We start from the raw sequence: 144,179 nt of genomic DNA on the forward strand, positions 1-144,179 counted from the left end.
CAGCTCCTCAAGGACAGTTTAATATTACTAAAATCATCACTGTGACTTGGCAAGCGCTGTGCGTGTGTGAAATCAGAATGTACTAGAGAGATGTCAGAATGTATTATAAAGATAGCAGAGAGTATTAGAGAGATAGAAGAGAGTATTAGAGAGATAGCAGAGTGTATTAGAGAGATAGCAGAGTGTATTAGAGGGGTAGAATGGGTGAGAGAGATAGCAGAGTGGATTAGAAGGGTAGAATGGGTGAGAGAGATAGCAGAGTGTATTAGAGGGGTAGAATGGGTGAGAGAGATAGCAGAGAGTATTAGAGGGGTAGAATGGGTGAGAGAGATAGCAGAGAGTATTAGAGAGATAGCAGAGTGTTTAGAGAGATAGCAGAGTGTATTAGAGAGATAGCAGAGTGTTTTAGAGATAGCAGAGAGTATTAGAGAGATAGAGTGTTTTAGAGAGATAGCAGAGTGTATTAGAGGGGTAGAATGGGTGAGACAGATAGCAGAGTGTATTAGAGAGATAGCAGAGAGTATTAGAGAGATAGCAGAGAGTATTAGAGGGGTAGAATGGGTGAGGGAGAGGGCAGAGAGTATTAGAGAGATAGCAGAGAGTATTAGAGAGATAGCAGAGTGTATTAGAGGGGTACAATGGGTGAGAGAGATAGCAGAGTGTATTAGAGGGGTTGAATGGGTGAGAGAGATAGAGTGGATTAGAGGGGTAGAATGGGTGAGAGAGATAGCAGAGTGGATTAGAGGGGTAGAATGGGTGAGAGAGATAGCAGAGAGTATTAGAGGGGTAGAATGGGTGAGAGAGATAGCAGAGAGTATTAGAGAGATAGCAGAGAGTATTAGAGAGATAGAGAGTATTAGAGGGGTAGAATGGGTGAGAGAGATAGCAGAGTGTATTAGAGAGATAGCAGAGAGTATTAGAGAGATAGCAGAGAGTATTACAGGGGTAGAATGAGTGAGAGGGATAGCAGACTGGATTAGAGGGGTAGAACGAGTGAGAGAGATAGCAGAGTGTATTAGAGTGGTAGAATGTGTGAGAGAGATAGCAGAGAGTATTAGAGAGATAGCAGAGAGTATTAGAGAGATAGCAGAGTGTATTAGAGGGGTAGAATGGGTGAGAGAGATAGCAGAGAGTATTAGAGAGATAGCAGAGACTATTAGAGAGATAGCAGAGTGTATTAGAGGCATAGCAGAGTGGATTAGAAGGGTAGAATGGGTGAGAGAGATAGCAGAGTGTATTAGAGGGGTAGAATGGGTGAGAGAGATAGCAGAGAGTATTAGAGGGGTAGAATGGGTGAGAGGGATAGCAGACTGGATTAGAGGGTAGAATGGGTGAGAGAGATAGCAGAGTGTATTAGAGTGGTAGAACGTGTGAGAGAGATAGCAGAGAGTATTATAGAGATAGCAGAGAGTATTAGAGAGGTAGCAGAGTGCATTAGAGGGGTAGAATGGGTGAGAGAGATAGCAGAGAGTATTGGAGAGATAGCAGAGACTATTAGAGAGATAGCAGAGTGTATTAGAGGGATAGCAGAGTGGATTAGAAGGGTAGAATGGGTGAGAGAGATAGCAGAGTGTATTAGAGGGGTAGAATGGGTGAGAGAGATAGCAGAGTGGATTAGAGGGGTAGAATGGGTGAGAGAGAGAGAAGAGAGTATTAGAGAGATAGCAGAGTGTTTTAGAGAGATAGCAGAGTGTATTAGAGAGATAGCAGAGTGTTTTAGAGAGATAGCAGAGAGTATTACAGAGGTAGAATGGGTGAGAGGGATAGCAGACTGGATTAGAGGGGTAGAATGGGTGAGAGAGATAGAGTGTATTAGAGTGGTAGAATGTGTGAGAGAGATAGCAGAGAGTATTAGAGAGATAGCAGAGAGTATTAGAGAGATAGCAGAGTGCATTAGAGGGGTAGAATGGGTGAGAGAGATAGCAGAGAGTATTGGAGAGATAGGAGAGACTATTAGAGAGATAGCAGAGTGTATTAGAGGGATAGCAGAGTGGATTAGAAGGGTAGAATGGGTGAGAGAGATAGCAGAGTGTATTAGAGGGGTAGAATGGGTGAGAGAGATAGCAGAGTGGATTAGAGGGGTAGAATGGGTGAGAGAGAGAGAGAAGAGAGTATTAGAGAGATAGCAGAGTGTATTAGAGAGATAGCAGAGTGTTTTAGAGAGATAGCAGAGAGTATTACAGAGGTAGAATGGGTGAGAGGGATAGCAGACTGGATTAGAGGGGTAGAATGGGTGAGAGAGATAGAGTGTATTAGAGTGGTAGAATGTGTGAGAGAGATAGCAGAGAGTATTAGAGAGATAGCAGAGAGTATTAGAAAGATAGCAGAGTGTATTAGAGGGGTAGAATGGGTGAGAGAGATAGCAGAGATTATTAGGGAGATAGCAGAGAGTATTAGAGGGGTAGAATGGGTGAGAGAGATAGCAGAGTGCATTAGAGGGGTTGAATGGGTGAGAGAGATAGCTGAGAGTATTGGAGAGATAGCAGAGACTATTACTGAGATAGCAGAGTGTATTAGAGGGATAGCAGAGTGGATTAGAAGGGTAGAATGGGTGAGAGAGATAGCAGAGTGTATTAGAGGGGTAGAATGGGTGAGAGAGATAGCAGAGTGGATTAGAGGGGTAGACTGGGTGAGAGAGAGAGAAGAGAGTATTAGAGAGATAGCAGAGTGTATTAGAGAGATAGCAGAGTGTTTTAGAGAGATAGCAGAGAGTATTACAGAGGTAGAATGGGTGAGAGGGATAGCAGACTGGATTAGAGGGGTAGAATGGGTGAGAGAGATAGAGTGTATTAGAGTGGTAGAATGTGTGAGAGAGATAGCAGAGAGTATTAGAGAGATAGCAGAGAGTATTAGAAAGATAGCAGAGTGTATTAGAGGGGTAGAATGGGTGAGAGAGATAGCAGAGAGTATTAGGGAGATAGCAGAGAGTATTAGAGGGGTAGAATGGGTGAGAGAGATAGCAGAGTGGATTAGAGGGGTAGAATGGGTGAGAGAGATAGCAGAGTGGATTAGAGGGGTAGAATGGGTGAGAGAGATGGCAGAGTGTATTAGAGGGGTAGAATGGGTGAGAGAGATAGCAGAGAGTATTAGAGAGATAGCAGAGAGTATTAGAGGGATAGCAGAGAGTATTAGAGGGGTAGAATGGGTGAGAGAGATAGCAGAGTGGATTAGAGGGGTAGAATGGGTGAGAGAGATGGCAGAGTGTATTAGAGGGGTAGAATGGGTGAGAGAGAAAGCAGAGAGTATTAGAGAGATAGCAGAGAGTATTAGAGGGGTAGAATGGGTGAGAGAGATAGCAGAGTGGATTAGAGGGGTAGAATGGGTGAGAGAGATAGCAGAGTGGATTAGAGGGGTAGAATGGGTGAGAGAGATAGCAGAGTGGATTAGAGGGGTAGAATGGGTGAGAGAGGTAGCAGAGTGGATTAGAGGGGTGGAATGGGCGAGAGAGATAGCAGAGTGGATTACAGGGGTAGAATGGGCGAGAGAGATAGCAGAGTGGATTACAGGGGTAGAATGGGTGAGAGAGATAGCAGAGTGGATTAGAGGGGTAGAATGGGTGAGAGAGATAGCAGAGTGGATTAGAGGGGTAGAATGGGCGAGAGAGATAGCAGAGTGGATTAGAGGGGTGGAATGGGCGAGAGAGATAGCAGAGTGGATTACAGGGGTAGAATGGGCGAGAGAGATAGCAGAGTGGATTACAGGGGTAGAATGGGTGAGAGAGATAGCAGAGTGGATTAGAGGGGTAGAATGGGTGAGAGAGATAGCAGAGTGGATTAGAGGGGTAGAATGGGCGAGAGAGATAGCAGAGTGGATTAGAGGGGTGGAATGGGTGAGAGAGATAGCAGAGTGGATTACAGGGGTAGAATGGGTGAGAGAGATAGCAGAGTGGATTAGAGGGGTAGAATGGGTGAGAGAGGTAGCAGAGTGGATTAGAGGGGTGGAATGGGTGAGAGAGATAGAGTGTATTAGAGTGGTAGAATGTGTGAGAGAGATAGCAGAGAGTATTAGAGAGATAGCAGAGAGTATTAGAAAGATAGCAGAGTGTATTAGAGGGGTAGAATGGGTGAGAGAGATAGCAGAGAGTATTAGGGAGATAGCAGAGAGTATTAGAGGGGTAGAATGGGTGAGAGAGATAGCAGAGTGGATTAGAGGGGTAGAATGGGTGAGAGAGATAGAGTGGATTAGAGGGGTAGAATGGGTGAGAGAGATGGCAGAGTGTATTAGAGGGGTAGAATGGGTGAGAGAGAAAGCAGAGAGTATTAGAGAGATAGCAGAGAGTATTAGAGGGGTAGAATGGGTGAGAGAGATAGAGTGTGGATTAGAGGGGTAGAATGGGTGAGAGAGATAGCAGAGTGTATTAGAGGGGTAGAATGGGTGAGAGAGATAGCAGAGAGTATTAGAGGGGTAGAATGGGTGAGTGTAGGAAAGTACCATCTTGCCTGGCATGTTACCCCCACTTTTCACTGTATATATGTTGTTTTAGTTGTATGTGTCACTGGGACCCTGGTAACCCAGGGCCCCAGTGCTCATAAGTGTGCCTGTATGTGTTACCTGTGTAGTGACTAACTGTCTCACTGAGGCTCTGCTAATCAGAACCTCAGTGGTTATGCTCTCTCATTTCTTTCCAAATTGTCACTGACAGGCTAGTGACCATTTTTACCAATTTACATTGGCTTACTGGAACACCCTTATAATCCCCTAGTATATGGTACTGAGGTACCCAGGGTATTGGGGTTCCAGGAGATCCCTATGGGCTGCAGCATTTCTTTTGCCACCCATAGGGAGCTCTGACAATTCTTACACAGGCCTGCCACTGCAGCCTGAGTGAAATAACGTCCACGTTATTTCACAGCCATTTTACACTGCACTTAAGTAACTTATAAGTCACCTATATGTCTAACCTTTACCTGGTAAAGGTTAGGTGCAAAGTTACTTAGTGTGAGGGCACCCTGGCACTAGCCAAGGTGCCCCCACATTGTTCAGAGCCAATTCACTGAACTTTGTGAGTGCGGGGACACCATTACACGCGTGCACTACATATAGGTCACTACCTATATGTAGCTTCACCATGGTAACTCCGAATATGGCCATGTAACATGTCTATGATCATGGAATTGCCCCCTCTATGCCATCCTGGCATTGTTGGTACAATTCCATGATCCCAGTGGTCTGTAGCACAGACCCTGGTACTGCCAGACTGCCCTTCCTGGGGTTTCTCTGCAGCTGCTGCTGCTGCCAACCCCTCAGACAGGCATCTGCCCTCCTGGGGTCCAGCCAGGCCTGGCCCAGGATGGCAGAACAAAGAACTTCCTCTGAGAGAGGGTGTGACACCCTCTCCCTTTGGAAAATGGTGTGAAGGCAGGGGAGGAGTAGCCTCCCCCAGCCTCTGGAAATGCTTTGTTGGGCACAGAGGTGCCCAATTCTGCATAAGCCAGTCTACACCGGTTCAGGGACCCCTTAGCCCCTGCTCTGGCGCGAAACTGGACAAAGGAAAGGGGAGTGACCACTCCCCTGACCTGCACCTCCCCTGGGAGGTGTCCAGAGCTCCTCCAGTGTGCTCCAGACCTCTGCCATCTTGGAAACAGAGGTGCTGCTGGCACACTGGACTGCTCTGAGTGGCCAGTGCCACCAGGTGACGTCAGAGACTCCTTGTGATAGGCTCCTTCAGGTGTTAGTAGCCTTTCCTCTCTCCTAGGTAGCCAAACCCTCTTTTCTGGCTATTTAGGGTCTCTGTCTCTGGGGAAACTTCAGATAACGAATGCATGAGCTCAGCCGAGTTCCTCTGCATCTCCCTCTTCACCTTCTGATAAGGAATCGACCGCTGACCGCGCTGGAAGCCTGCAAACCTGCAACATAGTAGCAAAGACGACTACTGCAACTCTGTAACGCTGATCCTGCCGCCTTCTCGACTGTTTTCCTGCTTGTGCATGCTGTGGGGGTAGTCTGCCTCCTCTCTGCACCAGAAGCTCCGAAGAAATCTCCCGTGGGTCGACGGAATCTTCCCCCTGCAACCGCAGGCACCAAAAAGCTGCATCTCCGGTCCCTTGGGTCTCCTCTCAGCACGACGAGCGAGGTCCCTCGAATCCAGCGACACCGTCCAGGTGACCGCCACAGTCCAGTGACTCTTCAGCCCAAGTTTGGTGGAGGTAAGTCCTTGCCTCACCTCGCTGGGCTGCATTGCTGGGAACCGCGACTTTGCAAGCTTCTCCGGCCCCTGTGCACTTCCGGCGGAAATCCTGTGTGCACAGCCAAGCCTGGGTCCACGGCACTCTAACCTGCATTGCACGACTTTCTAAGTTGGTCTCCGGCGACGTGGGACTCCTTTGTGCAACTTCGGCGAGCACCGTTTCACGCATCCTCGTAGTGCCTGTTTCTGGCACTTCTCCGGGTGCTACCTGCTTCAGTGAGGGCTCTTTGTCTTGCTCGACGTCCCCTCTCTCTGCAGATCCAATTTGCGACCTCCTGGTCCCTCCTGGGCCCCAGCAGCGTCCAAAAACGCCAAACGCACGATTTGCGTGTAGCAAGGCTTGTTGGCGTCCATCCGGCGGGAAAACACTTCTGCACGACTCTCCAAGGCGTGGGGGATCCATCCTCCAAAGGGGAAGTCTCTAGCCCTTGTCGTTCCTGCAGTATTCACAGTTCTTCAGCCTAGTAAGAGCTTCTTTGCACCAACCGCTGGCATTTCTTGGGCATCTGCCCATCTCCGAGCTGCTTGTGACTTTTGGACTTGGTCCCCTTGTTCCACAGGTACCTTCAGACAGGAATCCATCGTTGTTGCATTGCTGATTTGTGTTTTCCTTGCATTCTCCCTCTAACACGACTATTTTGTCCTTAGGGGAACTTTGGTGCACTTTGCACTCACTTTTCAGGGTCTTGGGGTGGGTTATTTTGCTAACTCTCACTATTTTCTAATAGTCCCAGCGACCCTCTACAAGGTCACATAGGTTTGGGGTCCATTCGTGGTTCGCATTCCACTTCTGGAGTATATGGTTTGTGTTGCCCCTATCCCTATGTTTCCCCATTGCATCCTATTGTAACTATACATTGTTTGCACTGTTTTCTAAGACTATACTGCATATTTTTGCTATTGTGTATATATATCTTGTGTATATTTCCTATCCTCTCACTGAGGGTACACTCTAAGATACTTTGGCATATTGTCATAAAAATAAAGTACCTTTATTTTTAGTATAACTGTGTATTGTGTTTTCTTATGATATTGTGCATATGACACTAAGTGGTACTGTAGTAGCTTCACACGTCTCCTAGTTCAGCCTAAGCTGCTCTGCTAAGCTACCATTATCTATCAGCCTAAGCTGCTAGACACCCTATACACTAATAAGGGATAACTGGGCCTGGTGCAAGGTGCAAGTACCCCTTGGTACTCACTACAAGCCAGTCCAGCCTCCTACATTGGTTGTGCAGTGGTGGGATAAGTGCTTGAGACTACTTACCACTCTTGTCATTGTACTTTTCATAAGAGAAAAATATACAAAACAAGGTCAGTGTATATACACATAGACAAAAAGTTTTGCATTTCCTCTTTTCACTCTTTTCTAAGTGCTGAAAAGTACTTCTAAACTTTCAAAAAGTTCTTAAAAGTTTAAAAAGTTTTTTCTGTCTTTCCAAAAAGTTCTGAAAACTTTTTTTCTCTTTTGTCTATCACTTTAACTCTCTCTAAAAATGTCTGGCACAGGCCAAAAAGTTGAACTGTCCAAACTTGCATATGATCACCTTAGCTGGAAAGGAGCAAGGAGTCTCTGCATAGAGAGAGGTTTGAGTGTAGGGAAGAATCCTTCCTTAGAACTGTTAATTAATATGCTTAGAGTACAGGATAAGGCCATAAGTGCCCAATCTGTAGAAAAAGTAGCTAATGGTTCTCAATCTGATCCAGGGACTCCCCCAGGAAAAGGTTCAGGAAAGAAACTTCTCAGCCTGCCCATTACTAGACAGTCTAGCATAGTTGGTACAGAGGTTGAATCACATCATACTGAGGATGTGCTCTCACATTATACTGGTAGCCAAGCTGTTAGGGTGCCCTCTGTAAGGGACAGGTCTCCTTCTGTTCATTCCCATCATACCTCTGTATCTAGAAATGTCCCTCCCACCCACCCTGATGACAGATTGTTAGAAAGGGAGCTCAATAGATTGAGAGTGGAGCAAACCAGACTGAAGCTCAAGAAGCAACAGCTGGATTTGGATAGACAGTCTTTAGAAATAGAGAGGGAAAGACAGAAAATGGGTTTAGATACCCATGGTGGCAGCAGCAGTATTCCCCATAGTCATCCTGCAAAAGAGCATGATTCCAGGAATCTGCATAAGATAGTTCCCCCTTACAAGGAGGGGGATGACATTAACAAGTGGTTTGCTGCACTTGAGAGGGCCTGTGTTGTACAGGATGTCCCTCAAAAGCAGTGGGCTGCTATCCTATGGCTATCATTTAGTGGAAAAGGTAGGGATAGGCTCCTTACAGGGAAAGAAAATGATGCCAATAATTTCCAAGTTCTTAAGAATGCACTCCTGGATGGTTATGGCTTAACCACTGAACAGTACAGGATCAAGTTCAGAGATACCAAAAAGGAGTCTTCACAAGACTGGGTTGATTTCATTGACCAGGCAGTGAAGGCCTTGGAGGGGTGGTTACATGGCAGTAAAGTTACTGATTATGACAGCCTGTATAACTTAATCCTGAGAGAGCATATTCTTAATAATTGTGTGTCTGATTTGTTGCACCAGTACTTGGTGGACTCTGATCTGACCTCTCCCCAAGAATTGGGAAAGAAGGCAGACAAATGGGTCAGAACAAGAGTGAACAGAAAAGTTCATACAGGGGGTGACAAAGATGGCAACAAAAAGAAGGATGGTAAGTCTTCTGACAAGGGTGGGGACAAATCTAAAAATGAGTCTTCATCAGGCCCACAAAAACACTCTGGTGGGGGTGGTGGTTCCAAATCCTCCTTTAATCAGAACAAGGAAAAGAAACCATGGTGCTATTTATGTAAGATAAAAGGCCATTGGACAACAGATCCCAGTTGTCCAAAGAAAGGCACCACAGCTCCTACCACTACAACCCCTACTGCTACACCTAGTGTCCCTACTAATAGCAGTGGTGGTGGGAGCAAACCTACTAATAGCCAATCCAAGGGAGTAGCTGGGCTCACTTTTGGTAATTTAGTTGGGGTTGGTCTGATTAGGGAGACCACAGAGGCTACTTTAGTCTCTGAAGGGGCTATTGACTTAGCCACTTTGGTTGCTTGCCCCCATAACTTGGAGAAGTACAAGCAACTAACCCTAATAAATGGTGTTGAGGTCCAGGCCTACAGGGACACAGGTGCCAGTGTCACAATGGTGATTGAGAAACTGGTGCACCCTGAACAACACATACTTGGACACCAGTACCAAGTAACCGATGCTCACAACATAACACAAAGCCACCCCATGGCTGTTGTAAATCTCAACTGGGGGGGGGTATCTGGTCCAAAGAAAGTTGTGGTAGCTTCAGATTTACCTGTAGACTGTCTATTAGGGAACGATTTGGAGACATCAGCTTGGTCAGATGTGGAGTTGGAGGCCCATGCAGCAATGCTGGGCATCCCAGGGCATATTTTTGCTTTGACAAGGGCTCAGGCCAAAAAGCAAAAAGGACAGGGAAGCTTGGATCCTGGAACAATGGACCAAGTGCTCCCTAAAGCTAGGGCTAGTAGAAGCAAACCACTTCCTACTATCCCTCCCTCTACAGTGGATTCTACTTCTGAGGAAGAAGAATTCCCTCCCTGTGCAGAACCTACACCAGAAGAGCTGGAAGCAGACACTGCTGAGCTTTTGGGTGAAGGGGGGCCTGCCAGAGAGGAGCTGAGTGTGGCACAGCAAACCTGTCCCACATTAGAGGGTCTCAGACAGCAAGCTGTCAAACAGGCTAATGGGGATGTCAGTGACTCACACAGAGTTTACTGGGAGGACAACCTCTTGTACACTGAGCAAAGGGATCCTAAACCTGGAGCTGCCAGGAGATTAGTGATCCCTCAGGAGTACAGAAAGTTCCTCCTAACACTGGCACATGACATTCCCTTAGCTGGGCACCTGGGTCAAATGAAAACTTGGGACAGATTGGTACCACTGTTTCATTGGCCTAGGATGTCTGAGGACACAAAAGATTTTTGTAAGTCCTGTGAAACCTGTCAAGCCAGTGGCAAGACAGGTGGCACTCCAAAGGCACCCCTTATCCCACTGCCTGTGGTTGGGGTTCCCTTTGAAAGGGTAGGGGTTGACATAGTTGGCCCCCTTGACCCTCCTACTGCTTCAGGCAATAGGTTTATCTTGGTGGTAGTGGACCATGCCACAAGATATCCTGAAGCTATTCCTTTAAGGACCACTACAGCTCCTGCAGTGGCAAAGGCCCTCCTGGGAATATTTTCCAGGGTGGGCTTCCCAAAGGAAGTAGTATCAGACAGAGGAAGCAATTTCATGTCTGCATACTTAAAGGCCATGTGGAAGGAGTGTAGTGTAACTTACAAGTTCACAACACCCTATCATCCACAAACAAATGGACTGGTGGAGAGATTTAATAAAACTCTCAAAGGCATGATTATGGGACTCCCTGAAAAACTCCGCAGGAGATGGGATATCCTTCTACCATGCCTCCTTTTTGCCTACAGGGAGGTACCCCAGAAAGGAGTGGGCTTCAGCCCCTTTGAACTTCTTTTTGGACACCCTGTTAGGGGTCCACTCACACTTGTAAAGGAGGGTTGGGAACAACCTTTAAAAGCTCCTAAGCAGGATATTGTGGATTATGTACTTGGCCTCAGATCAAGGATGGCTGAGTACATGAAAAAGGCCAGTAAAAACCTTCAGGCCAGCCAAGAGCTCCAGAAGCAATGGCATGATCAGAAGGCTGTTTTGGTTCAGTACCAACCAGGGCAGAAAGTGTGGGTCTTGGAGCCTGTGGCCCCAAGAGCACTCCAAGATAAATGGAGTGGTCCACACACAATTGTTGAAAAGAAGGGTGAAGTCACCTACTTGGTTGACTTAGGCACTGCCAGGAGTCCCCTTAGGGTGCTCCATGTCAACCGCCTGAAACCCTACTATGACAGGGCTGATCTCACCCTGCTCATGGCAACAGATGAGGGACAGGAAGAAGACAGTGATCCTCTACCTGATCTCTTCTCTTCCACAGAACAAGATGCTCTTGTGGAAGGGGTAGTTTTGGCTGATTGTCTTACTGCTGAGCAGAAAGATAATTGCATAAATCTCCTAGGACAATTTTCAGAACTCTTCTCCATTGTGCCAGGCACCACTTCTTGGTGTGAGCACACTATAGATACTGGAGACAGTTTACCTGTCAAAAGTAAGATCTATAGGCAGCCTGACCATGTCAGGGACTGCATAAAGCAAGAAGTTCAGAAGATGTTGGAACTAGGAGTGGTTGAGCACTCTGACAGTCCATGGGCTTCTCCTGTGGTACTGGTACCAAAACCCAATTCTAAAGATGGAAAGAAGGAAATGAGGTTTTGTGTAGACTATAGAGGTCTCAACTTGGTAACCAAAACAGATGCTCACCCTATACCCAGGGCAGATGAGCTAATAGATACACTGGCATCTGCCAAGTATCTAAGCACTTTTGATTTGACTGCAGGGTATTGGCAGATCAAAATGTCAGAAGATGCTAAACCTAAGACTGCATTTTCTACCATTGGAGGACATTACCAGTTTACTGTAATGCCTTTTGGTTTGAAAAATGCACCTGCCACTTTTCAGAGGTTGGTGAACACAGTCCTGCAAGGGCTGGAAGCTTTCAGTGCAGCATATTTGGATGATATAGCTGTCTTTAGCTCCAGCTGGGATGATCACCTGGTCCACCTTTGGAAAGTTTTGGAGGCCCTGCAAAAGGCAGGCCTCACTATCAAGGCTTCAAAGTGCCAGATAGGGCAGGGTAAGGTGGTTTATCTGGGACACCTTGTGGGTGGGGAACAGATTGCACCACTTCAGGGGAAAATCCAAACTATTATTGATTGGATTCCCCCTACCACTCAGACTCAGGTGAGAGCCTTCCTAGGCCTCACTGGGCATTACAGGAGGTTCATTAAGAACTATGGCTCCATTGCAGCCCCTCTTAATGACCTCACATCCAAGAAAATGCCTAAAAAGGTATTATGGACAGCAAACTGTCAGAAAGCTTTTGAGGAGCTGAAGCAGGCCATGTGCTCTGCACCTGTCCTGAAAAGCCCTTGTTACTCTAAAAAATTCTATGTCCAAACTGATGCATCTGAATTAGGAGTAGGGGCAGTCCTATCACAACTTAATTCTGAGGGCCAGGATCAACCTGTTGCTTTTATTAGTAGAAGGTTGACCCCTAGAGAAAAGCGTTGGTCTGCCATTGAGAGGGAGGCCTTTGCTGTGGTCTGGGCTCTGAAGAAGTTGAGGCCATACCTGTTTGGCACTCACTTCATTGTTCAGACAGACCACAAACCTCTACTTTGGCTAAAACAAATGAAAGGTGAAAATCCTAAATTGTTGAGGTGGTCCATATCCCTACAGGGAATGGACTATACAGTGGAACATAGACCTGGGAGTAGCCACTCCAATGCAGATGGACTCTCCAGATATTTCCACTTAGACAATGAAGACTCATCAGGTAATGGCTAGTCTTATTGTCCTTCGTTTGGGGGGGGGTTGTGTAGGAAAGTACCATCTTGCTGGCATGTTACCCCCACTTTTCACTGTATATATGTTGTTTTAGTTGTATGTGTCACTGGGACCCTGGTAACCCAGGGCCCCAGTGCTCATAAGTGTGCCTGTATGTGTTACCTGTGTAGTGACTAACTGTCTCACTGAGGCTCTGCTAATCAGAACCTCAGTGGTTATGCTCTCTCATTTCTTTCCAAATTGTCACTGACAGGCTAGTGACCATTTTTACCAATTTACATTGGCTTACTGGAACACCCTTATAATCCCCTAGTATATGGTACTGAGGTACCCAGGGTATTGGGGTTCCAGGAGATCCCTATGGGCTGCAGCATTTCTTTTGCCACCCATAGGGAGCTCTGACAATTCTTACACAGGCCTGCCACTGCAGCCTGAGTGAAATAACGTCCACGTTATTTCACAGCCATTTTACACTGCACTTAAGTAACTTATAAGTCATCTATATGTCTAACCTTTACCTGGTAAAGGTTAGGTGCAAAGTTACTTAGTGTGAGGGCACCCTGGCACTAGCCAAGGTGCCCCCACATTGTTCAGAGCCAATTCACTGAACTTTGTGAGTGCGGGGACACCATTACACGCGTGCACTACATATAGGTCACTACCATCCGGTGGCAGCTTCTTTGCACCCTCAGCTGGCATTTCCTGGGCATCTGCCCACTCTCGACATTGTCGCGACTCTTGGACTTGGTCCCCTTGTTTCACAGGTACACAGGTCCGGAAATCCACTCTTGTTGCTTTGCTGGTGTTGGTCTTCCTTGCAGAAACCTCCTATCACGACTTCTGTGCTCTCTGGGGGTAGTAGGTGCACTTTACACCTACCTTTCAGGGTCTTGGGGTGGGCTATTTTTCTAACCCTCACTGTTTTTTTACAGTCCCAGCGACCCTCTACAAGGTCACATAGGTTTGGGGTCCATTTGTGGTTCGCATTCCACTTTTGGAGTATATGGTTTGTGTTGCCCCTATCCCTATGTTTCCCCATTGCATCCTATTGTAACTATACATTGTTTGCACTGTTTTCTAAGACTATACTGCATATTTTTGCTATTGTGTATATATATCTTGTGTATATTTCCTATCCTCTCACTGAGGGTACACTCTAAGATACTTTGGCATATTGTCATAAAAATAAAGTACCTTTATTTTTAGTATAACTGTGTATTGTGTTTTCTTATGATATTGTGCATATGACACTAAGTGGTACTGTAGTAGCTTCACACGTCTCCTAGTTCAGCCTAAGCTGCTCTGCTAAGCTACCATTATCTATCAGCCTAAGCTGCTAGACACCCTATACACTAATAAGGGATAACTGGGCCTGGTGCAAGGTGCAAGTACCCCTTGGTACTCACTACAAGCCAGTCCAGCCTCCTACAGTGAGAGAGAAAGCAGAGTGGATTAGAGGGGTAGAATGGGTGAGAGAGATAGCAGAGAGTATTAGAGAGATAGCAGAGAGTATTAGAGGGGTAGAATGGGTGAGAGAGATGGCAGAGTGTATTAGAGGGGTAGAATGGGTGAGAGAGAAAGCAGAGAGTATTAGAGAGATAGCAGAGAGTATTAGAGGGGTAGAATGGGTGAGAGAGATAGAGTGGATTAGAGGGGTAGAATGGGTGAGAGAGATAGCAGAGTGTATTAGAGGGGTAGAATGGGTGAGAGAGATAGCAGAGAGTATTAGAGGGGTAGAATGGGTGAGAGAGATAGCAGAGAGTATTAGAGGGGTAGAATGGGTGAGAGAGAAAGCAGAGTGGATTAGAGGGGTAGAATGGGTGAGAGAGATAGCAGAGTGGATTAGAGGGGTAGAATGGGTGAGAGAGATAGCAGAGTGTATTAGAGGGGTAGAATGGGTGAGAGAGAAAGCAGAGAGTATTAGAGAGATAGCAGAGAGTATTAGAGGGGTAGAATGGGTGAGAGAGATAGCAGAGTGGATTAGAGGGGTAGAATGGGTGAGAGAGGTAGCAGAGTGGATTAGAGGGGTGGAATGGGCGAGAGAGATAGCAGAGTGGATTAGAGGGGTAGAATGGGTGAGAGAGGTAGCAGAGTGGATTAGAGGGGTGGAATGGGCGAGAGAGATAGCAGAGTGGATTACAGGGGTAGAATGGGCGAGAGAGATAGCAGAGTGGATTAGAGGGGTGGAATGGGTGAGAGAGATAGCAGAGTGGATTACAGGGGTAGAATGGGCGAGATAGATAGCAGAGTGGATTAAAGGGGTGGAATGGGCGAGAGAGATAGCAGAATGGATTAGAGGGGTAGAATGGGTGAGAGAGATAGCATAGTGTATCAGAGGGGTAGAATGGGTGAGAGAGATAGCAGAATGTATTAGAGGGATAGAAAGTGTCAGAGAGATAGCAGACTGTATTTCAGAGAGAGAGTTCCGCTGGGAACAAATCCAAAAGGTCTCTTTAATAACCAAGGACCCAGTGATTTCGTCTTGGCCTGCCCTAAGTTTGGGGACCTGTCTCACGTAGACAAAGGGTTAATTACATTGATTGGACAAAGGCGCGGTTACCTGCAGATACCATGGCGTAAACGCCCATGTGGTGGTACTAAGCCTGTCTGGGGAATGAGAGTGCCTAGTAGTATTTGTAGAGGAGGGAGGGTGTCTTGGACGGCTCGGAGATGGGGATAGCCCCAGGAAGTCGCCCAGGCTTTGGAGCTGGTGCCCTCCCTCACCTCCGAGCCCTCAGTCAGCTCTGAGAGTGAATGACGCGACTGACCCTGCGCTAGGGAATGAGTTGCTTGTGTTCAGCGGACCCCCGGTGCCCTGCTGCCAGGTTCATGAATGTGTGCTGGGGGTTCGATGGGTTCGCGTCGTGCCCGGGCGGAGTCCAAGGCTCAGAGACGGGAGCCGCTGCTCATTGCAGAGCTCAGCACTTTATGCCTCAGTTCCGGGTGTAGATTTCATAACATCCTCGGGGAGTTAACCAGGCAGGGAGATCCTCCGCGCGCGGTGCTCCAGTAGATCGGCAGCTTTGGAGTCGAAAGGATCTTGTGCGTGGCGCTGCCACAGGGGCACATCGACTGGCGCAAGGTCCAGTGGGTAAGCAGGATGGTCGGGGGCGGGGGGGCTGGTCGGCTGAAGGACTGAGGAGACATGAAGGACTGTGGCCAGCTGTTGGGCTTGGGGGTCCGGGGGCAGTAGGCAGCTCCCGTGATGTTGAAATCCCACCTGACTTACGCACCTTCCCCTTAACATATGGGCATCTTCGGTTTTGCGATTTGTGGGCCTTGTGAGAATCCCTTCTACCTCCTCAGTCAAACTGTCAATCTGTTTAACGAGCAGCTTTCAGCAGCAAGTTTCTCTGTAGGCTACCTATATGGCTGTTACTAACTGTGCTGCGTTCTTCTCTCACCGCAATATCAGCCCACATCACAAAACTGCGATTTACAATGAAATGCAAGGATAGTATAGCGCCAATAAGCAGCAACCAGTTTCTCTTCAGCGCTACCTCCAAGAAGATCAGAAGATGCTGATAAACAACTGATGAAGACACATTGTGCTAGGACAGTGCATGGTTTGCTGCTGAGACCCTCTGCCATCATCAGGTCTATGCACATCTGTAAATGCACATGATGCATAGTTGCCCAGGTGAAAATTAGCTTTTCATTTGAGTAAACTGGAATCCACAACATCATCTCAGAACTACTCCTGAGAATCTGTGATTGCCGCAGCCTCCAGCGGTACTCCTGGAATCTTCGGTGGGTTTTAAAAACGTTTTTGCAGGCATACACCTGAATGTGTAATAATAATTCCTTTAGTGAACCAGGCCGAGAGCAATTTATGTCAACTAAAGTATCAGAAAGGACTTTTTTTTTTTACCAAAATGCACTTGTTCTGCTTTCCTTCTTATCTCTTAATCAGAGCTTACAGAACATATCAAGAATGCACTTCTGAGTTCAAAGAAGACTTTTATTGTTGTTAATTCTTCCTCACCCACAAGTTCGTAAGAGACGAATTAATAGATTTCAAGCACACGTTCAATGAAAACAAAATATATTTGCAATGTACACAGCAGGTTATATTTATAAGATATTGAATGCAAAGCAAAACAAATACTTCACCGTGTGAGAAACTATTTACAGCTTCATCTTTCTGGGGTCTGCAAGTTGATGACTCCTGTCAACTGCGAGAAAGAGATAATCTACCCACACGGGAGACCGGCAACTGGCGCCAAGTTCCAGTCCGAAGTCAGGCAGATTCGAATCTAATTCTCTGAAGCCTGTGTCATCCGTTACAAAAGCGTGCCCCCTCCTCTCAGACCTGGGAAGACTACGCAAGCCTTTGGAGACTGGCCAGATCTCCTAGACTCCTCCTCTTCCCAAGCCCGAGCCGAAAGGAACAACACCCAATGTACCCTCTCTTATCAGGTCTAGTCTAGTGAGAGAAAAACAGTTTGGTTCATCTTGTGGCAAAACACAGCTTGGAAAAATACAGCTTGGATTCTCAACTGCATTGTCTAACTCCACGTTAAAGGCAATAGGCAGCTAACCTAAATATCAAATGCAATGTCTAATGTCATGTCAAAGCCAATAGGCAGCTGAGCTGAATATAAAATGCAATGTCTAATATCATGTCAAAGCCAATAGGCAGCTAAGCTGAATATCATGTCAAAGCCAATAGGCAGAATACAGAATGTAATGGCTAATGCAATGTCACAGCCAATAGGCGGCTAAATTGAATACAGCATGTCAAAGCCAATAGGCAGAATACAGAATGTAATGTCTAATGCAATGTCAAAGCCAATAGGCGGCTAAATTGAACAAAACATATAATGTGCTACTGGTGAGCATTGAGCAACTAATATGCGCAGTGGTGAAACACAAAGTCATTGGTCAAACAAAATTATTCGTATCACAGCACTACAGTGAGGTTGATCCTTTATTGATAAATGTATACAATGACATTGTGACTATCAGTTTTTACATTTTCCCCTTTGTGACTACTTACAGTAAGATGAAAACTGTTTCAGTGTCATATGGCCCCTGTACTATCTTTGGTGACTTTGCAGATGGTTTTGAAAAATGTAGAAGAGAAGTATGGAGACCTTTCGATGGAAGCCAAACAATAGCATATGTTAGCAATGTGATTAACTCTGTTTTATTTTTTGTTCTTTTTCAGCACTGTACATCTACGGTAGTAATATTAGCCAGTGTACAGATGTGACTTACATAATTTTTATGTTTATTAAGTGAGGGCCATTTCCCAGTGCATTAGGGTCAATATGGTGTGTTTGTTTGTGCTTTTGGTTTTATTAACTATAACATGAAGTATATTTCTAGATCCACGTTGTTGACTGGTTGTTATATAAAATGTAAATCCATGCTGGCATATAGGGGGTCATTCCGTGGAAGCACCGCCAACAGGCTGGCGGTGCTTCCTGGGCTATTCTGACCGCGGCGGTAAAGCCGCGGTCAGAAAAGGGCAACTGGCGGTTTCCCGCCGGTTTACCCCTGGCCCAGGGAATCCATGGGGATTCCGACCCCCTTCCCGCCATCCTGTTCCTGGCCGTTTTTACCGCCAGGAACAGGATGGCGGGAACAGGTGTCGTGGGGCCCCTGGGGGCCCCTGCACTGCCCATGCCACTGGCGTGGGCAGTGCAGGGGCCCCCTAACAGGGCCCCATAAAGATTTTCAGTGTCTGCACGACGGGTGCCACTGCACCCGTCGCACCCCTACAACTCCGCCGGCTCCATTCGGAGCCGGCTTCATTGTTGCAGGGGCTTTCCCGCTGGGCCGGCAGGCGGCCTTCTGGCGGTCGCCCGCCGGCCCAGCGGGAAAGCCAGAATGGCCGCCGCGGTCTTTTGACCGCGGTCATTCGGCGGTTCCCGCCAGGCGGGCGGCTCCCGCCGCCCGCTTGGGTCAGAATGACCCCCATAATGTAGATATATATATTGTTATACTGACTGTCTGAGAGCACTGCAATAGTGCAAACCATTCGAAATGTGTCCTTTAGCACTGGTGATCTTAAAATATATCTAGCAGGTGACTACAAAGGACAACTGTTGTAGCTTTAAATGTCCAGAGGAAGATCTGCCCAGATGGAGGCAGTTTGCACAGAAAAGAGCTTCCTAAGTCCTAGGTCTCATAATGAGTTGTAGTCTTGAAGGTCATAGGCCTATGCCATTTTCAAACCAGCTTAAAGGTGGAATTTGTATATGAAGAGTGCTTGAGCACTGCAGATGTTGCTCGATTGTGCATTTATCTTAAACAACAAAAGACAATGCAAGTCTGGCAAAACAGGAACCGTTAGTTTAATTAAATAATACGGCCGGGAGAACAGTTACAGAAACAGGATCTGAGGTCTGTCTCAAAGTACAATTGATCTGAGCGATGTTTTATAGATTTCTCTGGGCATCATGAAACAATTTCATCATCTCTTTTTAGGTAAAGAATGTAGGCCGCTGTCTTGGAGACATGAATAAGGTCCCTCATAACAAATGCAGGTGGGCCTGGACTTTGCATGGAAACAATGAGGGCCAGTGGGTAACATGTTCAGATGTCCGGCATGAGGGGCGCGTGATTGCTGTGTGTTACTGTGTGTGTCGTGTTCTGATTGCCTGAATGTTCCTAACTGCATGTGGCATCTGACTTTATGGTTTTTGGGAACGTGCGTACCTCTTTGGCTATGCGTGCTTTAATTGGGCCAATCTCCTTGGACCATTGTGGTGTCACTGCGCCTATCTGTGGGATTGATCTGTTTCCTGTTCAAACGATTGTCTGCCGGCTTCATGTCAACCCACCTGTGACCTGTCAATAAGTAACCTGAGACCTAGGTCTCAGAGTCTGCCTGACACATATTTCCGAGTCAGGGTTGATCTAGAGTTCATGATGGGTGAATTTGATAATACTGACACAATTTTATTTTTAAATATGAACGTATCCTTGTGCACATCAACAGCAACTTTTTAAATATTAACACAGACAGAAAGGTATTGACTAACATCCTACAGCCCTGCCAAGTTTTCTAGGTCTATGTGTGATGTCTTTCTCTAGTCCATTTTTTTCCTTTAAATTCTGGGACTTGTAATCTTGTTTATTCCATTATATTATCAACATCAAAATTGTTTATTTCGGATATAAAAATCCATAAAACACCATACATCAAAGAATACAAATAAGAGAATAAGAACAGGATAAAATCATTAAAAGATAACTTGATAACAATCTACACCAATCATAGCATACAGAATGTTGATGCCGTAAACATACATTGGCACAGAGTAAATAAAATACAAGGCAGCACGAAGTGCAGAAAAAAAAAAACCAAAAAAATGCAGCAAAAGTAGGCAGGGAAAAACTTCTGGCAATATGAAAACAACAGACATCAAAAATACAGGAAAATAGCATCAGGAGTATAAGCACAACGTATTAAAGAATCCAGGAAGGCCACATCAATGCTTCGTTACTGGGCACTACGAATAAGGGAAAGCCATGCAGCATGCAGGACCATGGTCATTGCGACCACAATCACCTCTCTGGTGTCAAAACCTAAAGTGCGTAGTGCAGGCGCATATTGCTGGAAGCCCAGGAGATTGCACAATGGTTTTAACCATTGCTTTTGTGGCCTAGCATAAGCAGGGCAGAAAAAAGGGAAATGATGGAAAGTTTCTTTACAAGAGGGTCACATGCTTGAGCTGCAATACTTCACACCCCACTTCACACAGAAGCTGTTCACTGGGAGAACCCCATACCTCCATTTTAAATAGAGTTGTAATGGGGTAGAGCCAGGGAGAGTGGCAAAACAAATTCATAAGAAGGCTCAACCGATATATCCAGGAACAGATCTGCCAAGTTCCGCGCTTTGACACATTTCAGTTCCCTCAGCCAGAGATGCTCTTTTAAATGATCTTTGATCAAGGAGCGGGGAACTAGCTTGGCTGTGCCTGGTGAGTCCCAAAGAGAGGGCAGACTCATTTCATAAAGGAAAGACTTGATGTAGGCAAGAATTAGAGAATTACTTCAACATGCAGAAATTTTGAAACGTAAATGACTCAGTCTGGGCTATCCTGAGAGATTAGTCAAAGATGCAAACAAAAGAGCCAGAAATTATGACCGAGAGAGTAAGTTTGAAGGTAACAACAAAGATCAGGACAAAAGACTAGACTGTGTCACACATCATTCTACATTAAACAATAAGGTGAGACAGATTAAGGGGGCAACACAAACCATATACTAAGAAAGTGGAATGCGAACCACTTAGGGGCCCCTGGCTTAGTGTAGTGTGTAGAGGGTCACTGGGAGTGTAAGAAAACACTAAGGATGTCCAAGATTCCCCACGCCAAGAGCCAGAAAAGTAGGAGTAAAGTTACCCTACTACCCCAGAAAGGCAGTAGAGATTCCTGGACCTGAGGACCTGCAAAGGAAGGGGACCAAGTCCAAGAGTCACGCAAGTGTCCGGGGGGGGCTTGAACCCACTAAACCCCGGATGAAGGTGCAAAAGGGCTGCCTCTAGCTGGAAGAAGCCGAAGATTCTGCAACAATGGAAGGTGCCAGGAACTTCTCCTTTGGTCAGAATATGTCCCACGGCGTGCTAGAGGGTGCAGAGTTATTTCCACGTAGAAAGACCACAAACAAGCCTTGCTAGCTGCAAGAGTGGCGGTTGAAGATTATGGGTGCTGCCAGGGCCCTGGAAGGACCAGGAGGTCGCCCCTTGGAGGAGGAGACAGAAGGGGTGCTCAGCAACAGAAAGAGCCCACGCAGAAGCAGGCAGCACCCGCAGAAGCACTTTAACAGGCATTTAAGAAATCTGAGCAAAGCGGTCATCTCAACACTACAAAGGGGGGTCCCACGAAGCCGGTGGTCAACTCAGTGAGTTGAGCAATGCAGGACGGAGTGCTGGGGACATGGGCTGTGCTGTGCACAAAGGATTCCTTGCAAAAGGGTACAGAAGCCTTAGCAGTTGCAGATAACGCAGCACACAGGATTACTGTCTGTAGTGGGGAGGCAAGGACTTACCTCCACCAAATTTGGACAGAAGGACCACTGGACTGTCGGGGTCACTTGGATCCAGCTCCTGTGTTCCAGGGACCATGCTCGTCAAGATGAGAGGAGACCCAGAGGACTGGTGATGCAGAAATTTGGTGCCTGCGGTAGCAGGGGGAAGATTCAGTCAACCCACGGGAGATTTCTTCTTGGCTTCCAGTGAAGGGTGAAGGCAGACAGCCCTCAGAGCATGCACCACCAGGAAACAGTCGAGAAAGCCGGCAGGATTAGGCGATACAATGTTGCTGGTAGTCTTCTTGCTACTTTGTCGTGAATTTGCAGGTGTCCTGGAGCAGACAGCGGTCGATCCTTGGCAGAAGTCGAAGAGAGAAGTGCAGAGGAACTCTGGTGAGCTCTTGTATTTGTTATCTGAAGAGGAACCCACGGGAGAGACCCTAAATAGCCCTCAAAGGAGGATTGGCTACCTAACCAGGTAAGAACCTATCAGGAGGGGTCTCTGACGTCACCTGCTGGCACTGGCCACTCAGAGGTCTCCATTGTGCCCTCACACCTCTGCATTCAAGATGGCAGAGCTCTGGGACACACTGGAGGAGCTCTGGGCACCACCCCTTTGGTGGTGATGGACAGGGGAGTGGCCACTTGTAGGAAAGTACCATCTTGCCTGGCATGTTACCCCCATTTTTCACTGTATATATGTTGTTTTAGTTGTATGTGTCACTGGGACCCTGGTAACCCAGGGCCCCAGTGCTCATAAGTGTGCCTGTATGTGTTACCTGTGTAGTGACTAACTGTCTCACTGAGGCTCTGCTAATCAGAACCTCAGTGGTTATGCTCTCTCATTGCTTTCCAAATTGTCACTAACAGGCTAGTGACCAATTTTACCAATTTACATTGGCTTACTGGAACACCCTTATAATTCCCTAGTATATGGTACTGAGGTACCCAGGGTATTGGGGTTCCAGGAGATCCCTATGGGCTGCAGCATTTCTTTTGCCACCCATAGGGAGCTCTGACAATTCTTACACAGGCCTGCCACTGCAGCCTGAGTGAAATAACGTCCACGTTATTTCACAGCCATTTTACACTGCACTTAAGTAACTTATAAGTCACCTATATGTCTAACCTTTACCTGGTAAAGGTTAGGTGCAAAGTTACTTAGTGTGTGGGCACCCTGGCACTAGCCAAGGTGCCCCCACATTGTTCAGAGCCAATTCACTGAACTTTGTGAGTGCGGGGACACCATTACACGCGTGCACTACATATAGGTCACTACCTATATGTAGCTTCACCATGGTAACTCCGAATATGGCCATGTAACATGTCTATGATCATGGAATTGCCCCCTCTATGCCATCCTGGCATTGTTGGTACAATTCCATGATCCCAGTGGTCTGTAGCACAGACCCTGGTACTGCCAGACTGCCCTTCCTGGGGTTTCTCTGCAGCTGCTGCTGCTGCCAACCCCTCAGACAGGCATCTGCCCTCCTGGGGTCCAGCCAGGCCTGGCCCAGGATGGCAGAACAAAGAACTTCCTCTGAGAGAGGGTGTGACACCCTCTCCCTTTGGAAAATGGTGTGAAGGCAGGGGAGGAGTAGCCTCCCCCAGCCTCTGGAAATGCTTTGTTGGGCACAGAGGTGCCCAATTCTGCATAAGCCAGTCTACACCGGTTCAGGGACCCCTTAGCCCCTGCTCTGGCGCGAAACTGGACAAAGGAAAGGGGAGTGACCACTCCCCTGACCTGCACCTCCCCTGGGAGGTGTCCAGAGCTCCTCCAGTGTGCTCCAGACCTCTGCCATCTTGGAAACAGAGGTGCTGCTGGCACACTGGACTGCTCTGAGTGGCCAGTGCCACCAGGTGACGTCAGAGACTCCTTGTGATAGGCTCCTTCAGGTGTTAGTAGCCTTTCCTCTCTCCTAGGTAGCCAAACCCTCTTTTCTGGCTATTTAGGGTCTCTGTCTCTGGGGAAACGTTAGATAACGAATGCATGAGCTCAGCCGAGTTCCTCTGCATCTCCCTCTTCACCTTCTGATAAGGAATCGACCGCTGACCGCGCTGGAAGCCTGCAAACCTGCAACATAGTAGCAAAGACGACTACTGCAACTCTGTAACGCTGATCCTGCCGCCTTCTCGACTGTTTTCCTGCTTGTGCATGCTGTGGGGGTAGCCTGCCTCCTCTCTGCACCAGAAGCTCCGAAGAAATCTCCCGTGGGTCGACGGAATCTTCCCCCTGCAACCGCAGGCACCAAAAAGCTGCATCTCCGGTCCCTTGGGTCTCCTCTCAGCACGACGAGCGAGGTCCCTCGAATCCAGCGACACCGTCCAAGTGACCCCCACAGTACAGTGACTCTTCAGCCCAAGTTTGGTGGAGGTAAGTCCTTGCCTCACCTCGCTGGGCTGCATTGCTGGGAACCGCGACTTTGCAAGCTTCTCCGGCCCCTGTGCACTTCCGGCGGAAATCCTGTGTGCACAGCCAAGCCTGGGTCCACGGCACTCTAACCTGCATTGCACGACTTTCTAAGTTGGTCTCCGGCGACGTGGGACTCCTTTGTGCAACTTCGGCGAGCACCGTTTCACGCATCCTCGTAGTGCCTGTTTCTGGCACTTCTCCGGGTGCTACCTGCTTCAGTGAGGGCTCTTTGTCTTGCTCGACGTCCCCTCTCTCTGCAGGTCCAATTTGCGACCTTCTGGTCCCTCCTGGGCCCCAGCAGCGTCCAAAAACGCCAAACGCACGATTTGCGTGTAGCAAGGCTTGTTGGCGTCCATCCGGCGGGAAAACACTTCTGCACGACTCTCCAAGGCGTGGGGGATCCATCCTCCAAAGGGGAAGTCTCTAGCCCTTGTCGTTCCTGCAGTATTCACAGTTCTTCAGCCTAGTAAGAGCTTCTTTGCACCAACCGCTGGCATTTCTTGGGCATCTGCCCATCTCCGAGCTGCTTGTGACTTTTGGACTTGGTCCCCTTGCTCCACAGGTACCTTCAGACAGGAATCCATCGTTGTTGCATTGCTGATTTGTGTTTTCCTTGCATTCTCCCTCTAACACGACTATTTTGTCCTTAGGGGAACTTTAGTGCACTTTGCACTCACTTTTCAGGGTCTTGGGGAGGGTTATTTTTCTAACTCTCACTATTTTCCAATAGTCCCAGCGACCCTCTACAAGGTCACATAGGTTTGGGGTCCATTCGTGGTTCGCATTCCACTTCTGGAGTATATGGTTTGTGTTGCCCCTATCCCTATGTTTCCCCATTGCATCCTATTGTAACTATACATTGTTTGCACTGTTTTCTAAGACTATACTGCATATTTTTGCTATTGTGTATATATATCTTGTGTATATTTCCTATCCTCTCACTGAGGGTACACTCTAAGATACTTTGGCATATTGTCATAAAAATAAAGTACCTTTATTTTTAGTATAACTGTGTATTGTGTTTTCTTATGATATTGTGCATATGACACTAAGTGGTACTGTGGTAGCTTCACACGTCTCCTAGTTCAGCCTAAGCTGCTCTGCTAAGCTACCATTATCTATCAGCCTAAGCTGCTAGACACCCTATACACTAATAAGGGATAACTGGGCCTGGTGCAAGGTGCAAGTACCCCTTGGTACTCACTACAAGCCAGTCCAGCCTCCTACACCACTCCCCTTTCCTTTGTCCAGTTTTGCACCAGAGCATGGGCTGGGGGATCCCTGAACCGGTGTAGACTGGCTTATGCAAGGAGGGCACCATCTGTGCCCATCAAAGCATTCCCAGAGGCCAGGAGAGGCTACTCCTCTCGGGCCCTTAACACCTATTTCCAAAGGGAGAGGGTGTAACACCCTCTCAGAGGAAATCCTTTGTTCTGCCTTCCTGGGACTGGGCTGCCCAGACCCCAGGAGGGCAGAAACCTGTCTGAGGGTTGGCAGCAGCTGCAGCTGCAGAGAAAACCCCAGAGAGCTGGTTTGGCAGTACCCGTGTGTAGGAAAGTACCATCTTGCCTGGCATGTTACCCCCATTTTTCACTGTATATATGTTGTTTTAGTTGTATGTGTCACTGGGACCCTGGTAACCCAGGGCCCCAGTGCTCATAAGTGTGCCTGTATGTGTTACCTGTGTAGTGACTAACTGTCTCACTGAGGCTCTGCTAATCAGAACCTCAGTGGTTATGCTCTCTCATTTCTTTCCAAATTGTCACTGACAGGCTAGTGACCATTTTTACCAATTTACATTGGCTTACTGGAACACCCTTATAATCCCCTAGTATATGGTACTGAGGTACCCAGGGTATTGGGGTTCCAGGAGATCCCTATGGGCTGCAGCATTTCTTTTGCCACCCATAGGGAGCTCTGACAATTCTTACACAGGCCTGCCACTGCAGCCTGAGTGAAATAACGTCCACGTTATTTCACAGCCATTTTACACTGCACTTAAGTAACTTATAAGTCACCTATATGTCTAACCTTTACCTGGTAAAGGTTAGGTGCAAAGTTACTTAGTGTGAGGGCACCCTGGCACTAGCCAAGGTGCCCCCACATTGTTCAGAGCCAATTCACTGAACTTTGTGAGTACGGGGACACCATTACACGCGTGCACTACATATAGGTCACTACCTATATGTAGCTTCACCATGGTAACTCCGAATATGGCCATGTAACATGTCTATGATCATGGAATTGCCCCCTCTATGCCATCCTGGCATTGTTGGTACAATTCCATAATCCCAGTGGTCTGTAGCACAGACCCTGGTACTGCCAGACTGCCCTTCCTGGGGTTTCTCTGCAGCTGCTGCTGCTGCCAACCCCTCAGACAGGCATCTGCCCTCCTGGGGTCCAGCCAGGCCTGGCCCAGGATGGCAGAACAAAGAACTTCCTCTGAGAGAGGGTGTGACCCCCTCTCCCTTTGGAAAATGGTGTGAAGGCAGGGGAGGAGTAGCCTCCCCCAGCCTCTGGAAATGCTTTGTTGGGCACAGAGGTGCCCAATTCTGCATAAGCCAGTCTACACCGGTTCAGGGACCCCTTAGCCCCTGCTCTGGCACGAAACTGGACAAAGGAAAGGGGAGTGACCACTCCCCTGACCTGCACCTCCCCTGGGAGGTGTCCAGAGCTCCTCCAGTGTGCTCCAGACCTCTGCCATCTTGGAAACAGAGGTGCTGCTGGCACACTGGACTGCTCTGAGTGGCCAGTGCCACCAGGTGACGTCAGAGACTCCTTGTGATAGGCTCCTTCAGGTGTTAGTAGCCTTTCCTCTCTCCTAGGTAGCCAAACCCTCTTTTCTGGCTATTTAGGGTCTCTGTCTCTGGGGAAACTTTAGATAACGAATGCATGAGCTCAGCCGAGTTCCTCTGCATCTCCCTCTTCACCTTCTGATAAGGAATCGACCGCTGACCGCGCTGGAAGCCTGCAAACCTGCAACATAGTAGCAAAGACGACTACTGCAACTCTGTAACGCTGATCCTGCCGCCTTCTCGACTGTTTTCCTGCTTGTGCATGCTGTGGGGGTAGTCTGCCTCCTCTCTGCACCAGAAGCTCCGAAGAAATCTCCCGTGGGTCGACGGAATCTTCCCCCTGCAACCGCAGGCACCAAAAAGCTGCATCTCCGGTCCCTTGGGTCTCCTCTCAGCACGACGAGCGAGGTCCCTCGAATCCAGCGACACCGTCCAAGTGACCCCCACAGTCCAGTGACTCTTCAGCCCAAGTTTGGTGGAGGTAAGTCCTTGCCTCACCTCGCTGGGCTGCATTGCTGGGAACCGCGACTTTGCAAGCTTCTCCGGCCCCTGTGCACTTCCGGCGGAAATCCTTCGTGCACAGCCAAGCCTGGGTCCACGGCACTCTAACCTGCATTGCACGACTTTCTAAGTTGGTCTCCGGCGACGTGGGACTCCTTTGTGCAACTTCGGCGAGCACCGTTTCACGCATCCTCGTAGTGCCTGTTTCTGGCACTTCTCCGGGTGCTACCTGCTTCAGTGAGGGCTCCTTGTCTTGCTCGACGTCCCCTCTCTCTGCAGGTCCAATTTGCGACCTCCTGGTCCCTCCTGGGCCCCAGCAGCGTCCAAAAACGCCAAACGCACGATTTGCGTGTAGCAAGGCTTGTTGGCGTCCATCCGGCGGGAAAACACTTCTGCACGACTCTCCAAGGCGTGGGGGATCCATCCTCCAAAGGGGAAGTCTCTAGCCCTTGTCGTTCCTGCAGTATTCACAGTTCTTCAGCCTAGTAAGAGCTTCTTTGCACCAACCGCTGGCATTTCTTGGGCATCTGCCCATCTCCGAGCTGCTTGTGACTTTTGGACTTGGTCCCCTTGCTCCACAGGTACCTTCAGACAGGAATCCATCGTTGTTGCATTGCTGATTTGTGTTTTCCTTGCATTCTCCCTCTAACACGACTATTTTGTCCTTAGGGGAACTTTAGTGCACTTTGCACTCACTTTTCAGGGTCTTGGGCAGGGTTATTTTTCTAACTCTCACTATTTTCTAATAGTCCCAGCGACCCTCTACAAGGTCACATAGGTTTGGGGTCCATTCGTGATTCGCATTCCACTTCTGGAGTATATGGTTTGTGTTGCCCCTATCCCTATGTTTCCCCATTGCATCCTATTGTAACTATACATTGTTTGCACTGTTTTCTAAGACTATACTGCATATTTTTGCTATTGTGTATATATATCTTGTGTATATTTCCTATCCTCTTACTGAGGGTACACTCTAAGATACTTTGGCATATTGTCATAAAAATAAAGTACCTTTATTTTTAGTATAACTGTGTATTGTGTTTTCTTATGATATTGTGCATATGACACTAAGTGGTACTGTGGTAGCTTCACACGTCTCCTAGTTGTGAGAAGGTAGCCTCTTTCTAGCCTTGTTACCCCCACTTTTGGCCTGTTTGTGAGTGTATGTCAGGGTGTTTGTCACTGTTTTCACTGTCTCACTGGGATCCTGATAGCCAGGCCTCAGTGCTCATAGTGAAAACACCATGTTTTCAGTATGGTTGTTATGTGTCACTGGGATCCTGCTAGTCAGGACCCCAGTGCTCATAGGTTTGTGGCCTATATGTATGTGTCACTGGGACCCTGTCACACAGGGCCCCAGTGCTCATAGGTGTGCATGTATATGTTCCCTGTGTGGTGCCTAACTGTCTCACTGAGGCTCTGCTAACCAGAACCTCAGTGGTTATGCTCTCTCATTACTTTCAAATTGTCACTGACAGGCTAGTGACCATTTTTACCAATTTACATTGGCTTACTGGAACACCCTTATAATTCCCTAGTATATGGTACTGAGGTACCCAGGGTATTGGGGTTCCAGGAGATCCCTATGGGCTGCAGCATTTCTTTTGCCACCCATAGGGAGCTCTGACAATTCTTACACAGGCCTGCCACTGCAGCCTGAGTGAAATAACGTCCACGTTATTTCACAGCCATTTTTCACTGCACTTAAGTAACTTATAAGTCACCTATATGTCTAACCTTTACCTGGTAAAGGTTAGGTGCAAAGTTACTTAGTGTGAGGGCACCCTGGCACTAGCCAAGGTGCCCCCACATTGTTCAGAGCCAATTCACTGAACTTTGTGAGTGCGGGGACACCATTACACGCGTGCACTACATATAGGTCACTACCTATATGTAGCTTCACCATGGTAACTCCGAATATGGCCATGTAACATGTCTATGATCATGGAATTGCCCCCTCTATGCCATCCTGGCATTGTTGGTACAATTCCATGATCCCAGTGGTCTGTAGCACAGACCCTGGTACTGCCAGACTGACCTTCCTGGGGTTTCACTGCAGCTGCTGCTGCTGCCAACCCCTCAGACAGGCAGCTGCCCTCCTGGGGTCCAGCCAGGCCTGGCCCAGGATGGCAGAACAAAGAACTTCCTCTGAGAGAGGGTGTGACACCCTCTCCCTTTGGAAAATGGTGTGAAGGCAGGGGAGGAGTAGCCTCCCCCAGCCTCTGGAAATGCTTTGTTGGGCACAGATGTGCCGAATTCTGCATAAGCCAGTCTACACCGGTTCAGGGACCCCTTAGCCCCTGCTCTGGCGCGAAACTGGACAAAGGAAAGGGGAGTGACCACTCCCCTGACCTGCACCTCCCCTGGGAGGTGTCCAGAGCTCCTCCAGTGTGCTCCAGACCTCTGCCATCTTGGAAACAGAGGTGCTGCTGGCACACTGGACTGCTCTGAGTGGCCAGTGCCACCAGGTGACGTCAGAGACTCCTGCTGATAGGCTCCTTCAGGTGTTAGTAGCCTTTCCTCTCTCCTAGGTAGCCAAACCCTCTTTTCTGGCTATTTAGGGTCTCTGTCTCTGGGGAAACTTCAGATAACGAATGCATGAGCTCAGCCGAGTTCCTCTGCATCTCCCTCTTCACCTTCTGATAAGGAATCGACCGCTGACCGCGCTGGAAGCCTGCAAACCTGCAACATAGTAGCAAAGACGACTACTGCAACTCTGTAACGCTGATCCTGCCGCCTTCTCGACTGTTTTCCTGCTTGTGCATGCTGTGGGGGTAGCCTGCCTCCTCTCTGCACCAGAAGCTCCGAAGAAATCTCCCGTGGGTCGACGGAATCTTCCCCCTGCAACCGCAGGCACCAAAAAGCTGCATCTCCGGTCCCTTGGGTCTCCTCTCAGCACGACGAGCGAGGTCCCTCGAATCCAGCGACACCGTCCAAGTGACCCCCACAGTCCAGTGACTCTTCAGCCCAAGTTTGGTGGAGGTAAGTCCTTGCCTCACCTCGCTGGGCTGCATTGCTGGGAACCGCGACTTTGCAAGCTTCTCCGGCCCCTGTGCACTTCCGGCGGAAATCCTGTGTGCACAGCCAAGCCTGGGTCCACGGCACTCTAACCTGCCTTGCACGACTTTCTAAGTTGGTCTCCGGCGACGTGGGACTCCTTTGTGCAACTTCGGCGAGCACCGTTTCACGCATCCTCGTAGTGCCTGTTTCTGGCACTTCTCCGGGTGCTACCTGCTTCAATGAGGGCTCCTTGTCTTGCTCGACGTCCCCTCTCTCTGCAGGTCCAATTTGCGACCTCCTGGTCCCTCCTGGGCCCCAGCAGCGTCCAAAAACGCCAAACGCACGATTTGCGTGTAGCAAGGCTTGTTGGCGTCCATCCGGCGGGAAAACACTTCTGCACGACTCTCCAAGGCGTGGGGGATCCATCCTCCAAAGGGGAAGTCTCTAGCCCTTGTCGTTCCTGCAGTATTCACAGTTCTTCAGCCTAGTAAGAGCTTCTTTGCACCAACCGCTGGCATTTCTTGGGCATCTGCCCATCTCCGAGCTGCTTGTGACTTTTGGACTTGGTCCCCTTGTTCCACAGGTACCTTCAGACAGGAATCCATCGTTGTTGCATTGCTGATTTGTGTTTTCCTTGCATTCTCCCTCTAACACGACTATTTTGTCCTTAGGGGAACTTTGGTGCACTTTGCACTCACTTTTCAGGGTCTTGGGGAGGGTTATTTTTCTAACTCTCACTATTTTCTAATAGTCCCAGCGACCCTCTACAAGGTCACATAGGTTTGGGGTCCATTCGTGGTTCACATTCCACTTTTGGAGTATATGGTTTGTGTTGCCCCTATCCCTATGTTTCCCCATTGCATCCTATTGTAATTATACATTGTTTGCACTGTTTTCTAAGACTATACTGCATATTTTTGCTATTGTGTATATATATCTTGTGTATATTTCCTATCCTCTTACTGAGGGTACACTCTAAGATACTTTGGCATATTGTCATAAAAATAAAGTACCTTTATTTTTAGTATAACTGTGTATTGTGTTTTCTTATGATATTGTGCATATGACACTAAGTGGTACTGTAGTAGCTTCACACGTCTCCTAGTTCAGCCTGAGCTGCTTTGCTAAGCTACCATTATCTATCAGCCTAAGCTGCTAGACACCCTATACACTAATAAGGGATAACTGGGCCTGGTGCAAGGTGCAAGTACCCCTTGGTACTCACTACAAGCCAGTCCAGCCTCCTACATTGGTTGTGCAGTGGTGGGATAAGTGCTTTGAGACTACTTACCACTCTTGTCATTGTACTTTTCATAAGAGAAAAATATACAAAACAAGGTCAGTGTATATACACATAGCCAAAAAGTTTTGCATTTCCTCTTTTCACTCTTTTCTAAGTGCTGAAAAGTACTTCGAAACTTTCAAAAAGTTCTTAAAAGTTGAAAAAGTTTTTTTCTGTCTTTCCAAAAAGTTCTGAAAACTTTTTTCTCTTTTTCTATCACTTTAACTCTCTCTAAAAAATGTCTGGCACAGGAAAAAATGTTGAACTGTCCAAACTTGCATATGATCACCTTAGCTGGAAAGGAGCAAGGAGTCTCTGCATAGAGAGAGGCTTGAGTGTAGGGAAGAATCCTTCCTTAGAACTGTTAATTAATATGCTTAGAGTACAGGATAAGGCCATAAGTGCCCAATCTGTAGAAAAAGTAGCTAATGGTTCTCAATCTGATCCAGGGACTCCCCCAGGAAAAGGTTCAGGAAAGAAACTTCTCAGCCTGCCCATTACTAGACAGTCTAGCATAGTTGGTACAGAGGTTGAATCACACCATACTGATGATGTGATCTCACATTATGCTGGTAGCCAAGCTGTTAGGGTGCCCTCTGTAAGGGACAGGTCTCCTTCTGTTCATTCCCATCATACCTCTGTATCTAGAAATGTCCCTCCCACCCACCCTGATGACAGATTGTTAGAAAGGGAGCTCAATAGATTGAGAGTGGAACAAACCAGACTGAAGCTCAAGAAGCAACAGCTGGATTTGGATAGACAGTCTTTAGAATTAGAGAAGGAAAGACAGAAGTTGGGTTTAGATACCCATGGTGGCAGCAGCAGTATTCCCCATAGTCATCCTGCAAAAGAGCATGATTCCAGGAATCTGCATAAGATAGTTCCCCCTTATAAGGAGGGGGATGACATTAACAAGTGGTTTGCTGCACTTGAGAGGGCCTGTGCTGTACAGGATGTCCCTCAAAAGCAGTGGGCTGCTATCCTATGGCTATCATTTAGTGGAAAGGGTAGGGATAGACTCCTTACTGTGAAAGAAAGTGATGCCAATAATTTTACAGTTCTTAAGAATGCACTCCTGGATGGTTATGGCTTAACCACTGAACAGTACAGGATAAAGTTCAGAGAGACCAAAAAGGAGTCTTCACAAGACTGGGTTGATTTCATTGACCATTCAGTGAAGGCCTTGGAGGGGTGGTTACATGGCAGTAAAGTTACTGATTATGAAAGCCTGTATAACACAATCCTGAGAGAGCATATACTTAATAATTGTGTGTCTGATTTGTTGCACCAGTACCTGGTAGACTCTGATCTGACCTCTCCCCAAGAATTGGGAAAGAAGGCAGACAAATGGGTCAGAACAAGGGTGAACAGAAAAGTTCATACAGGGGGTGACAAAGATGGCAATAAGAAGAAAGATGGTGAAAAATCTCAAGATAAGCATGGGGATAAGGGTAAAACCAAAGATCCCACTTCAAATCTTAAACACTCTTCAGAGGGTGGGGATAAAACAAATTCTTCCTCTTCTTCCCAACCTGCACACATTAAAAAGCCTTGGTGCTTTGTGTGTAAAAATAGAGGCCATAGGCCAGGGGATAAGTCCTGTCCAGGTAAACCCCCTGAGCCTACCACCACTAATACACCAAGCTCTAGTGCCCCTAGCAGTAGTGGTACTAGTGGTGGGACTGCTGGCAACAGTCAAGCAAAGGGTGTAGTTGGGTTCACTTATGGGTCCATAGTGGAAACTGATGTAATCAGTCCCAAGACAGTTTCTGTCACACCTAGTGGCATTGGCCTTGCCACACTGGCTGCTTGTCCCCTTACAATGGATAAGTACAGGCAGACAGTTTCAATAAATGGTGTTGAGGCCTTGGCCTACAGGGACACAGGTGCCAGTTTCACTTTGGTGACTGAAAACCTAGTGCCTCCTGAACAACACATCATTGGACAACAATATAAGATTATTGATGTCCATAACTCCACTAAGTTTCTTCCCTTAGCTATAATTCAGTTTAGTTGGGGTGGAGTTACTGGCCCTAAGCAGGTGGTGGTATCACCTAGCTTACCTGTAGACTGTCTCTTAGGTAATGACCTAGAGGCCTCAGGTTGGGCTGATGTAGAGTTTTATGCCCATGCAGCCATGCTGGGCATCCCTGAGGAATTGTTCCCTCTCATTTCAAGTGAAATGAAAAAGCAAAGGAGAGAAGGCCTGAAAACTCAGGATCCCTCTCCATCAACAGGTAAAAAGGGTATCACAGTATCCCCTAACCACCCTACCATTCAGGATATCATTCCTGTGGTGGGAGAAACCTCTCCTGGGGTGGTACCTGTTCCAAGGGAATCATCAGCTGGCAAAGCTGGACTCCCTGAGGTGGAAGTACCTCTCTGTGGGATAACTAACATTGGTGAGAAAAAGAGCACCATTTTAGTTAACATGGAGCATCCCTCCAACCCTCCCAGAGAAACTTTAGTGCAGAAACCCTGCACTGCCTCACAACACTTAGGACAGCATCCCTGCCCTAGTGTGGAGCTCATAGGACAGCATCCCTGCCCTGCTCCAACCCAAGAGAAACAGCATCCCTGTTCTCTCTTCCAGCCACATGGACAAAGTTTTTGCCCAGCTATGGCTTTTCTGAGACAGCATCCCTGTCTGGCATTTCCATCACTACAAATAGGTTCAGTGGACAATTCCCACTGCTCTAAACTAAAACTTACTGATAGAAACTCTGAAAATACATCTTCACATTGTTGCTTAGCTAAAAAACTTCAAACAGGGTGGTTTACATCCCCACAGGGAAGTAACCATATAGTGGATGATAAAGGGAGTAACCAGTCTATTGCAGAGCTACTCTCTACTTATCACCACTTAGACAATAAAGTCTCAACTGGCCAAGGTTAGCCTTATTGTCCTTCGTTTGGGGGGGGGTTGTGTGAGAAGGTAGCCTCTTTCTAGCCTTGTTACCCCCACTTTTGGCCTGTTTGTGAGTGTATGTCAGGGTGTTTGTCACTGTTTTCACTGTCTCACTGGGATCCTGATAGCCAGGCCTCAGTGCTCATAGTGAAAACACCATGTTTTCAGTATGGTTGTTATGTGTCACTGGGATCCTGCTAGTCAGGACCCCAGTGCTCATAGGTTTGTGGCCTATATGTATGTGTCACTGGGACCCTGTCACACAGGGCCCCAGTGCTCATAGGTGTGCATGTATATGTTCCCTGTGTGGTGCCTAACTGTCTCACTGAGGCTCTGCTAACCAGAACCTCAGTGGTTATGCTCTCTCATTACTTTCAAATTGTCACTGACAGGCTAGTGACCATTTTTACCAATTTACATTGGCTTACTGGAACACCCTTATAATTCCCTAGTATATGGTACTGAGGTACCCAGGGTATTGGGGTTCCAGGAGATCCCTATGGGCTGCAGCATTTCTTTTGCCACCCATAGGGAGCTCTGACAATTCTTACACAGGCCTGCCACTGCAGCCTGAGTGAAATAACGTCCACGTTATTTCACAGCCATTTTTCACTGCACTTAAGTAACTTATAAGTCACCTATATGTCTAACCTTTACCTGGTAAAGGTTAGGTGCAAAGTTACTTAGTGTGAGGGCACCCTGGCACTAGCCAAGGTGCCCCCACATTGTTCAGAGCCAATTCACTGAACTTTGTGAGTGCGGGGACACCATTACACGCGTGCACTACATATAGGTCACTACCTATATGTAGCTTCACCATGGTAACTCCGAATATGGCCATGTAACATGTCTATGATCATGGAATTGCCCCCTCTATGCCATCCTGGCATTGTTGGTACAATTCCATGATCCCAGTGGTCTGTAGCACAGACCCTGGTACTGCCAGACTGACCTTCCTGGGGTTTCACTGCAGCTGCTGCTGCTGCCAACCCCTCAGACAGGCAGCTGCCCTCCTGGGGTCCAGCCAGGCCTGGCCCAGGATGGCAGAACAAAGAACTTCCTCTGAGAGAGGGTGTGACACCCTCTCCCTTTGGAAAATGGTGTGAAGGCAGGGGAGGAGTAGCCTCCCCCAGCCTCTGGAAATGCTTTGTTGGGCACAGATGTGCCCAATTCTGCATAAGCCAGTCTACACCGGTTCAGGGACCCCTTAGCCCCTGCTCTGGCGCGAAACTGGACAAAGGAAAGGGGAGTGACCACTCCCCTGACCTGCACCTCCCCTGGGAGGTGTCCAGAGCTCCTCCAGTGTGCTCCAGACCTCTGCCATCTTGGAAACAGAGGTGCTGCTGGCACACTGGACTGCTCTGAGTGGCCAGTGCCACCAGGTGACGTCAGAGACTCCTGCTGATAGGCTCCTTCAGGTGTTAGTAGCCTTTCCTCTCTCCTAGGTAGCCAAACCCTCTTTTCTGGCTATTTAGGGTCTCTGTCTCTGGGGAAACTTCAGATAACGAATGCATGAGCTCAGCCGAGTTCCTCTGCATCTCCCTCTTCACCTTCTGATAAGGAATCGACCGCTGACCGCGCTGGAAGCCTGCAAACCTGCAACATAGTAGCAAAGACGACTACTGCAACTCTGTAACGCTGATCCTGCCGCCTTCTCGACTGTTTTCCTGCTTGTGCATGCTGTGGGGGTAGCCTGCCTCCTCTCTGCACCAGAAGCTCCGAAGAAATCTCCCGTGGGTCGACGGAATCTTCCCCCTGCAACCGCAGGCACCAAAAAGCTGCATCTCCGGTCCCTTGGGTCTCCTCTCAGCACGACGAGCGAGGTCCCTCGAATCCAGCGACACCGTCCAAGTGACCCCCACAGTCCAGTGACTCTTCAGCCCAAGTTTGGTGGAGGTAAGTCCTTGCCTCACCTCGCTGGGCTGCATTGCTGGGAACCGCGACTTTGCAAGCTTCTCCGGCCCCTGTGCACTTCCGGCGGAAATCCTGTGTGCACAGCCAAGCCTGGGTCCACGGCACTCTAACCTGCCTTGCACGACTTTCTAAGTTGGTCTCCGGCGACGTGGGACTCCTTTGTGCAACTTCGGCGAGCACCGTTTCACGCATCCTCGTAGTGCCTGTTTCTGGCACTTCTCCGGGTGCTACCTGCTTCAGTGAGGGCTCCTTGTCTTGCTCGACGTCCCCTCTCTCTGCAGGTCCAATTTGCGACCTCCTGGTCCCTCCTGGGCCCCAGCAGCGTCCAAAAACGCCAAACGCACGATTTGCGTGTAGCAAGGCTTGTTGGCGTCCATCCGGCGGGAAAACACTTCTGCACGACTCTCCAAGGCGTGGGGGATCCATCCTCCAAAGGGGAAGTCTCTAGCCCTTGTCGTTCCTGCAGTATTCACAGTTCTTCAGCCTAGTAAGAGCTTCTTTGCACCAACCGCTGGCATTTCTTGGGCATCTGCCCATCTCCGAGCTGCTTGTGACTTTTGGACTTGGTCCCCTTGTTCCACAGGTACCTTCAGACAGGAATCCATCGTTGTTGCATTGCTGATTTGTGTTTTCCTTGCATTCTCCCTCTAACACGACTATTTTGTCCTTAGGGGAACTTTGGTGCACTTTGCACTCACTTTTCAGGGTCTTGGGGAGGGTTATTTTTCTAACTCTCACTATTTTCTAATAGTCCCAGCGACCCTCTACAAGGTCACATAGGTTTGGGGTCCATTCGTGGTTCACATTCCACTTTTGGAGTATATGGTTTGTGTTGCCCCTATCCCTATGTTTCCCCATTGCATCCTATTGTAATTATACATTGTTTGCACTGTTTTCTAAGACTATACTACATATTTTTGCTATTGTGTATATATATCTTGTGTATATTTCCTATCCTCTTACTGAGGGTACACTCTAAGATACTTTGGCATATTGTCATAAAAATAAAGTACCTTTATTTTTAGTATAACTGTGTATTGTGTTTTCTTATGATATTGTGCATATGACACTAAGTGGTACTGTAGTAGCTTCACACGTCTCCTAGTTCAGCCTGAGCTGCTTTGCTAAGCTACCATTATCTATCAGCCTAAGCTGCTAGACACCCTATACACTAATAAGGGATAACTGGGCCTGGTGCAAGGTGCAAGTACCCCTTGGTACTCACTACAAGCCAGTCCAGCCTCCTACACTAGTTCAGCCTGAGCTGCTTTGCTAAGCTACCATTATCTATCAGCCTAAGCTGCTAGACACCCTATACACTAATAAGGGATAACTGGGCCTGGTGCAAGGTGCAAGTACCCCTTGGTACTCACTACAAGCCAGTCCAGCCTCCTACATTGGTTGTGCAGTGGTGGGATAAGTGCTTTGAGACTACTTACCACTCTTGTCATTGTACTTTTCATAAGAGAAAAATATACAAAACAAGGTCAGTGTATATACACATAGCCAAAAAGTTTTGCATTTCCTCTTTTCACTCTTTTCTAAGTGCTGAAAAGTACTTCTAAACTTTCAAAAAGTTCTTAAAAGTTTAAAAAGTTTTTTTCTGTCTTTCCAAAAAGTTCTGAAAACTTTTTTCTCTTTGTCTATCACTTTAACTCTCTCTAAAAAATGTCTGGCACAGGCCAAAAAGTTGAACTGTCCAAACTTGCATATGATCACCTTAGCTGGAAAGGAGCAAGGAGTCTCTGCATAGAGAGAGGTTTGAGTGTAGGGAAGAATCCTTCTTTAGAACTGTTAATTAATATGCTTAGAGTACAGGATAAGGCCATAAGTGCCCAATCTGTAGAAAAAGTAGCTAATGGTTCTCAATCTGATCCAGGGACTCCCCCAGGAAAAGGTTCAGGAAAGAAACTTCTCAGCCTGCCCATTACTAGACAGTCTAGCATAGTTGGTACAGAGGTTGAATCACATCATACTGATGATGTGCTCTCACATTATACTGGTAGCCAAGCTGTTAGGGTGCCCTCTGTAAGGGACAGGTCTCCTTCTGTTCATTCCCATCATACCTCTGTATCTAGAAATGTCCCTCCCACCCACCCTGATGACAGATTGTTGGAAAGGGAGCTCAATAGATTGAGAGTGGAGCAAACCAGACTGAAGCTCAAGAAGCAACAGCTGGATTTGGATAGACAGTCTTTAGAAATAGAGAGGGAAAGACAGAAAATGGGTTTAGATACCCATGGTGGCAGCAGCAGTATTCCCCATAGTCATCCTGCAAAAGAGCATGATTCCAGGAATCTGCATAAGATAGTTCCCCCTTACAAGGAGGGGGATGACATTAACAAGTGGTTTGCTGCACTTGAGAGGGCCTGTGCTGTACAGGATGTCCCTCAAAGGCAGTGGGCTGCTATCCTATGGCTATCATTTACTGGAAAAGGTAGGGATAGGCTCCTTACTGTAAAAGAAAATGATGCTAACAATTTCCAAGTTCTTAAGAATGCACTCCTGGATGGTTATGGCTTAACCACTGAACAGTACAGGATCAAGTTCAGAGATACCAAAAAGGAGTCTTCACAAGACTGGGTTGATTTCATTGACCAGGCAGTGAAGGCCTTGGAGGGGTGGTTACATGGCAGTAAAGTTACTGATTATGACAGCCTGTATAACTTAATCCTGAGAGAGCATATTCTTAATAATTGTGTGTCTGATTTGTTGCACCAGTACTTGGTGGACTCTGATCTGACCTCTCCCCAAGAATTGGGAAAGAAGGCAGACAAATGGGTCAGAACAAGAGTGAACAGAAAAGTTCATACAGGGGGTGACAAAGATGGCAACAAAAAGAAGGATGGTAAGTCTTCTGACAAGGGTGGGGACAAATCTAAAAATAAGTCTTCATCAGGCCCACAAAAACACTCTGGTGGGGGTGGTGGGCCCAAACCCTCCTCTAATCAGAACAAGGAAAAGAAACCATGGTGCTATTTATGTAAGATAAAAGGCCATTGGACAACAGATCCCAGTTGTCCAAAGAAAGGCACCACAGCTCCTACCACTACAACCCCTACTGCTACACCTAGTGTCCCTACTAATAGCAGTGGTGGAGGGAGCAAACCTACTAATAGCCAATCCAAGGGAGTAGCTGGGCTCACTTTTGGTAATTTAGTTGGGGTTGGTCTGATTAGGGAGACCACAGAGGCTACTTTAGTCTCTGAAGGGGCTATTGACTTAGCCACTTTGGTTGCTTGCCCCCATAACTTGGAGAAGTACAAGCAACTAACCCTAATAAATGGTGTTGAGGTCCAGGCCTACAGGGACACAGGTGCCAGTGTCACAATGGTGATTGAGAAACTGGTGCACCCTGAACAACACATACTTGGACACCAGTACCAAGTAACCGATGCTCACAACATAACACAAAGCCACCCCATGGCTGTTGTAAATCTCAACTGGGGGGGGGTATCTGGTCCAAAGAAAGTTGTGGTAGCTTCAGATTTACCTGTAGACTGTCTATTAGGGAACGATTTGGAGACATCAGCTTGGTCAGATGTGGAGTTGGAGGCCCATGCAGCAATGCTGGGCATCCCAGGGCATATTTTTGCTTTGACAAGGGCTCAGGCCAAAAAGCAAAAAGGACAGGGAAGCTTGGATCCTGGAACAATGGACCAAGTGCTCCCTAAAGCTAGGGCTAGTAGAAGCAAACCACTTCCTACTATCCCTCCCTCTACAGTGGATTCTAATTCTGAGGAAGAAGAATTCCCTCCCTGTGCAGAACCTACACCAGAGGAGCTGGAAGCAGACACTGCTGAGCTTTTGGGTGAAGGGGGGCCTGCCAGAGAGGAGCTGAGTGTGGCACAGCAAACCTGTCCCACATTAGAGGGTCTCAGACAGCAAGCTGTCAAACAGGCTAATGGGGATGTCAGTGACTCACACAGAGTTTACTGGGAGGACAACCTCTTGTACACTGAGCATAGGGATCCTAAACCTGGAGCTGCCAGGAGATTAGTGATTCCTCAGGAGTACAGAAAGTTCCTCCTAACACTGGCACATGACATTCCCTTAGCTGGGCACCTGGGTCAAATGAAAACTTGGGACAGATTGGTACCACTGTTTCATTGGCCTAGGATGTCTGAGGACACAAAAGAATTTTGTAAGTCCTGTGAAACCTGTCAAGCCAGTGGCAAGACAGGTGGCACTCCAAAGGCACCCCTTATCCCACTGCCTGTGGTTGGGGTTCCCTTTGAAAGGGTAGGGGTTGACATAGTTGGCCCCCTTGACCCTCCTACTGCTTCAGGCAATAGGTTTATCTTAGTGGTAGTGGACCATGCCACAAGGTATCCTGAAGCAATTCCTTTAAGGACCACTACAGCTCCTGCAGTGGCAAAGGCCCTCCTGGGAATATTTTCCAGGGTGGGCTTCCCAAAGGAAGTAGTATCAGACAGAGGAAGCAATTTCATGTCTGCATACTTAAAGGCCATGTGGAAGGAGTGTGGTGTGACTTACAAGTTCACAACACCCTATCATCCACAAACAAATGGACTGGTGGAGAGATTTAATAAAACTCTCAAAGGCATGATTATGGGACTCCCTGAAAAACTCCGCAGGAGATGGGATATCCTTCTACCATGCCTCCTTTTTGCCTACAGGGAGGTACCCCAGAAAGGAGTGGGCTTCAGCCCCTTTGAACTTCTTTTTGGACACCCTGTTAGGGGTCCACTCACACTTGTAAAGGAGGGTTGGGAACAACCTTTAAAAGCTCCTAAGCAGGATATTGTGGACTATGTACTTGGCCTCAGATCAAGGATGGCTGAGTACATGAAAAAGGCCAGTAAAAACCTTCAGGCCAGCCAAGAGCTCCAGAAGCAATGGCATGATCAGAAGGCTGTTTTGGTTCAGTACCAACCAGGGCAGAAAGTGTGGGTCTTGGAGCCTGTGGCCCCAAGAGCACTCCAAGATAAATGGAGTGGTCCACACACAATTGTTGAAAAGAAGGGTGAAGTCACCTACTTGGTTGACTTAGGCACTGCCAGGAGTCCCCTTAGGGTGCTCCATGTCAACCGCCTGAAACCCTACTATGACAGGGCTGATCTCACCCTGCTCATGGCAACAGATGAGGGACAGGAAGAAGACAGTGATCCTCTACCTGATCTCTTCTCTTCCACAGAACAAGATGCTCTTGTGGAAGGGGTAGTTTTGGCTGATTGTCTTACTGCTGAGCAGAAAGATAATTGCATAAATCTCCTAGGACAATTTTCAGAACTCTTCTCCATTGTGCCAGGCACCACTTCTTGGTGTGAGCACACTATAGATACTGGAGACAGTTTACCTGTCAAAAGTAAGATCTATAGGCAGCCTGACCATGTCAGGGACTGCATAAAGCAAGAAGTTCAGAAGATGTTGGAACTAGGAGTGGTTGAGCACTCTGACAGTCCATGGGCTTCTCCTGTGGTACTGGTACCAAAACCCAATTCTAAAGATGGAAAGAAGGAAATGAGGTTTTGTGTAGACTATAGAGGTCTCAACTTGGTAACCAAAACAGATGCTCACCCTATACCCAGGGCAGATGAGCTAATAGATACACTGGCATCTGCCAAGTATCTAAGCACTTTTGATTTGACTGCAGGGTATTGGCAGATCAAAATGTCAGAAGATGCTAAACCTAAAACTGCATTTTCTACCATTGGAGGACATTACCAGTTTACTGTAATGCCTTTTGGTTTGAAAAATGCACCTGCCACTTTTCAGAGGTTGGTGAACACAGTCCTGCAAGGGCTGGAAGCTTTCAGTGCAGCATACTTGGATGATATAGCTGTCTTTAGCTCCAGCTGGGATGATCACCTGGTCCACCTTTGGAAAGTTTTGGAGGCCCTGCAAAAGGCAGGCCTCACTATCAAGGCTTCAAAGTGCCAGATAGGGCAGGGTAAGGTGGTTTATCTGGGACACCTTGTTGGTGGGGAACAGATTGCACCACTTCAGGGGAAAATCCAAACTATTATTGATTGGATTCCCCCTACCACTCAGACTCAGGTGAGAGCCTTCCTAGGCCTCACTGGGTATTACAGGAGGTTCATTAAGAACTATGGCTCCATTGCAGCCCCTCTTAATGACCTCACATCCAAGAAAATGCCTAAAAAGGTATTATGGACAGCAAACTGTCAGAAAGCTTTTGAGGAGCTGAAGCAGGCCATGTGCTCTGCACCTGTCCTGAAAAGCCCTTGTTACTCTAAAAAATTCTATGTCCAAACTGATGCATCTGAATTAGGAGTAGGGGCAGTCCTATCACAACTTAATTCTGAGGGCCAGGATCAACCTGTTGCTTTTATTAGTAGAAGGTTGACCCCTAGAGAAAAGCGTTGGTCTGCCATTGAGAGGGAGGCCTTTGCTGTGGTCTGGGCTCTGAAGAAGTTGAGGCCATACCTGTTTGGCACTCACTTCATTGTTCAGACAGACCACAAACCTCTACTTTGGCTAAAACAAATGAAAGGTGAAAATCCTAAATTGTTGAGGTGGTCCATATCCCTACAGGGAATGGACTATACAGTGGAACATAGACCTGGGAGTAGCCACTCCAATGCAGATGGACTCTCCAGATATTTCCACTTAGACAATGAAGACTCATCAGGTAATGGCTAGTCTTATTGTCCTTCGTTTGGGGGGGGGTTGTGTAGGAAAGTACCATCTTGCCTGGCATGTTACCCCCATTTTTCACTGTATATATGTTGTTTTAGTTGTATGTGTCACTGGGACCCTGGTAACCCAGGGCCCCAGTGCTCATAAGTGTGCCTGTATGTGTTACCTGTGTAGTGACTAACTGTCTCACTGAGGCTCTGCTAATCAGAACCTCAGTGGTTATGCTCTCTCATTTCTTTCCAAATTGTCACTGACAGGCTAGTGACCATTTTTACCAATTTACATTGGCTTACTGGAACACCCTTATAATCCCCTAGTATATGGTACTGAGGTACCCAGGGTATTGGGGTTCCAGGAGATCCCTATGGGCTGCAGCATTTCTTTTGCCACCCATAGGGAGCTCTGACAATTCTTACACAGGCCTGCCACTGCAGCCTGAGTGAAATAACGTCCACGTTATTTCACAGCCATTTTACACTGCACTTAAGTAACTTATAAGTCACCTATATGTCTAACCTTTACCTGGTAAAGGTTAGGTGCAAAGTTACTTAGTGTGAGGGCACCCTGGCACTAGCCAAGGTGCCCCCACATTGTTCAGAGCCAATTCACTGAACTTTGTGAGTACGGGGACACCATTACACGCGTGCACTACATATAGGTCACGACCTATATGTAGCTTCACCATGGTAACTCCGAATATGGCCATGTAACATGTCTATGATCATGGAATTGCCCCCTCTATGCCATCCTGGCATTGTTGGTACAATTCCATAATCCCAGTGGTCTGTAGCACAGACCCTGGTACTGCCAGACTGCCCTTCCTGGGGTTTCTCTGCAGCTGCTGCCAACCCCTCAGACAGGCATCTGCCCTCCTGGGGTCCAGCCAGGCCTGGCCCAGGATGGCAGAACAAAGAACTTCCTCTGAGAGAGGGTGTGACCCCCTCTCCCTTTGGAAAATGGTGTGAAGGCAGGGGAGGAGTAGCCTCCCCCAGCCTCTGGAAATGCTTTGTTGGGCACAGAGGTGCCCAATTCTGCATAAGCCAGTCTACACCGGTTCAGGGACCCCTTAGCCCCTGCTCTGGCGCGAAACTGGACAAAGGAAAGGGGAGTGACCACTCCCCTGACCTGCACCTCCCCTGGGAGGTGTCCAGAGCTCCTCCAGTGTGCTCCAGACCTCTGCCATCTTGGAAACAGAGGTGCTGCTGGCACACTGGACTGCTCTGAGTGGCCAGTGCCACCAGGTGACGTCAGAGACTCCTTGTGATAGGCTCCTTCAGGTGTTAGTAGCCTTTCCTCTCTCCTAGGTAGCCAAACCCTCTTTTCTGGCTATTTAGGGTCTCTGTCTCTGGGGAAACTTTAGATAACGAATGCATGAGCTCAGCCGAGTTCCTCTGCATCTCCCTCTTCACCTTCTGATAAGGAATCGACCGCTGACCGCGCTGGAAGCCTGCAAACCTGCAACATAGTAGCAAAGACGACTACTGCAACTCTGTAACGCTGATCCTGCCGCCTTCTCGACTGTTTTCCTGCTTGTGCATGCTGTGGGGGTAGTCTGCCTCCTCTCTGCACCAGAAGCTCCGAAGAAATCTCCCGTGGGTCGACGGAATCTTCCCCCTGCAACCGCAGGCACCAAAAAGCTGCATCTCCGGTCCCTTGGGTCTCCTCTCAGCACGACGAGCGAGGTCCCTCGAATCCAGCGACACCGTCCAAGTGACCCCCACAGTCCAGTGACTCTTCAGCCCAAGTTTGGTGGAGGTAAGTCCTTGCCTCACCTCGCTGGGCTGCATTGCTGGGAACCGCGACTTTGCAAGCTTCTCCGGCCCCTGTGCACTTCCGGCGGAAATCCTTCGTGCACAGCCAAGCCTGGGTCCACGGCACTCTAACCTGCATTGCACGACTTTCTAAGTTGGTCTCCGGCGACGTGGGACTCCTTTGTGCAACTTCGGCGAGCACCGTTTCACGCATCCTCGTAGTGCCTGTTTCTGGCACTTCTCCGGGTGCTACCTGCTTCAGTGAGGGCTCCTTGTCTTGCTCGACGTCCCCTCTCTCTGCAGGTCCAATTTGCGACCTCCTGGTCCCTCCTGGGCCCCAGCAGCGTCCAAAAACGCCAAACGCACGATTTGCGTGTAGCAAGGCTTGTTGGCGTCCATCCGGCGGGAAAACACTTCTGCACGACTCTCCAAGGCGTGGGGGATCCATCCTCCAAAGGGGAAGTCTCTAGCCCTTGTCGTTCCTGCAGTATTCACAGTTCTTCAGCCTAGTAAGAGCTTCTTTGCACCAACCGCTGGCATTTCTTGGGCATCTGCCCATCTCCGAGCTGCTTGTGACTTTTGGACTTGGTCCCCTTGCTCCACAGGTACCTTCAGACAGGAATCCATCGTTGTTGCATTGCTGATTTGTGTTTTCCTTGCATTCTCCCTCTAACACGACTATTTTGTCCTTAGGGGAACTTTAGTGCACTTTGCACTCACTTTTCAGGGTCTTGGGGAGGGTTATTTTTCTAACTCTCACTATTTTCTAATAGTCCCAGCGACCCTCTACAAGGTCACATAGGTTTGGGGTCCATTCGTGATTCGCATTCCACTTCTGGAGTATATGGTTTGTGTTGCCCCTATCCCTATGTTTCCCCATTGCATCCTATTGTAACTATACATTGTTTGCACTGTTTTCTAAGACTATACTGCATATTTTTGCTATTGTGTATATATATCTTGTGTATATTTCCTATCCTCTTACTGAGGGTACACTCTAAGATACTTTGGCATATTGTCATAAAAATAAAGTACCTTTATTTTTAGTATAACTGTGTATTGTGTTTTCTTATGATATTGTGCATATGACACTAAGTGGTACTGTGGTAGCTTCACACGTCTCCTAGTTCAGCCTGAGCTGCTTTGCTAAGCTACCATTATCTATCAGCCTAAGCTGCTAGACACCCTATACACTAATAAGGGATAACTGGGCCTGGTGCAAGGTGCAAGTACCCCTTGGTACTCACTACAAGCCAGTCCAGCCTCCTACACCGTGGTCCTTGCTGAAGAACGGGAGATGCATGGGATTGACATCCCAATACCAGATTTGGCTTGGGGGGACAATTCCATGATCTTAGATATGTTACATGGCCATGTTCGGAGTTACCATTGTGAAGCTACACATAGGTATTGACCTATATGTAGCTCACGCGTGTATTGGTGTCCCCGCACTCACAAAGTCTGGGGAAATGGCCCTGAACAAAGTGGGGGCACCTTGGCTAGTGCCAGGGTGCCCTCACACTTAGTAACTTTGCACCTAACCTTCATCAAGTGAGGGTTAGACATATAGGTGACTTATAAGTTACTTAAGTGCAGTGTAAAATGACTGTGAAATAACGTGGACGTTATTTCACTCAAGCTGCTGTGGCAGTCCTGTGTAAGAACTGTCAGAGCTCCCTATGGGTGACAAAAGAAATGCTGCAGCCCATAGGGATCTCCTGGAACCCCAATACACTGGGTACCTGGCACAAGGTGTAAGTACCTCTGGTACCCACTACAAGCCAGGCCAACCTCCTACAGCGTGGGCCTTTTTACACATTTTAGACACAGCCCCAGCTTCATGCTGGAGTTTCAGTACACTCTTTCCAATATACGTGATGCAACTCATTCTGTAGTTTAATCATACCCCCAGGCAGACAAACTCCTGCACTTGTTCAAGTGGTACACCCTGCACCATGATTTTAGCTCTTGCAGATATGTAACGGGTAAACACCATAAATTTAGTATTATTGATGTTAGGCTCAAGGCCCGAGCGGTGCAGAAGCTTAGAAAACGATCTACAATTGGCTGCACACCCGCAGAGTTTTAGATATCAGCAGTGTGTCATCTGCAAAGAGTAGCATTGTGATTTTGTGTGGGCATAGTTTAGGTGCATCATTACCCAGGAAGTTGAGTGCACAAACAAGGCCATTGTTGTAGAACATGAGCAGTGTAGGGGCCAGCACACAACCCTGGCAAACACCAGATTCAAAGTTAAAAGTATCAGCAAGCTCACCATTGTTACCACACCTAACCCTGGCCAGATTATAGGCACTGTACCCTATTAGGACAGACAAAAGGTTGTGACGGACGCCCATGTTCTTCAGAACCTCCCACAACTTGCCTCTGGGGGTGCAATGAAAGGCTGATCTTAAGTAAAAAAAAAACACATACAAGTTGCTTTTGTCAAGCGGTACGGTTTTCCAATAGAGGCAGCAAAAGCAGAAAATGTGATCTACCATGCTGACCCTATTTCTAAATCCTGCCTGGAACTCCAAGAGGATGGAATTGTCCTCAACCCAATCCATTAGCTGCCCCAAGATAAGGCAGAAAGAGAGTTTCAATAAGGCTAATGAGCCTGTACGTGCCAGGATCATCTTTACTGCCTTTTTAATAAATAGGTGTTATCTCGGCAGAATGTCAGGACCCTGAGATAGGGCCACCTTCAATCAAAGAGCGAAAGAGCTACTGAAAGAATGCAGCCCAAATCAAGGGTTCTGCCCTAAGTAGGCCCCAGGGGTGGAATCAGGGCCGGGGCTCTGTGTGCCAGAAGGGCTATAATAGCCTCCACCACATTCTTAAACTCAAAGAACAAAAGGGTACTGCTTCCTCCAGGACAGCGCGTGGCATTCATTTCTCTGTTCCCATTGATGGGCTCGGCTGCATAAATACTCGAGAAGTATACTCGAGAAGTGGTCCACCCAGATCTGGGGTTGAAGGTTGTAATATCCTCTAAAATGACTTGGTGTCCCCTGCCTTGACAACATTCCATTATATTACAAAGGTTAAAGTTGCAGAAGCCTTTTTTGAGCCAGACCTAAAAAGTGCACTCTGTGCTCATTATTTGCCTACATAACAGGGTTTTTTTTCTGAATAAAAAAGGGCAGTGTTTCCCAACCTGTGGGCCGGGGTACCCCAGGGGTCCGCAAAGCCTCCTCAGGGGGCCACAGCTGATTAGGAAATTAAGTATTAACAGATTCATAATGTATGCGAAGTAGCTGAATGTAGAACTGAACATTTTTAAACGTAATGTAAATGTCAAGGAATTTAAAATTGAGGCTATAAATTAAATGAGTATCCTCAGATTTGTAGGAGCAGTGCAGGCACATCAAACAAAATATACTATGGATGATGTGTGGCTTCAACTGAATTTCAGAACTCCAACTTTCCTATTAAAATGGGATTTTTTTTTTAATTCATATTTGTTTGCAAATTAAATAAAACGTGTTATCGTTTGTGTATGTGTTTCGTGGAATGCTTGTTTCTGTATTTTGTGTGCATTGTTTTGCGGTTCAAATCATGGACGTTTAGGCCGGGGTCCTCGAATCCCAATTATGATCCAGTGGGGGTCCTGGGTTCCAGTAATGATAAAGTGGGGGTCCTCAGGAGTCAAAAGGTTAAGAACCAAGGTCTAGGAAGCTGAGTTTTTTGTCGTGGGGAGATAAGAACCCCGTGAACATCTTTGCTCAAGACAAAGGTCTTCCGGATTCACGTGCGCAGACTGACACCTTGTGTGGCAACACGTTATCAGCGCCAGGGGCGGCAGCAGGGCGCGTGCGGCAATTTGTCATGACAAGGATGTGGCCTGGTTCGGGTGTCACTACAGATCCCAGGCGGGGTGATTTCATCACTGCTGTGTTTGCACTGCCCGGTCCAGCCCCGTTGCATTCTGGGAGTTCTGCATCGTGGGAGGGCTCGGAGTCCGTGCCCATCCGCGCAGCATCTGCGACCTGTGACCAGCGCACAGAGGCAGGCGGCTGGGGTTTCAGGAACTAGTGTTTCTGGAGAAGACGTGCTCCTGGTTGGAAGCTAGTGTTCCTGGAGGAGGCCAGTGTTTCAGGAGGAGGCTAGTGTTCCTGGAGGAGGCCAGTGTTTCAGGAGGAGGAGGCCAGTGTTTCAGGAGGAGGAGGCCAGTGTTTCAGGAGGAGGCTAGTGTCCCTGGAAGGAGGCCAGTGTTTCAGGAGAGGATTGCGTTCCTGGAGGAGGCCAGTGTTTCAGGAGGAGGTAAGTGTTCCTGCAGGAAGCTAGTGTTCCTGGAAGGAGGCCAGTGTTCCTTGAGGAGCCAGTGTTCCTGGAGAGGCCAGTGTTCCTGGAAGGAGGCCAATGTTCCTTGAGGAGGATAGTGTTTCAGGGGGAAGCTAGTGTTCCTGGAAGGAGGCTAGTGTTCCTGGAAGGAGGCTAGTGTTCCTGGAAGGAGGCCAGTGTTTCTGGAGGAGAGGCCAGTGTTTCAGAAGGAGGCTAGTGTTCCTGGTTGAAGGCTACTGTTTCAGGAGGAGGCTTGTGTTCCTGGAGGAGGCCAGTGTTTCAGGAGGAGGCCAGTGTCCCTGGTTGAAGTCCAGTGTTTCAGAAGGAGGCTAGTGTTCCTGGTTGAAGGCTAGTGTTTCAGGAGGAGGCTAGTGTTCCTGGAAGGAGGCTTGTGTTTCTGGAGGAGACGTGTTCCTGGAGGAGGCCAGCGTTTCAGAAGGATGCTAGTGTTCCTGGTTGAAGGCTAGTGTTCCTGGAGGAGGCTAGTGTTCCTGGTTGAAGGCTAGTGTTTCAGGAGGAGGCTTGTGTTTCAGGAGGCGGCCAGTGTTTCAGGAGGCGGCCAGTGTTTCAGAAGGAGGCTAGTGTTCCTGGTTGAAGGCTAGTGTTTCAGGAGGAGGCCAGTGTTTCAGGAGGCGGCCAGTGTTTCAGAAGGAGGCTAGTGTTCCTGGTTGAAGACTAGTGTTTCAGGAGGAGGCCAGTGTTTCAGGAGGAGGCCAGTGTTCCTGGAAGGAGGCCAGTGTTCCTGGAAGGAGGCCAGTGTTTCAGGAGGAGGCCAGTGTTCCTGGAAGGAGGCCAGTGTTTCAGAAGGAGGCTTGTGTTTCAGGAGGAGGCCAGTGTTCCTGGAAGGAGGCCAGTGTTTCAGAAGGAGGCAAGTGTTTCAGAAGAAGGCTAGTGTTCCTGGTTGAAGGCTAGCGTTTCAGGAGGAGGCTAGTGTTCCTGGAAGGAGGCTTGTGTTTCTGGAGGAGACCTGTTCCTGGAAGGAGGCCAGTCTTTCAGGAGGAGACTAGTGTTCCTGGAAGGAGGCCAGTGTTTCAGAAGGACGCTAGTGTTCCTGGAAGGAGGCTAGTGTTTCAGGAGGAGGCCAGTGTTCCTGGTTGAAGGCTAGTGTTTCAGGAGGAGACTAGTGTTCCTATAAGGAGGCCAGTGTTTCAGGAGGAGGCTAGTGTTCCTGGAGGAGGCCAGTGTTTCAGGAGGAGGCTAGTGTTCCTGGAAGGAGGCAAGTGTTTCAGGAGGAGACCAGTGTTTCAGGAGGAGGCCAGTGTTTCAGGAGGAGGCTAGTGTTCCTGGAAGGAGGCCAGTGTTCCTGGAGGAGGCCAGTGTTTCAGGAGGAGGTCAGTGTTCCTGGAGGAGGTCAGTGTTCCTGGAGGAGGCTAGTGTTCCTGGAAGGAGGCCAGTGTTCCTTGAGGAGGCTAGTGTTCCTGTAAGGAGTCCAGTGTTCCTTGAGGAGGCTAGTGTTCCTGGAAGGAGGCTAGTGTTTCAGGAGGAGGCTAGTGTTCCTGGAAGGAGGCCAGTGTTCCTTGAGGAGGCTAGTGTTCTTGGAAGGAGGCCAGTGTTTCTGGAGCAGAGGCCAGTATTTCAGAAGGAGGCTAGTGTTCCTGGTTGAAGGCTAGTGTTTCAGGAGGAGGCTAGTGTTCCTGGAGGAGGCCAGTGTTTCAAGAGGAGGCCAGTGTCCCTGGTTGAAGGCCAGTGTTTCAGAAGGAGGCTAGTGTTCCTGGAAGGAGGCTTGCGTTTCTGGAGGAGGCTAGTGTTTCTGGTTGAAGGCTAGTGTTCCTGGAGGAGGCTAGTGTTCCTGGAAGGACGCTTGTGTTTCTGGAGGAGGCCAGTGTTTCAGAAGGAGGCTAGTGTTCCTGGAAGGAGGCTTGTGTTTCAGAAGGAGGCTAGTGTTCCTGGAAGGAGGCTGGTGTTTCAGGGGGAGGTCAGAGTTCCTGGAGAAGGCTAGTGTTCCTGGAGGAGGCTAGTGTTTCAGGAGGAGGTTAGTGTTTCAGAAGGAGGCTAGTGTTCCTGGTTGAAGGCTAGTGTTTCAGGAGGAGGCTAGTGTTCCTGGAGGAGGCCAGTGTTTCAGAAGGAGGCTAGTGTTCCCGGTTGAAGGCTAGTGTTTCAGAAGGAGGCTAGTGTTCCTGGTTGAAGGCTAGTGTTTCAGGAGGAGGCCAGTGTTTCAGAAGGAGGCTAGTGTTCCTGGAAGGAGGCTAGTGTTTCAGAAGGAGGCTAGTATTCCTGGAAGGAGGCTTGTGTTTCAGGAGGAGACTAGTGTTCCTGGAAGGAGGCTAGTGTTTCAGAAGGAGGCTAGTGTTCCTGGAAGGAGGCTAGTGTTTCAGGAGGAGGCCAGTGTTCCTGGTTGAAGGCTAGTGTTTCAGGAGGAGACTAGTGTTCCTATAAGGAGGCCAGTGTTTCAGGAGGAGGCTAGTGTTCCTGGAGGAGGCCAGTGTTTCAGGAGGAGGCTAGTGTTCCTGGAAGGAGGCAAGTGTTTCAGGAGGAGACCAGTGTTTCAGGAGGAGGCCAGTGTTTCAGGAGGAGGCTAGTGTTCCTGGAAGGAGGCCAGTGTTCCTGGAGGAGGCCAGTGTTTCAGGAGGAGGTCAGTGTTCCTGGAGGAGGTCAGTGTTCCTGGAGGAGGCTAGTGTTCCTGGAAGGAGGCCAGTGTTCCTTGAGGAGGCTAGTGTTCCTGTAAGGAGTCCAGTGTTCCTTGAGGAGGCTAGTGTTCCTGGAAGGAGGCTAGTGTTTCAGGAGGAGGCTAGTGTTCCTGGAAGGAGGCCAGTGTTCCTTGAGGAGGCTAGTGTTCTTGGAAGGAGGCCAGTGTTTCTGGAGCAGAGGCCAGTATTTCAGAAGGAGGCTAGTGTTCCTGGTTGAAGGCTAGTGTTTCAGGAGGAGGCTAGTGTTCCTGGAGGAGGCCAGTGTTTCAAGAGGAGGCCAGTGTCCCTGGTTGAAGGCCAGTGTTTCAGAAGGAGGCTAGTGTTCCTGGAAGGAGGCTTGCGTTTCTGGAGGAGGCTAGTGTTTCTGGTTGAAGGCTAGTGTTCCTGGAGGAGGCTAGTGTTCCTGGAAGGACGCTTGTGTTTCTGGAGGAGGCCAGTGTTTCAGAAGGAGGCTAGTGTTCCTGGAAGGAGGCTTGTGTTTCAGAAGGAGGCTAGTGTTCCTGGAAGGAGGCTGGTGTTTCAGGGGGAGGTCAGAGTTCCTGGAGAAGGCTAGTGTTCCTGGAGGAGGCTAGTGTTTCAGGAGGAGGTTAGTGTTTCAGAAGGAGGCTAGTGTTCCTGGTTGAAGGCTAGTGTTTCAGGAGGAGGCTAGTGTTCCTGGAGGAGGCCAGTGTTTCAGAAGGAGGCTAGTGTTCCTGGTTGAAGGCTAGTGTTTCAGAAGGAGGCTAGTGTTCCTGGTTGAAGGCTAGTGTTTCAGGAGGAGGCCAGTGTTTCAGAAGGAGGCTAGTGTTTCAGAAGGAGGCTAGTGTTCCTGGAAGGAGGCTAGTGTTTCAGAAGGAGGCTAGTGTTCCTGGAAGGAGGCTAGTGTTTCAGAAGGAGGCTAGTGTTTCAGGAGGAGGCTAGGCTAGTGTTCCTGGAAGGAGGCTTGTGTTTCAGGAGGAGACTAGTGTTCCTGGTAGGAGTGTTCCTGGAAGGCTACTCAGCGCAGGGGGCCCTGGAGCGAGCAGGTGGCCTGGAAACCCCGCAGGTGAAGTGCAGAGTCATTCAGGGCGCACACCCCGTGCAGGTAAGGCGACCGCCCCATCGGCGTCTGATTTATTTATTTCAGGTCTTAATCAAACTTGAACAGCTCAAGAGCTGCGAGGTAAACTCATAGTCCCAGCTTTCACTCACACACCTTACGTTTCATGCACTTTCCTCCATTTTCGTGTCACATGTCTTATTACACTCGTCCAGTGACTCTCGCTAGGGTAGTCCCGACAAGCCACTTCCCGTGGTCGCCATGTAAAGTATTTCTTCTAGTCTTGCATGTGCGTGACACTTTCAGTCAGTCCTGTCTCGTGCTGAATTTCGGACGCGTAGTTTCACTGTATCGCAATAAATCGAAACTCAAACATTCCATAATGCAGCCCGCCCTTGGCTATGACGCAGGACTGGCTCAGTTCTTGGGACATGACGTCATGGAACAAGCCAGTGAGTTTTAATGGAAAGGCGAGGGCAGCGTGATTTTTAAAGCCAGTGCACATTCTTTAAATCGTTAAAAAGTAGACCGTTACGGGCAAGTCACTTTAAATAAAATTAGTTTCTTGGCATGGGATGTGGTGGTTTGAGAGGTAAACACGCATCTTTTCTGTTTGTAGGTTGTAAAGATTGTTCCTTTCCAGACTGGCCTCTGCTTCAACCTTAGGGTTCCATGGGTATGGTCTAGCCCTATCTCTAAGTTCTGTAAATGACTTCAGGATGCACGTCTGTGGCATCAGTGATGTCATCAGTGATGTAATACCCGAGGTCTTTAAATGAATTCTTGTGATTGCATCACATGTCTGTGACATCAGTCATGTCATTTGAGCTCTCATTGAGCAGTATTGAGGGCTCCCAACCTGGCAGGGAGCACATCGTCATGACTGGGAGGTAAATACGAGAGATGTACCCTCTAGAGAGGTTCTAAGGAGCGAGACCCCGCTACGCCTGCATACAGTGCCTGCAAAGACAGAAAGTGAGGGACAGATGAGGCTGCAAGTGAGGCTCTGGGGTCATGCCCCCTCACAAACACGGCTGATGCCCGCAGTCAAACACAAGAGCAGATCAGAACTGCACTTTCGCCCACACAACTCATCTGAGCCCCTGCAGTAGCAGTAACAGCTCACCACCCCCCTTGCTGGAATGGAGATCGAGGCTGTGAGGAACAGCCAGGATGGGCGCTGAGAGCACCAGGTATTCCCTGGCCACCGGCCTGCCACTGCTGTGGGAAAAAGAGGAGATCTCCAGCAGTGGCCTTTGTGCCCAGGAGCCATCATCTATCTGCAGGAGGAAGAGGCTTCACAAGAAGTGAGGGGGGAGCCTGTGCGGGCATGGAGAGTACAGAGCACCCTGGTGGCTGCCAGCCCCCACAGCTGAGAGAGTGGTTAACAAGCATCTTACCTGCCACCCTGCTGAGGCTGAAGAGCCACTATGCACCCTCTAATGGCAATCTGGAACCACTGCTGGAGAAAAGACAGCTTTGCCTCCCGCAATACCCAGCAGCACCACCGGTGCCTCTCCTCCAGCGCAAGAAAGGAAGACTCGCATGAAGTGCACAGAAGGCCACACCCGGAACTTCGTAGCATGACAGAAGATGAGCCCAGCGTGGGTAGTACACAGGAGCCAGGATGAAGCACACCATGCCCTTCTGCTGACTGCTTGCTGCCACCGCAGGTGAAAGGAGACACTTCACCTGCTGGCCATGTCAAGGCAGCGCAGAGTCCACAAGATGAGCAGCTCACCACTGCCTGCTTACAGCCCCAGCTTATCCGCAAACAGTCATGGGTGTGAGCCTGGAGGAAAAGCAGCTTACTCCCATGAAACCTGGACAGCACCAGCCGGAAACAAAAAAAGGAAAGCAACAGGTCATCAACTCCCAGCAATGAAGGCAGGTACCATAGAGGGCAATCTCAAGGAAGCAGGATCCTCCAGTGAAAGGGGCCCTGCTAAGCCACATTTAAACCACCACACTGGCGGCACCCCCAGAATAGAGGTCACAGACACACCCAGAGCTGCTCAGGTGCTGCAGACACTCACCCGGCCCAGAGCCTACTGTACTGCAAGGCTCATGGAAGACCTCCACCAGCACAGGCCACACCGACTTCAGCATGTTTTTCTATCGCCATCCTGGCCTGGGCGTAGGGAAGTACCTGCCACATGCATCGCTTCTACCTTGGTGAGTAGCGGTACTGCAGCAACTCGTCAGCAAGGACAGGAGCACTGAGAGGAGAAAGGCCTCAGGCAGAGAGATCAGGCCAAACAAAAGGCTCTGAGGCCCAGCACCTCCTATGGTGCCAATAGATAATGTGAGGGTCACCCTCCAGCAAAGAAGTGACAGGGCACCAAAGTGCAGCCCATCGGTCCTCAGAACGCAATCAGGTACTGCACCAACCCACTGCCTGTGAACTCTGCCATAGCAGAGACATTGTCAAGGGGAGAGGACAGCACCATGTAGGTGACACCCACCCAGGACAGAGAGGTAGCCAGAAAAAAAGGATGCCAGTAATGTCCCTCATTGAGAGACACCAGCCTACGTCCTAAGACACCTCCAAATAAAGTCTGCTGGCCAAAGGAAAAGCCCTGCACAGAGCTGCAGCCACTCCCAGAGAGCGCTCCATGCTGGACGGCACACCATGGACACAATGCCTTTGCAACACCACAGAGCTGGGCAACACACACTGGCCCCAGCCCAAAATGTTGAGAAATCAGCTAAACGCCAAGCAGCGAAGAGAGGCTCGCGAGAATCAGGCATGCAAGAGGGAGGAACGCTCTGATGTCACACATGCTTGATGAATGGAGCACCTAGATCATGAGGGGCAACTCACAGATGGCCCTCACAGAAGCCATACACCTCCCCACACCAGGGAAACCCACAAAAACCAGGGACAGATGGAAAGGACAAAGGAAACACACTGAACCAAAGATCCTGGTACACACACAGTAGGAGCTCTACAGTATTGACTCTCACTGAAGGTCACACCATGCCACACCATCACCAACCATGCCAGATTAAAGCAATAGCTTCTAGATTCTAACATTGTGCACCGAGAGAAAGGAGGCAGACCAGAGCTCTCGACTGCCAACAGAAGAAGGCCCCAGAGTAGGGAACACCATGGATTAGGAGATCCAAGAAGGTCCCTGAAGAGAAAACAAGCAACAAATGTCTGGATACCATACGGAACTCAGGGAAAAGAGATCAGGATCAGCGACTGACAGGATCATCACTAAGCCAGAGCCCAATGCCCTAAGCCAGGTGCAGGACTATAGAGACAGTCGACCACTGAGAGACCTTGTTGGCTGACCCTGAAGATGGTGCATGCCACTACACCCAGAGTAAGAGACAGGAGAAATGAGAAATCTCCTGATCATAAGTGGAAAGTAGGTGCAGGATGAAGCACCAAGGAGAAAGAAGAGAAGGAAATGTGACCTGCCAGGTCACATACAGAAACCTGATGTCCGACCAAGTCCAGAAGGAGGTAAGATCGAACGTGCTCAGGCCTGGAAGGCATGATTGAGAAGACTCGAGCCATGGATTGAAGACATCTATCCACATTAGAAGCCACAGAGAGGAACAAGGACAGTCTGCCCACCAGGAGTAAGCCACAAGCATGCGTGAACCGAGTCTCTGCCCCAAGCCCAGCAGGAGAACCTGGAGTAAGCCACAAGGATGCGCAAACCGAGTCTCTGCCCCACACTTCCTAGGATAATCGTCCGGAGATTGTAATCGGTGACTCAGCAACACAGAGCATCCAGACTGAAGGATTCAGATACCTCTTCAAAACAAAATAGCGTAAGAACCTGCCCACCATCACTCCAAGTTACTGCAACCATCATGGCAAGTCATCGCCACCTGCCATAATGGTTCACAACATGACTAGCTACCACATCATGCCAGCCCCTATTTTGTGGGTCCTAACTACCACCCATGGAGCATCACACAACCAGAGTGGAGACAAACACCATTATCGTACTTATGGGAAGTAGCTGGAAAGGTCACCTGAAGAATCAGTCTATCAGCGACTACCTGCTCACCCTGCCTGCCTCCTGAACCCAGTGGCGAGAGCTAGTCTTGACCGGGGCCCATCAACCTCTGAGGTTGCATGAGTGACTAGGCAGTGGCTCCTCGGCGGTCTTGCAGCAGCCATGAGATAGCCTAAGCGCAGCTCATAAGCAGTCCTGTGGTTACTAAACCAAGGGACCTCTGCGAGCGCAAGAGATGGTCTTGACACTGCCCCACCAACAGACTGTGGAAGGTAGCAGGGCCGTGCAACAGGTCGCAGCACACCAAGACTGTTGTCAGCGAATTAAGCAATAACACCAGTTAAGCTTTGCAATGGACTCCGACAACTTTCCTGACGCACTCTGTTTTTTGAATTGTTGACACTAAGCACAAGTCATCCTGAGCACCACCATAGTGGACCAACTCCAGATTATGGACATGAGTCCATCCATTATGTTGCCAGAAGGTCCCTGATGTCTCTGAGCCAGTGTTAATGTCCTGAACCACTCAGGTTGAAGAATGAGTGCAGCAGGGATGTCCTGTCGCATCCAGCCTCATCAGTCAGTGCTTCCACTGCTGCCCTGCTGACTGACTCTAGAGATTGATGGACTGTGATATCCAGTTTGTTTTGTTTCTACAGCTTGGACTCGTCTTTTTCAGTTGGATTTTGGGAGGAATGTAGTCTCATGCCGGTCAGGTCATATTGCTTCCCCCCCCCAGGGGCAGTACTAACACCCACCCCACACCTATCCAACACAGGCGTCACCACCCAGGTTAATCTTTACTCTACACTATTAGACCTGCTCCCTGGTATCTCTCTTCAGAGCATAAAGGTGTTAATCTGACCAGAAGACCCACCAATAACTGTCTCTCAGGTCCGGGCAAATCAGGGTACCCTCTCTCTCCGACAATAAAATAAAATTAAACAGCTCCACGACCCCTACAACCAATCCCTCTCTGAGCAACCTTGATTGAGCATTGATCACCTCAAGATCCCTACGCCCCTTTGATCAACCGCTTTCTCTAAAACATGGAACACCCCTTTGCTACACAACTGCCGTCCACCTGTGAAGCTCAGACTAGAGGCTGTCAACATTTTGTGTGACATACATTTCCTGGATGAAACTGAAACGTGGCTCAGTGACACCTCCCAGAATCTCTTGGACCTCCTTTTGCCACCACATTCTCAGTCGCCATTTGTGATTGCAATGGTAGACGTGGTGGAGGAACTGGAAACATACACAAGGGTTCTGTAACCTGCAAGACTATTCACACTGACCACTACTCCTCGTTTCAATGCCAGCTCCTGGAACTAGCTTCTTCTAACTTTCTGAAAACCTACCATCCCCAGGCTACACTCTACCTTCATACAAGACTCTATGGAATACTTCACCAATCACCGATTTCACCGTATTCCTTGTAGACTTTAATTAGTTTTTGCATTAGCCAAGACCGTTTGATTCTACTAAAATATTGGAGATAATTGACTTACCTAAAGGGACTTTCAGCCAGCTCTCTTCATCCATTGGTCTTTTCTTGTGCCATTCACATTTTGCTTCGATCCGCTACAGCATACACCATGTAGCAATGCATCAGCCTACTTAAGTCCCTGGGTAACGTCACTTCGAGTGAATGTGTGGGCTCCTGCCCACTCTCAACACTGTCGCGACTCTTGGACTTGGTCCCCTTCTCTTACAGGTACCCAGGTCCGGCAGTCCACTGTTGTTGCATTACTGGTGTTGTTCCTCTTGAAGAAACCTCCTATCACGACTTCTGTGCTCTCTGGGGGTAGTAGGTGCACTTTACACCTACCTTTCAGGGTCTTGGGGTGGGCTATTTTTCTAACCCTCACTGTTTTTTTACAGTCCCAGCGACCCTCTACAAGCTCACATAGGTTTGGGGTCCATTTGTGGTTCGCATTCCACTTTTGGAGTATATGGTTTGTGTTGCCCCTTTACCTATGTGCTCCTATTGCAATCTATTGTAACTTTACACTGCTTGCATTAATTTTCTTGCTATAACCTGCATAATTTTGGTTTGTGTACATATATCTTGTGTATATTTCTCATCCTCATACTGAGGGTACTCACTGAGATACTTTTGGCATATTGTCATAAAAATAAAGTAACTTTATTTTTAGTATATCTGTGTATTGTGTTTTCTTATGATATTTTGCATATGACACCAGTGGTACAGAAGGAGCTTTGCATGTCTCCCAGTTCAGCCTAAGCTGCTCTGCTATAGCTACCTCTATCAGCCTAAGCTGCTAGAACACTACTAATCTACTAATAAGGAATAACTGGACCTGGCACAAGGTGTAAGTACCATCAGGTACCCACTATAAGCCAGGCCAGCCTCCTACATACTGTAAAAGCAATAAAAAGTGTCTTAAGTTCTCCTAGAAACAACAAGTGTCTCTTGCAGGGCAAAGTACCTGGTTGGCATTGAAAAATCCTCGCAGGGGACCGCAGAGGAGAAGATGCGTGGAAACAGTGAGTGTGCATCGGTTTCGCCCCTTCGCACAAGGACTTGCGTCGTTATTTTCCACACGGGGAAGATGTTGCGTCGATTTCTGGCGCGCGGACTTGGATCCTCTTCGGGTTGCGGGGTTTTTGGACGCCCCGGGGACGATGAGTGAAATCCTGGGCTTTCGGAGCGGAGTCACAGCGGCTACGTCAATTCAGGTAGGCGTTGCGTGGAATTTTCTTCTGCACAGCAGGCGCTGTGTCGATTCCTCTCAGGAAGTTGGGCGGCGTCATTCTGAGTCACCTTGCATTGATCCAGTAGGGCCGTGCGTCGAAGTTCCACTCACGTCGCTGGCACTGCGTCGATCTGCTGTCCCAAAGTCGGGCTGCGTCGTTCTGGACTCGGCATGCAGTGAATTTTTCACTGCAAGCAGGCTGTGCGTCGTTCTTGGCAGGCGGTGTGTCGAATTTTTACCGCACGGGAATTCCAGCTGCAGGAGAGAAGTCTTTTTGGTCCTGAGACTTCAGGGAACAGGAGACAAGCTCTATCCAAGCCCTTGGAGAGCACTTCTGCAGCAAAGCAAGAGAGCAGCAAGACAGAAGGGTTACAGCAAGGCAGAAGTCCTCTTCAGAAAGCAGTCAGGTGAGTCCTTTAGACAGCCAGGCAGTTCTTCTTGTCAGGGTGCAGGTTCTGGTTTCTTCTCCAGGAAGTGTCTGAGGTGGTAGGGCAGAGGCCCTGTTTCTATATCCAAATGTGCCTTTGAAGTGGGGGAGACTTCAAAGAGTGTCTTAGAAGTGCAGCAGGTCCCCTTTCAGTTCAGTCCTGTCTGCCAGGGTCCCAGTAGGGGGTGTGGCAGTCCTTTGTGTGAGAGCAGGCCCTCCACCCTCCCAGCCCAGGAAGACCCATTCAAAATGCAGATGTATGCAAGTGAGGCTGAGTATCCTGTGTCTGGGGTGTGTCTGAGTGAATGCATAAGGAGATGTCAACTAAACCCAGCCAGACGTGGATTGTAAGGTACAGAAAGATTTAAGTGAAGAGAAATGCTCGCTTTCTAAAAGTGGCATTCTAAAATAATAACATTAAATCTAACTTCACCAGTCAGCAGGATTTTGTATTACCATTCTGGCCATACTAAATATGACCATCCTACTCCTTTCAGATCAGCAGCTACCACTCAAGCAATGTATGAGGGCAGCCCCAATGTTGGCCTATGAAGGGAGCAGGCCTCACAGTAGTGTAAAAACGAATTTAGGAGTTTTATACTACCAGGACATGTAAATTAAACAGGTACATGTCCTGCCTTTCACATCCACAGCACCCTGCTCTAGGGGTCACCTAGGGCACACCTTAGGGGTGACTTATATGCAGAGAAAGGGGAGTTTTAGGCTCGGCAAGTACTTTCAAATGCCAAGTTGAATTGGCAGTGAAACTGCACACACAGTGTGAGAAAGTAGCCTCTTTCTAGCCTTGTTACCCCCACTTTTGGCCTGTTTGTGAGTATATGTCAGGGTGTTTTCACTGTCTCACTGTAATCCTGCTAGCCAGGGCCCAGTGCTCATAGTGAAAACCCTATGTTGTCAGTATGTTTGTAATGTGTCACTGGGACCCTGCTAGCCAGGACCCCAGTGCTCGTAAGTTTGTGGCCTATATGTGTTCCCTGTGTGATGCCTAACTGTCTCACTGAGGCTCTGCTAACCAGACCCTCAGTGGTTATGCTCTCTCTCAGCTTTCCAAATTTGTCACTAACAGGCTAGTGACTAAATTTAGCAATTCACTTTGGCATACTGGTACATCCATATAATTCCCTAGTATATGGTACTGAGGTACCCAGGGTATTGGGGTTCCAGAAGATCCCTATGGGCTGCAGCATTTCTTTTGCCACCCATAGGGAGCTCTGACAATTCTTACACAGGCCTGCCAGTGCAGCCTGAGTGAAATAACGTCCACGTTAATTCACAGCCATTTACCACTGCACTTAAGTAACTTATAAGTCACCTATATGTCTAACTTTCTCCTGGTGAAGGTTGGGTGCAAAGTTACTTAGTGTGTGGGCACCCTGGCACTAGCCAAGTGCCCCCACATTGTTCAGGTCAAATTCCCCGGACTTTGTGAGTGCGGGGACACCATTACACGCGTGCACTATACATAGGTCACTACCTATGTATAGCGTCACAATGGTAACTCCGAACATGGCCATGTAACATGTCTAAGATCATGGAATTGTCACCCCAATGCCATTCTGGCATTGGGGAGACAATTCCGTGATCCCCCGGGTCTCTAGCACAGAACCCGGGTACTGCCAAAATGCCTTTCCGGGGTCTCCACTGCAGCTGCTGCCAACCCCTCAGACAGGTTTCTGCCCTCCTGGGGTCCAGGCATCCCTGGCCCAGGAAGGCAGAACAAAGGATTTCCTCTGAGAGAGGGTGTAACACCCTCTCCCTCTGGAAATAGGTGTGATGGCTGGGGAGTAGTAGCCTCCCCCAGCCTCTGGAAATGCTTTGATGGGCACAGATGCTGCCCATCTCTGCATAAGCCAGTCTTCACCGGTTCAGGGATCCCCCAGCCCTGCTCTGGCGCGAAACTGGACAAAGGAAAGGGGAGTGACCACTCCCCTGACCTGCACCTCCCAAGGGAGGTGCCCAGAGCTCCTCCAGTGTGCCCCAGACCTCTGCCATCTTGGAAGCAGAGGTGTTGCTGGCACACTGGACTGCTCTGAGTGGCCAGTGCCAGCGGGTGACGTCAGAGACTCCTTCTGATAGGCTCTTACCTCTCTTAGTAGCCAATCCTCCTTCCTAGGTAGCCAAACCTCCTTTTCTGGCTATTTAGGGTCTCTGCTTTGGGAATCTCACCAGATACCGAATGCAAGAGCTCACCAGAGTTCCTCTGCATCTCCCTCTTCACCTTCTGCCACAGGATCGACCGCTGTTTGCTCAGGACGCCTGCAAAACCGCAACAAAGTAGCCAGACGACTACTAGCAACCTTGTATCGCTTCATCCTGTCGGCTTGATCAACTGTTTCCAGGTGGTGCATGCTCTGGGGGTAGCCTGCCTCCTTCTTGCCCCAGGAGCTCCGAAGAAATCTCCCGTGGGTCAACGGAATCTTCCCCCCGCAACCGCAGGCATCAAAAGACTGCATCACTGGTCCTCTGGGTCCCCTCTCAGCATGACCAGCCTGGTCCCTGGAACTCAGCAACTCTGTCCAAGTGACTCCCATAGTCCAGTGACTCTTCTGTCCAAGTTTGGTGGAGGTAAGTCCTTGCCTCCCCACGCTAGACTGCATTGCTGGGTACCGCGTGATTTGCAGCTGCTCCGGCTCCTGTGCACTCTTCCAGGATTTCCTTCGTGCACAGACAAGCCTGGGTCCCCGACACTCTAACCTGCAGTGCACAACCTTCTGAGTTGTCCTCCAGCGTCGTGGGACTCCCTTTTGTGACTTCGCGTGGACTCTGATTCACTCTTCTTCCAAGTGCCTGTTCAGGTACTTCTGCGGGTGCTGCCTGCTTCTGTAAGGGCTCCCTGACTTGCTGGGCGCCCCTCTGTCTCCTCATCCAAGTGGTGACATCCTGGTCCCTCCTGGGCCACATCAGCATCCAAAAACCCTAACTGCGACCCTTGCAGCTAGCAAGGCTTGTTTGCGGTCTTTCTGCGTGGGAAGACCTCTGCAAGCTTCTTCACGACGTGGGACATCCATCCTCCAAAGGAGAAGTTCCTAGTCCTCTTCGTTCTTGCAGAACTCCAAGCTTCTTCCATCTGGTGGCAGCTTCCTTGCACGCTCAGCTGGCATTTCCTGGGCTCCTGCCCACTCTCGACACTGTTGCGACTCTTGGACTTGGTTCCCTTGTCTTACAGGTACTCAGGTCCGGAAATCCACTGTTGTTGCATTGCTGGTGTTGGATTTCCTTGCAGAATCCCCCTATCACGACTTCTGTGCTCTCTGGGGGTTGTAGGTGCACTTTACACCTACCTTACAGGGTCTTGGGGTGGGCTATTTTTCTGACCCTCACTGTTTTCTTACAGTCCCAGCTACCCTCTACAAGCTCACATAAGTTTGGGGTCCATTCGTGGTTTGCATTCCACTTTTGGAGTATATGGTTTGTGTTGCCCCTATACCTGTGTGCTCCTTTTCCAATCTACTGTAACTTTGCATTGCTTGCATTACTTCCTTTTGCTATTACTTGCATAATTTTGGTTTGTGTACATATATCTTGTGTATATAACTTATCCTCATACTGAGGGTACTCACTGAGATACTTTTGGCATATTGTCATAAAAATAAAGTACCTTTATTTTTAGTATATCTGTGTATTGTGTTTTCTTATGATATTGTGCATATGACACCAGTGGTATAGTAGGAGCTTTACATGTCTCCTAGTTCAGCCTAAGCTGCTTTGCCATAGCTACCTTCTATCAGCCTAAGCTGCTAGTAACACCTCTTCTACACTAATAAGGGATAACTGGCCTGGCATAAGGTGTAAGTACCTCTGGTACCCACTACAAGACAGGCCAGCCTCCTACACACTCACACTCCAAAACTTTGTCAGTGCGCAGCGTAGAGTTAGGTGCATGTGGCGGGGAGGATTGGGCACAGGCCCTGTGGCCAACCCTCTTGGCTTTGCACGTCGCAGGGTTCCGTTTGCGGCCAACCCACGCCATGCATGGTCTTTGGCAGTAGTTGTATTGGCGTATGGTAATTATTTATTGCTTTACATTTGAAAAAAACATAGAAATTCACTGAAAAAAACAAAGGTTACGGGGATGTTATACTTAGGTGCATGTTTTACCCATACAACACCATCAGCAGTTATAGTTATACTTAGCTGAAGAAACTCCAACTCGTGCTGTTAATTAACTTTAGGTCACGAATAAAAGTTTCATAATATAAGTATAACTATAACTGTTGAATGTCTATGGTTTTGTGTGGGTAACACGTGAACCTAACTATAACATTCCTGTATCCTTTGATTTTTTCAGTGAATGAATATACACATATATTCACAACACTTTTCTTTTTACATTATTTGTTGGAGTCCTCACCAACTTGTTAACTATATTTTTTGTTCCTGATTTTTCCTTTTGTAGTTGGAACCTTTACTTGATTTCCTTGTGGATGTCTCTGCTTGACTTTTTCCTTTTGCCTAATGTTAGGGGATGTTTGATTCCTTTCTTTCAACATCTGTATTAATTTGTATCTCCAATCAAGAGCTCCAAGATTGTCAGGAGGTTTTAACCCTTTGTGTTCATTTTCAACATAACTGAGGCCCTCTTAAGGAGACACTTGACACCTTATATCTGTATTTTTAAGTGCACAGTGGCACCGTTTCCTCAGGCAATCAAGAAACAAGCCCAACCTTCTCGTGCTCAGTTCTTGACAGGAGCTCAAATTGCCAAGCTTGTCATGTGATAGTGCATTTCTTGTATTACTTGTATTTAGCTGCTGGTAGCAGGCTGAAGGAGAGGCCGTTGTCATGGTGACAACAACACTGTCCATCTGTCTTTGCAGAAGTACTTTTCTTGTGGCTATTTGCGTCCTGCCTCTCTGAAGAGCAGGCACAGAGAGCGAAACATGTTGTGCAATACAGTCAACTTGTTAGCAGTTTGTTTCACTGAAAACAATTCACACAAAAGGTCAGTCTTCTGTGCTTTATAACTCCTCAGACACCGGGGTACTACGATGGTGATCATAGACCTCTCTGATGCTGGGGGATAGAGCCCCTGAACGCTTCTCTTCCGTGCTATTCCTGCCACCTTAGCCTGTCAACTTAAATATAGTCATCGCCTGCGGCAGGTTACGTCATGACAAACTCCACATGATCAGCACATTGGAACCGAGCTGGCACACGGCCAGCATTTGAGACCAGTGTTTGATGCGAGACCAGCTATGAAGCTCTGATGGTCTCCCTCACAAACCAAAGCGACTTCACATTTCCTAGTTTCCACGTGGATGTGTCCTGAAGACGCGGTTCTATTGGTATTCTTACCCATGAAATTAGTCTAACCTTCTCCTGCACCCAATCTTTCTAGCCCGCGGCACTAAGCATGTGGGATTTTTTGTTGTTTAAGTAGCTTTTGAAGTATGGACCTTTCAGTCCTAGCATGCCTTTTGCTGATGGCAGAAAAAAAAGGCATGGCAGAAAGTAACTCTCCATGCATGGGCTAGTTTCGTTGATAGCGCTGGTGTCAGTCTCACCGGCTTCCATAAAAATGCTGGTACTGAGGTCAGAAAGGCCACAGGAATCTAAAAACAAGTACAAAGTGACTCAGTGTCCCATCTTTCCAGTGACAACATTGACATGGGGTTTGTCCCAGATCAAGATGGGATATTTCCTTTTTGCTCAGACTCAGCCTTTCCAAAGAAAGATGGTGAACGTAATGTCCTGCTGGGCACTTCGTATTGCAGCCCCTCCCTAGGGGCAGTTCTAACACCCACCCCACACCCATCCAACACAGGCTGTGATCCAGTTAATAAAAAGGCCCAGGCGCACATGCTTGTGACAGCAGCAGATGCTCCTTGTTTCACAAGAACAGCAGACCTCCACAGAGATCTAGGCATTGAGATGTTGGACGACCAACTCTGCAAACTCAACAAAAAATTCTACAAAGGACTAGATTGAAAGGAAAAGTCACTGACATTTCAGCAAACCCCTTTGACCGCGATCTGCAGCCCATCACAGCATTGACCATGTGAACCAACTTTTCCTGTGAGAAAGTGTCACAGATCAATAAGAAAACAAAACAGTGACTTCAAAATTCAAAATGAACATGGAGTAATGAGGTTACAACTTCAGTATCCAAAACACAACACTGCCGGAAGGAATCTTACAACCAAAGAAGATGAACACATGCTTGTGGCCAGTTCTACAGCCCCAGTACAAGTGTATGTGTTGTGCTTTATGCTAGCATGTGGGCCTAGGGACCACAACTCCACATCTAGGGACTAGGATGGGATGACCCCACTGTGCCCAACACCATCACTCCATCCTGGTTTTGCACTTTGCGTTATTGGCAGTATTGAGGGCTCCCAACCTGGCAGGGAGCACATCGTCATGACTGGGAGGTAAATACAAGAGATGTACCCTCTAGAGAGGTTCTAAGGAGCGAGACCCCGCTACGCCTGCATACAGTGCCTGCAAAGACAGAAAGTGAGGGACAGATGAGGCTGCAAGTGAGGCTCTGGGGTCATGCCCCCTCACAAACACGGCTGATGCCCGCAGTCAAACACAAGAGCAGATCAGAACTGCACTTTCGCCCACACAACTCATCTGAGCCCCTGCAGTAGCAGTAACAGCTCTCCACCTTCCTTGCTGGAATGGAGATCGAGGCTGTGAGGAACAGCCAGGATGGGCGCTGAGAGCACCAGGCATTCCCTGGCCACCGGCCTGCCACTGCTGTGGGAAAAAGAAGAGATCTCCAGCAGTGGCCTTTGTGCCCAGGAGCCATCATCTATCTGCAGGAGGAAGAGGCTTCACAAGAAGTGAGGGGGGAGCCTGTGCGGGCATGGAGAGTACAGAGCACCCTGGTGGCTGCCAGCCCCCACTGCTGAGAGAGTGGTTAACAAGCATCTTACCTGCCACCCTGCTGAGGCTGAAGAGCCACTATGCCCCCTCTAATGGCAATCTGGAACCACTGCTGGAGAAAAGACAGCTTTGCCTCCCACAATACCCAGCAGCACCACCAGTGCCTCTCCTCCAGCGCAAGAAAGGAAGACTCGCATGAAGTGCACAGAAGGCCACACCCCGGAACTTCGCAGCATGACAGAAGATGAGCCCAGCGTGGGTAGTACACAGGAGCCAGGATGGAGCACACCATGCCCTTCTGCTGACTGCTTGCTGCCACCGCAGGTGAAAGGAGACCCTTCACCTGCTGGCCATGTCAAGGCAGCGCAGAGTCCACAAGATGAGCAGCTCACCACTGCCTGCTCACAGCCCCAGCTTACCCGCAAACAGTCATGAGTGTGAGCCTAGAGGAAAAGCAGCTGACTCCTATGAAACCTGGACAGCACCAGCCGGAAACAAAAAAAAGGAAAGCAACAGGTCATCCACTGCCAGCAATGAAGGCAGGTACCACAGAGGGCAATCTCAAGGAAGCAGGAGCTTCCAGTGAAAGTGGCCCTGGTAAGCCAGATTTAAACCACCACACTGGCAGCACCCCCAGAGTGCCACTGAAGATGATGTTGAAGTGCAGCAGCACCATGGCAGAGTCCAGAGTAGAGGTCACAGACACACCCAGAGCTGCTCAGGTGCTGCAGACACTCACCCGGCCCAGAGCCTACTGTACTGCAAGGCTCATGGAAGACCTCCACCAGCGCATGCCACACCGACTTCAGCATGTTTTTCTATCACCATCCTGGCCTGGTGTAGTGAAGAAACTGCCACAATCGTCGCTTCTACCTTGGTGAGTAGCGGTACTGCAGCAGCTCGTCAGCAAGGACAGGAGCACTGAGAGGAGAAAGGCCTCAGGCAGAGAGATCAGGCCAAACAAAAGGCTCTGAGGCCCAGCACCTCCTATGGTGCCAATACATAATGTGAGAGTCACCCTTCAGCAAAGAAGTGAGAGGGCACCAAAGTGCACCCCATCGGTCCTCAGAACACAATCAGGTACTGCACCAACCCACTGCCTGTGAACTCTGTCTTAGCAGAGACACTGTCAAGGGGAGAGGACAGCACCATGTAGGTGACACCCACCCAGGACAGAGAGGTACACAGAAAAAAAGGATGCCAGTAATGTCCCTCATTGAGGGAGAGACTGCAGCCTACGTCCTAAGACACCTCCAAATAAAGTCTGCTGCCCAAAGGAAAAGTCCTGCACAGAGCTGCAGCCAGAACACTCCCAGAGAGCACATCATGCTGGACGGCACACCATGGACACAATGACTTTGCAACAACACAGAGCCGGGCAACACACACTGGCCCCAGCCCAAAATGTTGAGAAATCAGCTAAACGCCAAGCAGCGAAGAGAGGCTCGCGAGAATCAGGCATGCAAGAGGGAGGAATGCTCTGATGTCACACATGCTTGATGAATGGAGCACCTAGATCATGAGGGGCAACTCACAGATGGCCCTCACAGAAGCCATACGCCTCCCCACACCAGGGAAACCCACAAAAATCAGGGACAGATTGAAAGGAAAAAGGAAACAAACTGAACCAAAGATCCTGGTACACACACAGTAGGAGCTCCATTGACTCTCACTGAAGGTCACACCATGCCACACCATCACCAACCATGGCAGATTAAAGCAATAGCTTCTAGATTCTAACATTGTGCACCGAGAGAAAGGAGGCAGAACCAGAGCTCTCGACTGCCAACAAAAGAAGGCCCCAGAGTAGGGAACACCATGGATTAGGAGATCCAAGAAGGTCCCTGAAGAGGAAACAAGCAACAAATGGCTGGATACCATACGGAACTCAGGAAAAAGAGATCAGGATCAGCGACTGACAGGATCATCACTAAGCCAGAGCCCAATGCCCTAAGCTAGGTGCAGGACTATAGAGACAGTCGACCACTGAGAGACCTTGTTGGCTGACCCTGAAGATTGTGCATGCCACTACACCCAGAAGAAGAGACAGGAGAAATGAGAAATCTCCCGATCATAAGTGGAAAGTAGGTGCAGGATGAAGCACCAAGGAGAAAGAAGAGAAGGAAATGTGACCTGCCAGGTCACATGCAGAAACCTGATGTCCGACCAAGTCCAGAAGGAGGTAAGATCGAACGTGCTCAGGCCTGGAAGGCATGATTGAGAAGACTTGAGCCATGGATTGAAGACATCTATCCACATTAGAAGCCACAGAGGGGAACAAGGACAGTCTGCCCACCAGGAGTAAGCCACAAGCATGCGTGAACCGAGTCTCTGCCCCAAGCCCAGCGGGAGAACATGGAGTAAGCCACAAGGATGCGCAAACCGAGTCTCTGCCCCACACTTCCTAGGATAATCGTCCGGAGATTGTAATCGGTGACTCAGCAACACAGAGCATCCAGACTGAAGGATTCAGATACCTCTTCAAAACAAAATAATATAAGTACCTGCCCACCATCACTCCAAGTTACTGATGGCCCAAAAAAGAATGGCTGCAACCATCATGGCAAGTCATCGCCACCTGCCATAATGGTTCACAACATGACTAGCTACCACATCATGCCAGCCCCTATTTTGTGGGTCATAACTACCACCCATGGAGCATCACACAACCAGAGTCGAGACAAACACCATTATCGTACTTATGGGAAGTAGCTGCAAAGGTCACCTGAAGAATCAGTCTATCAGCAACTACCTGCTCACTCTGCCTGCCTCCTGAACCCAGTGGCGAGAGCTAGTCTTGACCGGGGCCCATCTACCTCTGTGGTTGCATGAGTGACTAGGCAGTGGCTCCTCGGCGGTCTTGCAGCAGCCAGGAGATAGCCTAAGCGCAGCTCATAAGCAGTCCTGTGGTAACTAAACCAAGGGACCTCCGCGAGCGCAAGAGATGGTCTTGTCACTGCCCCACCCACAGATCATGGAAGGTAGCAGGGCCGTGCAACAGGTCGCAGCACACCAAGACTGTCGTCAGTGAATTAAGCAATGACACCAGTTAAGCTTTGCAATGGACTCCGACAACTTTCCTGACGCACTCTGTTTTTTGAATTGTTGACACTAAGCACAAGTCATCCTGAGCACCACCATAGTGGACCAACTCCAGATTATGCACATGAGTCCATCCATTATGTTGCCAGAAGGTCCCTGATGTCTCTGAGCCAGTGTTAATGTACTGAACCACTCAGGTTGAAGAATGAGTGCAGCAGGGATGTCCTGTCGCATCCAGCCTCATCAGTCAGTGCTTCCACTGCTGCCCTGCTGACTGACTCTAGAGGTTGATGGACTGTGATATCCAGTTTGTTTTGTTTCTACAGCTTGGTCTCATCTTTTTAAGTTGGATTTTGGGAGGAATGTAGTCTCATGCCGGACAGGTCATATTGCTTCCCCCCCCCAGGGGCAGTGCTAACACCCACCCCACACCTATCCAACACAGGCGTCACCACCCAGGTTAATCTTTACTCTACACTATTAGACCTGCTCCCTGGTATCTCTCTTCAGAGCATAAAGGTGTTAATCTGACCAGAAGACCCACCAATAACTGTCTCTCAGGTCCGGGCAAATCAGGGTACCCTCTCTCTCCGACAATAAAATAAAATTAAACAGCTCCACGACCCCTACAACCAATCCCTCTCTGAGCAACCTTGATTGAGCATTGATCACCTCAAGATCCCTACGCCCCTTTGATCAACCGCTTTCTCTAAAACATGGAACACCCCTTTGCTACACAACTGCCGTCCACCTGTGAAGCTCAGACTAGAGGCTGTCAACATTTTGTGTGACATACATTTCCTGCATGAAACTGAAACGTGGCTCAGTGACACCTCCCAGAATCTCTTGGGCCTCCTTTTCCACCACATTCTCAGTCGCCATTTGTGATTGCAATGGTAGACGTGGGGGAGGAACTGGAAACATACCCAAGGGTTCTGTAACCTGCAAGACTATTCACACTGACCACTACTCCTCGTTTCAATGCCAGCTCCTGGAACTAGCTTCTTCTAACTTTCTGAAAACCTGCCATCCCCAGGCTACACTCTACCTTCATACAAGACTCTATGGACTACTTCGCCAATCACCGATTTCACCGTATTCCTTGTAGACTTTAATTAGTTTTTGCATTAGCCAAGACCTTTTGATTCTACTAAAATATTGTAGATAATTGACTTACCTAAAGGGACTTTCAGCCAGCTCTCTTCATCCATTGGTCTTTTCTTGTGCCATTCACATTTTGCTTCGATTCGCTACAGCATACACCATGTAGCAATGCATCAGCCTGCAAGTCCCTGGGTAACGTCACTTCGAGTGAATGTGTTTAGCCCTTTCACGAGGACCACATCCGATACCTGGGAGTTCCCTTTAGTGGCAGTGGGTTTCTCTTTACTTTATAATAATGCGTTTAGGGTTGTCTGATGTGATAGCAGTATGCTTTTGAAGTAAGCAAAGGGCACCTCCCAGCTTTATCAGTTCAGACTTCTGCCAGTGCTGTTGTAAATCTTGGAAGTCATCAGATTGACTGTTTCACACATTGTACTTTAATAACCTTTGCCCAGGAAGAAAACCAAACTACATCCCCTTAATTTGCAGCATACTTGTAACGCTTTTATTTAAGCATAAGTGGGGTGCAATTTTGGTATTATTATTCATTCTTTTATAGTGTGAAAATTATTTTCTTTCTTAGCTTCTTCTTTTCTTTCTTTCTTTTTGTCTTCTTTCAATCTTTCCTTTCTTTCTTTTTGCCCTCTTTACCTTTTCTTTCTTTCCTTCTTTCTCTCCTTCTTTCCTTTCTACTTTACTTATTTGTTCTTTCTTTTTTATACTTTGCTACCTTTTCTTCTCTTTTCCTTCACTTTCCTTCTCTCATTTCTTATATTTTTCTTCTTTCGCTGTTTGCCATCTTTCATTTCTTGCATTTTTTATTTTTCAATTCTTCCTTCTTTTCTGCTTTTTCCCATTTTTGCTTGTTCTTTCCTTTCTTTCCTGCTTTCTTTTCTGTTTTCTTTCTTTCTTTGGTTCTTTCATTCCTTCTTTCTTTCTTTTTTCCTTCTTTCTTTCTTTCCTTCTTCCTTTTTTTGTCTTCCTTCCTTCTTCATTCCTACTATGTTTCCTTCTTTTACTCTTGCCTTCTTTCCTTGTTTCTTTTTTGCCTTCTTTCCTTTTTCATGTCTTTCCTTCATTCTTCTTTCCTTTTCCTTGCCTTCTTTCCTTTTCACCTTCTTTCTTTCTTCCTCTCTTTTTTGGATACTGTCCTTCTTTCTTCCTTTTTTGCTTGTCCTCCTTCCTTTTTTGTCTGTCTTTCTTCCTTTTGTGCCTGCCTTTTTTTCTTTTGTGCTTTTCTTCCTTCCTTTCTCTTTTGCTTTCTCTTTTTCTTGTATTCTCTCTCATTCTCCCTTTCTCTTTTTTTCCCTTCTTTCTACCCTTCTTTCTTGCCTTCTTTCAAAAAGACAAGAGGCTGGCATCTAATGCCACACGGATTAGCTTTTTCAGGTCTGTGTTAGACAAGAACTTACACTGTGTATAGAATAGTTACTTTTGGATGTTTTCAGCCAGACTTCCTCCATTAATCTGAGAGTGTGTTATTGACGTTTTTATTCCACCCACCTCAGCCTGCAAGAGGCAATGTGTCAGCCATCGACTGATTTCATGTGAGTCACAGCATCCTGCTCTTTCACAAAGAGCACATTCACACACAAAGTAGTTCCCTTCAGTGCCAGGAAGTACTATGGTCATTTCTAATTTTGTGAGCCCCACATATTTATTTTGCCTCTAGAGAACGTTTTCTATTTTCAGAGTTGATGAAGGCCCGGCAGCGCTCCAAACTAAGTTTTTCCAAAACCATAGCAAAACAAGAATAGACAAAAAGCTGGCAACCAACGCCAGACCCATTGGCTTTGCCAATGCTGCTTTTTTACTGGAAAGATCTCAAAGATGTATCTATTAACTTATTTATCATTTCAACATTCTTTTCTCCCCATGGTGTCCTGCGTAGCCTTGTGTTGAAGCCTGTCCCAGTCGCTGCTATCTCTAGCGTGTTCCCGCGACTTGCATTGGCCAATGACGTTACCTTGACATGTTCCTGTTATGGAGAACTGCTTGAGTGTTGCATCATGTATGTATTTGCTTCTGCTGATGTTTGCTGCTTGCAGTTTTGGGGCAGTTTCTCCTTTAAGGCCCTGGGGCTGCGCCCTGCTTAAATTCCTACACAGATATTAAATAGATTTATTTATTTAGAGGTAGGATCACATTTCTAAATACATTGATGTATTTAAATCTGGGCTGTCTGTCCCAGGCTGCCTGCTCTGCCTCCCTCTGGAGCAGGAGACAGAAGCCAGACAGTAAATCAACTTTCTGAACAAACGTAGAGCTTAACAATCTAAAGCCCTCCTTTGCTATTGAAGTCTGTGGTAGTATCCACTGTAGGCAAGTGATGCTTTTAGCGTTATGATATTGGGCATTGGAGGCTTCCTCCCTGCGTGATGCTAGACATCCATTCATCACACGTACGGGTGGATGTGGGGAAGGCAGCCTATTTGCCTCTGCAAGCAGAAGGCAGGCACTCTGGGATTGCAATATTTCTTTCAGCAGCCCAAGGCGAGGCACTGCCTGTCTGTGTCTGTCTGTTTCTAACTTTTAACAAGCAGCTGCAATGCAATGGGTCTCGCGTTTGCTCGAGTTAGAGCTATTAGCATTTCTAACTTCTTAACTGGACTTTTCTTGCCACTTAAATTGAAAATGAAAAGTAAAACAGTTGACATAAGCAAGCCGATTCAAAGCGCCACGGCTGCCATGAGTGCGAAGGAGAGACACAAAAAGAAAAAGAAGTTTGCTTCAGTCAAACGTATCGGCAGTTGTGCAATTATCCATGTAAAAGGGTCAGTCTGCAAGGCGGTAACAAAACTGCACCAAGGATGGACAAACAAAGTATTTACCAATAATAACGAAGGATTTTTGAAAGGCAAGCCCACAAACGAGTGAAAGTGATGGGGTGCGGTGGGTTAAAAGCCCACAATCCTTATTACCGGTCAAAGTGCTTGTGCGCTCGACCTAAAAAGGGTTCTGGAAATGGTTAGCGCGGACGACATTCAGGCAATTGTAACTTTGTTTTGATTTGTTTTTGCTTTCCCTCCGCTTCCAAGATTTTTGAGGCATTGGAGTGATGCATTTACACTTTACAGAAGTTAAATTTAATGTTACTCGGGTTCCTTGGTTTCCGTCACAGAATCATTACAGAAGGGTGCCTGAGAATCTAATTTGTCACTGTGAAAAGAGCAGAAACTGCAGCTTTTTAGCAGAGGAATTCAAATAACACAGAAAGAACTCTGCCAAGCCCCAGGGAAGTTGTAAAAAAGCTCAATCCAGCATGCAAGACATTTTAGTGTGCCAACTTGTGGTTGCCAAGTTTTGTAGACTGATGTTAAACTAGTAACAATGAGATCAAACTTTTGAACACACAATACTATTGTGTTTTTAATGTATAAAATAGTGAAATAAGAATGCCAAAAGGGCTGCAATATGCTGCATAATTTGCCTTTTCTTTCTACATAATTCAATCAGAGCCGCCTGAGGATGAGAGATGGGTTTGTGAATGTCACTAGAATCCCAAGGTGGACCACATTACACGTTACCCATTATGTATTCCTTTTATATTACTTGTTTAATTTGAGTATTTAGTGTGAAACAGCAGTTTGTATTTAAAGAGCCGATAATGTTTTGCACCGAATGGAATTAGAATGTATAGGTTTGTCTATCTATCATGAATAAATTAGTGATTAAAAAGGAAAGAACAATGAAGAGGGAAAATTGCTTTTTGCAATTCTGTAGAAGCCACTTTGATGGAGTTACAACATCTGTTGCATAATTTGGCACATAATCAGCATAATTTGCAGATTGTATACAAATGTTATTTCCAGCTCAAATATGTATACTGGGTTTTATTGTTAGGTCAGTTTTCCCATAGACAGAGCATTGTTTTGTTTTGCTAATAACTTTGGCAACATTTTAACGAACCTCCACAAAACTTTCTATAAACTCTCTCTTTTTGCCTAGTTTCTGCATGGTGTGATCTGTCAAATGGGGGGGGCGAGAAAAAAGGGGATCCTAAAGCACAAAATCCCCATGCATTTTCTCCCAGGCAGAGAACCCAGGTTCCTAGTCGCCTGGAACGAGCTGTAGAAAAATGCTGCTCCCACCTGGACAGGAGCAAAAAGAAGTACTGACTCCTGCCTGCACACACAGTGGTGCTGCCTGGGCAGCAAGCTGGGGCCGCGAGGGCTCTGAGGTTTTCCCCATGGCCCCTAACATTGTGTATTGTAGGTGCCCCTTGTGGGCCTTGGGGTGCCCAACACAGGTCCCAGGGTATGGGGGCCATGAAGGCTCGGGGTGGAATGGCTTGTCCCTTTCCTTTATTTAGGAAAAAAGGCCCCTTAGTGGCTTAGGGAGAGGGGCCTCATGCCCTCTCCCCTTATTTAAGAGGGAGTGTTAAGACTCAGGGAGGGGAGTATGCGCTCATATCCCCTTGATGCTGTAAGAAAGGCCCTGGGAGGATGGAGTCCCCAGGATCCTTGCATGGCTTTGGGATCGGGGGCCACACACCCCTCCTCTTATATAAATCATGTATAGGTTGTCCTGGTTGGGAACCATGACACCCACAGTAACTTTTTTTTTTTTTTTAAGTGAATTAATATTCATTCCTCCTTATATTTTTTGGTGCTTGGTGGTGCCCTTGAATTGGTAGGGGCACTACCAATCAGTAATTTTAGCCCCATGGGGTTATCTGGGTGCTGGGGTGCGATGTCGAAGAACCAGATCTTGAGTCTCTTCCTGAAGTCTGCCAGTGCGGATGCAGTTCGGAGGGGGAGGTTGTTCCAGGCCTTGGCGGCAATGGGGAAAAAAGACCGGCTGGATTCTGGGAGTTCTGGGATTGTGTGAGAGGGCCAGAGAGGAAGAGAGCAGATGTCTGGTGGGTTGGTGAATGTGTAAATGGTGGTTGATGTAGTCCGGTCCTTGATCCTGTAAGGCTTTGTAGGCGTGAGTGAGGAGCTTGAAATTATATCTCTTCTAGGTGGGGAGACAGTAGAGGTTTTTGTGGTGAGGGTCATGTAGGTGCGTCTGGAGTCTCTTTAGGAGCTCAGAGGATATGCTGGCATAGAGGGCATTGCCGTAGTTGAGGCGGCTGGTGATGAGAGCCTGGGTGACGGTTTTCCTGGTGTTAGCTGGGATCCATCTGAAGATTCTGCAGAGCATGCTGACGGTGTGGAATCAGGAGGAGACGACTGCATTGATCTGCCACTTCATGGTCAGCTCACTTATGAGGATGATGATGCCAAGGTTGCGAGAGTGGTCTCTAGGTGTGGGAGTGGGTCTGAGTTCGACTGAAGATCAGTACTTCCGTCTTGTCGGAGTTAGGCTTCAGGCAGTAAGTCTTCATCCAGTCGGCTACGGTGGTCATGGCATTGTGTAAGTTGGTGCTGGTGGTGGAGGGATCTTCAGTAAGTGAGAGGATCAGTTGGGTATCATCTGCATAGGAGATGATGTTGAGTCCATGGGATCTAATGATGTCTACCAGGAGGTTCATGTAGGTATTGAACAAAGTGGGGCTGAGGAATGAACCTTGCAGTACGCCGCAAATGATGCTCTTATGTGAGGAGGTGAAAGGGTGTAGTCGGATGCTCTAAGTGCATCCTGTCAGGAAGGAGGTGATCTATTTGAGGGCGTCATTTTGTATTCTAGTGCTGTAGAGGCTGTTGATGAGGGTGTGGTGGGAAATGGGGTTGAATGCGGCTCATAGATTGAGGAGGATCAGGGCGGTGGTTTTCCCGTGGTTTAGGAGTGCTCTGATGTCGTCAGTGGCAGCGATGAGTGCAGTCTTGGTGCTGTGGTTGGAACAAAAAACCTGGTTGGGAGGTGTCCAGTAGGTGGTTTTCCTCCAGATAGCTGATGAGATGCTGATTAATGGCCTTCTCAAGTACTTTGGCTGGGTAGGGGAGCAGAGAGATGGATTTGTAATTCTCAAGTTCATTGCTGTCAGCAAAGTTTTTTTTTAGGAGGGGTTTGGTTTCCAAATGTTTCCATTTGTCCGTAAAAACTGCTGAGGTGATAGAGGTGTTGAGGATGCTGGTGAGTTCTGTGATGATGGGGTTGGTTCTGAGGTTGAACAGGCAGTGGGGCCATTGGTCGGTGGGTGTCCAGGAGTGAATGGTTGACATGATGGCTGAGGTGGATTGAATAGTGAGCAGCGCCAATATGGAGATCGTACTGTTGGTGTGCACTGGGGGGTCCGGAGAGCTGAGATTGGAGGTCGTGGGTTGGGGGTTGAAGTCTTTGTAGATGGTGGCGATCTTGCTGTTGAAGTAGCCTAAGAGGATGTTGCAAAGTACTTGGGAGGGGTGGATGGTATTCTCTGTGGCTGAAGGGGTGGAGTATTCTTTGATTATTTTGAAAAGTTCTGTGGATGCTGAGTCGATGCAGGTCGTTATGGTCGCTCTCTTGGTCTCCTTGAGTTGTCGGTGGTAGCTGCTGAGGGCTGCTTTGTGGGCTGTTCTATCAGAGGATTTCCTAGTGGATCGCCATTGTTTCCCAAGTTTGTAGCAGCTGTGCTTTGTGGCTCTGAGCTCAGGAGTGTACCAGCTGTTTTTGTAGAGGTTTTTGTTGGTTCTGCAGCAGGGCAACTGAGTGGGAGCATTTGGTGATCCAGGAGGATAAATTCAGGAAGGCCTGCTAGAGGTTGGATTAGGCCTTGGATTTGGATGAGCTGAGGGCCTGCATCCACTATGATTATCCTGCTATAGTTGCGGTAGTCAGCTCTGTGGTTCCTGTTGGTGGTATGTTGGGCATCGGCGATCGTAAAGTGGAGACGACGTGGTCGGAGCAGGAGAGCTCTGTCATGTGGCTGAATCTGACTCTCTCACTGGAGGTGAAAAGGGGGTCGAAAGTGTGTCCGGCCTTGTGTGGGTACGTTGGCTGGTTGGGTGAGGCCTATGTAGCTCAAGTTCTCAAAAAGGGTGGTGGAGTTGGTGTCCTTGGGATCATTGATGTGGGAATTGAGGTTGCCGAGTAGAATGTAGTGGTTGGAGTTGATGGCTAGTGGTGCAATAAGATTGGAGATGGCATCGCAGAAGGCTAGTAGGGCTCCTGGGGCTCTGTATATGAGGGTGCCTCTTAGGGTAGTTTTGGTGTTGGTCTGTAGTTGGAAATTTAGGTGTTCCATAAGGGGTGAGGTGTCATCGTTGGTGACGATGCATTGAATGGTGTTCTTGAATATGATGGTGATGCCCCCGCCGTGTTTGTTAGCGCTGTCTCAGTGTATGATCTTGCAGCCATCGGGTGTTGTCTGGTGATGTCGGCGTTTAAGGAGGGGTTTAGCCTGGTTTCGGTAACGAAGGCAAAATCTGGTGAGAGGGAGATGATGGTGTCCCAGATTTCCGTGGTGTGTTTGCAGAGGGATCAGCCGTTGAGGAGGATACATTGGACAGGTTCCAGGTTGACTGTGGCCTTCCAAGTGGGTGTGGTGCGGGGTCCTGTGTAGGCTGGCGGCTCAGTGCTACAGAAGAAGCAGCCGTTTTGGCAGGTGAAGGGTCCTTTGGTAGCACGGTTTGGTAGCACGAGGGGATGTGGTGCAGCAGTTGTTTTTGTGGTGCCCAGGATTCATGGCTCATAGCTCCTCAGTGGAGTAGTGGTGGGTGTCTGGAGGGAAAGCGTTCCTTGGGCTGGACGCAGTCCAGACACGGATGGGCGCAGATGAGCTTGCCTTTGGCTCGACTTTAGAATGCCGGTTGCGTGCCTGCACTGCAGCCTCTATTAAGTAGGTCCTATAGATAGGGGGGGTACTGGGTGGCGGGAGGTGGGAAACAGCAGGAGGATGAAATGGGGAAGAGAGGAGAAGGAGCAGATAAGGTAAGCAGGGCAAAAAGGAGCAAAAAAAGAAGGGAAAAAGGTGCAGAAAGCAAGCAGATAAAAGGGGAAAAGGTGTAGAAAATGAGAAAAAAAGAAGGGAAAACAGTGCAGAAAACAAGCAGAACAGAGGTGAAAGAGGTGCAGAAAATGAGCAGAACAGAAGTGAAAGAGGTGCAGAAAACGAGCAGAAAAGAGGAGAAAAGGTGCAGAAAATGAGCAGGAAAGATGGAAGCAGAAACCAGGCACCAGAGAGTGGCAGAGGTCAGGCTAGACAGGAGACTGTCACACGAGAGCTGGCACGAGGACCTGCTCCAAGGCTTTTTTTAATGTTGTAGGGGGCTGAAGGAAGTCCATCAGCCCCCAGCAACCTACAAAAAGGCAGGTAAAATCTCCCAGGTCACTGAATCCATGATCCCAGGAGAACGGACAATAATTTTACAGCACTCTTTGCTGGAGCTCTGTGTACTTCAGCTGGAACATTAGCTCCTCTTCTGGTTGTTTGAATTACTGCATTTTTCCTGGGCCGAAAATATTTAGAAATGAAATAAGGCATGCTGTCCCCCTAGGTTTAGAGAGGACGTGTCTAACGGATAACTATTGTAAGGAAATAAATATATACTGTTTTTAATTAATTATCAATGCACACCATTAGTAGGAATCCATTTTGTGGTCCTTGCTTTTGAGAGGAAGAGTGTAGGAGATAAGTTGTGTGTTGAGTAGATGGTTAATTTTTATTTTCTGAAAAAGTTACGATCTCACACGACTCTTGTGGGATCATGAAAAGTAGAAGAGAGTATGTGATCTTTGAATACATTGTAGTATGTACACTTGCTACTATGAGAAGGATCATTATTGGAGATGGTATTTATCAGAGTCTAGTACTTACACTCATTGGCTTGGTAAAAGTTGTGCATAGAGTACAGTTTCTTCCCACACCCTACTATGCACACCCATTATGAGAGAGAGGGGTGTTAGCACCCCTCTCTGTGGACAGACCATACTATGCACACCTGTCATCCAAGACAGAGGTGTCAGCGGAGAGGCCGGTCTCTCTCCACACAGCCTACTATAAACACCCATTGTCTTAGAGAGGGAGGTCTGAAAGGAGAGGCCAGTCCAATATGTACACCCATCACCTGAAAGAGATGTGTAACAGGAAAGGCCAGCCTTTCTCTGTACATCATGTGGATTTTTTTCATAAATATAAGTGATTTATTTTTCGCCACAGTTATATAACGGATTTCATTTCAACTAAACACACTATTATTATTCAGGTGTATATAAATTATAAATACTGCATTAGGATATATTGCGTGTAAATGCAGATATTACATTGTAAAAAGTATGATCTTGCGAGAGACTCGTAATACCAAACCAAGAAGTACTGCCCCCTGCGGATGGCACGCGAGGAAATGCCTTCCTGGCTCACGAGACACTATTTATTATGGGCATCTCTGTCTCTCGTTAGAGTCTCACAAGTGAATATAAGAACAAAAAAAGGGAAACAGTACAAAACAACTTACATGTCTAAACTAGAGGGTAGCTCTGTAAAACACTGTTTTAGCTAACAGTTTAGAAGGACCTGTGAGAGAAATTACACCTTACAAATAGATTGCTGGTGTAGAGTATCTATATGAAAGTTAGAAGAACTGAGCAAATTCACATATTGAATATTTACCTGTTCTCTTTACAAAATAATATCTCAGCACAATAGAATTATTCTACCATACATAAGCACACCTAAATAAGAAATTTACTTTAAAAGAACCCTGGAAATTCACTGGAAAAACCAATGGTTGAAGTAACGATATAGTTAGGTGTAATAAAAATATCTGTTTTCATTTTTTTTAAACAGAAAAATTCACTGCAAAAAACAATGTTTAAAGTAACATTATAGTTACATTTTGAATGAAAAAAAAAACACAGAAATGTACCAGTTATACTTAGCAGCACTAACTATAACTTGTACTAACCATAGCTTGAGCCCCCCCCATGCACTGCTTATGACCTCACATATGACATCACTCAAGACATGCTCTAACACATCATTTGTGACATCACTAATGGCATCTTAACTGACATCACTGATGACATCCTCCAATGAGTGTGCTAGTTGGTTTTACAGTTTAGATACTGGTGAGTATCTACCATATTTTACATAATTTTGTACACAGCTGTGGAGAGGTATAGAACATGTTATAAATGTTTGCATCCAACAGTAGCTCTATGTGCAAGTGAAAAAAGAACAATGATTTATTTATTATTCATTATTATTAATTTATTATTATTATTTATCATTTATAACACCTAACTGTAACACTACTTATTTATATATAATATGAAAAGCATTTTTTGGTTTGCTTATAATTAGGACACCACTTGACTAATAGTCAACAAACTTTCCAAAAACAAGTCTCATCTACCTCAGCTCCTTTCCTGGAAAGTTTCGGGGTGATCCGTCAACGGGAGCAGAGAAAAATGTGAGGTCCCGAAAAGCATTTTCCCATAGTAAAATTAGACACAGGTCTAATCGGCTGAACGGAATTACATAAAATTTGGCAGAAAATTGAATGTTGGTCCAGAAAGCGTGCTCTTTTGATGTGGTGTATTTCCATTGAGTAATTCTTGAGAAATTAAGGGTCAAAAATTTTATATACTTCACGCCACGGAGGATCCACGGAGCCAAGAAATCTCTAGATAAGATCATTGATGTGTTGGCAGCTGTTTTTTTATTTTTTATTTTTTTATTTTACTGTGAATTTACAGTGGATCTCCAAATCTGCAGTCATTTTTTTAAATCAGTGTTTAAAAAACCTCCCTGGAAGGGCCCAGGGGTCACATGTTACTTCATGTTATGTCATTTTTGGGGGGAGGAGGCATGCGGATCCCTCCCCGGATCTGTTTTATGGTACTGGTGATCCCAACTGCTAGGGGCCACATGTCATTAAAAGATGAGCCCCCCCCACCCCCCACTTGAGCCTTTGTCAAGCCCCGGGGACCCCATTCCCCAGGTTCACATCTTATTTTTAAAATGGAGTTGGGTGTGCATGACCCCCTCCCTCATCCATTCTATGGCCCTAGGAACCCCCCAACTCTCGGAACACCATGGTGTCCTGCCGCGTGGGAGCACATCATTTTCCTTGTCCACTCTCAAGCGGGCAGGGGAACATGGTTGGTCCCGCCTGGCAAAAACAAAGGAAACTGCTCCCACAGGATGGGAGCAATGCTGGCTCCTGCCATACTAGGGATGGGTGCAGACTGGCGAGCCTGCAAGGCTGTGGAGGACTGAGGGCTCCCCCCCACAGCCCCCAGTGCTAAAAATGCTGTGGGGTTCTTCAGGTGGGCATCGTGGCCCCCCACAATTAAAAAGAAAAATTGCAAACATTTCCATGGGGGCCCAGTGCGCCCCTTGCGGCCCCCAACAAAAAATAAAGGTGTGGGTGTCCTGGGTGGGCCACTGACACCACAAAAAAAGGGAAAAAAGAATAATGATTTATTTAATATTTATTATTATATATAATTTATACAACCCCCCTCTCGCAAGTCCAATAATTGCTGGACAATGGCATGTTCTGCAGGGGCTTCAGAGAACCTGGTCCGGTTTGTAATTGTGTGGGCTATCTAGCATAATGGATGAAATCTCCCTTCCTGTTGGACCTGGTCCTTTTACAGGTTCTGACCCAGATTTTTGCCTTCTGTTGCTAAACCCATTTTGTTGGCACTAACCAATGGTAAAGCACTGTTCTCCCTCCCTAAAATATGGTACAATCTGCAGACACTGAATTGACACATTTAATTTACTTGCAAGTCCCTAATAAAATGTACTACATGTACCCAAGTCCTGTAACTTAAATGTTACTAGTGGGCCTGCAACGCTGGTGCCACCTAGTAAAGTACCCTTTTAAAATGTGTCTTATGCCTGCCACTTCAGCCTTTAATGCCCTTTTAAATTGCCATTTCACCCTGGCAAAATAAACCTTTTGCCAAGCCCAGATTTTCCTTTTAAGGTCGAGTGCCCAAGCTTTTCTGACCTGTTGTTAGTATTGTGAGCTTTTAACCACCCCCACCTCCCGCCCATCACTTTCAATTCCTTGATGTCATTGATAAATGCTTTAAGCTCATCCTGCCTTGAGGCTGCTTTGTTTCCGCCTTGGGGACCGACCCTGTTACATGGATAGTTACAGGATTGCCGATATGCTTTACTGCTAGCGAACTCCTTTTTAGGGTCGAGCCTGCGTTGCATGCGCTCGCGCATGCGTATCGCAGCGAGACGCTTTAGTGTTTAGAAAAGGGCTCAGAGCCCTGTCGACGTCACGCCAGTGTTTTTCATTAGTTCGTGGGCTTGCCTAATAAAATCTGCTTGCTTTCATTAGTCGAAGGCATGCATACGTCATGCCTTTTCCGGTGGCTAGCCCTTCTTGAGCGCATCGACCAAGTACAGAAAACATGCGAGGCTCGCTGTTTTCTGTCCGGCTCGTGGACTTCTTTTTCTCTAATTTACTAGCGCGATTTCGCTTGGCAGAAGTCGAGCGCTTTACATAGTTAATTGCACTTTTTCGGGTTACATACATAAATGCACTTTTGCCGATAGGTGAAAAGTCGGGTTAGGAGTTTACAACGCTATCAGCTCTAACATGAGCAAACGCGAGACCCGTTGCATTGCAAATGCTTGTTTCTTTTGTGTCTGTTCTTCGCGCTCATGGCGGCCATAGTGTGAAATGCAACGCTGGTACCTTTTTTTATTTCAATCGCTCCTTTAGTGCATGACTTTATACAGCTCACGGATGCTTCAGAATGAAACCAAAGTGCAATAAAGTGTACGCGCATTGCAGTAAAGAATATCGAAGTATAGATTTGGATAAATCCTTCCACGCTGTGGCGTGGTTTCTCTGCTCTTGGTTTATTCGTTCCCTGGGGTCAGGTGTTCGGCAGGGCGCGGCGGTACTGTGATGCTGCTCTGTCAGGAAGGCACTGAGCAGCAGTATCAGGGCTTCTACATCCTTTGCTATATATTTTGTTTTTCTCATTCAAATCAGCTTTTTTGCCACGAGACGTCGCCGTGCGCAGGGCACATCCTCATTCTGAAATGGCAAAAGTAATTGCCAGCAACATTAATTTCCAAAATGTATTAACATGCCATTGAGAGATGGAGCCAGAAATGCATTAATGGGCTAGTTTTCCTTTTAAATACATTTCCATTGCATTTTTTCTTGGCTTTGAGACTTTTAATATTTTGCCACATCACGATCCGCTTCTACCTTTTTTTAAGAGGAGCAGGCATTACATATTCTATCACTTTTACTGGTCCTGGATCTGTTTTCAAACTGTGGTGCTGATATCAAGCTTTAAAGCTGAACGCGCAAATGATCTTTATAGTTCTTCCAGATCTGCGTGCTGGTAGTTCCAACTCTAGTGGTAAATAAAACATATTTTTTAGTACTACGGTATTGCGCTTCCCATCACTGCATAATCATGGATATAAAATATATTTCTGGGTAATAAGGTACTCAAAGGTTCGGAAGCCGGTGTATTTTGGTTGAGCAGTTGTCGTGCCCCAGAGCACAAGTGCCCATCAGTCCACAAGGGGTTCTCGCTGGTTTCCCTCATCTGTGTGGCATCCTGGCTGGCGGCCATTTTATAGTATCGCCCTCTTCGCGGAGGCGAGGGGAAGCGCAAGATAGATTTGGGTCGCCAGGAAGGCAATATTTCAGAAGCCATTTGCTCATTACTCTGCTCTCCGACAGCCAGATCAAAAAATGAAATTGGAGCTTAAAATGTGTTTCTCCCCTGCTTGGAGTATATATTTAGAAGTAAAATATAGCCTATGCCATGCGTGGCATTCCTTCCTTGAGCTTCCGCATCAATGACTCTTTCGCCGTGCTCCTCCCGCCTCTCACAGAGCCTCACGGGTTCCTAGACCTTCATGGCCTGTAGCAGATGCGAGCAGCACAGTGCGCCCCAGCCTGGCTTTGTGTGTTATTCAGTGGTGCCAACTCCTGTGCCCTCTGTTTGTTAAACCCTCCCCACAGGCTGCCTGGATTTAATTCACAGACAGCTTGAATAAAAATTAGAAAAACAAAGTAAACAATCTTTATAATGCCCAGGTATCGGTAATCATCACAGCCCCAGACACCACCACTGGAATTATGTGGCAGGAAAAGACAAAAGTTTGCAGCAAGGTTGACCAATTTATGTGGCAAGAAAAGTCCAGTTATGAATTTATTATGCCAAGAGCTCTAACTCGAGCAAATGCGAAACCTATTGCACTGCAAATGCTTGTTGATACATATAACAGCCCTAAGGTGGGTTCTACAGGCCTATAGGCAGAGTGCATTGTATTTAAAAAAGTAGGACATGCGGGCTTAAGTTTTACATGTCCTGTCAGTGGAAAACCCCTAAAGTCGTTTTTCACTGTTGTAAGACTGTAAGGCCTGTCTCTCTCATTTACTAACCCCAGGTTACCTTATTACATTTAACAAGTGATAACATTTAATTGGGAGCAGGTATAATTATGCAGTCTAGATTCAAATGAATTGTGACTTGACATGCTCTTTAATGGTAAAGTTAGATTTTAAGTCATAAATCTGAAAATGCAGTGTTTAGATAGTTTCTATTTTATTGTTCTAACAACTTGTCCCTTCTGACAGTATCCTGTGTCACATGATTGTGAAAGGCTCTGCAGGAGGGGTTTGTGTATTCCTTCAAGGCAGTGACACATAGGGAGATTGGGTGTGGACAGGATAGGCCATCCTGCTAGGATGGCTCGGGATGGAGCGGTACCCGCCCAAATTACATTTCAAAGGGCTTTGCCATTACCACACACAAAGGAAGCTGACACTAGTCTTTCGTCACTGCAGACTTCTTGGAGCCTTGACAGGGAAAGGGAAGAACTTTCCAGAACCAGATGTAGGGTAGTATAGGGAATCCCACCATTTTAAAGACAGATATAAATATTAGACCTCCCAAGCTACTTATCACTACACTCCTGGACCTGTGACGTAACAGAAAAAGGACTGCCTTGTTCCCGAGAGGGCTTCCCTGCTGTTTCAGGTCTGTCGTGTTCCCCAGAGGACTGCCCAGCAGCTTGAGGCCTGCCTTGTTCCTCCCTATGACTGCAGTGCTGGTTGAGGCTTGCCCTCCTCTTTGAGAAGGAAGAGTGGACATGCTCCCCTCATCATAGGCTGCCTGATTGACTTCAAGAGTCAGTTGGCTGACCTCTTGTCTGAGCCACAGGGACACAACAAGCCCCAGAGGCCTCCCTGCAACTGCCCAGCTGACCTGCTGCACTGGACCTGCAACCTGACTTGCCCTAGTCCTGCTAGCCCTTGCTGGAGTGTGTTCCTGATCCCCAGAAGGTGCCTCCCCAGGTCCTAGAACCCTGGCTGACATCCTGACAATTTGGGCTCTTCACAATCTCGAATGGGTCCATTTGCACCTAGACTCTGCCATCCACGATGACCTCCATTGACCGCCTGCAACGTGAGATCTTCACCCTCCGCTACACTCAGTCGGCTCTTCACGCTACAGCAACAGCATCCCCGTACCACCCGGCTTGTTCATCACGCTTCAGCAATGACAGTACACATAGCTCTCTCTGCTCCTCGTGGCCACCTTGTAGGAGGCTGGCCTAGTTTGTAGTGGGCACGAATGGTACTTACACCTTATACCAGGTCCAGTTATCCCTTATTAGTAGAGTGTAAAAGTGTTCTAGCAGCTTAGGCTGATAGAGGTAGCTATAGCAGGGCAGCTTAGGCTGAACTAGGAGACACGCAAAGCTCCTGCAATACCACTATATCACATAGGTACAATACCATAAGAAAGGCAATACTCAGAGTTACTAAAAATAAAGGTACTTTATTTTAGTGACAATATGCCAAAAATATCTCAGTGGATATACTCCCTTAGGAGGTAAGTAACATACACAAAATATACAAAAATAACCACATCAGGTAAGTAAAACAGTCAGAAAGTAGTGCAAACACTGTAGAACACAATAGAATGCAATAGGCCTAGGGGCAACACAAACCATATACTAAGTAAGTGGAATGCGAACCACGAATGCACCCCTAGGCAAGTGTAGTGTGTAGAGGGTCACTGGGAGTGTAAGAAAACACCAAGGGTGTAGAGAAGACCCCACCCCAGGACCCAGGAAAGCAGGAGTAAAGTACTACTATTTCCCCCAAAACACACTAAAGTCGTGATAAAGGATTTTGCAAAGACCACTCAAGACTGACAAGCACTGAAGACGGATTCCTGGACCTGAAGACCTGTAAAGGAAGGGGACCACGTTGCTAAAGTGTCCGGGGGGCAGGAGCGCACTAAACCCCGGATGAAGGTGCAAAATGTCTGCCTCCGGTTGGAAGAAGTTGCTGGTTCTGCACCAACGGAGTGAGGTAGGAGGTTCTGCTTTGTGCAGAAGATGTCCCACGATGTGCTGGTAGATGCAGGGTGATTTCCTTGGCAAAATACTGCAAACAAACCTTGCTATCCGCAAGAGTCGCGGTTGAAGAAAAAGCGTGCTGCCCGGGCCCAGGAAGGGCCAGGATGTCGCCACCCAGGAGGGGAGACAGAGGGGGCCGTCAGCAATGTAGAGAGCCTGCTGGAAGGAGGGAAGCACCCGCAGGAGTCCTTGAACACAGGTTCAAGAAGACTGAACATGGTGGTCGTCTCAGCACTGCACAAAGAGGTCCCACGATACCGGAGGTCAACTCAGGGAGCTGAGCATCGCAGGACAGAGTGCTGGGGACCTAAGCTCGGCTGTGCATGCAGGATTTCTTGGAAATGTGCACAGAAGTCCTTGTAGCTGTAGATCACACGGTGCAAGGTGATACTGTCTGGGGAGGGGAGGCAAGGACTTACCTCCTCCAAATTCGGACAGTTGGACCTTTGGACAGTTGGGGTCACTTGGGTCCACCACCTGTGTTCCAGAGACCACGCTCGTCAGGATGAGAGAGGACCCAGAGTGAGGCTGTAGTTTGCTGCCTGCCGGAGCAGAGGGAAGACTCCATCAACCCACGGGAGATTTCTTCATGGCTTCCAGTGCAGGGTGAAGGCAGGCAGCCCCCAGAGCATGCACCACCAGGAAACAGTCGAGAAAGTCTGCAGGATTACGCACTACAATGTCGCTGGTAGTCTTCTGGCTACTTTGTTGCAGTTTTGCAGGCATCCTGGAGCAGTCAGCCGTCAATTCATGGCAGAAGTCGAAGAGAGAGGTGCAGAGGAGCCCTGGTGGTTTCTTGCAAGTTGAAATCTGAAGAGATGCCCACAGGAGAGACCCTAAATAGCCCTGAGAGGAGGATTGACTACCTACCCAGGTGGTGATGGACAGGGGAGTGGTAACTCCCCTTTCCTTTGTCCAGTTTTGCATCAGAGCAGGGACTGGGGTTCCCTAGACCGGTGTAGACTGGCTTATGCAAGGAGGGCACCATCTGTGCCCTTCAAAGCATTTCCAGAGGCTTGGGGAGGCTACCCCTCCCCAGCCTGTAACACCTATTTCCAAAGGGAGAGGGTGTAACACCCTGCTACCAAAGGAAATACATTGTTTTACCTTCCTGGGACTGAGCTGCTCAGACTGCAGGAGGGTAGAACCTTGTCTGTGGGGTGGCAGCAACTGTAGCTGCAGAGAAAACCCCAGAGAGCTGGTTTGGCCGTACTGGGGGTCCATAGTGGAGCCCCCAGGGTGCATGGAATTGGCTCCTCAATACCAGATTTGCAATGGGGGGACAATTCCATGATCTTAACATGGCCATATTTGGAGCTACCATTGTGAAGCTACATATAGGTATTGACCTATATGTAGTGCACGCGTGTAATGGCGTCCCCGCACTCACAAAGTACAGGGAAATGGCCCTGAACTATGTGGGGGCACCTTTGCTAGTGCCAGGGTGCCCTCACACTTTGTAACTTTGCACCTAACCTTCAGCAAGTGAAGATTAGACATATAGGTGACTTATAAGTTACTTAAGTGCAGTGAAATGGCTGTGAAATAACGTGTGCATTATTTCCCACAGACTGCAATGGTAGTCCTGTGTAAGGGTTTGTCTGAGCTCCCTATGGGTGGCAAAAGAAATGCTGCAGCCCATAGGGATCTCCTGGAACCCCAATAACCTGGGTATCTAGGTACCATATACAAGGGGGGTCCAGTATGCCAATTAGAATTGGTAAATGTAGTCACTAGCCTATAGTGACAAATTTAAAGGCAGAGAGAGCATGAGCCTTGAGGTTCTGATTAGCAGAGCCTCAGTGACACAGTTAGGCACTACACAGGCATACGCATTTAGGCCACAAACTATGAGCACTGGGGTCCTGGCTAGCAGGATCCCAGTGAGACAGGCAAAAACATACTGCTATACATGTAAAATTGGGGGTAACATGCCAAGGAAGATGGTACTTTCCTACACACCTTCAACACAAACAGAACTCTTCGCCCAGACTTTGAGAAGGTAACTTTTTCAGCACAATTACCCTTGTCCCTGTATCCAGCCTGCGCGCCATTGCCCTCAGCCTGAACTCCTACCCTCTTGCATGACCAGATGACAGTGAGTGGCGCATTGTGCATTTAGGCACTATATTGACTCAAACGCAGGAAAACCATCTTTGCCACAGAAATCTTACCCATAATCGGTATTGTCCAAACCTCTACAATCTGCTCAATCCCTCAAACACTCTACTTCTGTTCAGCATATATTGGGTTTCTGGCTGACTGTCCAGGCACCAAAAACTAATTTTTCCTATTCCACTCTCTTTTACTCAGTTTTACGGCTCTAGTGACCCAGGAGGAAAAGCTGTGATTTACTGCGGTTAGTACACAGGCCAGACGCCACTCCAAACTTATCTAACACATTCAGTGATGCCATCTACAACCCTTCCTGCTCATGAGTGTGCCTGAGAGATGTCTTCCTCAAGGGTCATGGAATGTAACTTTGTGGAATGTCATCGGGAGGTTAAAGAACTATGATGCTGTTGATGTGACCACAATGATCTTTGTAAAACTGTGCTTTTGGTGCAGCCTTCAGATACTCATCTAGTACCTTTCTTTTACTTTTTAGGAACATCCAGATTTGGACTACTGTGCCATGGCTGGCTACATTATTCGTAAATACAAGGACTCTGACTATGAGGCAGTGCGCTCCATGTTTGCTGACGGAATGCTTGAACACGCTCCAGCCACTCGCGGATTTCTACTTAAGCGCCCTCAGATCCACATTTTCCTGCTTGGAGTGTTCCTGTTTTTCTTTGCAATTGTTAAATCATACCTCCTAGCCATCACGGCTCTTTTCATCTCAGTTGTAGCTGGGCGTCTCCACCTCGATTCTGAATTTCGGGGTTATGTCCAGCAGTGTTACAAAGAAGACCTGCTAGACATACAGAAGTCTTACATGGAAAGGGAAGGCGCCTGCTTTTGGGTGGCAGAGTCTGATGGGGAAATTGTTGGCATGGTTGCAGCCCAGCCACCACAAATACCCGATGGTGAACACACGCTGGAACTAAGACGTATGTCAGTGGGGAAGAACTGTCGAGGACAAGGAATTGGCAAAGCTCTCTGCAGGGCAGTCATTGGGTTTGCGCAGGAACATGGCTGCACAGCCGTGATCCTGGACACATCCGTGGTGCAGTATGCAGCTCACAAGCTGTATGAGAGCGTGGGATTTCAGAAAGTCAATAACCACATGTATCCATCATTTTTTGGGAAGGTGACAAACTTTGGGATCCTTCGTTTCAGATATGACATCCCATCGTTAACATGAATGGTGCTCGAAGTACCGTAATAAATGAATGACACTCAATGTTCAACAAACAATTATGGCATTGGTAACTTGCTTCACGGACTGCTGCTGGTCCTTCTTTTAGAACAATGTAGACTTGAGACGTGAAATGCTGACTGCCTTTATTTTTTCATCACACTGAATTGGGCAGAACTGTTGCTTTTATATGGTGTACCTTGGAGAGATACCCCACCCACAATATGAGATGTGCTCTGGGTACTTGATTCCTTTCTGTTCCGGCTTCCTGCTGGCATCATGCATCCTGTATGAGGTGTTTGCCACACGAACGACTGCCACTGGCAATATGACATTGGTCCCCAGTCCCTTTTCCATCAGTCCACTTAGGGGCGTGTGGTCTAATGATGCTTTTATGTCACAAACATATCAACCAGCTGCTTAGATCACAGCCTACAGAAGGTTCAGATGGTCGTGGTGTGAGCCGGGGACACTTGTTGGGAGGGGGCTGACATGAAAGCTGCACTGCTGGGGGGCTTTCCATCAAAGCCCTGAAGAATCAACTCTGCTTGTGTTGGATTCTTTATTGAAGTACCTTACAGTAATTCCATGCAGGCTGCCCTGCTTCACTATCCACCAACAGGATCAGAGTTGTCCCAAACTTACTGTTTCCTAAAGTCCACAGGACCACAAGCATTTTGGGTGAACCTGCCTACCTAGCTAACTTTGAAGGTAGACTGTCTTTGTGCTTTGGCCCCACCCTGGCACTTGTTGCTTAATCCAAGATGTCTCACATGGTGTTGCCTAAAGCATTTGGTCCATGTACTGGGAATAAACCTGTGCTTTTTAGTGTTGCTGTGTTTTGGATTGTTTATTGGCATTAGGCATTGTTCACTGAATTGATATTGTATGAGAGCCGGCTTGTGTCTTTTCTCTCTACTTTACAATGATGTTCCCAATCCCAGCCACAACTCAGTGACTCTGGTGGGTCTACCCACACATCTCCTGGGTAGAACTGTAGAAACTCCCTTGTTACCACTTCACATCACATACCCATGTCTCTCGGAATCAAGTGTTTACCAATTGAGCCATAGGTTGTGTAACTAAATAAAGTTACTATTCCCACAATGTCTCCATTTCTTATTTTTAAAGCAGAAATAATTTGTAAATTAGGATGCAGGTTTATTAATTTTACAGAATCTTTGCATACTTGCGGACAGATTTACAAGAAACTGGTGCAGCACAGTGCTGCTCCAAAATTAGCCGTCCTGTGCAAGTTTTGAAACTCAGGGATGTGTCATATTTACAAGAATAAGGTGCATCCCTGCATTTCGCCCTGCACCGGCACCGTCAACGCAGGCATCCTTGCACCATAGTGCAAGGGCATCTGCGTTTAGAGGTGTGATTGTTTATGTGCAGGAAGGTGTCCCTTCCTGCATATAAACAATCATACATGGCATTTTGCTTCTTCTATGTGTACTGCAGGATGCAGCACACATAGAAAAAGCAAAAAAAAACGAGGAGGAATAAAAGTATTCCTCCTCGTTGCGCTATGATAACCCCACCCCTGGAGTGGTGTTAGAATTTGATGCTGCCTCAGATTTACATTTTCTTGTAAATCAAAGGCAGTGTCAAAAGCAATGGGTGTCGCAGTTGAACGCTCACAGCAACACCCATTGAACGTCCCTCTGACGCAGAAAACTGCCTCAGAGGGGCCCATATTTAGAACGAGACGAAAAGCCACAAAAAGTGGCGTTACACCGTCTTGTAACTATGGAGAATTGGTTAGCGCAACTGGAGCATCGCAAAAGTGACACTCTGGTGGCACTAGGGCCTTGTAAATCTGGCCCTTAATTTCCACCATGTAACAGAGTGGTGCTGTTATGGAGTTAGATGTTTCAGGATGCATGGGATCTGCACCTAATATGTCAACTTTTCAGATGGAAGACTGACTGACGACAAGTCCAGCCAGCCTGTCAGGATTCATGAGTGTAAAGACAACCTGCCTCACCCCTTGGAACATGAGCAAGCATGAACAGCAGAACACAGAAGAGGAAGGGGAATTGGAGTGAGAGACAGACACAGCTGGAACTTTGCAGTCTCATCAACCACACGTCTCTTGTACTCGGGGGATTCACAATAGTGTTTTCAACTAGGAATGCCTAACATGCACTGGAGATAAAAAAGTTTTACTATGTTGCATAAATACTAAAATACTCTGAGGCAGAGAGGAATTGGTGAGTATGCTTACCGACTACGTATGGTGGGCCGCCGGGCACCTAACCACAAATGAAGAAAAACAATAACAGCAACAGTAGAATCCTGAATGAACATGGAACATGGAATAGGAAAAAAGGAGCAGAGCAGTCTATATCAGTGCATTATCTAAAGGCAAGACAGAGCTCAGGCAACTGTTCAGCAAACACACCCAAATGGTAATCCAAGAGGCAAGTCAGGCTTCAGGCAACAGGTCAGTACACCTTATCACCTTCTAATCCAAATAGCAGGAGAGAATTCAGGGTAGAAGGTAAGGAAACAGAGAAGCAAAGGTGAAGGACACAACGACAGTGAACAAACTGAACAAAAGCGAAGGAGCCAATACAACACGGTAAAGGGGGCTACCACCTCTCCATGGGAGTGGACTTCTTCTAAAGCCCTGCTACAACTCATAACCTGGAAGCCCCTTCACCAGCAAAGATCCTCCCACCACAGCCACCATGGACCGGTCCTCCACAACCTCCCTGGCTTTCTCAACTATATTCTAGGCAATCAGTCCCAGATGTGAATCTCTGAGTCGGATTAACTTCCTTATTCACCAGGCATGATGTGGATATGTGAGTGAAAGTGCCCGGCACTATTAATCTTTCATTCATGGGTCTGACATGCACGAGTGTAAGAGGCACATTTGTGATGTGACTGACTCTTACCTTGTCTGCAGTTGATCCAGGCATGTGACTGCTATTCCTCAGTCCTTCCAGTCTTTTAGAGGAAATGCTGACATCTGGCCTGCCTTGTATCCCCGTAGGACTGCTCTGCTGCTGGGGGCCTGCCCTCCTCTCTGAGAAGGAAGACTGGGCCTGCTCCAGGTGCTCCTGCACTGTGCTGCAGGTCCACCACTCTTTCAGAGATGACCCTGACATGTGACCAGTGGCGACTGCTGACTTTGAAAGTGGTGGGGGGCAAAAAGGTGAATACTAGGAGAGGCTGGACTGTGTAAATCTTGTGGCTGCCATGCCTTAATAGTTCATCTCAATAAAATTCACTCCAGGTATGCTTATGTTTACTATTTAATGCATTAAAATATGCGATTCAGCACAAATTCAATCATTAGTAATAAAAAAAGCATCATACCATTGGGTTACTCATCGAGTTAAGTTCATTTGTAAAATGTCGATGATCTGGGTTCCAGGTACGGGAATCCTAGGATTAATCATAGAGACAAAGTTGCGGCGTTCTAAATGGGCACCATATTGAATGCCAATATTCAGAAAAAGCCCCAGGTGAACACACCACATGGGGCAAAACACGTGTCGGCTGTTTCTTCTTGTCATTTTCAGAACAATTTCTATGCTTGGAATCAATAAATGCACTTGAATAAAATATCAGAAACTGATGGATTATTGCCTGTTTGCAACTCAGAATTCCATTACAACTTCAAAAATGATCTAAGTGGGTTCTCAACTCTTGTGTTTTCTGATGATTATTTCTTTGGGGTAAACTGGTCCAAACCCCCATTTGATTACCCATTGTTCAAATCAATGAATCTGGACAATGGATTCAGGAAGGGAGAATTGGACCTTGTTAATTTGTGTTTGAACCATACTGGTAACCCAGTATTTCATCCCAAATTGGCATACTGGTGCTCCCTTATAAGTCCCTGGTATATAGTACCTAGGTACCTAGGGCACTGGGGTTCCGGGGGAAACCTATGGGCTGCCTCATTAATTTTGACACCCATATGGAGCCCATGAAAAGGCTTCTGCAGAACTGCCATTGCAGCCTGCGTGAAATGTAATGCTGCAGCCCATAGGGATCCCGAGAACCTCAATGCCCTGGGTACCTAAGTACCATATACTAGGGATTTATAAGGGGTGACCAGTATGCCAATTTGGGATGTAATACTGGGTTACCAGTATGCAGTGACACATTTGAGAGGAGAGAGAGCATAAGCACTGGAGTCCTGGTTAGCAGGCTCCCAGTGACACAGTCAAACACACTCACATCAGGCAGAAATTGGGGGTAACATGCCAAAAAGAGGGTACTTTCCTACAATCGCTGCTGAGATCTAAGCATTGCTAGCCAAACAGGCGATAGTCCCCTCTCTACCTCATCCGAAGGGTTTTATTAGCTTAATTTTACTTGTTCAGAAAAAGGGTGGAGGTTTTTGCCTTGCGCTCAACCTCAAGCAGTTCAACTCTTGAGTGATGTATCAACACTTCAAAATGGAGGGTATCCACCTTCTGCATAACCTCTTACACGAGGGAGATTGAATAGTCCATCTCGATTTGAATGAAGCCTATCTGGCAGTCCCTATTTTTCCCCCATATCAGAGATTTTGTCGGTTTCATTGGCATCAACAATACTACAAATTTACCGCTCTACCCCTCGCCTCTTGTTGGGCCCTTGGTGCTTCAACAAGCTGCTGTGCCCCGTGGTGCAATATCTCAGAAAGAGGGTTTGGGCATGATTGTGTACCTAGACGATATTCTCATCATAGCACAGTGCGTGGAGACGGTCTTGCTACATCCCACTTGGGCGACGCAACTGTAGGAGGCTGGACTGGCTTGTAGTGGGTACCAAGGGGTACTTACACCTTGCACCAGGCCCAGGTATCCCTTAATAGTGTAGAGGGCTGTCTAGCAGCATAGGCTGATAGAAAAGGTAGCTTAGCAGAGCAACTTAGGCTGAACTAGGAGACGACTGAAGCTCCTATAGTACCACTAGTGTCATATGCACAATATCATAAGAAAACACAATACACAGATATACTAAAAATAAAGGTACTTTATTTTTATGACAATATGCCAAAGTATCTCAGTGAGTACCCTCAGTATGAGGATAGCAAATATACACAAGATATATGTACACAATACCAAAATATGCAGTAATAGCAATAGAAAACAGTGCAAACAATGTATAGTCACAATAGAATGCAATGGGGGCACATAGGGATAGGGGCAACACAAACCATATACTCTAGAAGTGGAATGCGAACTACGAATGGACCTCAAACCTATGTGACCTTGTAGAGGGTCGCTGGGACTGTAAGAAAACAGTGAGGGTTAGAAAAATAGCCCACCCCAAGACCCTGAAAAGTGGGTGCCAAGTGCACCTAAGTTCCCCAAAAAGCACAGAAGTCATGATAGGGGAATTCTGCAGGAAAGACCAACACCAGCAATGCAACAACAATGGATTTCCAGACGAGAGTACCTGTGGAACAAGGGGACCAAGTCCAAAAGTCACCATCAAGTTGGGAGTGGGCAGATGCCCAGGAAATGCCAGCTGTGGGTGCAAAGAAGCTGCCACCAGATGGTAGAAGCTTTGGATTACGCAAGAACGACAAGGGCTAGAAACTTCCCCTTTGGAGGATGGATTTGGCACGTCGTGAAGAGTCGTGCATAAGTGTTTTCGTGCAGAGAGACCAAAAACAAGCCTTGCTACCTGCAAGGGTCGGGGTTAGGGTTTTTGGATGCTGCTGTGGCCCAGGAGGGACCAGGATGTCGCCAATTGTGTGAGGAGACAGAGGGGGCGTCCAGCAAGACAAAGAGCCCACTCAGAAGTAGGCAGCACCCGCAGAAGTGCCGGAACAGGCACGACGAAGTGGAGTGAACCGGAGCTCACCCGAAGTTGCACAAGAGGGTCCCACGAAGCCGGAGGACAACTCAGGAGGTCGTGCAATGGATGTTAGAGTGCCGGGGACCCAGGCTTGGCTGTGCACAAAGGAAATCCTGGAAGAGTGCACAGGAGCCGGAGTAGCTGCAAAACACGCGGTTCCCAGCAATGCAGTCTAGCGTGGGGAGGCAAGGACTTACCTCCACCAAACTTGGACTGAAGAGTCACTGGACTGTGGGAGTCACTTGGACAGAGTTGCTGAGTTCAAGGGACCTCGCTCGTCGGGCTGAGAGGAGACCCAGAGGACCGGTGATGCAGTTCTTTGGTGCCTGCGGTTGCAGGGGGAAGATTCCGTCGACCCACGGGAGATTTCTTCGGAGCTTCTAGTGCAGAGAGGAGGCAGACTACCCCCACAGCATGCACCACCAGGAAAACAGTCGAGAAGGCGGCAGGCCCCTTGTGCGCTCCCCCTTGCCGATCTCTCCCTGCCGCTGCCTCCCTGCCGCCCCGCCCCCCTCGCGCCCCCATTCGCCGCTGCCTCCCGCCCCCCAGCTGCTCCTCCCTCCCTTCTTAATGGCTGGTGCTGCACGTCCGCGCAGCAGACGTGCCGCTGGCGCGCCAGAGGCAAGCCCGTCTGCGCCCGGACCCCCTGGTCTGCACGCCCCCCGCACCACCAGCCTTCGCTACTCGGCCAGCGAACTCCTCGCCCTTAACCCTGGCTCCTCCACAGCCTGCTTCCAAGCCACTCCTAAGCACACCAAAGGACCCTCCTCCTGCCGCACCTGCAACTTCACCTGCAACAGAACAACGAAACCTGCAGCAACCAACACCAACCACCTCCACTGCATCCTCCTCAACACACGCTCCGCACGAAAGCACGCCATCGAGCTCTGGGACCTGCTCGACACCACCGCCCCAGACGTAGCCTTCCTGACCGAAACCTGGTGGAACGACTCCTCGGCCCCAGACATCGCCAACTCTGACGGCTACAAGATCACCAGAAGAGATCGCACCAACAGAATCAGTGGAGGAATAGCCATCGTCCACAAATCCACCCTCAAGATCCACACCCACACGGACGACACCCTCAAGACAGCTGAACACCTTCACTTCCAGATCCACATGGACCCCAACACCACCCTCAGAGGAACTCTCATATACCGACCACCAGGACCAAGAGCCCCCTTCAGTGACACCATCTCCGACAACGCAAGCACCCACGCCCTCACCTCAACGGACTACATCCTCCTTGGAGACCTCAACTTCCACCTGGAGAACAACAACGACGCCAACACCGCATCACTGGCCACCAACCTCTCCAACCTCGGACTCAGACAACTGGTCAACACACCCACCCACATCGCCGGTCACACTTTAGACCCTCTCTTCACTGCAAGCAACCACATCTCCTTCAGCCACACCACCGAACTCCACTGGATCGACCACCACTGCGTCCACTTTACATTCAAGAAACACACCGAACACCACCGCACCCCACTACCACCGCGCCGCCGCTGGGGCAAGGTCACCGAGGACCAACTAACCAGCACCCTCGCCAAGAACCCGCCGACCGACCCTACCGACCCGGACTCCGCAGCCATCAACCTCCACCAGTGGATCCTCAACAGCACCAACATCCTCGCCCCACTCAAGAGACCCACCGCCAACCATGAAAAAAAAAACGCAGCCTGGTTCACAGACGAACTGATCACCTCCAAAAGCACCTGCCAGAAACTCAAGAAAAAATGGCTTCTCGAGCGCACACCCGACAGCCTAGCAACTCACAAGGAAGCCACCCGCAAGCACCACCAACTGATCCGACTCGCCAAACGCTCCCATTTCACAGAAAACCTAAACAACAATGCACACGACAGCAAGGAGCTCTTCTGCATCGTGAAGAAGCTCTCCAACCACAGCGCCAACGTCAACGACGTCCCACCATCCCAGCAACTCTACGACGCACTCTCCACCTTCTTTTACCAGAAAATTGCGGCCATCCACAACAGCCTCAACACCACACCACCGCCAGAACCCGCCCCCGGCAACTCCTCCAACGCCAACCACCTCACCTCCTGGACCCACGTAGACGACGCCGAAACCCGAAAGACCATGAAATCCATCCACTCTGGATCCCCCTCAGACTCCTGCCCACACCACGTCTACAACAAAGCCGACTCCACAATCGCCCCCCATCTTTGCAAGATCATCAACCTATCCTTCAATACAGCGACCTTCCCGGACAGCTGGAAGCACGCCGACATCCAAGCCCTCCTCAAGAAACCCAAGGCTGACCTCAACGACCTAAAAAACTTCCGCCCGATCTCCCTCCTCCCCATCCCAGCGAAGGTCATCGAGAAGATCGTCAACTCCCAGCTCACCCACTACCTCGAAGACAACTCCATCCTAGACCCCTCCCAATCCGGCTTCAGACGAAATCATAGCACCGAAACTGCGCTCCTCGCCGCCACAGATGACATCAGACAGCAAATGGACAACGGCGAGACTTCAGCCCTCATCCTTCTGGACCTCTCCGCGGCCTTCGATACAGTCTGCCACCACACCCTACTAACCCGTCTCCACAAAGCCGGAATACAAGATAAAGCCCTCAACTGGATCTCATCTTTCCTCTCCGGCAGAACCCAGAGAGTCTGACTCTCACCCTTCCGCTCCGAAGCCACCAACCTCATCTGCGGCGTCCCCCAAGGCTCCTCGCTAAGCCCGACGCTGTTCAACGTCTACATGGCACCCCTTGCACAACTGGCCCGTCAACACGACCTCAGCATCCTCTCCTACGCCGACGACACCCAGCTCATCCTCTCCCTCACCAAAGACCCACACACCGCCAAAGCCAACCCCCATGAGGGATTGAAATCCATCGCCGAATGGATGAGAGTCAGCCGCCTAAAATTAAACTCCGACAAGACGGAAGTCCTTATCCTCGGACGCACCCCCTCGGCCTGGGACGACTCCTGGTGGCCCACCGCACTGGGACCCCCCCCTACTCCAGCCAACCACGCACGCAACGTCGGCATCATCCTCGACTCCGCCCTCACCATGTCCAAACAGGTCAACGCAGTCTCCTCCTCCTACTTCAACACCCTTCGCATGCTCTGTAGAATCTACAAGTGGATCCCGACAGACACCAGAAAAACGGTGACCCAGGCCCTCGTCAGTAGCAGACTGGACTACGGCAATGCTCTCTACACAGACATCCCAGCAAAAAACATCCAACGACTCCAACGCATCCAGAACGCATCCGCCCGCCTGATCCTCGACATACCTCGCCGATGCCACTTCTCCCACCACCTGAAGGACCTCCACTGGCTCCCCGTGGACAAGAGGATCACCTTTACACTACTCACCCACGCGCACATAGCACTACACAACGCCGGACCCGCCTACCTGAACAACAGACTCAACTTTTACGTCCCCTCCCGCCAACTCCGCTCCACCAACCTCTCCCTCGCCATCGTTCCCCGAATCCAACGCAAGACCTCCGGCGGCAGATCCTTCTCCTACCTCGCCGCCAAGACCTGGAACTCCCTCCTGACCCCCCTGCTCCAGACCCAGGACCTCCTCACCTTCAGGAGACTCAAGACCTGGCTCTTCGACCAATAGCAGCTGCCCCCCCCAGCGCCTTGAAACCCTAACAGGTACATAGAGCGCTCTACAAATGTTATGATTGATTGATTGATTGATTGATTAATCAGCGTTACAAGGTCGCAGTAGTCGTCTTTGCTACTTTGTTGCAGTTTTGCAGGCTTCCAGTGCGGTCACTCCCCTTTCCTTTGTCCAGTTTCGCGCCAGAGCAGGGCTGAGGGATCCCTGAACCGGTGCAGACTGGCTTATGCAGAGATGGGCACCATCTGTGCCCATCAAAGCATTTCCAGAGACTGGGGGAGGCTACTCCTCCCCAGACCTGACACCTTTTTCCAAAGGGAGAGGGTGTAACACCCTCTCTCTGAGGAAGTCCTTTGTTCTGCCTTCCTGGGCCAAGCCTGGCTGGACCCCAGGAGGGCAGAAACCTGTCTGAGGGGTTGGCAGCAGCAGCAGCTGCAGTGAAACCCCGGGAAAGGTAGTTTGGCAGTACCAGGGTCTGAGCTAGAGACTCGGGGGATCATGGAATTGTCTCCCCAGTGCCAGAATGGCATTGGGGTAACAATTCCATGATCTTAGACATGTTACATGGCCATGTTCGGAGTTACCATTGTGACGCTATACATATGTCGTGACATATGTATAGTGCACGCGTGTAATGGTGTCCCTGCACTCACAAAGTCCGGGGAATTTGCCCTGAACAATGTGGGAGCACCTTGGCTAGTGCCAGGGTGCCCACACACTAAGTAACTTAGCACCCAACCTTTACCAGGTAAAGGTTAGACATATAGGTGGCTTATAAGTTACTTAAGTGCAGTGGTAAATGGCTGTGAATTAACGTGGACGTTATTTCACTCAGGCTGCACTGGCAGGCCTGTGTAAGAATTGTCAGATCTCCCTATGGGTGGCACAAGAAATGCTGCAGCCCATAGGGATCTCCTGGAACCCCAATACCCTGGGTACCTCAGTACCGTATACTAGGGAATTATAAGGGTGTTCCGGTATGCCATTGTAAATTGGTGAAATTGATCACTAGCCTGTTAGTGACAATTTGGAAAGAAATGAGAGAGCATAACCACTGAGGTTCTGAATAGCAGAGCCTCAGTGAGACAGTTAGTCATAACACAGGTAACACATACAGGGCACACTTATGAGCACTGGGGCCCTGGCTGGCAGGGTCCCAGTGATACATACAACTAAAACAACATATATACAGCGAAATATGGGGGTAACATGCCAGGCAAGATGGTACTTTCCTACCCCCCCCCCCCAAACGAAGGACAATAAGACTAGCCATGACCTGATGAGTCTTCATTGTCTAAGTGGAAATATCTGGAGAGTCCATCTGCATTGGAGCGGGTACTCCCAGGTCTATGTTCCACTGTATAGTCCATTCCCTGTAGGGATATGGACCACCTCAACAATTTAGGGTTTTCACCTTTCATTTGTTTTAGCCAAAGTAGAGGTTTGTGGTCTGTCTGAACAATGAAGTGAGTGCCAAACAGGTATGGCCTCAACTTCTTCAGTGCCCAGACCACAGCAAAGGCCTCCCTCTCTATGGTAGACCAACGCTTTTCTCTAGGGGTCAACCTCCTGCTGATAAAAGCAACAGGTTGATACTAGCCCTCAGAATTAAGTTGTGATAAGACTGCCCCTACCCCTAATACAGATGCATCAGTTTGGACAATGATTTTTTTGGAGTAACAGGGGCTTTTCAGGACAGTTGCAGAGCACATGGCCAGCTTCAGCTCCTCAAAAGCTTTCTGACAGTTTGCTGTCCATAATACCTTTTTAGGCATTTTCTTAGATGTGAGGTCATTAAGAGGGGCTGCAATGGAGCCATAGTTCTTTATTAACCTCCTGTAGTACCCAGTGAGGCCTAAGAAGGCTCTCACCTGAGTCTCAGTTGTAGGGGGAACCCAATCTATAATAGTTTGGATTTTCCCCTGAAGTGGTGCAATCTGTTCTCCACCTACCAGGTGTCCCAGATAAACCACTTTCCCCTGCCCTATCTGGCACTTTGAAGCCTTGATAGTGAGGTCTGCCTTTTGCAGGGCCTCCAAAACTTTCCATAGGTGGACCAGGTGATCATCCCAGCTGGAGCTAAAGACAGCTATATCATCTAGATATGCTGCACTAAAAGCTTCCAGCCCTTGCAGGACTGTATTCACCAACCTTTGAAAAGTGGCAGGTGCATTTTTCAATCCAAAAGGCATTACTGTGAATTGGTAATGGCCTCCAATGGTTGAAAATGCAGTTTTTGCTTTTGCATCCTCTGATAACTTGATCTGCCATTACCCTGCAGTCAAATCAAAGGTGCTTAGATACTTGGCAGATGCCAGTGTATCTATTAGCTCATCTGCCTGGGTATAGGGTGAGCATCAGTTTTGGTTACCTGGTTGAGACCTCTGTAGTCAACACAAAATCTCATTTCCCTTTTACCATCTTTGTAATGAGGTTTTGGTACAAGTACCACAGGAGAGGCCCATGGACTTTCAGAGTGCTCAACCACTCCCAGTTCAAGCATTTTCTGTACTTCTTGCTTTATGCAGTCTCTGACATGGTCAGGCTGCCTATAGATCTTACTTTTGACAGGCAAGCTGTCTCCAGTATCTATAGTGTGCTCACACCAAGAAGTGGTGCCTGGCACAGTAGAGAAGAGTTCAGAAAACTGACCCAGGAGATTTATGCACTGGTCTTTCTGCTCAGCAGTTAGACAATCTGCCAGTAGTACACCTTCCACTAGAGCATCTTGTTCTGTGGAAGAGAAGAGATCAGGGAGAGGGTCACTCTCTTCTTCCTGTCCCTCATTTGTTGCCATGAGCAGGGTGAGATCAGCCCTGTCATAGTAGGGTTTCAGGCGATTGACATGGAGCACCCTAAGGGGACTCCTGGCAGTGCCTAAGTCAACTAAGTAGGTGACTTCACCCTTTTTCTCAACAATAATGTGGGGTCCACTCCATTTGTCATGGAGTGCTCTTGGGGCCACAGGCTCCAAGACCCACACTTTCTGCCCTGGTTGGTACTGAATCAGAACAGCATTCTGGTCATGCCAATTCTTTTGGAGCTCTTGGCTGGCTTGAAGGTTTTTACTGGCCTTTTTCATGTACTCACCCATTCTGGATCTTAGGCCAAGTACATAGTCCACTATGTCTTGCTTTGGAGCTTTTAAAGGTTGTTCCCAACCCCCTTCACAAGTGTTAGAGGACCTCTCACAGGGTGTCCAAATAGGAGTTCAAAGGGGCTGAAGCCCACTCCTTTCTGGGGTACCTCCCTGTAAGCAAAAAGGAGGCAAGGTAACAGGACATCCCATTTCCTGCGGAGTTTGTCAGGGAGTCCCATTATCATTCCTTTGAGAGTTTTATTAAACCTCTCAACCAGTCCATTTGTTTGTGGATGATAGGGTGTGGTGAACTTGTATGTCACCCCACATTCCTTCCACATGGCCTTTAAGTAAGCAGACATGAAATTGCTTCCCCTGTCTGATACCACCTCTTTTGGGAAGCCCACCCTGGAAAAGATTCCTAGGAGGGCCTTTGTCACTGCAGGAGCTGTAGTGGTCCTTAGAGGAATTGCTTCAGGATATCTGGTGGCATGGTCCACTACCACCAAGATAAACCTATTGCCTGAAGCAGTAGGAGGGTCAAGGGGGCCAACTATGTCAACCCCTACCCTTTCAAAGGGAACCCCAACCACAGGCAGTGGAATAAGAGGTGCCTTTGGAGTGCCACCTGTCTTGCCACTGGCTTGACAGGTTTCACAGGACTTACAAAATTCCTTTGTGTCCTCTGACATTCTAGGCCAATGAAACAAGGGGACAAGCCTGTCCCAAGTTTTCATTTGCCCCAAATGTCCAGCTAAGGGAATGTCGTGGGCTAGAGTTAGGAGGAACTTTCTGTATTCCTGAGGAATCACCAATCTCCTGGAAGCTCCAGGTTTTGGATCCCTTGCTTCAGTATACAAAAGGTTATCCTCCCAGTAAGCTCTGTGAGAGTCACTGACATCCCCATTTGCTTGTTTGACAGCTTTCTGCCTTAGACCCTCTAGTCTGGGACAGGTATGCTGTGCCACACTCAGCTCCTCCCTGGCAGGCCCCCCTTCACCCAAAAGCTCAGCAGTGTCTTCTTCCAGCTCCTCTGGTGTAGGTTCTGCACAGGGAGGAAATTCTTCTGCCTCAGAAGTTGAATCCACTGTAGAGGGAGGGATAGTAGGTAGTGTTTTACCTTTACTAACCCTAGCTTTAGGGAGCACTTGGTCCATTCTTCCAGGATCCAAGTCACCCTGTCCTTTTTTCTTTTTGGCCTGAGCCCTGGTTAAAGCAAAAATATGCCCTGGAATGCCCAGCATTGCTGCATGAGCCTCCAACTCCACTTCTGCCCAAGCTGATGTCTCTAAATCGTTCCCTAGTAGACAGTCTACAGGTAAATCTGAGGCAATCACAACTTTCTTTGGACCAGTACCCCCCCCCCCCAGTTGAGATTTACAACAGCCATGGGGTGGCTAAGAGTGTTGTTATGAGCATCGGTTACTTGGTACTGGTGACCAAGTAGGTGTTGTTCAGGGTGGACCAGTTTCTCTATTACCATTGTAACACTGGCCCCTGTGTCCCTGTAGGCCTGAACCTCAACACCATTTATTAGGGGTAGTTGCTTGTACTTATCCATGTTAAGGGGACAAGCAACCAAGGTGGCTAAATCAATAGCCCCCTCAGAGACTAACACAGCCTCTGTGGTCTCCCTAACAAGACCAACCCCAACTAAATTACCAAAAGTGAGCCCAGCTACTCCCCTGGATTGGCTATTAGTAGGTTTGCTCCCAACACCACTGCTGTTACTAGGGGCACTAGGGCCCATATTTATACTTTTTGACGCTAAACTGCGCTAACGCAGTTTAGCGTCAAAAAATTTAGCGCCGTCTAACGCCATTCTGAAGCGCCATGCGGGCGCCGTATTTATGGAATGGCGTTAGCCGGCGCTAGCAGACCGGCGCTGCCTGGTGTGCGTGGAAAAAAACCACGTAGACCAGGCAGCGCCGGCGTAGGGGGAAAATGGCGTTAGGGCGTCTTAAAATGGGGCAAGTCAGGTTGAGGCAAAAAAATCGCCTCAACCCGATTTGCGCCATTTTTTTCGACGCCCAGACGCCATTTAAATGACTCCTGTCTTAGTAAAGACAGGAGTCATGCCCCCTTGCCCAATGGCCATGCCCAGGGGACTTATGTCCCCTGGGCATGGTCATTGGGCATAGTGGCATGTAGGGGGGCACAAATAAGGCCCCCCTATGCCACCCAAAAAAATTTAAAATATAAAAAATTATACTTACCTGAACTTACCTGAATGTCCCTGGGGTGGGTCCCTCCATCCTTGGGTGTCCTCCTGGGGTGGGCAGGGGTGGCAGGGGGGGTCCCTGGGGGCAGGGGAGGGCACCTGTGGGCTCATTTTGAGCCCACAGGCCCCTTAACGCCTACCATGACCCAGGCGTTAAATAGTGGCGCAAATGCGGGGTTTTTTGACCCGCCAACTCCCGGGCGTGATTTTTGCCCGGGAGTATAAATACAACGCATTTGCGTCGCCGTCATTTTTTTAGACGGGAACGCCTTCCTTGCATCTCATTAACGCAAGGAAGGCGTTCACGCAAAAAAATGACGCTATTTGCCCATACTTTGGCGCTAGACGTGTCTAACGCCAAAGTATAAATATGGCGTTAGTTTTGCGCCGAATTTGCGTCGAAAAAAACGACGCTAATTCGGCGCAAACGGAGTATAAATACGGGCCTAGGTGTAGCAGCAGGGGTTGTAGTGGTAGGAGGCTTGGTGCTTTTCTTTGGGCAACTGGGATTAGTTCTCCAATGGCCTTTTATTTTACATAAATAGCACCATAGTTTCTTTTCTTTGTTTTGATTTGAAGAGGATTTGGGCCCACCACCCCCACCAGAGTGTTTTTGTGGGCCTGATGAAGACTCATTTTTAGATTTGCCCCCACCCTTGTCAGAAGACTTACCATCCTTCTTCTTGCCATCCTTGTCACCCCCTGTATGAACTTTTCTGTTCACCCTTGTTCTGACCCATTTGTCTGCCTTCTTTCCCAATTCTTGGGGAGAGGTCAGATCAGAGTCTACCAGGTAATGGTGTAACAAATCAGACAAACAATTATTAAGAATATGCTCTCTCATGATTAAGTTATACAGGCTTTCATAGTCAGAAACTTTACTGCCATGTAACCACCCCTCCAAGGCCTTCACTGAATGGTCAACAAAGTCTACCCAGTCTTGTGAAGACTCCTTTTTGGTTTCTCTGAACTTCATCCTGTACTGTTCAGTGGTTAAGTCATAACCATCTAGGAGTGCATTCTTAAGAACTGTAAAATTATTGGCATCACTTTCCTTCACAGTAAGGAGCCTATCCCTACCCTTTCCACTGAAAGATAGCCATAGGATAGCAGTCCACTGCCTTTGAGGGACCTCCTGAACAACACAGGCCCTCTCAGGTGCAGCAAACCACTTGTTAATGTCACCCCCCTCCTTGTAACGGGGGACTGTCTTGTGCAGATTCCTAGAATCATGCTCTTTTGCAGGATGACTATTTGGAATACTGCTGCTGCCACCATGGGGTCCTTACCCCACCCTCTGTCTTTCTCTTTCTAAATCAAAGGACTGCCTATCTAAATCCAGCTGTTGCTTCTTGAGCTTCAGCCTGGATTCTTCCACTCTCAATTTATTGAGTTCCCTTTCTAACACTCTGTCATCAGGGTGGGTGGGTGGGGCATGCCTTAAAACTGAAGTATGGTGAGAATGAACAGAGGGAGACCTGGCCCTAACAGATGGCACTCTAACAACCTGGCTAACAGAAGTAATACTCCTACTGTGATGAGAACTCGCATTAGTACCAGCATTGCTAGGTGGCCTGCTAATGGGCAGGTTGGGAAGGTTCCCTTCTAAATCTTTTGCTAGGGGTGTCCCAGGGTCAGATTGAGAACCATCAGATAATTTCTCACTAGAAGTGCCAACTAAGGTCTTATCTTGTTCAATGAGCATATTAACTAACAGTTGTCTTGAGAGATTCTTCCCTACCCCTAAACCTCTATCTATGCAGAGACTCCTTGCTTCCTTCCAGCTAAGGTTGTCATAAGCTATGCTGGACAGATCAAGAGTTTGGCCTGTACCAGACATGATAGACAAGAGTTTAAGGGACAGAAAAAGAAAGAAAAAGTTTCAGAACTTTTTAAAGAACAGAAAAAAAATTTTTTAAGAACTTTTGGAAAGTTTAGAGGTACTTTTCAGCACTTAGGGCCTGATTCTAACTTTGGAGGACGGTGTTAAACCGTCCCAAAAGTGGCGGATATACCACCTACCGTATTACGAGTCCATTATATCCTATGGAACTCGTAATACGGTAGGTGGTATATCCGCCACTTTTGGGACGGTTTAACACCGTCCTCCAAAGTTAGAATCAGGCCCTTAGTAAAGAAGTGAGAGGAGAAAAGCAAAACTTTTTGGTTAGGTGTACATACACTGAACTTGTTTTGTATATTTTTCTCTTATGAAAAGTACAAAATGACAAAGTGGTAAGTAGTTGCAAAGTACTTATCCCACCGCTGCACAACCAATGTAGGGGGCTGGACTGGCTTGTAGTGGGCACCAAGGGGTACTTACACCTTGCACCAGGCCCAGGTATCCCTTATTAGTGTAGAGGGGTGTCTAGCAGCTTAGGCTGATAGAAAAGGTAGCTTAGCAGAGCAACTTAGGCTGAACTAGGAGACGAGTGAAGCTCCTACAGTACTACTAGTGTCATATGCACAATATCATAAGAAAACATAATACACAGATATACTAAAAATAAAGGTACTTTATTTTCATGACAATATACCAAAGTATCTCAGTGAGTACCCTCAGTATGAGGATAGCACATATACACAAGATATATGTACACAATACCAAAATATGCAGTAATAGCAATAGAAAACAGTGCAAACAATGTATAGTTACAATAGAATGCAATGGGGGCACATAGGGATAGGGGCAACACAAACCATATACTCTAGAAGTGGAATGCGAACCACGAATGAACCCCAAACCTATGTGACCTTGTAGAAGGTCGCTGGGACTGTAAGAAAACAGTGACGGTTAGAAAAATAGCCCACCCAAGACCCTGAAAAGTGGGTGCCAAGTGCACCTAAGTTCCCCAAAGAGCACAGAAGTCGTGATAGGGGAATTCTGCAGGAAAGACCAACACCAGCAATGCAACAACAATGGATTTCCAGACGAGAGTACCTGTGGAACAAGGGGACCAAGTCCAAAAGTCACAATCAAGTCGGGAGTGGGCAGATGCCCAGGAAATGCCAGCTGTGGGTGCAAAGAAGCTGCCACGGGATGGTAGAAGCTCTGGATTCTGCAAGAACGACAAGGGCTAGAAACTTCCCCTTTGGAGGATCGATGTCCCACGTCATGAAGAGTCATGCAGAAGTGTTTTCGTGCAGAAAGACCACAAACAAGCCTTGCTACCTGCAAGGGTCGCGGTTAGGGTTTTTGGATGCTGCTGTGGCCCAGGAGGGACCAGGATGTCGCCAATTGCGTGAGGAGACAGAGGGGGCTTCCAGCACAACAAAGAGCCCACTCAGAAGCAAGCAGCACCCGCAGAAGTGCCGGAACAGGCACTACGAAGTGGAGTGAACCGGAGCTCACCCGAAGTTGCACAAGAGGGTCCCACGAAGCCGGAGGACAACTCAGGAGGTCGTGCAATGCAGGTTAGAGTGCCGGGGACCCAGGCTTGGCTGTGCACAAAGGAAATCCTGGAAGAGTGCACAGGAGCCAGAGTAGCTGCAAAACATGCGGTTCCCAGCAATGCAGTCTAGCGTGGGGAGGCAAGGACTTACCTCCACCAAACTTGGACTGAAGAGTCACTGGACTGTGGGAGTCACTTGGACAGAGTTGCTGAGTTCAAGGGACCTTGCTCGTCGGGCTGAGAGGAGACCCAGAGGACCGGTGATGCAGTTCTTTGGTGCCTGTGGTTGCAGGGGGAAGATTCTGTCGACCCACAGGAGATTTCTTCGGAGCTTCTAGTGCAGAGAGGAGGCAGACTACCCCCACAGCATGCACCACCAGGAAAACAGTCGAGAAGGCGGCAGGATCAGCGTTACAAGGTCGCAGTAGTCGTCTTTGCTACTTTGTTGCAGTTTTGCAGGCTTCCAGCGCAGTCAGCAGTCGATTCCTTGGAAGAAGGTGAAGAGAGAGATGCAGAGGAACTCTGATGAGCTCTTGCATTTGTTATCTAAGGAATTCCCCAAAGCAGAGACCCTAAATAGCCAGAAAAGGAGGTTTGGCTACTTAGGAGAGAGGATAGGCTAGCAACACCCGAAGGAGCCTATCAGAAGGAGTCTCTGACGTCACCTGCTGGCACTGGCCACTCAGAGCAGTCCAGTGTGCCAGCAGCACCTCTGTTTCCAAGATGGCAGAGGTCTGGAGCACACTGGAGGAGCTCTGGGCACCTCCCAGGGGAGGTGCAGGTCAGGGGAGTGGTCACTCCCCTTTCCTTTGTCCAGTTTCGCACCAGAGCAGGGCTGAGGGATCCCTGAACCGGTGCAGACTGGCTTATGCAGAGATGGGAACCATCTGTGCCCATCAAAGCATTTCCAGAGGCTGGGGGAGGCAACTCCTCCCCAGCCCTGACACCTTTTTCCAAAGGGAGAGGGTGTTACACCCTCTCTCTGAGGAAGTCCTTTGTTCTGCCTTCCTGGGCCAAGCCTGGCTGGACCCCAGGAGGGCAGAAACCTGTCTGAGGGGTTGGCAGCAGCAGCAGCTGCAGTGAAACCCTGGGAAAGGTAGTTTGGCAGTACCCGTGTCTGAGCTAGAGACTCGGGGGATCATGGAATTGTCTCCCCAATGCCAGAATGGCATTGGGGTGACAATTCCATGATCTTAGACATGTTACATGGCCATGTTCGGAGTTACCATTGTGACGCTATACATATGTCGTGACATATGTATAGTGCACGCGTGTATCAATCAATCAATCAATCAGTGAATTTATAAAGCGCGCTATGTACCCGTTAGGGTTTCGAGGCGCTGGGGGGGGGGGAGGTGCTGCTATCGTTCGAAGAGCCATGTCTTGAGGAGTCTCCTGAAGGTGAGGAGGTCCTGGGTCTGGCGTAGTGGGGTGGGGAGAGAGTTCCAGGTCTTGGCGGCGAGGAAGGAGAAGGATCTGCCGCAAGAGGTCTTGCGCTGGATTCGGGGGACGATGGCGAGGGCAAGGTTGGCAGAGCGTACTTGACGTGATGGAACGTAGAAGTTGAGTCTGGTGTTCAGGTAGGTGGGTCCGGTGTTGTGTAGTGCCTTGTGTGCGTGGGTGAGGAGTTTGAACGTGATCCTCTTATCCACGGGAAGCCAGTGGAGGTCCTTCAGGTGGGGGGAGATGTGACATCGGCTGGGTATGTCGAGGATCAGGCGGGCGGATGCGTTCTGGATGCGTTGGAGTCGTTTGATGTCTTTCGTTGGGATGCCTGTGTAGAGTGCGTTGCCGTAGTCGAGTTTGCTACTGACGAGGGCTTGGGTCACCGTCTTTCTGGTTCCTGTTGGATACGCGTGTAATGGTGTCCCCGCACTCACAAATTCCGGGGAATGTGCCCTGAACAATGTGGGAGCACCTTGGCTAGTGCCAGGGTGCGCACACACGAAGTAACTTAGCACCCAACCTTTACCAGGTAAAGGTTAGACATATAGGTGACTTATAAGTTACTTAAGTGCAGTGGTAAATGGCTGTGAAATAACGTGGACGTTATTTCACTCAGGCTGCACTGGCAGGCCTGTGTAAGAATTGTCAGATCTCCCTATGGGTGGCACAAGAAATGCTGCAGCCCATAGGGATCTCCTGGAACCCCAATACCCGGGGTACCTCAGAACCATATACTAGGGAATTATAATGGTGTTCCAGTATGCCAATGTAAATTGGTGAAATTGGTCACTAGCCTGCTAGTGACAATTTGGAAAGAAATGAGAGAGCATAACCACTGAGGTTCTGAATAGCAGAGCCTCAGTGAGACAGTTAGTCATAACACAGGTAACACATACAGGGCACACTTATGAGCACTGGGGCCCTGGCTGTCAGGGTCCCAGTGACACATACAACTAAAACAACATATATACAGTGAAATATGGGGGTAACATGCCAGGCAAGATGGTACTTTCCTACAGCAACTCCTCCAAGAATTGGGCTTTATCATCCATGGGGACAAGCCCCTCCTAGTGGCAGCTCAGTGTATGGAAATTCTTGGGGTTCCAAGTGGATTCCACACATGCTCAGCTCAGACTGCCTCTGTCAAAGCCCTTGCTCAGACTATATCATTGAGGATTAGTGGGCCTGCTGGGTTCTTCCATTCATGCCATCTTCCCAGATCCCCTTCACTATCGGGCTCTGCACGCCTCAAGATCCTTTATCTCCAAAAAGGCTTGTTATAATTGGAGCACATAATGATGTCGGAGTTAGTCAAGATGGAGATTCCATGGTGGTTGGTGCATATTGATGCCTGGAATGGCAAGGCCATTTTTGCTTCTGTTCCGGAGATTATCATAGAGTCGGATGCCAGCAGGGGAGGGTGGGGGGCTCGATGTGGTCCAGTGGAGACGGGGAGCAGATGGCCCCCGGAGAAACTCCATCTTCATATCAATTGCTTCAAGCTAATGGTGGGGGCCTTTGCCGTTTGAACTCTAACTCGACACAAGATCAAATGTTGCATCCTTATTCAGATGGACAATGTATCAATGGTGCGATTCATAAACAGATCAGGAGGGACAAGATCGCGACTCCTAGCAGAGATTGTTGAAGATTTTTGGCATTACTGCCTTCAGCAGAAGATATCTGTTACATCAGAGTGCATTCCGGGTCAGGTGAATGTAGTGCCGGATTGGAACTCATGATTCCTCTGTGACTCCGTGATTCTAACTAGGGAAGGCTTCATCCTCGCATATTCAGAGCCTTGGACAAACTTTGGGGTCCCTGCATGGAAGATCTGTTTGTGTCACCCCTGAATACTCACCTCCTGATATTTTTCAGTTGGAGGTCGAACCCGCTGGTAGAGAATTCCAATGTCTTTCTCGAGTCCTGGGTGGGAAGATTGCTTTATGTATTTCTCCCTTTCCAATGATTCAGCGGGTTCTCGCCTGAGCGCATCATCAGAACGCAGAGTTGGTTCTTGTGACTCCCTTTTGGAAGGTGCCGCCCTGGTTCCCGGTGGCAATGGCACACTCGTGCACTTCACTGTTTCAAATTCAGACATTCCAGGGCCGTCTTTCAGATCCTGCGGGTCGCCCGCATCAGTTGGTGGTTAGGGCATGTTGTCACTTATGGCATGGAGGATTTCAGGGGACAGTGGCAAGTTCTGGGAGTTTCAGAGCAGGTTATATTCTTCTTATACGAGTCTTGAGCACCCAGTACTAACAAGCGATATGGCGAAGGTGGGTTCATTAGTGTAGTTGTCGGGAGACTGATCCTTTGGGGTCAACTGCTCCAAAGATTGTTAATTTCTTGTCTGAGTTGGCAGCTCAGGGTTTAGCTTATAACACTGTTAACAATTTTCGGTCTGCTATTTCTGCGGGTCAACCACATGTTAGTGGAAAGCTGTAGGTAAACATCTGTTAATTTGGAAAATCCTAAGAGGTATTGGGTGGTTTGCCCACACCAACCGAAGTATTCGGTTATGTGGGATGTGGATGTGGTTCACTGATTTTTGAGAGCTTGGCCAGCAATTGAGGATCTCACAAGGAAATAACTGTCAGCTAAATTGGCCTTATTCCTGTGCCTGATTTATTGCAGGCGAGTTTCCAATGTAAAAGCCTTGACTATCACAAAAATAGTATTTACTCCCTCAGGAGTTTCTTTTTGTATATCCAAATGAACCAAGACTGATTCACGTTTTGTGACTTACCTGTTTTTTCCTGATAATCACAAAGTGTGTGTGGTAAACTGCCTTAAAGCTTACGAGGACTGTACCCGCAAGTTTCCAAGGGGTCATTTGCTCTTTTTGCTTCAAAAGCCTTTTTCGACCAGTGTCTTCAGCAAAGTTAGCTCATTTGGTCAAGTGGTTGGTGGCTGAAGCAGACATCGACGGGGCCACTTTTGGTGCACATTCAACCTGTGGCACTATGGCGTTGAAGGCCTGTTCCACGGGGTCTAGAGTAGGGGACATTTCAGCAGCAGCAGATTGGTCATTGGATTTCACTTTTAAGGTGTTTTATCATAAACCAATTGTGGATGGTGCTTCTTTGGTGGTGGCACAGCTTTAAACAAGCATGATCTGAAGCCTCAGGTCCCGCCATAGAATAAAGAAATGTCTAGCTATTATGTCAAGAATTTTCATTTCTTTTACGGACACAGAGGCGAGGATTATCCCACCCAAGGATCCTGTTGATACTGTCTATTAAAAGATTGTTGTTGGTTTGTTTACCATGCTGAATATTTACCTGAAATCGTCCTGTATTCTAACCCACCCTTTGGTTTTCAGGGTTTCGTGAAAATATATGGTTTTACGGCTGTTTTTCTTGTCAGCAGGTTTGGATAATAAATTGTTGTAACTCCTACTAGGGCATACCCAGTTGAGACTATGGATTGCCGGATTGGTATAAATTGTATTTTTCAAGGTATCAAGATCGTGCTGCTCTGTTGGCTGGAGGATCTTGTTGATTACTGATATCCACATTTGAGACAGGTTGTTCATAATCAGTTAAAGTGGTTCTGCATTGGCAAAGAAAAAGCAAGGACGATAGTCAGAGAGACCTTTATATGGACAGATGGACTGTGATTGGTGAAACTATGGACTCATGGAAAATGTAGTTTGAAGTTTGTTGAATGTTGATTGGCTGCTGTATATTTGACAGAAAAGAAAGAGAAGCATAATCCTCCCCTCGGTGTTCTTAATAGAATTGAAATTTTTTGATGTGATAGCTAGAGTTTTTTTTATCTTAGACCATACCTTGGCTGCTACAGAGGTTGTACTAGGAAGGGTGCTTTAAACTGAGCAGTCTTTTGTCAGTTTCAGTAATGCTCCAAGCTTTTCAGTGCTACACTTGGTAATCTTGTGCCTTTTTACCTGAGGCTCACACATTGCAGCATGTGCAAAAGTGATACAGGGACTTAATCAGACACTACGTTTGTCCAACTGGTTGGGGATGACTGATAGGATGAATCTGATTATCAGATATGTTTTGTTTTCTGTAGATGGCCTAATGTGCCACTTTGCCCTTAACGCCTGCCAGGCCTCCCTCATATTTCTTGTTAGAGTGGTTCTGAAGTGACTTCACACATTCCACTAATTGTTGAACTTTGACACACATGATTCTTTAATTAGTTTTGTGCCAAAGTATTTGTGAAATACCAGAGTTTGTAGATAAGACCATAAATGGCTTTGTTATGCCACTGCCAGGGCGCACTCTATTATGAGGGGCTGCATTTAATTTAAGCAGCGAGCACGCAGTGCTGCCCAGCTGCATGCTCTGCTCTGTGCCACAACGCTGGGATGCCTCTTACAGCGCCACTGACACCGCCTCACCATCAGCAGTGAGCACCAGCATTGTGTTACTGCACTACTGAAGATGAGGAGCTGCAGCCTGACTGACAATTAGTGAAAAAATGCACTTTGAAAACTTATTCGTTTTTTTAAGATATATTTATTGGCATTTGTAATATGCAAAGCAGTCATCAATATACAACATGTGATTGGGAAGTATTGTTAATACTTCACACTGTCAGCGTACATTGTATACATCGCTTCAAGCTAATGTGCAGGTATCCCATCTGGCAGTTTCTGGCTGCCGTGCTCTCGTCGTACATTCAGGATCCTCAGAATAATTCAAGGCTGCTGAAATTCTGTGCCCTTGGTGGTGGAGTTGCTAACTTTGCAGGATGTAATCCTGCCAAATCTCAGTATATATTGAAGTGTTCTCCATATGGGTAGACTACAAAACTAAGGCCCTCATTACACCTCTGGCGGTCGGTGTTAAATCGGCGGTAATACCGCAAACAGGCCGGCGGGAAAAAAAATGGAATCATGACCATGGCGGTTACCGCCATGGTTATCCGCCACTTCTCCATTCCGACCGCCATGGCGTTGAAGACCGCTGGGCTGGAGATTTCGGTCTCCAGCCCGGCGGCCGTCACAAGACCGCGGACGGTATCAGAACCCTGCATACCGCCAAGGACTTTGTGGGGTTTGGAACCGCCATGAAATCGATGGCGATAGGCACTATCAGTGCCAGGGAATTCATTCCCTGGCACTGATAGGGGTCTCTGACACCCTCCTCTACCACAACCGAGTCCTCACCCCACACCCGCCACCCCCCTGCCACCCCCAAAGGTGGCAGGACCCCCCTCCCCACCCCCCCAACATGCACATACAGGCACCCCTACACGCACACACTCCCAACATGCACATACACGCACCCCTACACCCACACACATACACTACAACAACACATACCCGCACACATACAAACAGACATACACACAGACCGACCCGCACACATTTCCTATACACAAACCACACCCCCGCATGCATACACACACTCACACACCTCCTCTACATACTCACACGCACACCCCCATGCACGCACACAACACCCCCCACCCCCCACCCCCCTCCCCTAATGGACGATCAACTTAGCTTGTCCGTTGAGGCTCCGGGAGGGGACGGGATCCATGGGTGCTGCTCCGCTGCCAGCACCCCGTCACCAGAACACCGCCACACCGAATCATGGGACGTGATTCGGTGGGCGGTGTTCTGTTGACGGGCGGTGGAGGTTGAGCACCCTCCACTTTACCACCGACCGCCAGTATGGCTGCTGGCGGCTTTCTGTCCAGAAAAGGGCAAAGGGCTGCCAGCGGTCATAATACACTGCGCGGAAAACCACCTGCACTGGCGGTCTTCAGCACGGCGGTACCTCAGTGGTCTTTCTAAAATGTAGAAATCTAAAATCTGTAATGAGGGCCTAAGTAACTGTGTCCTAGTAACATGTGGTCTCTGAGGTCCGTGCACTCACGTGGTGACAACAATATGCATTAAGTCAGTGATCAAGCAGGAAGTGTGAGTGATGGGAGGCAGCCGACAGCAACAGAGGCACATAACTAACTGATGCATTTGAGCTCCTAGCAGCTGTAACAGACAAGATATCCCATGACCCTTGCTTATGGTTCAACACCCTGCTAAACCTCAATTCCGCATGTCCCCCTGTTCCCTTCACCAGGGCTAGCCTCAAAATTTGTTGTTTCAGTACTTACCTCTGAGGGAGAATCATTGGTTATCTCAAGAGATTCCCATTCATCCACTACTTCAGACCAGAGGTGAGCTATGGGGTGACATCTGAGTCCCTTGAACTCCTCCCTCATTAATACCCGCTCTTCAGCTCGGGCCCAGCGGGTAACCTCCTGTATCCATGTGGGCAGGCAGGGTCCTGCGGGGGCCTTCCAAGACAGCGCAATTTTACACCAGCTCTACAAATATTCACCACCTGTCTAGAGGGCATTCTAACCCGCAGGCCTAACAGGCAGAACTCCATAGTAGTAGGCAGTGATCTATCCAGGGTCATTTTAAGGCGTGTAATGACCACATTCCAATAGACCATTAAAGTTGGGCATCCCCAAGTCATGTGGCCAAAGTCAGCATCTAGGGTTGGGCATCTAGAGCAGCTCTGGGGTTTGCCCCCATATATGGCTTGAAGTCTAGTGGGGGTGAGGTATGTTATATGTGTGAAATTGAACTGGATAAGCTTAAGGAGCGTATTCCGAGAACTCTGGGAAGCATATACAATTACCTGGTCCCAAGATGCATCTGACAGCTTCTTGCCCAGGTCCGCATCACAATGAGCTCTAAGGGAATGTAGTGGCCAACCTACCATACCATTCAGCGTTCTATATAGTCACATCACCAAGTGGGAGCCTCCACCCATCATAAGCATTGTTTGGAGTACAGCATGGACGGAAGGCGGCAAGTATGTGCCCTGTATGTGTTCCCTGTGTGATGCCTAACTGTCTCACTGAGGCTCTGCTAACCAGAACCTCAGTGGTTATGCTCTCTCTTTACTTACAAATTTGTCACTAACAGGCTGGTGACTAAATTTACCAATTCACATTGGCATACTGGTACACCCATATAATTCCCTAGTATATGGTACTAAGGTACCCAGGGTATTGGGGTTCCAGGAGATCCCTATGGGCTGCAGCATTTCTTTTACCACCCATAGGGAGCTCTGACAATTCTTACACAGGTCTGCCACTGCAGCCTGAGTGAAATCATTGACGACCTTTGACCCTGTCACCAGGCAGGTCGCTCCCCCCATCTGCCACGCAGCCCCCTGTGGGTTGAACCTCCGTTGCCGCTTTTGCCGCCTGACTACTCACTCCCTTTTTTATTCTTTACCCCTGCGCTTGGCTTCTGTGCCACTTTGATTTTTCATTCTGTGCCCCAGTGTTTTGCTTTCTGTACCCCTGTGCTCTGTTGTCCCTCTCCCGCCGTCTTTTCCCGCCGTTTTTTCCCCGGGTTTTCCCTGAGTTTTTCCCTCGCCGCTGAGCCCCTGCTGCCCCACCCCCTTCACTCCCATTGGCCGCCCCGCTCCCACCTCCCAGCTGCTCCTCCCTCCCTCTGCCCTCATATGGAGGCCGAGAAGTGGCTGCGCAGCAGGCGCGCGCAGCGGGTGCACGAAGCGGGCGCACGAAGCGGGCGCACGAAGCGGGCGCGCCACTGGCACGCCTAAGGCAAGCCCGTCTGTGCCCGTCCGTGCCTGGACCGCACCCAGCACCAGAACCCCTGGAACCCACACCCCCGCAACACCAGACTGCACTACGACGCAAGCACCCTCCACGCACTCAACACCAGACGAGACCACCCCTGCTACCGGGCCACCCCGAAACGCACCCAGGTGCCTTTCACCTGCTGGAACTGCAGATTCACCAGCATCCAACCCTCCACACCACCAGCCAGAGAACCCAACCACCTCCGCTGCATCCTTCTCAACACCCGCTCCGCTCGCAAGCACGCCATCGAACTCTGGGACCTCCTAGACTCCACCGCCCCGACGTCGCCTTCCTGACGGAGACCTGGCTGAACGCTACCTCAGCACCAGACATCGCCATAGCCATCCCACAGGGCTACAAGATCTCCCACAGAGACCGCACCAACGGAGTGGGAGGAGGAATCGCCATCATCCACAAAGACTCCATCAAAATCTCAACGAACACCGATGACACCCTCACCACCGCCGAGCACATGCACTTCCAGATCCACACCGACACCAACACCACCCTCAGAGGAACTCTCATCTACAGACCTCCCAGACCCCGCCCACAGTTCAGTGACACCATCGCCGACCTCATCAGCACCCATGCCCTCGCTTCCACGGACTACATCCTCCTCGGGGACCTGAACTTCCACCTCAAGAACAACAACAATGCCAACTCCACCGCCCTGATCGACAACCTCGCCAACCTCGGACTCAAACAGCTCGTAACGACACCTACTCACGGCGCTGGACACACGCTTGACCCCATCTTCTCCGCAAGCCCCCACGTCTCCTTCAACCACACCACCGAACCCCACTGGACCGACCACAGATGTGTCCACTTCACCTTCAGAAAATCCACCGCACACCACTGCACCCAACAGCTACCACGCCTCTGCTGGGGCAAGGTCACCGAGGACCAACTGACTACCGCCGTCGCCCTGAGACCACCCACCGACCCCACCAACCCAGACACCGCCGCGACCAACCTCACACAGTGGATCAACGACTGCGCCAACACCCTCGCCCCTCTCAAGACCTCTACAACCAACCACACCAACAAGAAAGCCGCCTGGTTCACCGAGGACCTCCGGATCTCCAAGCACACCTGTCGGAAGCTGGAGAAGAAATGGCTCCACGACCGAACACCAGACAACCACACAGCCCTCAAGAGCGCCACCCGCAGACACCACCAACTCATCAGGACCGCTAAGAAGACCGCCTTCAAGGACCGCCTAGACAACAACGCACACAACACCAAAGAGCTCTTCAGCAACGTGAAAGAACTCTCCAACCCCAGCTCCAACACCAACGACATCCCGCCATCTCAAGACCTGTGCGACTCCCTGGCCACCTTCTTCCACCGCAAGATCACCGACATCCACGACAGCTTCAACTCCGACCCCCCCTGCACCCACCACCGAGTCCACCACCCCTGCGACTACCACTCGCACCAGTCGCCTGACCGTCTGGTCCAGCGTCAGCGACGAAGACACCATCAAAACCATGAACTCCATCCACTCCGGAACCCCATCGGACCCCTGCCCTCACCACGTCTTCAACAAAGCCAGCGCAACCATCGCGCCCCACCTCCGGAAAACAATCAACTGTTCCTTCGAGACAGCAACCTTCCCAGAAAGCTGGAAGCACGCCGAGATCAACGCCCTTCTGAAAAAGCCCAAGGCGGACCCCAAGGACCTCAAGAACTTCCGGCCCATCTCCCTGCTCCCTTTCTCGGCAAAAGTGACCGAGAAGATTGTCAACAAACAGCTGACCCGCTACCTCGAAGTTAACAACATCCTGGACCCTTCCCAATCCGGTTTTCGCAGTAACCACAGCACCGAGACCGCCCTCATCGCCGCCACTGACGACATCCGGACCCTGATGGACAAAGGAGAAACAGCCGCCCTCATCCTCCTGGACCTATAAGCAGCCTTTGACACGGTCTGCCACCGCACCCTATCAGCACGCCTCCATGACGCCGGTATCCAAGAGAAGGCCCTGGCCTGGACCACATCCTTCCTTTCCGGCAGAACCCAGAGCGTCCGCCTCCCACCCTTCCGCTCCAAAACCACAGAGATCTTCTGCGGCATCCCACAGGGATCCTCCCTCAGCCCGACACTGTTCAATATCTACATGGCCCTCCTCGCCCACGTCGCACGATAACACAACCTCAACATAATCTCCTACGCCGACGACACCCAGCTGATCATATCCCTCACCGAAGATCCCCACACCGCCAAAGCTAACCTCCACCGCGGAATGAAGGCCGTAGCTGACTGGATGAAGGACAGCAGACTGAAGCTGACCTCAGACAAGACGGAGGTCCTCATTCTAGGACCCACCCCATCAGCCTGGGACGACTCTTGGCGGCCCATGTCACTAGGCACAGCCCCGGAACCCACGGACCACGCACGCAACCTGGGGGTCATCCTCGACTCCACTCTCTCCATGACCAGGCAAGTCAACGCCGTCTCCGCGTCCTGCTTCAACACCCTCCGTATGCTCCGCAGGATCTTCAAATGGATCCACCTCGACACGAGAAAAACCGTTACCCAGACCCTTATCACCAACAGACTCGACTACAGGAACGCCCTCTACTCAGGAACTACAAACAAGCTCCTGAGACGACTCCAACGCATCCAGAGCGCCTCGGCCCGACTTATCCTCGATGTCCCCTGCCGCAGCCACATCACACTCCACCTGAGAGGCCTGCACTGGCTCCCCGTCAACAAAAGGATCACCTTCAAGCTCCTGATCCACGCACACAAAGCACTGCACAACACCGGACCCACCTACCTCAACAACCGACTCAGCTTCCACACCCCCACCCGAAGCCTCCGCTCAGCTAACCTCGCCCTCGCCACAGTCCCCGTATCCGAAAAACCACTGCCAGCGGCAGATCCTTCTCCTACCTCTCCGCCAAGACCTGGAACACTCTCCCCACCATCCTACGACAGACCCAGGACCTGCTGGCCTTCAGAAGACTCCTCAAGACCTGGCTCTTCGACCAGTAGCACCCCCCCCTCCCCAGCGCCTTGAGACCCTTGCGTGTATGTAGCGCGCTTTACAAATGCAGTGATTGATTGATTGATTGAAATAATGTCCACATTATTTCACAGCCATTTTACACTGCACATAAGTAACTAATAAGACACCTATATGTCTAACCTTCACCTGGTGAAGGTTGGGTGCCAAGTTACTTACTGTGTGGGCACCCTGGCACTAGCCAAGGTGCCCCCACGTTGTTCAGGGCAATTTTCCCAGACTTTGTGAGTGCGGGGACACCATTACACGCGTGCCCTACACATAGGGCACCACCTATGTGTAGTGTCACAATGGTAACTCCGAACATGGCCATGTAACATGTCTAAGATCATGGAATTGTCACCCCAATACCATTCTGGTATTGGGGAGACAATTCCATGATCCCCCGGGTCTCTAGCACAGAACCCGGGTACAGCCAAACTGCCTTTCCGGGGTTTCACTGCAGCTGCTGCTGCTGCCAACCCCTCAGACAGGTTTCTGGCAGCCCTGGCCCAGGAAGGCAGAACAAAGGACTTCCTCAGAGAGAGGGTGTTACACCCTCTCCCTTTGGAAAAGGTGTGAAAGGTTGGGGAGGAGTAGCCTCCCCCAGCCTCTGTAAATGCTTTGATGGGCACAGAAGCTGCCCATCTTTGCATAAGCCAGTCTACACCGGTTCAGAGATCCCCCACCCCTGCTTTGGCGCGAAACTGGACAAAGGGAAGGGGAGTGACCACTCCCCTGACCTGCACCTCCCAGGGGAGGTGCCCAGAGCTCCTCCAGTGTGCCCCAGACCTCTGCCATCTTGGATTCAGAGGTGTTGCTGGCACACTGGACTGCTCTGAGTGGCCAGTGCTAGCAGGTGACATCAGAGACTCCTTCTGATAGGCTCTTACCTCTCTTAGTAGCCAATCCTCCTTCCTAGGTAGCCAAACCTCCTTTTCTGGCTATTTAGGGTCTCTGCTTTGGGGATCCCATCAGATAACGAATGCAAGAGCTCACCAGAGTTCCTCTGCATCTCCCTCTTCACCTTCTGCCAAAGGATCGACCGCTGACTGCCCAGGACGCCTGCAAAACCGCAACAAAGTAGCAAGACGACTACTAGCAACCTTGTATCGCTTCATCCTGCCGGCTTTCTCGACTGTTTCCAGGTGGTGCATGCTCTGGGGGTAACCTGCCTCCTCTCTGCACCAGGAGCTCTGAAGAAATCTCCCTTGGGTCGACAGAATCTTCTCCCTGCTAATGCAGGCACCAAAAGACTGCAACACTGGTCCTCTGGGTCCCCTCTCATCCTGACGAGCGTGGTCCCTGGAACTCAGCAACCCTGTCCAAGTGACTCCCACAGTCCAGTGACTCTTCAGTCCATGTTTGATACAGGTAAGTCCTTGCCTCCCCACACTAGACTGCATTGCTGTGTACCGCGTGATTTGCAGCTGCTCAGGCTCTTGTGCACTCTTCCAGGATTTCCTTCGTGCACAACCAAGCCTGGGTCCCCGAAACTCTTTTCTGCAGTGCACAACCTTCTGAGTTGTCCTCCAGCGTCGTGGGATTCCCTTTTGTGACTTCGCGTGGACTCTGCTTCTGTGAGAGCTCCCTATGTTGCTGGGCACCCCCTCTGTCTCCTCTTCCAAGTGGCGACATCCTTGTCCCTCCTGGGCCACAGCAGCACCCAAAAACCTCTTCCGCGACCCTTGCAGCTAGCAAGGCTTGGATGCAGTCTTTCTGTGTGGAACACCTCTGCAAGCTTCTTCACGACGTGGGACATCCATCCTCCAAAGGGGAAGTTCCTAGTCCTCTTCTTTCTTGCAGAACTCCAAGCTTCTTCCAACAGGTGGCAGCTTCCTTGCACCCTCAGCTGGCATTTCCTGGGCTCCTGCCCACTCTCAACACTGTCGCAACTCTTGGACTTGGTGTCCTTCTCTTACAGGTACCCAAGTCCGGAAATCCACTGTTATTGCATTGTTGGTGTTGCTCCTCTTGCAGAAACCCCCTATCACGACTTCTGTGCTCTCTGGGGGTAGTAGGAGCACTTTACACCTACCTTTCAGGGTCTTGGGATGGGCTATTTTTCTAACCCTCACTGTTTTCTTACAGTCCCAGCGACCCGCTACAAGCTCACATAGGTTTGGGGTCCATTCGTGGTTCGCATTCCACTTTTGGAGTATATGGTTTGTGTTGCCCCTATACCTATGTGCTCCTATTGCAATCTACTGTAACTTTAAATTACTTGCATCACTTTCTATTGCTATTACTGCATATGTTTGGTATTGTGCAGATATATCTTGTGTATATTTGCTATCCTCATACTGAGGGTACTCACTGATATACTTTTGGCATATTGTCATAAAAATAAAGTACCTTTATTTTTAGTATATCTGTGTATTGTGTTTTCTTATGATATTGTGCATATGACACCAGTGGTATAGTAGGAGCTTTACATGTCTCCTAGTTCAGCCTTAGCTGCTCTTCCATAGCTACCTTCTATCAGCCTAAGCTGCTAGAAACACCTCTTCTACACTAATAAGGGATAACTGGACCTGGCACAGAGTGTAAGTACCCTTGGTACCCACTATAAGCCAGGCCAGCCTCCTACATTGGTTGTGCAGCGGTGGGATAAGTACTTGTAACTACTTACCACTTTGTCATTTTGTAATTTTCATAAGAGAATAATATACAAAACAAGTTCAGTGTATGTACACCTAACCAAAAGGTTTTGCTTTTCTCCTCTTACACTTTCTACTAAGTGTTGAAAAGTATTCTAAAACTTCTAAAAAAGTTTCTAAAAGTTAGAAAAAGTATTTTTCTCTGTTCCTTAAAAAGTTCTGAAACTTTTTCTTCCTTCTCACTATCTGTAAACATTTTTCTATCATGTCTGATGTAGAGTCTGCTCTTAAAATGGTCAGCACAACAAATGACAATTTGAACTACAAAAGCCTAAGGAGTCTCTGCTTAGATAGAGGTTTAGTGATAGGAAAGAACCCCACAAAAGAGTTTCTATATAACATGCTTATTGTGAATGATGAGTCCCAAGCAGGCACTTCAAATGAGAAGTTAATAGATGGCTCCCATTCTGACTCAGGGGATAACCTTGAGGGAGGTGGGGAGGGTTCTGTTACATATCTGCCCCTTAGCAGACCACCTAGCAATGCTGGTAGTAGTAGGAGCTCCCATCATAGTAGGGATGTTTTTATTCCTGGAGGTCAGGTTGTTAGAGTCCAGTCAGTTAGGGACAGATCTCCCTCTGTTGTTTCCAATTTATCCTCTGTGTCCAAGCATTCCCAACCCACCCACCCTGAAGACAACATGTTAGAAAGGGAACTCAAAAAGTTGAGAGTGGAAGAGACAAGACTGAAGCTTAAACAGCAACAGCTGGCTCTAGACAGGGAATCCCTAGACCTGGAAAAGTAGGGACAGAGATTGGGGTTTAGACCCCATGGTGGCAGCAACACCAGTATTCCTGATAGTAATCCTGTCAGAGAGCATGATTTCAGGAATCTGCACAAGATAGTTCCCCCTTACAAGGAGGGGGATGACATCAACAAGTGGTTTGCTGCACTTGAGAGGGCCTGTATGGTACAGGGGGTCCCTCAAAGGCAGTGGGCTGCTATTTTGTGGCCATCTTTCAATGGAAAGGGTAGGGATAGGCTCCTTACTGTTAGAGAAAGTGATGCTAACAATTTTGCAGTTTTGAAGGATGCACTCTTGGAGAAACACCTCTTCTACACTAATAAGGGATAACTGGACCTGGCACAGAGTGTAAGTACCCCTTGGTACCCACTACAAGCCAGGCCAGCCTCCTACAGATGTTGTCTCAGTAAAGCCATAACTGGGCAAAATCTTTGTCCATATGGCTGTAAGAGAGAACAGGGATGTTGTTTCTCTTGATTTGGAGCAGGGCATGGATGCTGTCCTATGAGCTCCACGCTAGGGCAGGGATGCTGTTCTATGAGCTCCACACTAGGGCAGGGATGCTGTCCTAAGTGTTTTGAGGCAGTGCAGGGCTGCTGCACTAAAGTTTCTCTGGGAGGGTTGGAGGGATGCTTCATGTTAACTAAAATGGTGCTCTTTTTGTCACCAATAGTAGTTATCCCCCAGAGAGGTATTTCTACCTCAGGGAGTACAGCTGTGTTAGCTGATGATTCCCTTGGCACAGGTGCCACCCCAGGAGAGGTTTCTCCTACCACAGGAATGGTATCCTGTATGGCAGGGTGGTTAGGGGATACTTTGATGCCCATTTTACCTGTTGTAGGAGAGGGATCCTGAGATTTCAGGCCTTTTCCTCTCCTTTGCTTTTTCATTTCAGTAGAAATGAGAGGAAGCAAATCCTCAGGGATACCCAGCATGGTTGCATGGGTGTGAGAAAGTAGCCTCTTTCTAGCCTTGTTACCCCAACTTTTGGCCTGTTTGTGAGTGTATGTCAGGGTGTTTTCACTGTCTCACTGGGATCCTGCTAGCCAGGGCCCAGTGCTCATAGTGAAAACCCTATGTTGTCAGGGTGTTTGTTATGTGTCACTGGGACAATGCTACCCAGGACCCCAGTGCTCATAAGTTTGTGGCCTATATGTATGTGTTCCCTGTGTGATGACTAATTGTCTCACTGAGTCTCTGCTATCCAGAACCTCAGTGGTTATGCTCTCTCATTTCTTTCCAAATTGTCACTAACAGGCTAGTGACCAATTTCACCAATTTACATTGGCATACTGGAACACCCTTATAATTCCCTAGTATATGGTACTGAGGTACCCAGGGTATTGGGGTTCCAGGAGATCCCTATGGGCTGCAGCATTTCTTTTGCCACCCATAGGGAGCTCTGACAATTCTTACACAGGCCTGCCACTGCAGCCTGAGTGAAATAATGTCCACGTTATTTCACAGCCATTTACCACTGCACTTAAGTAACTTATAAGTCACCTATATGTTTAACCTTTACCTGGTAAAGGTTGGGTGCTAAGTTACTTAGTGTGTGGGCACCCTGGCACTAGCCAAGGTGCCCCCACATTGTTCAGGGCAAATTCCCCGGACTTTGTGAGTGTGGGGACACCATTACACGCGTGCACTATACATAGGTCACTACCTATGTATAGCTTCACAATGGTAACTCCGAACATGGCCATGTAACATGTCTAAGATCATGGAATTGCCCCCCCCCAATGCCATCCTGGTATTGGGGAGACAATCCCATGACCCCCTGGGTCTCTAGCACAGACCCGGGTACTGACAAACTGCCTTTCCTGGGGTTTCACTGCAGCTGCTGCCAACCCCTCAGACAGGTTTCTGCCCTCCTGGGGTCCAGCCAGGTTTGGCCCAGGAAGGCAGAACAAAGGACTTCCTCAGAGAGAGGGTGTTACACCCTCTCTCTTTGGAAAAAGGTGTCAGGGCTAGGGAGGAGTAGCCTCCCCCAGCCTCTGGAAATGCTTTGATGGGCACAGATGGTGCCCATCTCTGCATAAGCCAGTCTACGCCGGTTCAGGGATCCCCCAGCCCTGCTCTGGTGCGAAACTGGACAAAGGAAAGGGGAGTGACCACTCCCCTGACCTGCACCTCCCCTGGGAGGTGCCCAGAGCTCCTCCAGTGTGCTCCAGACCTCTGCCATCTTGGAAACAGAGGGGCTGCTGACACACTGGACTGCTCTGAGTGGCCAGGACCAGCAGGTGACGTCAGAGACTCCTTCTGATAGGCTCCTCCAGGTGTTGCTAGCCTATCCTCTCTCCTAAGTAGCCAAACTTCCTTTTCTGGCTATTTAGGGTCTCTGCTTTGGGGAATTCTTTAGATAACGAATGCAAGAGCTCATCAGAGTTCCTCTGCATCTCTCTCTTCACCTTCTGCCAAGGAATTGACAGCTGACTGCTCAGGACGCCTGCAAAACCGCAACAAAGTAGCAAAGACGACTACTGCGACCCAGGATCGCTGATCCTGTCGCCTTCTTTACTTTTTTTCTGGTGGTGCATGCTGTGGGGGTAGTCTGCCTCCTCTCTGCACTAGAAGCTCCGAAGAAATCTCCTGTGGGTCGACGGAATCTTCCCCCTGCAACCGCAGGCACAAAAGATCTGCTTCACCTGTCCTCTGGGTCTCCTCTCAGCATGACGAGCGAGGTCCCTGGAACTCAGCAACTCTGTCCAAGTGACACCCACAGTCCAGTGACTCTTCAGTCCAAGTTTGGTGGAAGTAAGTCCTTGCCTCCCCACGCTAGACTGCATTGCTGGGAACCGCGTGTTTTGCAGCTGCTCCGGCTCCTGTGCACTCTTCCAGGATTTCCTTTGTGCACAGCCAAGCCTGGGTACCCGGCACTCTAACCTGCAGTGCACGACCTCCTGAGTTGTCCTCCGGAGTCACCTGCTGGCACCGGCCACTCAGAGCAGTCCAGTGTGCCAGCAGCACCTCTGTTTCCAAGATGGCAAAGGTCTGGAGCACACTGGAGGAGCTCTGGGCACCTCTCCTGGGAGGTGCAGGTCAGGGGAGTGGTCACTCCCCTTTCCTTTGTCCAGTTTCGCGCCAGAGCAGGGCTGGGGGGTCCCTGAACCAGTGTAGACTGGCTTATGCAGAGATGGGCAGCATCTGTGCCCATCAAAGCATTTCCAGAGGCTGGGGGAGGCTACTCCTCCCCAGCCCTGACACCTTTTTCCAAAGGGAGAGGGTGTAACACCCTCTCTCTGAGGAAGTCCTTTGTTCTGCCTTCCTGTGCCAAGCCTGGCTGGACCCCAGGAGGGCAGAAACCTGTCTGAGGGGTTGGCAGCAGCAGCAGCTGCAGTGAAACCCCGAGAAAGGTAGTTTGGCAGTACCCGGGTCTGTGCCAGAGACTCGGGGATCATGGAATTGTCTCCCCAATGCCAGAATGGCATTGGGGTGACAATTCCATGATCTTAGACATGTTACATGGCCATGTTCGGAGTTACCATTGTGACGCTATACATAGGTAGTGACCTATCTTTAGTGCACGCGTGTAATGGTGTCCCCGCACTCACAAAGTCCGGGGAATTTGCCCTGAACGATGTGGGGGCACCTTGGCTAGTGCCAGGGTGCCCACACACTAAGTAACTTAGCACCCAACCTTTACCAGGTAAAGTTTAGACATATAGGTGACTTATAAGTTACTTAAGTGCAGTGGTAAATGGCTGTGAAATAATGTGGACATTATTTCACTCAGGCTGCAGTGGCAGTCCTGTATATGAATTGTCAGAGCTCCCTATGGGTGGCAAAAGAAGTGCTGCAGCCCATAGGGATCTCCTGGAACCCCAATTCCCTGGGTACCTCAGTACCATATACAAGGGAATTATATGGGTGTACAAGTATGCCAATATGAATTGGTAAATTTAGGGCCAGATGTAGGTAGGTAAAAAATTGTGACTCGCAAATTGCGATTCTTTGCGACTCGCAATTTCCGACTCGCTAACTGCAATGCAGGTAGAAAGTGCAAGGACAATTTGCGACTCACAAACGGAGTCGCACCGCAGATAGCGAGTCCGCTGTTTGCGAGGTCGCTTTTTGCGACCGCGCAAAAAACGGACTCGCAATTTGCGAGTGTCCGTCGCAAATAGCGACTGTGCTGAAAATTGAATGCAGTTGCTGCAGAACACTCTGGAAAACACTTCAGAACACTCAGGAAAACACTTCCTGGCACATGATGATGACATCACAGCCAGGAAGTTTACAAATACACCTGGGAGGAGGAAGGACCACACCCATTTCACCTTCAGCACAGCTAACAAACAGAGCTCCTGCAACCATGGCTGACAATCCTAGGAAAAGGAAGCTAAAGTTTGCTGAAAAGGAGTTGGAGGTGCTGACTGATGAGTGCTGTCAGCACCATGACAAGCTGTTTGGCAGGGCAGCCCTCACCGTGCCAGACACAGAGAAGAAAATAATTTGGCAGGAGATCCAGGACAAGGTCAACTCCCTGGGGGTCAGCCACCGGAGTGTGGAAGAACTGAAGAAAAGGTGGTATGACCTGCGCTCCCGGACCAAGGAGAGGGTGGCAGAGTGGCTCCGGGAGATGAGAGGCACAGGAGGGGGACCATCGACGGTACCACCACCCACACCCCTGGAGGAAAGGGTAGAAGAGACCCTAGAGCCTGAGGCTGTAAGCGGGATGGGAGATCTGGACACCTCTGAGCCAGGACCATCAACCGGTGAGTACCATGTGACATGCATGTACCCTCATCAATGCCATACCCCCACCCACCTTGTACACAGGGGCATGCACAACCAAGATAGCTCCATTTCAGAGTAGCAAACACCAGAATGATGCATTATGGGCAATGTAGTCAAGTAGGCAGTTCATAGGCAATAGTTTAATAGGAAGTTGATAACAGATAGTAGACACTGACAGTGTGTTCCCTATGTCCCACAGGTCTCCCACAAGACACCCCCACCAGCCCAAGCAGCCAGGGGCCAATGGTCAGCCAGCACACACAGGAGACAACAGGACCAGCCACCACTGCTACCTGCACCACCGACACCATGCCCTCTCAGGAAACACCTGTTGCAACAGTGGTGTGTGAGCCTGCACCAGGCACGAGCCAGAGTGCCAAGGCAGACAATACAGGGCCTCCACCGCTTCGCAGGCGACGTAGAATATCAACAGCAGAGTGGCAGGCAGAGTCAGGGTATGCCTCCACATCACCAACCGAGGCCCAACTGCTACGGGGTCAGCGCCTGCAAAACCAACAATTAAGTAGTATTAGTGGGGTATTGCAGCGCTTTGAACGCAATCATGCCATCAGTATGCAGCAGGTACATTCGGAGTTGCAGGTGATCGGTACCAACACGGGTGACCTTGCACTGTCTATGCGCCAACTAGTGGCAGGACTGCTAACACAAAGTGACAGTGCACGGTGCAGGGACCGCTAGCTGCTGCAACGCCTGGACAGGATGGCCTCCTCTATAGTTAAAAAAAAAGCAAATATAAAGTGGTACACTGTTCCGAATGAGAGAAAAGAAAAGGAGTCCTGAAATTCAGGAGCAATGGTCCTCACACACCTTAGTTGGTGTCATGCTTCATCATCGGACAGCTCCTCGTCAGACCGGCGCTGCAATGTCTGACGGGCACCCCCCGAAGGGGGGCTCTTTGCCGGAGATCTTTTTGTATATTCGATGATGCCGTGGAACCTAATATGGATCCGAGAAAGGACAAATCCACAAGAGAGAGAAAGATAAAGATAAAATTGGCTCAGATCCCTCACTCAATGATTTATTGCTTGCTATTGGGAAATGGTCAAGATTAAAAAAAATGTAGGGAGTGGAATCAGAGGTAATGCTCGGACACTCACACAAAACATTTAAAAAGAGAGGATGGTGGAAATAATCCACTCCTCATTAGTATGCGGTCGACATGTTTCGCGTCTATGATGGTCCCACAGGATCCAGTGACGCTTCTTCAGGACCTACTAAATCAAAAAATCACTCTCAAAATATCAATATACCTATACTCCTGCTGACTACCGTTCACAGTCAAGGCGTCATCAGTCACTTACTGAGGTCAAACCGGACTGGCTTCTCTTTCCTACTAGTCACCCCTCTTTACTAAAAGAACAGGCTCCATGGGATCACCCTGGCCTCTTGCCTGGCTCACCGAAAAAAATTTCAAGTAGCCGAGGTCCTCCGTAGCACCTACCCTGGGGTTCGCGGTCCCAGATGTGATGTCCCCTTCCTTTGCAGGTCCTCAGGTCCAGGAATCAGTCTTCAGTGCTTTGCAGTCTGTTGTGGTCTTTGCAAAATCCTTTATCACGACTTTAGTGTGTTTCTGGGGAAATAGTAGTAATTTACTCCTACTTTCCAGGGTCTTGGGGTGGGGTATTGTAGGAGGCTGGCCTGGCTTGTAGTGGGTACCATAGATACTTACACCTTGTGCCAGGTCCAGTTATCCTTTGTTAGTGTAGAAGAGGTGTTTCTAGCAGCTTAGGCTGATAGAAGGTAGCTATGGCAAAGCAGCTTAGGCTGAACTAGGAGACATGTAAAGCTCCTACTGTACCACTGGTGTTATATGCACAATATCATAAGAAAACACAATACACAGAGTTGCTAAAAATAAAGGTACTTTATTTTTATGACAATATGCCAAAAGTATCTCAGTGAGTACCCTCAGTATCAGGATAAGTTATATACACAAGATATATGTACACAAACCAAACTTGGGTAAGTAATAGCAAGAAAAGTAATGCAAACAGTGTAAAGTTACAGTAGATTGCAATAGGGGCACATAGGTATAGGGGCAACACAAACCATATACTGCAAAAGTGGAATGCGAACCACGAATGGACCCCAAACCTATGTGAGATGTAGAGGTTCGCTGGGACTGTAAGAAAACAGTGAGGGTTAGAAAAATAGCCCACCGCAAGACCCTGAAAGGTAGGTGTAAAGTGCACCTACTACCCCCAGAGAGCCCAGAAGTCGTGATAGGGGGATTCTGCAGGAAGAACAAACACCAGCAATGCAACAACAGTGGATTTCAGGACCTGAGTACCTGTAAGACAAGGGGACCAAGTCCAATAGTCGCGACAGTGTCGAGAGAGGGCAGGAGCCCAGGAAATGCCAGTTGAGGGTGCAAGGATGCTGCCACCGGTTGGGAGAAGCTTAGAGTTCTGCAAGAAAGAAGAGGACTAGGAACTTCTCCTTTAGAGAATGTATGTCCCACGTCGCGATGAAGCTTGCAGAGGTGTTCCCACGCAGAAAGACCGCAAACAAGCCTTGCTAGCTGCAAGGGTCACGGTAGAGGTTTTTGGGTGCTGCTGTAGCCCAGGAGGGACCAGGATGTTGCCACTTGGAGGAGGAGACAGAGGGGGCACCCAGCAACTCAAGGAGCCCTCACAGAAACAGGCAGCACACGCAAAAGTACCTGAACAGGCACTTGGAAGAAGAGTGAACCGGAGTCCACGCAAAGTCACAAAAGGGAGTCCCACGACACCGGAGGACAACTCAGAAGGTTGTGCACTGCAGGAAGGAGTGTCGTGGGCCCAGGCTTGGCTGTGCATGAAGAAAATCCTGGAAGAGTGCACAGGAGCTGGAGAAGCTGCAAATCACGCGGTACCCAGCAATGCAGTCTAGCGTGGGGAGGCAAGGACTTACACCACCAAACTTGGACTGAAGAGTCACTGGACTGTGGGAGTCACTTGGACAGAGTTGCTGAGTTCCAGGGACCACACTCGTCAGGATGAGAGGAGACCCAGAGGACCAGTGTTGCAGTCTTTTGGTGCCTGTGTTAGCAGGGGGAAGATTCCGTCAACCCATGGGAGATTTCTTCGGAGCTTCTGGTGCAGGGTGAAGGCAGGCTGCCCCCAGAGCATACACCACCTGCGGCTTAGGCTGAACTAGGAGACATGTAAATCTCCTACTATACCACTTATATAGCACTATATCATAAGAATCACAATACTCAGCGTTACTAAAAATAAAGGTACTTTATTTTAGTGACAATATGCCAAAAGTATCTCAGAGGATTAAGGGCCAGATGTATCAAGCGATTTTGCATTCGCAAACGGTGTGAATGTATGAACGGCATTTGCAGTGCAATTTGAAGGAATCGCTAAAATAGCGATTCCTTAAAATTGCGACCCCATTTAGAGAATCGCAAATTGTGATTCTCTAAATAGGAAATCGCAAATAAGGAATCCTTATTTGCGATTTCTTAAGCACATGTATCAAGCATTTCCTAAATGCGAATTGGGCATTTAGGAAATGCAATTACCACCAACAAAAGTTTGGTGGTAACCATGTGCAAATTTTAAAAATGCCTTTTAAATGCATTTTTAAAATTGACATATAGCGCACACATGCCCCTAAGGCATGTGTGTGCTTCACATGTCCGTAAAGCATAGCCCTGGTTAGCATAGCCTCAGTGAGACAGTTAGGCACCACACAGGGAACACATTCAGGCCACAAACTATGAGCACTGGGGTCCTGGCTAGAAGTATCCCAGTGAGACAGGCAAAAACAAACTGACACACAAGTAACAATTGGGGGTAACATGCCAGGCAAGATGTTACTTTTCTACACAACACCCCCCCCCCTCCCCAAACGAGGGACAATAAGGCTAACCTTGCCCAGATGAGTCTTCATTGTCTAAGTGGAAATATCTGGAGAGTCCATCTGCTTTGGACCTGGTACTCCCAGGTCTATGTTCCACTGTATAGTCCATTCCCTGTAGGGAGATGGACCACCTCAACAATTTAGGGTTTTCACCTTTCATTTGTTTAAGCCATAATAGGAGTTTGTGGTCTGTCTGAATAATAAAGTGAGTACCAAACAGGTATGGTCTTTTTCAGTGCCCAGACCACAGCAAAGGCCTCACTCTCTATGGCAGACCAACGCTTTTCTCTAGGGGTCAACCTTCTGCTGATGAAAGCAACAGGTTAATCCTGGCCCTCAGTGTTAAGCTGCCATAGAACTGCCACTACCCCTAATTCAGAAGCATCAGTCTGGACTATGAACTTTTTGGAGTAACAAGGGCTTTTTAGGACAGGTGCAGAGCACATGGCCTGTTTTAGCTGGTCAAAAGCCTTTTGACAGCTAGCTGCCCACTATACCTTTTTAGGCATCTTCTTACTAGTGAGGTCATTAAGAGGAGCTGCAATGGAGCCATCATTCTTGACGAACCTCCTATAGTACCCTTTGAGGCCTAGAAAGGCTCTCACCTGGGTTTGAGTTGTAGGGGGAGCCCATTTCATCATGGTCTGGATCTTCCCCTGCAGTGGTGCAATCTGTTCCCCACCTACCAGGTGGCCCAGATAAACCACTTTCCCCTGCCCTATCTGGCACTTTGAAGCCTTGATAGTGAGGCCTGCCTTTTGCAGGGCCTCCAAAACGTTCCATAGGTGGACCAGGTGCTCATCCCAGGTGGAGCTAAAGACAGGTATATCATCTAGAAATGCTGCACTAAAAGCTTCCAATCCTTACAGGACTGTGTTCACCAACCTCTGAAAAGTGGCAGGTGCATTCTTCAAACCAAAGGGCATCACAGTGAACTGATAGTGCCCTCCAATGGTGGAAAATGCAGTTTTAGGTTTAGCATCTTCTGATAGTTTAATCTGCCAATACCCTGCAGTTAAATCAAAAGTACTTAGATACTTGGCAGAAGCCAGTGTATCAATTAGCTCATCTGCCCTGGGTATAGGGTGAGCATCAGTTTTGGTTACTTGATTGAGACCTATGTAGTCAACAGAAAACCTAATTTCTCTTTTACCATCTTTACTGTGAGGTGTTTGGGACAAGCACAACTGAGCTAGCCCATGGGCTTTTTGAAGGCTCAATCACTCCTAAGTCCAATACCTTCTGTACCTCTTGTTTTATGCAATCTTTGACATGGTCAGGCTGCCTATAAATCTTACTTTTGACAGGTAACCTGTCTCCAGTATTGATTGTGTGCTCACACAAGGTAGTGGTACCTGGTATCAGTGAGAAGAGGTCAGAGAATTGGCCTAGGAGATTTATACAGTTGTCCTTCTGCTCAGCAGTAAGGCAATCTGCAAGCACCACTCCCTCCACTAAGCCATCAGCTTCAGTGGTGGAGAAGAGGTCAGGGAGAGGGTCACTCTCTTCTTCCTGCCCCTCATCAGTTGCCATGAGCAGGGTTAAGTCAGTCCTGTCATAGTAGGGTTTTAAGCGATTGACATGGAGCGCCCTAAGGGGACTCCTGGCAGTGCCCAGGTCTACCAAATAGGTAACCTCACCCTTCTTTTCAACAATGAGATGGGGTCCACTCCATTTGTCTTTGAGTGCTCTTGGGGCCACAGGCTCCAATACCCACACCTTCTGTCCTGGGTAGTACTGGGTCAGGACAGCCTTCTGGTCATGCCATTGCTTTTGAAACTCTTGGCTGGCCTGAAGGTTTTTACTGGCCTTTTTCATATACTCAGCCATTCTGGATCTTAGGCCAAGTACATAGTCCACAATGTCTTGCTTTGGAGCTTTTAAAGGTTGTTCCAAACCCTCCTTCACAAGTGTAAGGGGACCACTTACAGGGTGCCCAAAGAGGAGTTCAAAGGGGCTAAAGACCACTCCTTTTTGGGGTACCTCCCTGTAAGCAAAAGGAGGCATGGCAACAGGATATCCCATCTCCTTCTGAGTTTTTCAGGAAGTCCCATAATCATACCTTTGAGAGTTTTATTAACCTCTCAACCAGACCATTTGTCTGTGGATGATAAGGAGTAGTGAACTTAGAAGTTACACTACACTCCTTCCACATAGCTTTCAGACATGCAGACATGAAGTTACTACCTCTGTCTGACACCACTTCCTTAGGGAAACCCACTCTAGAAAAGATTCCCAGGAGGGCTTTTGCCACTGCAGGAGCTGTAGAGGTCCTTAAGGGAATTGCGTCAGGATACCTAGTGGCATGTCCACTACCACAAGGATGAATCTATTACCTGAAGCTGTTGGAGGGTCAAGGGGGGCAACTATGTCAACCCCTACCCTTTCAAAGGGCACCCCAACCACTTAGAGTGGAATTAAGGGGGCCTTAGGTGTGCCACCAGTCTTGCCACTGGTTTGGCAGGTCACACAAGAGCGACAACACTTTTTAGTGTCCTATGACATGTGAGGCCAGTAAAACAATGGAACAAGTCTGTCCCAAGTTTTACTCTGGCCCAAATGCCCAGCCAAAGGAAAGTTATGTGCAAAGGTTAGACGAAACTACCTATGCTGCAAAGGGATAACCAATCTCCTGGCAGCTCCAGATTTAGGGTCCCTTGATTCAGTATAAAGGAGGTTGTCTTCCCAATACACCTTATGGCTATCAGTGACATTCCCATTCTGCTGTTTGACAGCTTGCTGTCTTAAACCCACTAGTGTGGGACAGGTCTGCTGTGCCACACTCAGCTCTTCCCTAGCAGGCTCCCCTGTACCCAAAAGCTCAGCAGTGTCTGCTGCTAGCTCATCTGGTGTAGGTTCTGCTCAGGGAGAGGATTCCTCTTCCTCAAAGGGGGAATCTTTTGGAGAGGGAGGGATAGTGGGCAAGGAATTACCCTTTCTACCCCTAGCTTTTGGGAGCACTTGGCCCATTGTTCCAGGATCCAAGTTTCCCTGTCCTCTTTGCTTCTTGGCCTGAGCCCTTGTCAAAGCAAAGATATGCCCAGGAATGCCCAGCTTTGCTTCATGATCCTCCAACTCCACTTCAGCCCAAGCTGATGTCTCCAAATCATTACCTAGTAAGCAATCTACAGGTAAATCAGTGGCTACCACAATTTTCTTTGGAACAGTACACCCTCCCCCCAGGTGAGATTCACAACAGCCATTGGGTGGCTAAGAGTGTTGTTGTGAGCATCAGTCACTTGGTACTGCTGACCAAGTAGGTGTTGATCAGGGTGAACCAGTTTCTCAATCACCATAGTGACACTGGCTCCTGTATCCCTGTAGGCCTCAACCTCAACACCATTTATTAGGGGAAGTTACTTGTACTTACCCATATTAAGGGGACAAGCAACCAAGGTGGCAAAGTCAATACCACCATCAGAGACTAAAGTAGCCTCTGTGGCCTCCCCAATAAGACCAATCCCAACTACATTACCAATGGTGAGCCCAGCTACACCCTTTGATTGGCTATTTGTAGTAGACTTCCCACCACCACTGCTATTACTAGGGGCACTAGAGGACGCAGTTGGGGTTGTGGTAGTGGGAGCCTTGGTGGTTTTCTTTGGATAAGTGGAATCACTTGCCCAATGGCCTTTACTCTTACATTAATAACACCATGGCTTCTTTTGATTGTGGGAAGAGGATTTAGACCCACCACTACCCAGAGGATTTTTGTGGGCCTGATGAAGACTCAGAATGATTTTTATCTTTGTCCCCACTCTTGTCAGAAGACTTACCATCCTTCTTCTTGCCATCCTTGTCACCTCCTGTATGAACTTTTCTGTTCACTCTTGTTGTGACCCATTTGTCGGCCTTCTTTCCCAATTCTTGGGGAGAGGTCAGATCTGAGTCTACCAAGTGGTTGTGCAACAAATCAGACACACAATTGGTCAAGATATGCTCTCTCAGGATTAGATTATACAGGCTTTCATAGTCAGTCACCTTACTGCCATGTAACCAACCCTCCAAGGCCTTCACTGAACAGTCTACAAAGTCTGTCCAGTCTTGAGAGGACACTTTTCTGGTATCTCTGAACTTTATCCTGTATTGTTCAGTGGTTAAGCCAAATCCATCCAAGAGTGCATCCTTCAAAACTTTATAATTATTAGCATCACTTTCTCTGACAGTAAGGAGCCTATCCCTACTCTTATCAGTGAAAGATAGCCACAAGATAGCAGCCCAGTGCCTTTGAGGGACCAACTGTACCATACAAGCCCTCTCAAGTGCAGCAAACCACTTGTTAATGTCATCCTCCTCCTTGTAAGGGGGGACTATCTTATGCAGGTTTCTGGAATATTGTTCTCTTACAGGATTGCTATAAAAAACACTGCTGCTGCCACCATGGGGAACTAACCCCAACCTCTGCCTTCCCCTTCCTATCTACACCTAGAGATTCCCTGTCTAAGGCCAACTGTTGCTGTCTTAGTTTCAGTCTGGCCTCCTCTAACCTCAGCTTTCTGAGTTCCCTTTCTATAGTGTTATCCTCAGGGTGGGAGGCTTGGGAATTCTGGTAAACAGAAGAAATGTGGGAATTGGCGGAAGTGGACCTGTTTCTGACTGGCTGGACTCTAGTAACCTGGCATTTTGGAGTGAAAGGTGCCCTACTAGTGTGTGACCCCCTCCCACTACCAGTGTCACTAGGAGGCCTGTTAGCTGGCAGGTCTTTGGATGAACCCTCCCCAGCATCTTCATGGGACTCATCTGAGTCTTGCTGGGTACCCCCCTCCTCTACCTCCTGATCCTGGGATGGGCCAGACTGATTCTGGTCACTTTCTAGGAGAAGACTAAGGAGAAGATCTTTGGTAGGGTTCTTACCAATGCTTAAACCTCCTTCTGTGCAGAGACCCCTCAAACTTTTAAATGTTAGACTACCATAGGTTGCCTGGACAGCTGTGGGAGTAAATTCTACTACAGACATGATTGTTGGAAAGGGTTCAGGACAGAGAGAAAAAAGTTTAGAAACTTTTAGAGCAAAGAGAAAAAAAAATTCAAACGTTTCAAAACCTTTGAAAACTTTTCTGAAACTTTTTAGAAAGTTTGTAAAAAGAAAGTTAAACTGTTTAGGTTAACTGTGTATATGTTTAAGTATTTGGTAGATGTTTTTCTTATGAAAAGCACCAATGACAAAGTGGTAAAGCAGTTACAAGTACTTATCCCACGCTGCCACCAATGTAGGAGGCTGGCCTGGCTTATAGTGGGTACCTGATGATACTTACACCTTATGCCAGGTCCAGTTATCCCTTATTAGTAGATTAGTAGTGTTCTAGCAGCTTAGGCTGATAGAGGTAGCTATAGCAGAGCAGCTTAGGCTGCACTAGGAGACCTGCAAAGCTCCTACTATACCACTTATATCATATAGCACTATATCATAAGAAACACAATACTGAGAGGTACTAAAAAGAAAGGTACTTTATTTTAGTGACAATATGCCAAGAGTATCTCAGAGGATATACTCCCTTAGGAGGTAAGTAAAATACACAAAATATACACACAAACCAAAATCATGTAAGTAAAACACTTAGAAAAGTAATGGAAACAACTGTAGAACACAATAGAATGCAATAGGAGAAAATAGGCCTAGGGGCAACACAAACCATACACTCCAAAAGTGGAATGTGAACCACGAATGGACGCCAGGCCTAGTGTAGTGTGTAGAGGGTCACTGGGAGTGTAAGAAAAATCTGAGGGTGTCCAAGATACCCCTACCCCAAGACCCTGAAAAGTAGGAGTAAAGTTACCATATTACCCCAGAAAGAAAGTAAAGTCGGGAAATGTGATTCTGCAAAGACAACAACTGACTGCAAAGCACTGAAGACAGATTCCTGGACCTGAGGACCTGCAAGGAAGAGGACCAAGTCCAAGAGTCACGCAAGTGTCCAGGGGGGGCAGGAGCCCACTAAACCCCGGATAAAGGTGCAAAATGGCTACCTCTGGGTGGAAGAAGCCACAGATTCTGCAACAAAGTAAGGTGCCAGGAACTTCTCCTTTGGTCAGAAGATGTCCCACAGCATGCTGGAGGATACAGAGTTGTTTCCATGCAGAAAGACAGCAAACAAGCCTTGCTAACTGCAAGAGTCGTGGTTGAAGGTTTTGGATGCTGCCAGGGCCCAGGAAGGACCAGGAGGTCGCCCCTTGGAGGAGGAGATAGAAGGGGTGCTCTGCAACACAGACAGCCCATGCAGAAGCAGGCATCACCCGCAGAAGCACCTGAACAGGCATTCAGAAGATCTGAGCACTGCAGTTGTCTCAGCACAACAAAAGAGGGTCCCACGAAGTCAGAGGTCAACTCAGCGAGTTGAGCAATGCAGGACGGAGTGCTGGGGACCTGGGCTAGACTGTGCACAAAGGCTCTAGCAGCTGTAGTTCACGCAGTACACAGGATTACTGTCTGGCGTGGGGAGGCAAGGACTTACCTCCACCAAATTTGGACAGAAGGACCACTGGACTGTCGGGGTCACTTGGATCCAGCTCCTGTGTTCCAGGGACCACGCTCGTCAAGATAAGAGGGGACCCAGAAGACCGGTGATGCAGAAGTTTGGTGCCTGTGGTAGCAGGGGGAAGATTCCATCGACCCACAGGAGATTTCTTTTGGCTTCCAGTGCAGGGTGAAGGCAGACAGCCCTCAGAGCATGCACAACCAGGAAACAGTCGAGAAAGCTGGCAGGATTAGGCGCTACAATGTTGCTAGTAGTCTTCTTGCTACTTTGTTGCGGTTTTGCAGGCGTACTGGAGCAGTCAGCGGTCGATCCTTGGCAGAAGTCAAAGAGGGAAGTGCAGAGGAACTCTGGTGAGCTCTTGCATTAGTTATCTGACAAGAAACCCACGGTAGAGACCCTAAATAGCCCTTAGAGGCGAATTGGCTACCTAACCAGTTAAGAGCCTATCAGGAGGGGTCTCTGACGTCACCTCCTGGCACTGGCAACTCAGAGGTCTCCATTGTGCCCTCACACCTCTGCATTCAAGATGGCAGAGGTCTGGGACACACTGGAGGAGCTCTGGGCACCACCCCTGGGGTGGTGATGGACAGGGGAGTGGTCACTCCCCTTTCCTTTGTCCAGTTTTGCACCAGAGCAGGAGCTGGGGGCTCCCTGAACCGGTGTAGACTGGTTTATGCAAGGAGGGCACCATCTGTGCCCTTCAAAGCATTTCCAGAGGCCAGGGGAGGCTACTCCTCTCAGGCCCTTAACACCTATTTCCAAAGAGAGAGGAAATCCTTTGTTCTGCCTTCCTGGGACTGGGCTGCCCAGGTCCCAGGGGGACAGAAACCTGTCTGAGGGTTGGAAGCAGCAGTAGCTGCAGAGAAAACTCCAGAGAGCAAGTTTGGCAGTACCCGGGGTCCATGCTGGAGGCCCGGGGATGCATGTTATTGTCCCCCCCAATACCAGAATGGTATTGGGGTGACAATTCCATGATCCTAGACATGTTACATGGCCTTGTTCGGAGTTACCATTGTGAAGTTACACATAGGTATTGACATATATGTAGTTCACGGGTGTAATAGTGTCCCGCACTCAGAAAGTCCCGGGAAATTGCCCTGAACAATGTGGGGGCACCTTCGCTAGTGCGAGGGTGCCCTCACACTTAGTAACTTTGCACCTAACCTTCAGTAAGTGAGGGTTAGACATATAGGTGACTATAAGTTACTTAAGGGCAGTGTAAAATGGCTGTGAAATAACATGGACGTTATTTCACTCAGGCTGCAGTGGCAGTCCTGTGTAAGAATTGTCTGAGCTATGGGTGGCAAAAAAAATGCTGCAGCCCATAGGAATCTCCTGGAACCCCAATACCCTGGGTACCAAGGTACCATATACTAGGGAATTATAAGGGTGGTAACTCCGAACATGGCCATGTAACATGTCTAAGATCATGGAATTGTCACCCCAATGCCATTCTGGCATTGGGGGGACACTTCCATGATCCCCCGGGTCTCTAGCACAGAACCCGGGTACTGCCAAACTGCCTTCCCGGGGTCTCCACTGCAGCTGCTGCTGCTGCCAACCCCTCAGACAGGTTTCTGCCCTCCTGCGGTCCAGGCAGCCCTGGCCCAGGAAGGCAGAACAAAGGATTTCCTCTGAGAGAGGGTGTAACATCCTCTCCCTTTGGAAAAAGGTGTGAAGGCTGGGGAGGAGTGGCCTCCCCCAGCCTCTGGAAATGCTTTGATGGGCACAGATGGTGCCCATCTCTGCATAAGCCAGTCTACACCGGTTTAGGGATCCCCCAGCCCTGCTCTGGCACAAAACTGGACAAAGGAAAGGGGAGTGACCACTCCCCTGACCTGTACCTCCCAGGGGAGGTGCCCAGAGCTCCTCCAGTGTGTCCCAGACCTCTGCCATCTTGGAAACAGAGGTGTCTGTGGCACACTGGACTGCTCTGAGTGGCCAGTGCCAGCAGGTGACATCAGAGGCTCCTTCTGATAGGCTCTTACCTCTCTTGGTAGCCAATCCTCCTTCCTAGGTAGCCAAACCTCCTTTTCTGGCTATTCAGGGTCTCTGATTTGGGGATCTCACCAGATAACGAATGCAAGAGCTCATCAGAGTTCCTCTGCATCTCCCTCTTCACCTTCTGCCAAAGGATCGACCGCTAACTGCTCAGGACGCCTGCAAAACCGCAACAAAGTAGCAAGACGACTACTAGCAACCTTGTATCACTTCATCCTGACGGCTTTCTCAACTGTTTCCAGGTGGTGTATGCTCTGGGGGTAGCCTGCCTCCTCTGTGCACCAGGAGCTCTGAAGAAACCTCCTGTGGGTCGACGGAATCTCCCCCCCTGCAACCGCAGGCACCAAAAGACTGCATCACTGGTCTTCTGGTTCCCCTCTCAGCATGACGAGCGTGGTCCCTGGAACTCTGCAACTCTGTCCAAGTGACCCCAACAGTCCAGTCGACTCTTCAGTCCAAGTTTGGTGGAGGTAAGTCCTTGCCTTCCCACGCTAGACTGCATTGCTGGGTACCGCATGATTTGCAGCTGCTCCGGCTCCTGTGCACTCTTCCAGGATTTCCTTCGTGCACAACCAAGCCTGGGCCCCCGACACTCCTTCCTGCCATGCACAACTTTCTGAGTTGTCCTCCGGCATCGTGGGACTCCCTTTTGTGACTTCGGGTGAACTCTGGTTCACTCTTCTTCTAAGTGTCTGTTCAGGTACTTCTGCTGGTGCTGCCTGCTTCTGTGAGGGCTCCCTGACTTGCTGGGCGCCCCCTCTGTCTCCTCCTCAAAGTGGCGACATCCTGGTCCCTCCTGGGCTACAGCAGCACCCAAAAACCTCTACCATGACCCTTGCAACTAGCAAGGCTTGTTTGTGGTCTTTCTGCGTGGGAACACCTCTGCAAGTTTCTTCATGATGTGGGACATCCATCCTCCAAATGGGAAGTTCCTAGTCCTCTTCGTTCTTGCAAAACACCAAGCTTCTTCCACCCGGTGGCAGCTTCCTTGCACCCTCAGCTGGCATTTCCTGGGCTTCTGCCCACTCTCGACACTGTCGTGACTATTAGACTTGGCCCCCCTTGTCTTACAGGTACTCAGGCCCGGAAATCCACTGTTGTTGCAATGCTGGTGTTTGCTCTTCCTACAGAATCCCCCTATCACGACTTCTGTGCTCTCTGGGGGTAGTAGGTGCACTTTACACCTACTTTTCAGGGTCTTGGGGTGGGCTATTTTTCTAACCCTCACTGTTTTCTTACAGTCCCAGCGACCCTACAAGCCTACAAGCTCACATAGGTTTGGGGTCCATTTGTGGTTCGCATTCCACTTTTGGAGTATATGGTTTGTGTTGCCCCTACACCTACGTGCTCCTATTGCAATCTACTGTAACTTTACACTTCTTGCATTACTTTTCTTGCTATTACCTGCATAATTTTGGTTTGTGTACATATATCTTGTGTATATATCTTATCCTCATACTGAGGGTACTCACTGAGATACTTTTGGCATATTGTCATAAAAATAAAGTACCATTATTTTTAGTACTTCTGTGTATTGTGTTTTCTTATGATATTGTGCATATGACACCAGTGGTATAGTAGGAGCTTTACATGTCTCCTAGTTCACCCTAAGCTTCTTTGCCATAACTACCTTCTATCAGCCTAAGCTGCTAGAAACACCTCTTCTACACTAATAATGGATTACTGGACCTGGCACAAGGTGTAAGTACCTCTGGTACCCACTACAAGCCAGGCCAGCCTCCTACACAGTGTGCCAATCAGAATTGGTGAAAATGGTCACTAGTCTGTAGTGACAGTTTTAAAAGCAGAGAGAGCATAAACACAGAGGTTCTGGTTAGCAGAGCCTCAGTGATACAGTTAGGCACCACATAGGGAACACATACAGGGCACACGTTATGGGCACTGGGGTCTTGTCTAGCAGCATCCCAGTGACAAAGGCAAAAGCAAACATACATATAAGTAACAAATGGGGGTAACATGCCAGGCAAGATGGTACTTTCCTACAGATTCCACTTTCTAGTATATGGTTTCTGTTGCCCCTAGGCCTAATGCATCCTATTGTATTCCGCACTACTTTCTGACTGTGTTACTTTCCTGATTTTGGTTTGTGTGTATATTTTGTATATTTTACTTACCTTCTAAGGGAGTATATCCTCTGAGATATTTTTGGCACATTGTCACTAAAATAAAGTACCTTTATTTTTAGTAACTCTGAGTATTGTCTTTCTTATGATATAGTACCTATATGATATAAGTGGTATAGCAGGAACTTTGCATGTCTCCTAGTTCAGCCTAAGCTGCTCTGCTATAACTACCTCTATCAGCCTAAACTGCTAGAACACTACTAATAAGGGATAACTGGACCTGGCACAAGGTACATATTGATAACATATAAATATGAACAATTGTCCAGAAAGAGCCAATGCCCAGTCCAAAGTACAAAAGGCCAACATGGCCACAGGGCCCAGTCCAAGCTCCAACTTGATCCTGACAAACTCCGCACAAAACTGTGCAGGGGCATCATTTTGGAAGTGGGCAGGCACCTCAGGGGAAGGGGGTGGGTGGCACCTCAGCTGAAGTGGGGAACTTGCCCACTGGTTCTGGAGGGGGTTCCATGACCATTTCTCTCTGCTGTGGAGTGCAAGGTCACAGTCTCTGATGTGGGGAACTTGCCCACTGTTTCTGTAGGGGGATCCATGCCCATTTCTCATTGCAGGGGAGTGCAAGGTCACAATCTCCGGGGTGGGGAACTTGCCCACTGGTTCTGGAGGGGGGTCCATGCCCATTTCCCAATGCTGGGGAGTGCAAGGTCACAGTCTCTGAGGTGGGGAACTTGCCCTCTTCCTGATGTTGTCCCTTGTTCTTGGATGCTGTCCTATGGCATTCACCCTGTCCACGATTCTCCGCATCTTCCAGCAATGGATATTTGCTGGACCTGTGCTCCTAACAGCTGTGGCTCTACCCTGACTATTTCCTCCACCATGACCCGCAACTCCTCATCTGCGAAACGGGGGTGCCTTAGTAGGGACATGGGTGTTTTGTGGTGTGTGCTGTGCAGAGGGTTTTGAGTAATGTGATGGGGTGTTGGATG

General features: G+C 48.6%; 1 protein-coding gene across 2 annotated transcripts; it reads left to right on the forward strand.

Moving 5' to 3' along the window:
• The first annotated feature begins 15,512 nt into the window (after positions 1-15,512).
• Positions 15,513-91,514, forward strand: LOC138259489 (probable N-acetyltransferase camello). Of its 2 annotated transcripts, none has more exons than XM_069207297.1 (2): positions 15,513-15,733; positions 89,715-91,514. In XM_069207297.1, the coding sequence occupies exon 2, from the start codon at positions 89,742-89,744 to the stop codon at positions 90,411-90,413; it is 672 nt and encodes a 223-aa protein (XP_069063398.1). In that variant the 5' UTR covers positions 15,513-15,733; positions 89,715-89,741; the 3' UTR covers positions 90,414-91,514. The 2 variants fall into 2 exon arrangements, with proteins under 2 accessions (XP_069063398.1, XP_069063476.1); XM_069207375.1 differs by lacking the exon at positions 15,513-15,733 and adding an exon at positions 52,676-52,792.
• Positions 91,515-144,179: the final 52,665 nt, after the last annotated feature.

This window comes from Pleurodeles waltl, chromosome 1_1 (genome assembly GCF_031143425.1).
Source record: "Pleurodeles waltl isolate 20211129_DDA chromosome 1_1, aPleWal1.hap1.20221129, whole genome shotgun sequence".
In the NCBI taxonomy this organism is placed as follows: domain Eukaryota; kingdom Metazoa; phylum Chordata; class Amphibia; order Caudata; family Salamandridae; genus Pleurodeles; species Pleurodeles waltl.

Bases quoted from the DNA above. Each gene is read 5' to 3' on its own strand.
- LOC138259489 (XM_069207297.1), top strand. From the start codon at position 89,742: ATGGCTGGCTACATTATTCGTAAATACAAGGACTCTGACTATGAGGCA.